The sequence below is a fragment of the Cherax quadricarinatus genome, chromosome 36 (genome assembly GCF_038502225.1).
Source record: "Cherax quadricarinatus isolate ZL_2023a chromosome 36, ASM3850222v1, whole genome shotgun sequence".
NCBI classification, from domain to species: domain Eukaryota; kingdom Metazoa; phylum Arthropoda; class Malacostraca; order Decapoda; family Parastacidae; genus Cherax; species Cherax quadricarinatus.
The window spans coordinates 32,197,549-32,341,727 of NC_091327.1; the positions used below are offsets into that span (position 1 = coordinate 32,197,549).

General features: G+C 39.4%; 1 protein-coding gene across 1 annotated transcript; it reads right to left on the reverse strand.

Annotated features, from left to right (window-relative positions):
* Positions 1-8,605: 8,605 nt before the first annotated feature.
* LOC128691420 (ras guanine nucleotide exchange factor Y) lies at positions 8,606-121,442 on the reverse strand. Its single transcript, XM_053780290.2, has 11 exons — positions 121,337-121,442; positions 111,683-112,318; positions 108,513-108,585; positions 80,949-82,120; positions 74,430-74,562; positions 59,276-59,356; positions 53,577-53,717; positions 40,650-41,276; positions 21,965-22,138; positions 21,106-21,289; positions 8,606-9,261 (listed from the first exon to the last, which is right to left on the reverse strand). The coding sequence occupies exons 2-11, from the start codon at positions 112,156-112,158 to the stop codon at positions 9,071-9,073; spliced, it is 3,252 nt and encodes a 1,083-aa protein (XP_053636265.1). The 5' UTR covers positions 112,159-112,318; positions 121,337-121,442; the 3' UTR covers positions 8,606-9,070.
* Positions 121,443-144,179: the final 22,737 nt, after the last annotated feature.

Here is a 144,179-nt window from a genome sequence, read left to right on the forward strand (position 1 = left end):
ACGCAGTATTTTATATGTCGTTATCATGTCTCCCCTGACCCTCCTGTCCTCCAGTGTCGTCAGGCCGATTTCCCTTAATCTTTCTTCATAGGACATTCCCCTTAGCTCTGGAACTAACCTTGTCGCAAACCTTTGTACTTTCTGTAGTTTCTTGACGTGCTTTATCAAGTGAGGGTTCCAAACAGGTGCTGCATACTCCAGTATGGGCCTGACATACACGGTGTACAGTGTCTTGAATGATTCCTTACTAAGGTATCGGAATGCTGTTCTCAGGTTTGCCAGGCGCCCATATGCTGCAGCAGTTATCTGATTGATGTGTGCTTCCGGAGACATGCTCGGTGTTATACTCACCCCAAGATCTTTCTCCTTGAGTGAGGTTTGCAGTCTTTGGCCACCTAGCCTATACTCTGTCTGTGGTCTTCTGTGCCCTTCCCCTATCTTCATGACTTTGCATTTGGCAGGATTAAATGTGTGTGTGTGTGTGTGTGTGTGTGTGTGTGTGTGTGTGTGTGTGTGTGTGTGTGTGTGAGAGAGAGAGAGAGAGACTCAACAATCAATATTTGCACCAATAACTCATTACAGTTGTGACCGGGTGTAGAAGTGTGAATTGCTCATTACACTATAATTTGTTCATGATTGTTGCCATGTATGAACGTAAGTAACCATTCTTACAGAATTCATTACCTTTGTAACTTGTGAGCTCATTACCTTTGTACCTAGTTCAGCTATCAAAACTTTGGAGGCCCAGTCCCTGGACCCATTACGTACCACTGTAATCTGTAAATACCTTTGTAACTTGTCATGATTGTGACCAGACCTACCTGGAGTTCATTACCTTTGTAAATTGTGAGTTCATTACCTCTGTAACTTGCTCAGCTATCAAAACTTCGGAGTCCAGTCCCTGGACCAATTATGTACCTCTGTAATCTTTTGATTACCGCCCACAGGATGGGTATGGGGTGCATAATAAACCTATTAAACTAACTTGGTTCTTGCTGGCATAGCCTACCAGCACTATAACAGAAAACTGACATTACAATACGCTCAATGCAACACGAAGTAGTAGCACATGACTTCGCAAATTTGCAAAGCAATACTGTTTGCAGAGACGAAGACTCCCAGCAGAGGCGTCGCTAGAGTTGGTGTCACCCGAGGCAGCATCTTTGGTGTCACCCCCATGAAATTCAAGGGCGGGGGGATGGGGAAGGGGGGTAAACTCCAGTTATGTCACTACTGCATGCCCAGTAACTAATGTTTAACAATGAGAACGTTTAAGGGCCATAAACTGAACAGGAGAATACTTCTCAACTTTATTAATGATAAAATAAATAATCGTAGTAATATTGAGGAAACAAATTCAAATACTACTTTGAGTATAGCCAACAGATCCTACGTTCATTTATCTTCAACAATACCAAAAAAAATTAAAAATAAAGAAAAACATTGCAATATCAGAGAAACACTAGTTCCGATTTAACGTTGAGTACAGGAAACATCTTAGCGAATCTGATCTTACATTTCCTTGCCTTCAGTTACGCAAAATCATCTGTCACATCATCAAAATCAATGATTTTCCATATATAGGCTTATCTGTACTTTGTTAATATATAACAGGTTATATAGAAACGAAGGATTCTTCTCTTATATTGGTGAAGCACTGTTTTGGGCATTAGTGTCACCTTCTTTAGAGGCTGTATGGTGTCACCCCCTAAATGGTGTCACCCGGGGCAGCCCGCCCACCCCCTTACAACGCCCCTGACTCCCAGACAGGTCCTCATTTTACGAACACAGGTGTCATTTAGTAGCCTGTACACCTGGTTGTAGCATGGTAACCAAAGAAGAAATGAGGAATGAGCAAACAGAGTAAATACTCTTATATTTAATTCACCATACAGCAAGCAATTATGTGTACAATAATTTTAGAGAATATGCACAGATTACAAGCAAGAGACACGGCGAAAACCGTCTTTGACCAGACAGAGGTAAATCTGCCAAGGTTGATTCACGAGTCTCTAATATCGCTTCACAGCTTTGACATGCTTCCTTGTCACTGGCTGGGTTGAACTAAGATACTAGCATAACAAGGGGTGGTCCCCTCTCATTATTCCATTGGCATCTGGCCCACTCGTCAGAAGGGCATGCCTATATGGGTGTGAGAGATAAGCCAAATAAAATGCAACATACTCTTAGCATACTACACAGCCTGTTGTGCATTTTTATTAAGTATTGGAAGTAGCAGTTAATTGTCATCGGCAGATTGTGAGACTGATGGTGTATCGTACTTCTTTGCAAAGAAGAATGGTAATCTTTATATATATATATATATATATATATATATATATATATATATATATATATATATATATATATATATATATATATATATATATATATATTATCACACAGTTTGAGGAATGGCAGATGATGAAGCCAGCCAGACACAAAGCCAGGGAAATAGTGCACCCAACAATGAAAGAGGTGGCACATGTCAGGTGTGTGGAGAGTTTCGAGCACTCAACAGGGATGGCCGCATTCGTGCACACAATGGGTGTGCGGGATCACATATGCCCCCAGCAGAGAGCAGTCCACAGCTTCCACAGGCAGATGACAATTCCAGTGGCAACTTCCTCACTTGCGATAACCTTCTTTTGGCATTCAAATCCACTGTTAGCAGTACCCTATCCCACATCCCTAAAGCAGCTCATCCATATGCAGCAGGGAAATTCAGACCTTCTTAAGCAGGTGAATGGAGGTTCCACCAACTTAGAAGCCCGAGGCACCATCCAAGCATGGCGCAACCTACTCCTGTTCGGAAATGTCTGTCTTGCAGTTCCTGAAGGACGAGGCAAACTGCTAACCACGTCAGTTATCAAGACAGTGCGCAACTACCCAAGAATGGATAATTGTGTCCCTCTGCCTCATCATCGCAGGAATCACAGAGGTAGACCCAAGAAACGTCCCACTGAAAACGAGAAAATTTGCGCAAAAAAATCGAAGGTAACACAGTGGGTGCAATCAGAATAATTACAAGTGACGACACTGTAGCTCCCAAAGATCAGACCACGGCCCAAGCACTAAGAGACAAGCATCCAACCAGGGACACCATAGCCATCAACAACAACCCTGAAGAAGACCCCATCACTGAACAATTAATTTTGCCAGAATCGGAAGTCTATAAGGCAATTGTGTCATTTCCAGCAGGATCTGCAGGTTACACTGGAATTCGACCTCAGCACCTCATCGAGATGGTAAATCCAGTACTTGGTGCATCTGCATCAATTCTTCTCACCGAGTTAACAACTTTCGTCAACAACTGTGTGGCTGGGCGAATCCCAGAAAAAATTAAACCTTTCTTTTTTGGAGCCTCACTATGTGCTTTGAAGAAGAAGGATGGAGGAATCAGACCCATTGCGGTTGGAAGCACTCTTCGCCGTTTCGTTGCCAAAGCAGCAGTAAGAAACATTTGCCTAGAAGCTGCCAGTTTACTCCAGCCACACCAACTGGGCTTTGGGGTCTCCCAAGGTAGTGAAGCCGCAGCTCATGCGGCAAGGGCCTACATCAGGGACCTACCAGAAGACAAGGCAGTAGTCAAACTTGATTTTAAAAATGCCTTTAATATGGTGAAGAGAGATGCTGTCTTGCCAGCTGTTCAGGATCGGTTCCTCAGTCTTTTTGCCTTCATTTCAGCCGGCTACAGCAAACCCTCAATTCTTTTGTTTGGAGAACATGAAATTCTCTCATCAGAAGGTGTTCAGCAGGGTGACCCACTCGCTCCACTTCTCTTCTGCTTGGCAGTAAGAGAACTAACTTCCAGCCTACGCAGCGAGCTCAACATCTGGTACCCGGATGACGGCACTCTGGCAGGTACTGAGGAGTCCCTGGTAGGGGACCTACAACTGGTGAAAACACAGGGAGAAGACTTGGGACTCATCCTCAATCCCTCCAAGTGTGAAATCACAGCGAACCAGGAAATAATCATTGCTGTGCGAAGAATCCTCCTGGAAGCCTCTACTATCACTCCGGCCAACAGTACCCTCTTGGGAGCACCGCTGGGTCACCAGGCCATCAACACTGTCCTCAATGACAAATTGAATGACCTGATGAGAATGGAGGAGAGAATAAGTGATCTTGATGCCCATGATGCTCTGTATCTCCTCACAAGGTGTCTTACTATGCCAAGACTCACTTCCTGAGGTGTGCACCCTCTTTTGACAACCCAACACTCGACGAATATGACGCACACCTGAGATCAACCTTTAAGAAGGCACTGAACCTGTCACTAGAGGATCAGCAATGGGATCAGGCAACCCTCCCAGTGCGACTGGGAGGTATAGGGGTGCACAAAGCAATGCATGTTGCTTTACCTGCTTTTCTGTCTTCGTGTTTGGCTTCCAGTGCATTAGTCAAGAAGATTGTTCCCGAACGCTTGAGAGACGTGGTAGGAGCTCAAGACCCCAGGTTTACTGAAGCAGAGATTCAGTGGGACACCCTTCCAGACTCCTCCAGTAGACTAGCTCCTCCCAAAGAGCACAAACAGTCCCACTGGGACAAACCGATCATGGAAAAAATCGCCAACACAATGCTCCCCAACGCTTCAGGAAAAGACAAAGCTTGTCTCCTGGCAGTGAAGGCACCACACTCAGGAGATTTCCTGTTAGCTGTTCCCAATTCCTCTCTGGGCACCTGTCTCGACCCACAGGCCATTTGGATTGGTATTGCTCTTTGCCTAGCCATCCCCATCCTCACCGAACATAGGCGTATTTGCAGTAGGGTGATAGCTGATCAATTCGGACTTCATGGTCTCGTGTGTCACACAGCAGAAGGGAAGTATGCCAGACATGAGGAGGTCAATGACATCACAAAGAGAAGCCTCGCCACAGCCTGTTGCCCAGCTCAATGGGAACCCCAAGTGCAGAGGTCTGACGGAAGTCAAAAGCATCCTGATGGAGCCACTATGCTACCCTGTGCCGCCACATTGGCAGACATGTACTTGCCATAGTCCGTAGTGGAAGAGGGTGGAGCTGCCAGCCACAGGGAGACCCAGAAGATCCGCAAATATGAAGACCTTCCCCCTTGCTATAACTTCATCCCATTAAGATCGAAGACCCTTGGAGCATGGGGCAAGTATGCTCTAAAGTTCCTCAAAGAGCTGGGTGAAAAGCTCATCATAGAAACCAAGGACCACAGGGCGACCAGCTTCCGATTCGTTCCGTTCGAGATGCATCCACGTGTGGCCTGAGCACGCCTCACTTGTCACGTGGGTGCAAGTGTTTACAAGCCAGCCACCGCGGTCGCATCCAAACATACAATTGGAACATTTCATATTATCACAGCGTTTTTAGTGATTGCACCTGCAAAATAAGTCACCATGGGCCCCAAGAAAGCTTCTAGTGCCAACCCTGTGGTAAAAAGGGTGAGAATTAGTATGGAAATTAAGGAAGATTTTGAAAGGTTTGGGGCTAACCCTGAGATGCCTATGCCAGTTGTGGAATCCTTTGTGCCTACTTCAAAGATTAAGGAAATGTGTGCAAAGTGGGTTGAACTGCAAACCTTTATGGATGAAAATCACCCTAACACAGCTATTGCAAGCCGTGCTTGTGACTATTACAATGACAATGTTATGGCCCATTTTAGACAAATCTTAAAGGAACGGGAGGTACAGAGCTCTATGGACAGATATGTTGTGCGACAGAGGTCATCCACTTTGCACACATTTCCTTAATCTTTGAAGTAGGCACAATGGATTCCACAACTGGCATAGGCTTCTCAGGGTTAGCCCCAAACCCTTCAAAAATCTTTCTTAATTTCCATACTAATTCTCACCCTTTTTACCACAGGGTTGGCAGTTAAAAGCACAAAAAACACTGGGATAAGGTGAAATGTACCGAATGTATGCGTGGATGCAACCGCACTGGCTGGCTTGTAAACACTGGCATGCACTAGGCAGCTGAGGCCACACGGGATGCGTCCCGGATGAATCACATGAGGTGAGGCAAAATTTTTGCGTTCAAATGCTTTGTATGGTGGATTTAACATAACGCGATGCGTTCGTAAGGCATGGGTCCACTGTACATTTGTTCAATGCATTGCAAGCCTATATTTACTAAGGCACATTTTGAAATACAGTGGTCCCTCAATTATCGTCCATAATCCGTTCCTGGAAGTGGGACTATTATCGAAATACACGATTTTCGAATCAATTTTCCCCATAAGAAATAATGTAAATAGTACAATTATTCCGTTCCTGACACCCAGAAGTGTTAAAACAAAAAAAAATTTTTACATGAAATATAGATGTAGTACATAAACAATACAATGGCACATGATGAATGAAACATTAACAGCATAACACTTACCTTTATTTGCGATTCTTCTTAGTGTATGGAAGACTGGAGGAGGAGAGAGATTGAATTACTGTTTGGAAGGGGAATCCCCTTCCATCAACACCTCACGTACCAAGTGCTTTTCTGGGGTTACTTCTCTTCTTTGTTTCTTAATGCCACTAGGACCAGCTTGAGAGTCACTGGGGTCCTGTCTCACAAAAAAACAGTCCAGAGAGCTGTTTCTGGCATCTCTTTAAAACTTCCCTAAAATGGGCCAAGACTCTGTCACTGTACAAGTTGCCGATATGGCTTGCAACATCCTTCTCAGGATGATGTTTCTCCGTAAATCTTTCCATCCTACCCCACATTTCAAAAATCTCCTTAATTTCTGAAGAAGGCACCTTCTTCTATCTCTCTTCCTCCTCCTCTGCAGCAAGATTCTGAGCTGCAATCTGTTACTCTTCCTGCTGAAGCTCTTGCAGCTTCTCAGTGGTTAGCTCTTCGTTGTGGTCGTCCACCAACTCTTCCACATCCTCCAAACTCACATCCAACCCCATGGACCTCGCCAATGCCACAATAGATTTCACAACTAACATAGGCTCATCAGGGTCAGCCACAAACCCTTCAAAATCCCTCTTGTGGACACAATCTGGCCACAATTTCTCCAAGCAACAACAGCTTCCTTGATTTCATTTTTCTATGCCACGATGGAAGATATGGTTGTATGGGGTTTGTTATACATCCTGGCCAGTTCGGCCACACGTATGCCACTTTCATATTGTTCAATGATGTTTTTCTTAACCCTTTGACTGTTTACGCCGTATATATACATCTTACGTGCCACTGTTTCTGACGTATTAATACGCGTAAATTCTAACGGCTTCAAATCAAGCGGGAGAAAGCTGGTAGGCCCACATGTGAGAGAATGGGTCTGTGTGGTCAGTGTGCACCACAAAAAAAAATCCTGCATCACGCAGTGCGTAATGAGAAAAAAATTGACCGTTTTTTTTGGATTAAAACGCCAACTTTGGGGTGTATTTTCATATTGTATTTATCATTGTATTCTCGTTTTCATGGTCTCAGGTGATAAAATGGAAAACATATTACAGAAATAGAGATGATTTTGATTAGTTTCACAATGAAAACGACCTTGAAATTGAGCTCAAAATAGCGGAAATGTTCAATTTTTACCAATGTTCAGGAGTAAGCAAATCACACCACATGTCCAATACACGTCAACTGGGGAGTCTAATATTCTTTCACTAGTACACTGATATTATTTATACCATTTTTACAATAATGCAGTAGTCTGCATAACAGTAAATTTTGTAGTTTTTTGAATGAATAAAAAATCAAAATAGAAAGCAATAGTAATATAAAAAGGGCCTAGAGACGTGACTAATGAACAGATATGTTATTTTAGTGCCAAGAATGTCTACATTGTTTATTCTGGACCCTATTTTGAAATTGGCACCTTTCTTAATTTACGTGAAATTGGCCAAATTGCCAATTTATGACCACTTTATTGGGTAGTTAATATCGGTAAATGGGCAGTTTCTTGTACTCAACTGATAGATAAAATGGAGTTCTAAAGAAATAGCTATGAGTTTGGTCAACTGGAACAACGGAATTGGCTAAAAACAGGGCTTAAAGTCGGCAAAATCGCCGATACATATATGTCACCGAGACCACTAACTTCGCGGGAGCATAATTCCGTGAGCTTTTGACCAAATTTCACACTTTTGGTGTCATTACCATCGGGAAAAGATTCTCTATCATTTCACGAGAAAAATAATTTTTTTTTTCCAAAAATTTATCGACATAGAATGACAGTTTCAGAAAGGGGCCTGCGACAGTCAAAGGGTTAAATTCAATTGTATTTCTCACCTTCTTTACCAAAGGCTTGGCACTAGGAGCTTTCTTTGGAGCCATGGTAGCTCGTTTAGCACTTGCAAGCACTAAAATGAATGAAATATATCATATGAACACGTGAGGGGACCGTCGCTCACTGGTAAACAATGGCAAACTGGCTGGGAAGGGAGGCCGAGGCGGCTGAGAGCCGTGAGAACACGTCCAGGACGAAAGATGATTAGCGAGTTAACGAATCATTTGCGAGCCAATGTTTAGACGAAATAACAGGACTTTCCGAAATGGACGACTTTCAAGCAGGATGATTATTGAGGGACCACTGTAAGTAGAATTTTGGTACTGTAGTACAATTCAAATTGCAGACAAGTGAGATTAGCATGTACTTGTGAGAAAGGTACAGACAAGTGAGAAACAACTGCATACTTATTTATTGATTTACTTATTACAGTACAAACAGCTTTTTCATTACTTTCCAAAAGATTTAATAATTTTTTTTCCTTAACAGCTCAGCATTATTACACTATTCTTGTGTTATTTGTACCTTCAACAGGAAAAACAAAAGGCCACAGCTGTAAGTTGGGAAAAATATGGAAATGAAGGTTTTTTTTTTTTTTTTTTTTTTTTGCAAAATGATTAAGCAAAGAAATAAATTATAGAACTGAGTAACAAGTGCTACAAACTGAAAAAATTATAAAATTATATAAGAATTATTGAGGATGATGCACAAGCTCAGGTAACTTCATAAAGGTAATTACATAAGGCACTTAAGCACTGCATAATCAGTGGATTTCTTTTGTGCCTACTATTATATAAATACATTTAACTACATTTTTTTGTATGGCTCACAGAAGTAAACATTATTATTATTGCTAATAAGATCATGATGATGATGATGATGATGAATGGAAAGACTGGAAGTTTTTGGTAAGGAAGGAAAATGAACCAAAGTTCCTTAACCGAAACAACAGCTGTGAATTTTCTTCGCGAAGTTTTGTCAAGTCATCGTTGGAGAGCGTTGTGGCATCTCCGCTCGAGTAACTCTCATTCTGGACAACCGACACTTGCAGACCTGGTACAAGAGAAGGCAATACTGTGAATGTAAAGTTTTGACATGTTATTAAATGTGTATGAGAATACATGTTAAAATAATGAAAACATTATTGTAATAACTGGTAGTAGTTTCACATAAAGGAAAGTGGCAAATTTAAATCATAGTTGATAAGCAATGTAAAACCTGCTTGTTAGTCTATGCTAATAAAAATGCTCAAGAAAAGACAATTTTATCAACCAATGAAATTGCAGTAGTAGTAGTCGTAGTGGATTTTGAAGTACAAACATATTTTAAGCACCAGCCAGCAATTATGCTATAGTTCATAATTAAATTTCTTGTCATGTGACCACCATAGTCCATTATTTAATTAACCCGTAAACGGTCCAAGCAGATCTTCGTTCACATGTGTAGTGCTACAAAAGTAGATCTACTTTCTTTTTACATATTTTCAAATATAACACATTTTCAAATGTAAAAAAACAAAAAGAAGATCTACTTTTTTTTACATGCTTTCAAATGTTGAAAAAACGTATATATACGTTTGGACCATTTACGGGTTAATGCACAAATTCAAATAACCTAGCCCAATATAATTTTGCATAACTAACCAAAATTGGGTAATGAAACTACAGTGGACCCCCGCATAACGATGGCATCACATAGCGATTTTTCCGCAGACCGCTTACTTTTATCGCAAAATTTTTGCCGCGCATACCGATTAAAAACCCGCTCACCGATTTTCGTCCGAGACGCGTCCAATGTGCCCTCAGCCAGCCTCACATGTGCCGCCCGTCCCATTGTTTACCAGCCAGCCTCCGCGGTAACATCCAAGCATACACTCGGAATATTTCGTATTATTACAGTGTTTTCGGTGCTGTTTCTGGAAAATAAGTGACCATGGGCCCCAAGAAAGCTTCTAGTGCCAACCCTGTGGTAAAAAGGGTGAGAATTAGTATGGAAATTAAGAAAGATTTTGAAGGGTTTGGGGCTAACCCTGAGAAGCCTATGCCAGTTGTGGAATCCATTGTGCCTACTTCAAAGATTAAGGAAATGTGTGCACAGTGGGTTGAACTGCAAACCTTTATGGATGAAAATCACCCTGACACAGCTGTTGCAAGCCGTGCTGGTGACTATTTCAATGACAATGTTGTGGCCCATTTTAGACAAATCGTAAAGGAACGGGAGGTACAGAGCTCTATGGACAGATTTGTTGTGCGACAGAGGTCCAGTGACTCTCAAGCTGGTCCTAGTGGCATTAAAAGAAGAAGGGAAGTAACCCCGGAAAAGGACTTGCTACCTCAAGTCCTAATGGAAGGGGATTCCCCTTCTAAACAGTAAGAAGATAATGCTCTCCCCTCCTCCCATCCCATCAATCATCACCAGATCTTCAATAAAAGTAAGTGTCATGTAAGTGTGCATGCCTTTTTCAGTTTGTGTGTATTAAAATTAATATTTCATGTGGTAAAAAAATTTTTTTTTCATACTTTTGGGTGTCTTGCACGGATTAATTTTATTTCCATTATTTCTTATGGGGAAAATTCATTCACATAACGATTATTTCGCATAACAATTACCCCTCTTGCACGGATTAAAATCGTTAACCGGGGGTCCACTGTATTTGTTGGGCTTATGTGAGCTAGGTTATTGATTGAAACTAGTGATGGGATAATACCAAAATTCCTGCCAATACAGATACTGTACCATCAAAATTTGTTGATACCTCACCAAAGCTGCTACTCAATTTTAGGTTGATACTGACATCACTGAAATTAGCCAATATCGCCTGATACTGATATTGATACTTGGCACACCCCTAATTGAGACCCTAAGAAACACGACATGTATACAATGTATGTTACAAGAAAGCACTCCTACCAGCCCTGACCTAGCTATATGAAACATGAAATACTGGATAACACAAACAAGTCTTTATACAGCCCTTTGGTAAAGAAAGTGAGAAACACGACAGAATTGAACAAAGAAATTGTTGAAAAATACCAAAGTGGTATGTGTGTGCTCCAGCTTGCCAGGATGTATGGCAAAAACAAATCGACTATCAGTTCCATCCTAGGGAAGAAAAAAGAAATCAAGGAAGCTGATGTTGCGAAAGAGGTAGATATGCCATACGCCACCAAGAGTCTTCAATAAAGGTATGTAAATGTGACTTTAAATGTTTATTTAAATGTTTATTTATCTATTTCATTAGTGAGAGACGGCAGACTTGTTAAAAAAAAAATGTATTTTTATTTGTTTTGTGTTTGTAAAACTATAGTTACTCATTAAAAAATGTATTTTTTTTTTAATATTTTTGGGTGTCTGGAACGGATTAATTGGATTTATATTATTTCTTATAGGAAATATTGCTTTGACTTTCAAACAATTTGAGTTTCGGCAGAGCTTCTGGAACAGATTACGGCCAAAACTTGAGGTTCCACTGTATACAAAGTGAATAACATAAGGAAAAGGATTGGGTTACATTTCAAAAATCTCAATTAATCAACCAGAAATATACTTTGCAAGTACAGTAAAGTGAAAGTTTCATATTTTCTGTCAGCCACACTGTTAAGTAGTGTAGCATGCCACAAGGAATGTTGCTGACACAGCAATGAGATTCTTTTTGGCTGCCTGCTCCCTCACAATAGGTATATGTTAACACCTAGTTACTAGATCAGCACACAAGATTGTATTTTTTAGAGAAAAGACAATCCCAGACCCAGTTATAGTGTGAACCTCAACTTTCAAAACATGCCAAACTCCATGTACCTAGTTAAGAGTATTTTGTGTATCACTGTCAATATTTTTTATTGTCTGATTTCGAGCCAAAAGAGGTACTGTCTTTATGAATAAAAATATGTTGAGCAGTGCATATGTAATGTTGATGAGCTCTGCTTTTCTGAAATACAGATACCAATCAGCAGTATAAGCATACTTACAGCACCCCTATGAAGAATGTTTCAGTCAACATCTCAAGCAATACAATCAGGGAATACCAAGAACACATTTTAGGAAATGTTTTCCCAAGTTATACAGAATAACTGAAGCAGTGTGATTTTGTAAATGGTCCAAGTCGGACCGAAACGTCGTCATAAGCTCCTCTCTCCTATGTGCGGGTTATCTGTGTAGTGTGCAGTCAAGAAGGTTGAAGTGAGAAAAACTTGCAAAATATCAAGAATGGAAAACATGTCAGTGGAAATATGAAGAGCAGAGCAGTACACAGTGCCCAATATAAACACTTAAACTGCCATCGTGAGCAGTTAAGAGGAAAGGAATGAAAATGGGGGTAATGACATTAGAAAATTTAGCTGATCTAAACTTAATTAAATACTTAGCTAATATCATTTGACAAAATGAAACACACATGGAGTGCAAATGAGTGACCTATGACAGGTTTAAGCAACTTTTCCTCATATACATCAATGATCTTCCAAATGCATCTCAGCAACTTAGACCTGTTCTCTTTGCTGACGACACATTTCTTATCTCCCACCCAAATCTGAATTCCCTCAACAGCACTGTTAATAGAAAAACTCTGAAAGATATCAGCCTGTATGACTACCAATAAACTCATGCTTAACACTGGCAAAACCTTCTATGTAATGTTTGGGAACAGGGCTATAAGCGTCCATCTAAATGTTACCATTAATGAAACTCCCATTGCTAATAAAAATGAAAGAAAATTCCTAGGTCTGTTCCAAACAGCAACTTGAAATTCAACACATTACAAAAAGAAATCCAAATCAGTTGGAATTCTCTCCGAGATCATCCAATCTAATGCCAGAAACACACTCCCACAATTTAAAAGCCTAAACCTACTCAATATACATGAAATTCACTCATACTACTGTGCATACTACATACACAGGACAATAAACTCTAATATCAATCCTGCCCTGAAACTCTTTCCTGATAGCTGCAACAGAACTCAAACATAATACTAGATGCAAAACTCTCTGATATCCGACTCAAAGTGCTTCAAAGGACCTAAAATCTGGAACTCTCTTACCTTAAAACTCAAGTCTCTCTATCTCCCAGCTGCTTCAAAGCTACTGTTAAAAATCACCTTTTCTTAATGTGAACCTAACAACATTGTATTATGCTCAACAATTCTTTCATCCTCTATTGTTTCTGTACTTGTCTGTCATTCCTTCCATAGTAATCAGTTTACATTAATGTTTTTCACTGATTTCATCATTGCTTAGTTAATCTTAAGTTAATTTTAAGCCAGCCCGTAATGCTATGCATAGTATAAGTGGCTTTGGCATGCTGCTCTTATCTGTATTTTTTTTTGTACCTCTGTAAGTGTGCTCAAATTATAAATAAATAAATAAATAAATAAATAAATTCTTATTCTAATATACAGTAGGGCCCCACTTATATGGCGGGTTAGGTTCCAGGCTGTCGCCGGAAAGCAGACATCGCCGGAAGGCAGAACTCCATTTTTTTCCATTTATAAATGCACATAAATGCCAGACAACAAGTTTACACTAAATTATATTAAGTTAGTAATAGAACTAGGCATTAAAAACACACAAAGTAAAATACAGTCACAGTAAATTCATTACTTATCTTAAAGTATTTGTAATCTTAATGTAGGGAGAGAGGTGAGTAGTACTTGTTTGTAGGAAGTCAGGTGCAGGTAGCCCAGGTGTAGGTAGCACTGGCTCCCCGTCTCATACTTAATATACGATATTTAAAACATCCCAGAGAGGTAAAATGCACATTCAGTACGCTCATTATTTACCTTAAAATGAGTAGTCTTAATATAGGAAGAGAGGCGAGTAGTATTTATTTGTATAAAGTCAGTGTAGGTAGCCGGTAGGTGGAGCCTGGGCTACACCTACCGGCTACCTACACTGTGGCCAAGAGCCATATTATTAACATTGACATGCCTTGTTCACTGAATTTAATCATTTCTAACAACTACCTTTAGATGCCATCATAAACGAAGGTAGAAATAATGAATAATTCATGCCGAAAATTGTAAACAAAAGCGGAGTGGGGGAGTGGCTGGGCCAAATGCAGATTCATACACGTTTTCTCTGATGGCTGAACAGAGAAAACGTAATGTTGTCCCTCCACCCGGCTCCACAAGTATTATTATCAGAGCAAATAAAATATGCAATAAATGCCAGACAACAAGTTTACACTAACTTATATTAAGTTAGCAATAGAAATAGGCATTAAAAACACAATAAAAGGTAAGATACACACAGAGTACACTTATTACTCACCTTAAAATATTAATATTAATGTGTGAGAGGTGAGTGGCAGGGTGTTTATTGAATTAAATCAAAATGGCACACCATCATCTTCTAACTTGGCACTTAAAGCAAGAGGCTTACGACTTTTCTTTTTATTACAGCTAACCTTAGACGCCATCGTCAATAAGAGCCAACTAGTTAATGAAAGAGTAAACGAGAGAGAGAACGAGATACAGAGTTGAGACAATGTAAGAACACAAACTGAACAGGTAGTGGACGATCACTTGGTCAGGCGAAATGCGTATTAATATGTGCCTACTTTTAGTTCATTCATGTCCATTTGTAAGAGTTTGTAAAACATTTACCTCAATATTTTTTTTATTTTAATAATAATTACCTCACAATACAAATACTCTTACATTGTGTACAAGTTGTACAAGTTAGTTCAGAATAAACAAACAGCAATACACCATTTTTAGAGTGAATGAAGATAATAATAATAATAATAATAATAATAATAATAATAATATTATTATTAATATTAATATTAATAATAATAATAATAATAATAATTATTATTATTATTATTTATTATAAAAAGCACTAAACCCACAAGGGTCGTGAATTGCTTTACAGAGTAAAGGCATACGAATAGAATATTTTTCTACAGTTACCCCCCAGTGTTTGACTAGAGAAAACGTAATTCTTCCGACACTACCTACACAGCTGCTTTGTAAACAAATTTCATATTTACATAAATTTTTATTCTGAGTGTATGTATCATGTTTATATGCTATGTAATGGGTTTCATATATAATTTTGAGGAAAATATCATAGATGGATTAATGAAAATGCCTATATTGATGTAAAATATGACATTTAGTGTGCCCAAGAGTGATTATTATTACGTAGTATTGGCATCATGAGTAGAGAGAGACTTAGCGATTTTAATGTGTACCTGCACACCAGCACAGTGTGTAAGTATATTTAGGTACAGGTACACATAAGTATAATTATCAGAGTACATATAAAATATGCAGTAACTTTAAAACACTTGAAAATTTGGAAAGTTTCCTGACATAATAGATGTGGTCACGGAAAATGTAAACAAACCGGGTGGGGGGCACCGTATTTAAAAGACCGCTTGCCGTATAGCAAATTTTGGTCATAATTTGACATCGCTGTATTAGCGGAATGCCGTAAGGCAAAACACCGTAAAGCGGGGCCTTACTGTACTTGTAATCATATTTTAAGTAGTTTATATAAGTCAATCAACTTAGCTGTATAATATACATATTATACTCCACTTTATAAAAATAAAGTTTGTTTAGTTCTCAGTATTAAGTGCATGAGGATTGCTTCATATAAGAGGTCTACAGGAAACATACTCAGTGGATTTTTTTTCTTTTCAACATGCTGGCCATCTCCCACAGAGGAAGGGTGACCCAAAAAAGAAACTTTCACCATCATTCACACATAATCACTCTTTCTGCAGGGGTGCCCAGATATGACACTTTAGATGTCATTCCAAAAAGCCAAGTATTAGGCTGGTAGACAGCAACCACCCAGGGAAGTACTACTGTCCTGCCAAAGGAGTGCAAGACAAAAACCTTTACCTGTTTTTACATGATTGTAGGAGTGCTCATGTCTTTTTTTCTGTCTCAAACTCAAAGGATAACAAGTATATCTTGCTACCTTTATTTACAATTAGGTCACACTACACTTTTTTTTTTTAACAAGTCGGCCGTCTCCACACCGAGGCAGGGTGACCCAAAAAAGAAAGAAAATCCACAAAAAGAAAATACTTTCATCATCATTCAACTCTTTCACCTCACTCACATATATTCACTGTTTTTGCAGAGGTGCTCAGAACACAGCAGCTTAGAAGCATATACGTACATATAAAGCATGTATGTATAGAGATACACAACATGTCCCTCCAAACTGTCAATATCCCGAAACCCTCCTTTAGAGTGCAGGCATTGTACTTCCTGTTTCCAGGGCTCAAGTCCGGCTATATAAAAATAACCGGTTTCCCTGAATGCCTTCACTAAATATTACCCTGCTCACACTCCAACAGATCGTCAGGTCCCAAATACCATTCGTCGCCATTCACTCCTATCGAATACACTCACGCACACCTGTTGGAAGTCCAAGCCCCTTGCCCACAAAACCTCCCTTACCCTTTCCTTCCAACCTTTTCGAGGACGACCCCTACCCCGTCTTCCTTCCCCTACAGATTTAAATGCTCTCCATGTCATTCTACTTTGATCCATTCTCTTTAAATGACCAAACCACCTCAACAACCCTTCTTCAGCCCTCTGACTAATACTTTTATTAACTCCACACCTTCTCCTAATTTCCACACTCCGAATTTTCTGCATAATATTTACACCACACATTGCCCTTAGACATAACATCTCCACTGCCTCCAACCGCCTCCTCGCTGCTGCATTCACAACCCAAGCTTCACACCCATATAAGAGTGTTGGTACTACTATACCTTCATACATTCCCTTCTTTGCCTCCATAGATAATGTTTTTTGTCTCCACATATACCTCAACGCAAATCTCACCTTTTTTCCCTCATCAATTCTATGATTAACCTCATCCTTCATAAATCCATCCACCGACATGTCAACTCCCAAGTACACTTACCATCCGACTTACGACCTGCTCGACTTACAACCACTCGACTTACGACCACTCGACTTACAACCGTGTTTTTTATGCAAAATTTCTGGGAAATAAACAACTACAGTGGACCCTCAGCTAACGATGGCATCACCTAACGTTAAATCCAGCTAATGATACATTTTAACGCAAACATTTTTGCCTCAGCTAACGCTAAAAAACTCACCTAACAATATTCGTTCTCAGGTACCAATTAATATTGTTAGGTGAGGGTCCACTGTATTTGTGTTGTACACAGTGTTTAACCTAAACCTTACAGTATAAAATACAGTACTAACAACATAAAAAGCAAAAACATGAAATACCAAAATAAAACAATAAAATAAAGTCATAACAAAAATGTTTTGTTGATATTCAGTAGTAAAGTTCGACTTATGACCGATTTCTCGGAACCGAACTCCGTCGTAAGTCGGATGATAGGTGTATCTGAAAACATTCACTTTTTCCATACTCCTCCTCCCCAATTTGATATCCAATTTTTCTTTATCTAAATCATTTGATACCCTCATCACCTTACTCTTTTCTATATTCACTTTCAACTTTCTACCTTTGCACACACTCCCAAACTCGTCCACTAACCTTTGCAATTTTTCTTTAGAATCTCCCATAAGCACAATATCATCAGCAAAAAGCAACCGTATCTATTCCCATTTTGTATCTGATTCCCCATAATTTAATCCCACCCCTCTACCGAACATCCTAGCATTTACTTCATTTACAACCCCATCTATAAATATATTAAACAACCATGGTGACATTACAAATCCCTGTCTAAGACCTACTTTTACCGGGAAGTAGTCTTCCTCTCTTCTACATACCATAACCTGAGACTCACTATCCTCATAAAAACTCTTTACAGCATTTAGTAATTTACCACCTATTGGATATACAGTAGGGCCCCACTTACATAGCGGATTAGGTTCCAGAACTAGGCATTAAAAACACACAAAGTAAAATACAGTCACAGTAAATTCATTACTTATCTTAAAGTATTTGTAATCTTAATGTAGGGAGAGAGGTGAGTAGTACTTATTTGAAGGAAGTCAGGTGCAGGTAGCCCAGGTGTATGTAGCACTGGCTCCCCGTCTCGTACTTAACATATGATATTTAAAACATCCCAGAGAGGTAAAATACACATACAGTGCACTCATTATTTACCTTAAAATATGTGTAGTCTTAATATAGGAAGAGAGGTGAGTAGTATTTATTTGTAGAAAGTCAGTGTAGGTAGCCGGTAGGTGTAGCCCGCCTGGGCTACACCTACCGGCTACCTACACCGTGGCCCAAAGCCATATTAACATCGACATGCCTTGTTCACTGAATTTAATCATTTCTAACAACTACCTTTAGATGCTATCATAAACAAAGGTAGAAGTAATGAATAATTCATGCCGAAAATTGTAAAAAAAAGCGGAGTGAGGGAGTGGCTGGGCCCAACGCAGATTCATACACGTTTCCTCTGATGGCTGAACAGAGAAAACGTAATGTTGTCCCTCCACCCGGCTACCACACAGCTCCACAAGTATTATCATCAGAGCACACATAAAATATGCAATAAATGCCAGACAACAAGTTTACACTAACTTATATTAAGTTAGCAATAGAAATAGGCATTAAAAACACAATAAAAGGTAAGATACACACAGAGTACACTTATTACTTACCTTAAAATATTAATATTAATGTGTGAGAGGTGAGTGGCAAGGTGTTTATTGAGTAAAATCAGAATGGCACACCATCATCCTCTAACTTGGCACTTAAAGCAAGAGGCTTACGACTTCTCTTTTCATTACAGCTAACCTTAGACGCCATCGTCAATGAGAGCGAACTAGTTAACGAGAGTAAACGAGAGAGAGAACGAGATACAGAGTTGAGACAATGTAAGAACACAAACTGAACAGGTAGTGGACGATCACTTGGTCAGGTGAAATAAATGCGTATTAATATGTTTCTACTTTTAGTTCATTCATGTCCATTTGTAAGAGTTAGTAAAACATTTACCTCAATATTTTTTTATTTTAATAATAATTACCTCACAATACAAATACTCTTACATTGTGTACAAGTTGTACAAGTTAGTTCAGAATAAACAAACAGCAATACACCATTTTTAGAGTGAATGAAGATAATAATAATAATAATAATAATAATAATAATATTATTATTATTAATATTAATATTAATAATAATAATAATAATAATTTATTATTATTATTTATTATAAAAAGCACTAAACCCACAAGGGTCGTGAATTGCTATACACAGAATAAAGGCATACGAAAAGAATATTTTTCTACAGTTATTCCCCAGTTTGACTAGAGAAAACGTAATTCTTCCGACACTACCTACACAGCTGCTTTGTAAACAAATCTCATACATCAATTTTTATTTTGAGTGTACGTATCATGCTTATATGCTATGTAATGGGTTTCATATATAATTTTGAGGAAAATATCATAGATGGATTAATAAAAATGCCTATATTGATGTAAAATAAGACATTTAGTGTGCCCAAGAGTGATTATTATTATGTAGTAATGGCATCATGAGTAGAGAGGGACTTAGCGATTTTAATGTGTACCTGCACACCAGCACAGTGTGTAAATATATTTAGGTACAGGTACACATAAGTATAATTATCAGAGTACACATAAAATATGCAGTAACTTTAAAACACTTGAAATTTTGGAAAGTTTCCTGACATAATAGATGTGGTCACAGAAAATGTAAACAAACCGGGTGGGGGGTGCCGTATTTGAAAGACCGCTTGCCGTATAGCAAATTTTAGTCATAATTTGACATCGCCATATTAGCGGAACACCGTAAGGCGAAACACCGTAAAGCAGGGCCTTACTGTATTTGCAGCATCTGCCACATTGCTCCCCTATCCACTCTATTATATGCCTTTTCTAAATCCATAAATGCAATAAAAACTTCTCTACCTTTATCTAAATACTGTTCACATATATGCTTCAATGTATACACTTGATCTACACATCCCCTACCTACTCTAAAACCTCCTTACTCATCCGCAATCCTACATTCCGTCTTACCTCTAATTCTTTCAATTATAACCCTACCGTACACATTTCCTGGTATACTCAGTAAATTTATTCCTCTATAATTTTTACAATTCTTTTGTCCCCCTTCCCTTTATATAAAGGGACTATACATGCTCTCTGAAAATCTCTAGGTACCTTCCCCTCTTTCATACATTTATTAAACAAAAATACCAACCACTCCAACACTATATCCCCCCCTGCTTTTAACATTTCTGTCATGATCCTGTCAGTTCCAGCTGCTTTACCCCCTTTCATTCTAAGTAATGCCTCATGCACCTCCCCCACACTCACATCCCATTCTTCTTCACTCCTAAAAGATGGCATACCTCCCTGTCCAGTGCATGAAATTACCGCCTCCCTTTCTTCGTCGACATTTAAAAGTTGCTCAAAATATTCTCGCCATCTACCCAAAACCTCCCTCTCCCCATCTACTAACTCCCCTACTCTGTTTTTAACTGACAAATCCATTTGTTCCCTAGGCTTTCTTAACTTGTATAACTCGCTCCAAAATTTTTTCTTATTTTCATTAAAATTTCTTGACAGTGCCTCTCCCACTATCATCTGCTCTCCTTTTGCCCTCTTTCACCACTCATTTATGTACACATTTATGTATACACACTCATCTGAATTTTCTTTGGTTTTTCTAAATAGTTCTCATTATTATTTTCCTTTCATATCCATGAGGAAATGGAATAAGAATTTTTCCTCCGTAAGCCATGCGTGTTGTAAAAGTCAACTAAAATGCTGGGAGCAATGGGCTAGTAACCCCTTTTCCAGTGCAGTTTATTAAAAATAAAAAGAAGAAAACTTTAAAGTTGGATGTTATATCAATCCTATTTTTAACTATCAAATTACAGCATATGAACACCAAAACTCCTAGGTAATTTACATTAAAAAGAACCTACTGTCTACAGGTGTGGCAATTATCTGGCTTGGCTGCAACAATTCCACTTGAGATTCCTCTGAAGTCACTTGCTGGTCTTTGCCACTTTCATGATCCTCCATACTCAACAATCCTTCACTGCTCTCATCCAGCTCTAACTCTCCCTCAGACATCACATTCTGACACTTGGAACATTGTACACATGCCTACAATATAAAATAAGTGAAGCATTGTAGTTTATCAATGTGTCATTAAACACAAGTTTAATAATTACCAATATTTGGTGAATAATTTTGCAAGATAATCAAACTCCTTTTTCAAATGCACACAAGCAAGAGACAGGCAAGAGAAAGTTCTTAATAGAAGCAACATGAAGAAAAGAATTCAAAAGAAAGAGAAAACAAATCTATAAAATTAAGACTGATGTTAATAAGTATAATTTGATCAAAGATGACAAAATCAATGGTAAATATCTATAATGCAGTAATATTTCATAAATCTTCTACTGTAAATTTAATTGTGAAAGGAATTTCTAACTAAAAGAAACACCTAAGCATTTGATTTTTTTTTCACAATTTTGCTTTGACAACAGTGAAATACACAGTAGTACAATTTCATAGTTAGACTTCATAAATGATTATATTTCTGTTTTACTCTTTCCTGCTTGAAACAACTCTTAAAAAATTTGCATTAAATTTTAACTCTTTCAATGAATAACAGATAGTTTTGACTGCAGTGACCAGATCCTAATATTAAACTAAAGAAATTAACAAGTACAGTACTTTTTTCTTTATTTTAGTAACAGCAACTTCATATACTAAAGTACATTATTTTAAAATATATTGTACACAGCTTACATATTAATGACGTTAATTACAAACCCTATTAGGTTCAGTAGTTTTGTTTATGAAAGCCGTGGTCCTGGCACTGTCACTGGTTAAGTAGTGAAGGTGTTGGGTTAAAGCCACTTCTCCTTCCTCCACTGATGTGTTCACTACTGCAGCACCACTGATGATCTCTCCGTCAGATACAGTGTAACAAGTGACATCACTTGCCTGCAAATGGATATGTGGTAAAGATAAAAATAATTAAATAATGATGCTTTACACTGCAACACACTAATAGTATATTAATATCATTATTATTATGAATCCATAATTTGGAGAGGAAACTTTAAACAATGCTTCTGTCCATGTAGGACTATTATTAAGTCACAACTAAGAGAGAATAGTGGGAAAACAAGAAGGCAGATGAAGTGAAAAGTTAAGTAGATAGAAAGCAAGTCTGAAGAGGCAAGGAGAAAATCATGACAGGTCAAGAGAACAAGTGAGGAGAAAGACAATAATGTTAAGTCACACTGTGTGCTGAGGATTAGAACTACTTAGAGAACAGTTGTAAAGTGTTCCAGCCATGGTACCTTGATTTATTTCCTTCTCCTTTATTAGTGAATATGCAGTATTCACTGTGTATTTTATATACTGAAGGTGTGACATTCTGATGAGAGGACAGAGTGTACGCAACAGGGCACTAAAGAGGAGGTCAAATTGAATTCCACACATTCTTTGATACCAGGAAAATCAACCAAAAGCTGACTATCAACCAGGCCTGACAAGTTTTGCAGAGGCAAGGAAAGCAGCTGGAATACAGAGACAAGCCACAGCAATGGTCTGAGAGACAGATAACATCATAGCTACTGAGGGAAGCAGTTATGGGCTTGACATTACACAACCCATTACCAGATGCATACAATATGGATAAATTTAACAGTGCATATAATGCTGACAAATGTAAGAATACTGTTCAGGAGCCTGAAGGAATGTTTCTGATAGCATGAACCACTTATGACATGCTGTGGCCAGTGTAGCCATACCATCATCTCAATTTTAGAAAAAAAAAGTCTTAAAACAATTGTTTTAATGTATAAAAAGAAATACATTATTTTTATACACTTTCACCATTATTCAACACTTTCACCATCATTGACACATAATCACTGCCTTTGTAGAGGAGCTTAGATACGAGAGTTTAGATGTCACTCCAAACAGCCAATATCCCAACGTGCAGGCATTGTACTTTCCACCTCCACGACTCAAGTCCAGCAAATCGGTTTTTCTGAATCCCATCACAAAATATAACTGCTCACACTCCAACAGCTCATCAGGTCCTAAAAATATTCATCTCCATTCGCTCCTATCTAACATGCTCACACATGCCTGCTGTATGTCCAAGCCCGTTGCACACAAAACCTCTTTTACCCCCTCCCTCCATCCTGTCCTAGGATGACCCCTACCCTTTATCCCCTTCACTACAGGTTAATACACCTCTCTAAATAACCAAACCACCTTAACAACCCCTTTGAATAATAATTTTACTAACTCCACACCACCTCCCAATTTCCACACTACAAATTCTCTGCATAATATTTACACCACACATTGCCCTTAGACACATCTCCATTGCCTCTAGCCTCGTTCTTGCTGTAGCAGGAGGCCTGGTCACAGACCGGGCCGCGGGGGCGTTGACCCCCGAAACTCTCTCCAGGTAAACTTCAGGTAAACCCATGCTTCACACCCATATAAAAGTTTTGGTACAACTATCATACATTACCTTCTTTGCCTTCTTGGATAACGTTTTTTGTCTCCACAGATACCTCAATGCACCACCCACATATTTTCCTTCATCAGTTCTATGGTTAACCCCGTCCTTCATATACCCATCCACTGATAAGTCTACTCCCAATTATCTAAATACATTCACTTCTTCCAATGTGACATCCAATTTTTCTTTACCTAAATCATTTGATACCCTCATCACCTTACTCTTATCTACTTTCACTTTCAACTTTCTTCCTTCCAAACTCGTACACTAACCTTTACAACTTTTCTTTATAATCTCCCAGAAGCACAGTATCATCAGCAAAAAGTAATTGTGTCAACTCCCATTTTGTATTTGATTCCACATAATTTAACCCACACCCCTCTCCCCAACACCCCAGCATTTACTTCTTTTAGTAACAACAACACCTATAAATATGTTAAACAATCATGGTGACATTACACATTCCTGTCTAAGGCATACTTTTACTGGAGAGTAATCTCTCTCTCTTACACAACCTAACATAAGCCTCACTATCCTCATAAAAGCTCTTTACAGCACTGAGTAACTTACTACTTACACCTACTCCATACACCTGCAACATATGCCACACTGCTCCCTTATCCACCCTATCATATGCCATTTCTAAATCCATAAATGCAATGAAAACTTCCCTACCTTTATCTACATATTGTTCACTTACATGCTTCAGTGTAAATGCTTGATCTATACATTCCCTACCCATTGTCAAGCCTCCTTGTTCATTTGCGATCCTGCTCTCTGTCTTATCTCTAATTCTTTCAATAATACACTTTACATGGTATACTCAGTAAACTTATTTCCCTATAAATTTTACATTCTCTTTCGTCTCCCTTCCCTTTATATAAAGAAACTATACATGCTCTCTGTCAATCCTTAGGCGCCTTCCCCTCTTTTATACATTTACTGAACAAAAAGAACTAACCACTCCAAAACTATATCCCCTCCTGCTTTTAACATTTCTGTCATCATCCCATCAGTTCCAGCTCCTTTATTCTCTCATTTTACCCAATCCCTCACATACCTCCCCCACACTCACTTCTGGCTCTTCTTCACTCCTAAAAAATGTTAAACCTCCGTGGCCAATGCATGAAGTTACTGCCTCCCTCTCTTCATCAACATTTAATAGTTCCAGAAAATATTTTTGCCATCTTCTCAATACTTCCAATTTCCCATCTACTACTCTGATATTCTGTTTTTAACTGTTAAATCCATATAGGGTGTCCAGTAGCTCGATCGCTACCACATTCAGCTCACACGCTGAGGTCCAAGGTTCAATTCCATGGTATGGCAGGAAACATCAGGATGTGTTCCTTTAAGACACCTACTGTCCGTGTTAACCCATCAGTAAAATGGGTACCTGGGTGTTAGTTGACTGGTGTGGGTTGCATCCTGGGATAAAATTTACCTAAGTTGCCCAAAATGCTTTGCATAACAAGCGGGTTTCTATACAGTAGTATGCCACTGATATCAGCTAGGTCTGTGTACTTGTATGTACATGTACTTGTAGAAATAAAGACTTTTTTTTTCATTAACATATCAGCCATTTCCCACCATTGTTGGGTGCCCTGAAAAAGAAAAACTTTCATCATTTACTCCATCAATATCTTGCCAGAGGCATGCTAACACAACAGTTATAAAACTGCAACATTAACACCCTTCCTTCAGAGTGCAGGCACTGTACTTCCCATCTCCAGGACTCAAGTCTGGCTTGCAAATTTCCTTGAATCCCTTCATAACCTTGCTCACACTCCAACAGCACGTCAAGTCCTAAAAATCATTTATCTCCATTCTCTCCTATCTAACATGCTCATGCATGCTTGCTGGAAATCCAAGCCCCTCCGTGGCCAATGCATAAAGTTACTGCCTCCCTCTCTTCATCAACATTTAATAGTTCCAGAAAATATTTTTGCCATCTTCTCAATACTTCCAATTTCCCATCTACTACTCCGATAGAGAAGTTGCAGAGATTGGTGGATGAATTTGGTAGGGTGTGCAAAAGAAGAAAATTAAAGGTGAATACAGGAAAGAGTAAGGTTATGAGGATAACAAAGAGATTAGGTGATGAAAGATTGAATATCAGATTGGAGGGAGAGAGTATGGAGGAGGTGAATGTATTCAGATATTTGGGAGTGGACGTGTCAGCGGATGGGTCTATGAAAGATGAGGTGAATCATAGAATTGATGAGGGGAAAAGAGTGAGTGGTGCACTTAGGAGTCTGTGGAGACAAAGAACTTTGTCCTTGGAGGCAAAGAGGGGAATGTATGAGAGTATAGTTTTACCAACGCTCTTATATGGGTGTGAAGCATGGGTGATGAATGTTGCAGCGAGAAGAAGGCTGGAGGCAGTGGAGATGTCATGTCTGAGGGCAATGTGTGGTGTGAATATAATGCAGAGAATTCGTAGTTTGGAAGTTAGGAGGAGGTGCGGGATTACCAAAACTGTTGTCCAGAGGGCTGAGGAAGGGTTGTTGAGGTGGTTCGGACATGTAGAGAGAATGGAGCGAAACAGAATGACTTCAAGAGTGTATCAGTCTGTAGTGGAAGGAAGGCGGGATAGGGGTCGGCCTAGGAAAGGTTGGAGGGAGGGGGTAAAGGAGGTTTTGTGTGCGAGGGGCTTGGACTTCCAGCAGGCATGCATGAGCGTGTTTGATAGGAGTGAATGGAGACAAATGGTTTTTAATACTTGACGTGCTGTTGGAGTGTGAGCAAAGTAACATTTATGAAGGGGTTCAGGGAAACCGGCAGGCCGGACTTGAGTCCTGGAGATGGGAAGTACAGTGCCTGCACTCTGAAGGAGGGGTGTTAATGTTGCAGTCTAAAAACTGTAGTGTAAAGCACCCTTCTGGCAAGAAAGTGATGGAGTGAATGATGGTGAAAGTTTTTCTTTTTCGGGCCACCCTGCCTTGGTGGGAATCGGCCAGTGTGATAAAAAAAAAAAAAAAAAAAAAAATACTCCGATATTCTGTTTTTAACTGTTAAATCCATATAGGGTCCAGTAGCTCGATTGCTACCACATTCAGCTCACATGCTGAGGTCCGAGGTTCAATTCCACGGTATGGCAGGAAACATCAGGATGGGTTCCTTTAAGACACTTCCCTCCAACCTTTCCTAGGCCAACCCCTACCCCACCTTCCCTCCACTACATATTTATACATTCTTGAAGTCACTATTTTGTTCCATCCTCTCAACATGCCCGAACCACCTGAACAACCCTTCCTCAGGCTTCTGGATAATAGTTTTGGTAATCCCACACTTCCTCCTAATTTCCAAACTACGAATTCTCTGCATTATTTGCACACCACACACTGCCCTCAGACACGACATCTCCACTGCCTCCAGCCTTCTCCTTGTTGCAACATTCATCACCCATGCTTCACACCCATATAAGAATGTTGATATAACTTCCATGGACAAAGCTCTTTATCTCCACAGACTCCTCAGTGCACCAGTCACCTTTTCCCCTCATCAATTCTATGATTAATCTCATCTTTCATAGACCCATCTGCTGACACACTCACTCCTAAATATATGACTATATTCACCTCCTCCATACTCTCTCCCTCCAATCTGATATCCAATCTTTCATTACCTAATTTTTTTATCCTCATCACCTTACTCTTTCCTGAATTCATTTTTAGTTTTCTTCTTTTACATACCCTACCAAACTATTATTTACCCTTTGACTGTTTTGGTCGTATATATATGTCTTACGCACCACTGTTTCAGAGGTATTTATACACGTAAATTCTAGCGGCTTCAAATCAAGCAGGAGAAAGCTGGTAGGCCCACATGTGAGAGAATGGGTCTGTGTGGTCAGTGTGCACAACATAAAAAAAATCCTGCAGCATGCAGTGCATAATGAGAAAAAAAAAAACTGACCGTTTTTTGGATTTAAACACCGACTTTGAGGTGTGTTTTCATATAGTTTTTATCGTTGTATTTTCATTTTCATGGTCTCACGTGATAAAATGTTAAACATATTACAGAAATAGAGATGATTTTGTTTAGTTTCACAATGAAAACGACCTTGAAATTGAGCTCAAAGGAGCGGAAATGTTCGATTTTTACCAATGTTCAGGGGTAAGCAAATCACACCACACGTCCAATACATGTCAACTGGGGAGTCTAATATTCTTTCACTAGTGCACTGATATTATTTATACCATTTTTACAATACTGCAGTAGTCTGCATAACAGTATATTTTGTATTTTTTGTATGAATAAAAAATCAAAATAGAAAGCATTAGTAATATGAGAGGGGGCCTAGAGATGTGACTAATGAACAGAGGATATGTTATTTTAGTGCCAAGAATGTCTACATTGTTTATCCTGGACTCTATTTTGAAATTGGCATCTTTTTAATTTGTGTGAAACTGGCCAAATTGCCAATTTCTGACCACTTTATTGGGTAATTCAAGTCAGTAAATGGGCGGGTTCTTGTACTCAACTGATAGAAAAAAATAGAATTCTAAAGAAACAGCTATGAGTTTGGTCAACTGGAACAACGAAATTGGCCAAAAACAGGGCTCAAAGTCGGCAAAATGGCCGATGTGTAAATGTCGCAGAGACCGCTAACTTCGCGGGAGCGTAATTCCGTGAGTTTTCGACCAAATTTCATACTTTTGGTGTCATTACCATCGGGAAAAGATTCTCTATCCTTTCATAAGAAAAAATAATTTTTTTTTTCCAAAAATTTTGTGACAATGAGTTTCAGAAAGGGGCTTGCGACAGTTAACCCTTTCAGGGTCCGTCCCGTAGATCTACGGCTTTACGTTCAGGGTCCAAACCGTAGATCTACGCCATGAGCTCAGCTCACTCTGATAAACTGTGAGTGGTACATTTGGGCCTAGATATGAGAGAATACATCTATGTGGTATGTGTGCACCACATAAAACAGATCCTGCAGCACACTGTGTATAATGAGAGAAAAAAAATGAAATCATGATTTTTTGATTAAAACAGCAACTTTGCAGTGTTTTTTCGTATGTTTTTTATAGTTGTATTTGCGATTTCTTGGTTTCACTTGATAGAATGGAAGACATATTACAGAAATAGAGATGATTTTGATTGGTTTTAGCACTGGAAATGGCTTGAAACTGAGCTCAAAGTAGCGGAAATGTTAAATTTTTGCCGATATTCAAGAGTAAACAAACGACCTCACACGTCTAATACACGTCAGCTGGTGGGTCTAATATACATTCACAAATATGGTGATGATATTTATACAATTATTACAGTATTGCATAACAGTAAATCTTCTATTTTTTGGTGTGAATAAAAATTCATTATGTGAATAAAAAATCAAAATGGAATTTATTTGTAAAGCCTCAAAACATAACTAATGAACAGAGGAAATGTTAGTTTAGTGCCAGGAATGCCTACATTGTTCATTCTGGACCCTATTTTGAAATTGGAATATTTTGAACTTTGTGTTAAATTGGCCAAATTAACAATTTCCGATCACTTTATTTTGTAGTTGAAACAGTTGACTTGGCGATTTCTTGTGCTCAATCGGTAGAATAGAAGTAATACTAGTGAAATAGCTAAGAATTTGGTTGATTGGAATAATGTAATTGGCCTAAAATGGGAGACAAAGTCGGCAAAATCGCCGATTCGTAAATATTGCTGACACATCAAAATTCGCGAGAGCATAATTTCGTCAATTTTCCACCAAATTTCGTACTTTTTGTTTTATTACCTTCACAAAAAGATTCTCTACGATTTCATAAGAAAAAATAACAAATTTTTTTTTTGAAAATTCTTGGACACTGGTGCGTGACTCCAGATTTGGGCCTTGGACCCTGAAAGGGTTAAAGGGTTAATATTATTGTTCCATAGGCTTTCTTAACCTATTTATATCACTCCAAATTTTTTTTTCTCATTCTCAGCAAAATTTGCTAACAGTGCCTCACCCTTTCTGTCATTTGCTCTCCTTATGCACTTCCTCACTACCCTCTTCACCTCTCTTTTACTCTCCATATACTCCACCCTTCTTATATCACTTCTGCTTTGTAAAATCCTCTTTTTCTCTTTTATCACACCCTTTACCTCATCATTCCACAGTCACTTCCCTTTCTTCCCACACCCACCCTCCTATAGCTACAAACTTCTGCCCCACATTCTAACACTGCATTTTTTAAAACTATCGCACCCCTCTGCAGCCCCCACACTACCTATACTCTCACTAGCCCACATTTCTCTCAATAGTTGCTTATATCTCACCCTAACTTCCTCTTCCCTTAGTTTATAAACTTTCACCTCTCTCTCACTTACTGTTGCCCCATCTACCTCTTACTCTAACTGTAGCTACAACTAATAATGATCTGATATCTGTTGCCCCCTCTATAAACATACACATGCTAAAGTCTACCCATCATCCCTTAATCTACTAACACATAATCTAACAAACTACTTTCATTACGTGCTATCATATCTTGTTTTTTCTTTTTTTAACAAGTCGGCCGTCTCCCACTTAGGCAGGGTGACCCAAAAAGAAAGAAAATCCCCAAAAAGAAAATACTTTCATCATCATTCAGCACTTTCACCTCACTCACACATAATCACTGTTTTTGCAGAGGTGCTCAGAATACAACAGTTTAGAAGCATATACATATAAAGATACACAACATATCCCACCAAACTGCTAATATCCCAAAACCCCTGCTTTAGAGTGCAGGCATTGTACTTCCCATTTCCAGGACTCAAGTCCGGCTATATAAAAATAACCGGTTTCCCTGAATCCCTTCACTAAACATCATCCTGCTCACACTCCAACAGATCGTCAGGTCCCAAATACCACTCGTCTCCATTCACTCCATTCAAGGCTCCCCCCTTTTCATTTACCCCTGGCACCCCAAAGTTACCTACTACTCCTCCACAACAGTTTTACCCGCTTTTTTTTTTTTAACACGTCAGTTGTCTCCCAATGAGGCAGGGTGAGCCAAAAAAAAAGAAACACTTTCACAATCATTCACACATAATCACTGTCTTTGCAAAGGTGCCCAGATATGACAGTTTAGATGTCACTCCAGACAGCCAATATCCCAAACTGTGCTATACTGTTATACTATTTGATATCATTTTTATGTCTATTATTTTCACTCATATTTAAATGTTGACATCACTGTGAGCTTAATATTGAAATATACAGTGCCAGTGTGAGAACCACACTTTCTCACCTACATATGAAAGCTCAAGCAAATCAAGGGCTTTACCTCCAGCCTAATCCCTGAGATTGAAGAAAAGGAAGAGAATCTCTCAACACAATGGAAAGCCACCGATATGAAATCCTATAGCTAGTCTCCAATTTACAGGTTGTGCACCAGTCCTTTCTCTAAAGGAAGGTGTCTTGAAAACAGTGAGGAGCTGTATCTATCCTTTCCCTCCTTGAAAGTGGTGAGAGGCACTTGATCAGAGAAAGTCAATATCTCCTTTAGTTCCTTGAAAATGGTAAAGGGCTCTTAATCAAAGGAAGTATATCTATCCTTGCCTGAATGCCTGCCATTCTACATGTACTGTATGACCCTTACAGGCTTAGCAGTCACCTGACCTTAATAACAATGCTTTAGTCAATCTCCTAAACAATGGGCATTATGAGAAAATCTAAGAATAATTGAACTTCTGCAGATTGCCTATCAATAAAAACATTAAATAATTGATAAGCAAAAATTAGATGGCTGACTGTTCCATATTTCATCATGACACATCTAGCATTGCATTTTAATGTAGCAATGTGTTAGCAAACAAGCAGGACTAGATATTAAGTATGTGGAGGCTATGGCATGGCAGAAAAAAAAAAATACTGTATGCCATCCCCCTACTGAGAATAAAGATACTGAGCTCCACCTCTTGGGCCCATAAATGTGGCCAATTTGGAAGCACAAAGTATAATTACAAAAGGAGAGAATGGATTTCAATAAGAAAGAGGGTATGTAATTATAGAGAGTATGTTAGTGAGATAGCTAGAACTGGATTAAGATAATGGATGGTTATTGTTGCAGTCATAGGGAAGTGGTGAGCCAGAGTCGTACAGAACTTGCAAAATGAGAAGCTATCATATATGATCCGAAAGAGGGGACAGTAGCACTAATTACTTATATCAAGAGTAGTACACCTGAATCAGAGCAGCCCTACCCTCTCAACGAAAAGTGAACGAGTTCAAACAGGGAAAGTTTGATGAGGGAACACAGGCTGTATAATAGAATAAATTAATTAATGCCAAAAGTATAAACATTTCTGGCTATCTCCTTAAGTTCCCACACCACATGGAGATGATTTACTTAAGATTACTAGCCCCAGAAATGTATTATTGTATTATTATTATAATCATGAAGCAATATTAAATTTATAAGGTTCATAGAGCTTCTGAGATTGGGAAATAATCAGATTTGCTCTGAGGAAATGGAAACTAGCTCCATTTTCTTGGATCAAGACACCATCACCAACATCATGGTACTCCTTTGAAAGGGCCCCCAAAGGGTAATAACCAAGGATAGTTACAGAAAGCCAATCAGTGTGACTTATTTGAACCTAATAGATATAAAAATGCATTGCTTCTTTTAGGAACTTCCTGTCTTTGCAGCAGGTTTGTGTAAATCCTGACCCCAAATATGTCAACTGCCTTCAAATATTTCTTACAGTTTTAGTGAAGCAGCTGAAACATTAGTGTAAAAAAGTTTTCATTCTGGTTGGGCTCTTATTACAATGATATAGGAACATTAGTGTAAAAAAGTTTTCATTCTGGTTGGGCTCTTATTACAATGATATAGGAACAGAAAGGGCGGTGGAGTATGTGCCTACATTAGAAATGACTTAGCTTACAACCCAAGACCTGATTTAAATAACAATAAACTGGAGATTCTATGGTTTGAAGTGCTGCTTCCCAAGACCAAACCCATCTTAGTAGGAACTAGTTACCGCCCTCCTACCCAGGACCAGTTCTTAGAAGACTTTTCCAGAGTCTTGTCCGGAGTTGAAAGCAATTGCGAAACAATAATACTGGACGACTTCAATATCTGTTTTCAGCAACAGAATAACGGGCTATGCAAAAGGTATAAGCAAATTCTAGGATTAAATAGCTACACCCAACTAATTAATAAACCAACCCGGATCACACAGTTCTCAGCCACCCTAATTGACCACATACTTTGCAACCGCGCTGAGAACATTAGTCAGTCAGGCGTCATTACCACAGGTCTTAGTGATCATTTCATCATTTACTGCACCAGGAAAATCACTAGGGATAGGATAGGCCTACACAGGACAATAAAAATGAGGTCAACTAGAAACTACAGTAAAGAAACACTGGTAAATAGGCTACACAATTGTGACTGGACAGAGATAACAAGTTGCACGGACGTAAACGATGCCTGGGAAAAATTCAAAACAATGTTCACTACCATTCTTAATAATATTGCACCAGTTAAAGAGGTTAGGATTAAACGAAGAACTGAACCCTGGATGACTACTGAGATATTAGATAATATGAAATTCAGAGACCAGCTGCTAAAAAGATTTAAAGCAAACAGACAGGATATTGCAGCACTAAATGAATTCCAAAGGGTGAGGAACAGAGTACAGAGGCTTATAAAAGGAGCAAAGGCAAAGCACTATTGCTCAAAAATTGAAGAATATAAGCATAACCCCAGAAAGCTCTGACAACAACTAAAACAGTTGGGATATAGCCATAAGCCAGTAGATAGGTCTAACATAGTACTCACTATCGATAATGAGGTATGCCACGAAACATCTAAGGTGGCAAATTGCTTTAATTCCTACTACACATCTGTTGCATCAACACTAGTAAGTAAACTACCAGCTGCATCAAATACCTTTAACACAGACTCTGATAAGTTTCAAACATACTATACCAATAAAGGGGTAACCCCAAACAGTTGTCAACTAGTAAGTGTATCTCATGACTTCATTCAAAAAGAACTAAGCAGGTTAAACCCAACTAAGAGCACAGGCCCTGATAACATCCCATCTAAGTTCCTAAAAGATGGTGCTTTTGAACTGTCAATCCCTATTGCTCACATAATAAATCTATCAATCACCACTAATACCGTACCGGAGGGGTTCAAGGAGGCCAGAGTTACTCCTATCTTCAAGAAAAATAATAGGTCTGATGTAAGCAACTATAGACCTGTTAGTATACTCAGTATAATATCTAAAATTCTGGAGAGGGCGGTGTATTCTCAAGTAGTTAAGTACCTTAATGACAACAGCATTCTCCATAGCTATCAATCGGGCTTTAGAAGATCCTACTCAACCGATACCTCCCTTATTAATCTGATGGATTACCTGAGAACTGAAATGTCAAAAGGGAACCTCATAGGTATGGTAACCTTAGACCTGCAAAAGGCCTTCGATACTGTCAACCACAATATATTATGTAATAAACTTCAATCTATCGGTATAGGTTCTGTAGACTGGTTTAAGTCCTACCTTAGCAACAGGAGACAAATAGTCAAAATCAACAAAATGGAATCAGAACCCCTGCCGATAACATGTGGAGTTCCCCAAGGTAGTATTCTGGGTCCCTTACTATTCTTATGTTATGTCAATGATATGCCTATCAGTGTCAAGTGCAAACTCCTACTGTATGCAGATGACAGTGCTCTGTTAGTGACAGGTAAAGACCCACAAGATATTGCTAATGTTTTAACACTGGAACTGGAGTCCTGCAGCAAATGGTTAGTAGACAACAAACTATCATTACACCTAGGGAAAACTGAAGCCATTCTCTTCGGAACGAAACATAAACTGAGAAGGGTAAATAATTTTAATGTTCAGTGTAATGGGGAGTCCATCACTTTGGTTTCATCAGTTAAATATCTGGGAATCCCCTTTGACCCATGCATGTCAGGAGAATTGATAGGGAACAGTGTAGTAAAGAAAGCGAATGCCAGGCTGAAGTTCCTGTATGCCAGGCTGAAGTTCCTGTATAGACAAGCACAGTGTCTACCTACTGAGGCTCGCAGGACCCTATGTCTAGCCCTTATACAATGCCATATGGATTACGCTTGCTCTTCTTGGTACTCTGCCTTGACAAAAAAACTGAAAGATAGACTGCAAATCACCCAGAACAAAATCGTAAGATTCATCCTGGGGCTGGGACCAAGAGAACATGTAGGCCAGGATGAATTACAGCAGTTGGATATGCTGAATGTTGAAGACAGAGTAAAACAACTGAAGCTAAATCATGTTTATAAAATTGCTCACGAACAGTGTCCAGAATATCTTGCTGTCAATTTTGTCAAGGTTGGGAACCAAAGCAATCATAGTACTAGGGGGAGAGAGCACAACTTTGTAGTACCCACAGTCAGTGGCCAGGCTTCAAACACCTTTTATTGTACAGCAATAAAGGAATGGAACAGACTACCCACAAATGTCAAGGCCAGTCATAGCTTGAACCAGTTCAAGAAGACTGCCAAAAAGTGTCTGATGAATGAAGCAACAGAAAGGGAGGGGAATGATTTTCTATTTTTTAGCTAAAATACGTGTAAATTTTACCTTATCCCTAGTAATGACCCTCGTATTGTAGATAGTCGTAATGACCCTCGGGTAGTAGATAGTCTTAATGACCCTCGTATTGTAGATAGTCTTAATGACCCTCGTGTAGTAGATAGTCTTTTTAGTATGATAATAAGATGTTATCTTCATTATAGAATAATAAGAAAATATTATAACCTTTATATTATAATAATAAGGTAAAAGGACCCCAATGGAAATAAGTCACTCTGTCTGACTTTTTTGGGTTATCCTAGGTTCTCTACACATATGCTGCTATGTATGATAATTCTATGTAACTGTATTGTGTATACCTGAATAAATTTACTTACTTACTTACTTACTTCAACAATAACATGAAAGTAACTAAGACAGAGGGAAACAAAACAAAAAGGCACAAATAAGGTGTAATAAATAAATGTGGTAGAGGCAAGAGGAGGGGATAGAAGGATGATTTATCTAAACTGGTAATGAAGAAATAGAAAAATGAACATGACACCAAGTGTTACCCAAAGGTAAATTTGCTGAATAGGATAAATTTTTCTATAAAAAACAAAAAACTCAGTCTTACTGGATATTTACAAATCAGACATGGAATAATATTTTAAAAATCTATATTGAAATAATTTAATCATATGACAATAATAAAAGTACAGTGGGCCCTCGGCTAACGATATTAATCCGTTCCTGAGAGCTCATCGCTAGACGAAATTATCGTTAGCCGAATTAATTTTCCCCATAAGAAATAATGGAAATCCAGTTAATTCGTTCTAGACAGCCAAAAGAATTAAAAAGAATTTTTTTTTTCATGAAATATACATTTCCCTACAAAGAAAACAATGAGACACGCACAATAACTATACAGTGGACCCCTGCCATTCGGTGGTCGTGACTTTTGTGAAATCCGACTTTCGGCAAGTTTTTTCAGCAAAATTTAGCTTCGTGGTTCGTGATTGGACTCGTGATTCGGCGACCTTCTGGTACGCGTCTGCCCATCAGCGCACACACAAAGCCAGTCTCCCTCACTATTCACACTCAGTGTGCCATTGTTTACCAGCATGTGACCATCACCCCACGGGTTCATACAACACATTTCATAATAATTCTTTGTTTTTTTGTGCTTGCAACTGCTAAATAAGCCACCATGGCCCCAAAGAAAGCTCCTAGTGCCAGCCCTTTGGTAAAGAAGGTGAGAAACACGATAGAATTAAAAAAAAAACTCATAGCAAATTACTAAAGTAGAGGAGAAAGAGAGAGGGGAGAATGTGCCTTCTGCAGTGATTCAGTGATTCTACAATATGTATGATACTAAAGTAGCAGGTATCGATAAAGGCTATAGCTCCAGCCAGCGATAAAGTGTAGAATTAACAGTGTAGCAAGTAAGTTAAACGAGTAAGCGATAGAAAAACAACACGAGAGTAACTCTCCAATGTTGTTGGATGTGTATAGGACCGCTGAACATACACCGCCCTGCTATCTTCCACCACCCTAAACCTCTGCCAACATCTCCTTCATCAAACTAACTAATTAAACTAACATCTCCTCCAAGGTAAGTGTAAATATAAAAGTGTAAGTATAAAAGTAAATACAGTGGACCCCCGCTTTACGATCAGCTCCCAATGCGACCAATTATGTAAGTGTATTTATGCAAGTGCGTTTGTACGTGTATGTTTGGGGGTCTGAAATGGACTAATCTAATTCACAATATTCCTTATGGGAACAAATTCATTCAGTAATGGCACCTGAACATACTTCTGGAATGAAATAATATCGTAAGCCGGGGGTCCACTGTATAAGTGTAAATATAAAAGGACACCAATGGAAATATGTCACTCTTGAATTTTTTGGGTTATCCTGGGTACTTTACACATATGCTGCTATGATAATCCATGTAACTGTACATGTATTTGTGTATACCTGAATAAGCTTATTTATTTATAAATTAAAATGTAGACATTTCTTATTTATAAATTAAAATGTAGACATTTATTTATAAATTAAAATGTAAACATTTCTTATTCATAAATTACATACATTGTTTAACCCTTTGACTGTTGCAGTCGTATATATACGTCTTACGAGGTACCGTGTTTGACGTACATATACTCAAATTCTAGCGGTTTCAAATCAAGCAGGAGAAAGCTGGTAGGCCCACATGTGAGAAAATGGGTCTGTGTGATCAGTGTGCACCATATAAAAAAAATCCTGCAGCACGCAGTGCATAATGAGAAAAAAAAACACAGACCGTTTTTTTTAATTAAAATGTTGACTTTGTGGTCTATTTTCATATAGTATTTATGGTTGTATTCTCATTTTCTTGGTCTCATTTGATAGAATGAGAAACATATTATAGAAATAGAGGTGATTTTGATTGATTTTACTAAAAAAAAAAAAACCTGGAAATGGAGCTCAAAGTAGGGGAAATGTTCGATTTTTGCAAATGTTCAAATGATGTCATTGTCCAATAAATGTCCAACTAGCCATTCTAATATGCAGTCATGAATGGGTTGATGTTATTTATACAATTATTAGTATTGCAGTAGTCTGCATAACAGTAAATCTTCTATTTTTTGTTTGAATAAAAATTCAAAATAGAAAGCAAGAGTAATATCAGAGGGGCCTGGAGACATGACTGATGAACAAATAAAATGTTATTTTAGAGCCAGGAATGTCTGCATTGTTCATTCTAGACCTTATTTTGAAATTGTCATATTTTTTTAATTTTCGTGAAATTGGCCAAATTGCAAATTTCTGACCACGTTATTGGGTAGTTGAAATTGGTAAATGGGCAGTTTCTTGTACTCAATCAATAGAAAAAATGGAGTTCTAAAGAAATAGCTATGAGTTTGGTCGACTGGAACAATGGAATTAGCCAAAAATAGGGCTCAAAGTGGGCGAAATCGCCGATTTGTAAATATCGCCGAGGTCGCTAACTTCGCAAGAGCGTAATTCTGTCAGTTTTCCATCAAATTTCGTTTTTTTTGGTGTAATTACAATCTGGAAAAGATTCTCTATCATTTCATAAGAAAAAGTAATTTTTTTTTTTAAATTTTGCGACACCAGGAGACACCTCAGGATTGGGGGTTGCAACAGTCAAAGGGTTAAGTGTGATGGTTAATAAATAATAAATGGTGGTGGTGGCCAAAGCCTCCTCCGCCACCAACACTGCTTCTCTCAGTGGCGGCCCTTAAACCCAACAACAATGCTTACACCATGTACTCCTCTCATACATTATGACATTTTATCCATTCTAGAGTATATATCATGTTTCTATGTTATTAATATTATTTATAATGTCATATTAGATGAATTGTGATAGATAAATAAGCCGTAGAGATGATATTAGCGTCATATTGAAGCATAATAAACTTGCCTTCCTCTTGCCTCCTACCTACCTCCTACACCAACAAGAATCAATAAAAGTTAAGTATGATGTTAAATGTTCATTTACCCAGTTTATTAGTGCTTTATATTTATTTTTTATTGTTTTCTGTATGTAAATCTATATTTAATCTTTAAAAAATTATTTTTTTTAATACTTTTGGCTGTCTGAAATGGATTAATTAGGTTTCCATTATTTCTTATGGGGAAAAATAGATTCACCAATCGTGAATTTCGCCAGTCAGCAGACTCTCTGGAACGGATTAATCACAAAACTCGGGGGTCCACTGTATAAATAAATGTTAAAATGACACTTACCTTTATTGAAGAGCACTGATGAGTGATGACACACTGTTTTTCTTGAACACTCTGGGATTTTCAGAGTGATACATGAATAATGGCTTCACTTTGCAATCCCCACTAGCATTACAACAAAACAAGAAAGTTAGCCTGTCTTTCATAAGCTTGTGTCCTGGGAGTGCCTTTTCCTCCTGAGTAATGTAGGTCCTGTTTGGCATTTTCTTCCAGAACAGGCCTGTTAATCACAACTGAACACTTGTTGGGGTGGGAATTTTTCACCTTCGACTTGCCTTATCACACTGTGTATGCCACTACGATTCTTAAATCTCTCAAACCAACCTTTGCTGGCCTTAAATTCACCAATATGAGCACTAGTTCCAGGCACTGTTTCCTGTTCACCTGGGTGTTAGTCAACTGGTGTGGGTCACATCCTGGAGGACAAGATTAAGGACCCCAGTGGAAATAAGTTAGACAGTCTTCGATGACTCACTGACTTTCTTGGGTTATCCTGGGTGGCTAACCCTCTGGGGTTGTTTCTCGGTAATTGTTTCTCGTTAAGCCACACCACCAACAGTCTCTCCACATCTTCGAGTAGTACAGCTGACGGTGGTGCAGCAACAGCTGACCGTGGTACAATAGTACAGTGGACCCCCGCCTTATGATATTAATCCATGCCTGAGAACTCATCGTAAGCCGAAATTATCGTAAGGCGAATTAATTTTCCCCATAAAAAATAATGGAAATCAAATTAATCCGTTCCTGACACCCTAAAGTATGAAAATTTTCTTTTTACCACAGGGCTACTGCAAGCCCTGACACGGCTTGAAGTAGCTGTGTCAGGGTGATTTTCATCCATAAAGGTTTGCAGTTCAACCCACTTTGCACACATTTCCTTAATCACTTTTTTCAATTCCATACTAATTCTCGCCCTTTTTACCACAGGGATGGTACTAGAAGCTTACTTGGAGTCCATGGTGACTTATTTTGCAGTTACAAGCACTAAAAACACTGGGATAATGTGAAATGTACCGAATGTATGCATAGATGTGACCGCACTAGCTGGCTTGTAAACACTGGCGCTGAGGCCACACGTGGGACGCGTCCCAAATGAATCACATAAGGCGAGTTTTTTATCGTGAGGCAAGGCAAAATTTTTGCATTCAAATGCTTCGTATGGCAGATTTAACGTAAGGCGATGCGTTCATAAGGCGGGGGTCCACTGTATGTATTTCAATAGTATTTCTCACTCTTTTTACCACAGGACTGGCACTAGAAGCTTTCTTTGGGCTCAAGGTGGCTTATTTAGCAGTTACAAGCACTATAAACAATGGAATAATACAAAATGTATCTAATGTATGCATGAAACCGGGCACCCTGGCTTGTAAACAATGACGGCAGGGCAGCTGAGGCGCTCAGGCTCGACGAACAGGTTCAGGACAAATCACGTTGGGCGAGTTTTTTATTGTTAGCCGGGCCAAAATTTTTACCCTCAAACACTTCATTGGGTGGTTATGCGATGCTTTCGTTAGCCGAGGGTCCACTATTTGACTTAAACAGGTGACGAATTCTCAAGAAACTTTAAAAAATACTTTAAACAATATATGAAGTTTCAAAGATATGGATTAAGCTGTTATGTAGTAAATAAAGCCTTTTATGTAAAGTTATTTGATAAAGTGACTTTATAAAACTATCACTTAGAAAAATGTTTTTTCTACATGCATGACATCCTGTACAAACCTCTGCTAATGAAGATACAGTGATATCAGTTGAAGACTGACAAATGATTGATGGAGTCTCGGGGAAAGCAAAGTTTCTGTTGTCTTCATATGACACTTGAGTTTCTACATCCTCCATGGCTGCAGGTGTTCTATCTGTCATATGTGCCTGGGTGCTCTGGTCAAGCAACCTTGGAATACTTCTCTCTGCCATAGCTTGAGATGATGATGATAATGAACCAACAGAGTCAGGTTTTGGTGGCTTGTAAGGGGTTGGTGATGATGCTGAAGATGTAGGTGTAGGAATATGATGGGCTTCCATTTCTTCATCTAATGCCTGCTGTGGTGTAGGAGACTCTGTTGGAGTGTTGGGCTGTTGTACCACATTTCCCAGATGGAAAGGAGAAACTCTGGGAGTACATTCAGGAGTGACATTTTTCCTCACTTTGCCTGGAGAAGATCCAGGAGTTACAGAGGGAGTCACTTGATATTTTATATCTAACATTGGCACTTTGAATGTAGGTGATGGAGGAGGAGTTGCAACATCTTCACTAGCCTTTTCCTCTTCATGGGAAAGCTGAGGAGTTAACAGTCTCCTTGGAGATGCCTCCTCTTTTGGTGGTGAGGGAGATGGAGAAGGTGTTCTTATCTGAGTGAAGAAAATTATGAATTTATATTAATGAGATATACATAATTTTGTTTACTTATATATGTACTGTGACTCATTGTCTTTGTATGGTGTCCCTGATTTAATTAAAGTCAAGGACAATAAACCGAAACTTTAATTAGTCTGGACTGGCATGCATAATTCCTATGTATAAAGGCAAAGGGGGACAAAAGAGAATGCAAAAATTATAGGGAAATAAGCAGTAGGTTGGCAGACAGCAACCACCCAGGGAGGTACTACCGTCCTGCCAAGTGAGTGTAAAACGAAAGCCTGTAATTGTTTTACATGATGGTAGGATTGCTGGTGTCTTCTGTCTGTCTCATAAATATGCAAGATTACAATTACGTCTTGCTACTTCTACTTACAATTAGGTCATACTATACATACATGCACACATTTATTTATACACACTCATCTGAGCTTTCTTTGATTTTATCTTGATAGAGATTTTGGGAAATGTTGAGTGAATGCATGGAGAGTTTTGAACAAAGTGTGAGGGTAAAGGTGGTTGGGGATATCAATGCTAAAGTGGGCAAAAATGTTGTGGAGGGAGAAGTAGGTAAATTTGGGGTGCCAGGGATAAATGAAAATGGGGAGCCTTTAATTGAGCTATGTGTAGAAAGAGGTTTGGTAATAAGTACTACATATTTTATGAAGAGGATAAATAAATATACAAGGTATAATATAGCACGTAATGAAAGTAGTTTGTTAGATTATGTATTGGTGGATAAAAGGTTGATGGGTAGGCTCCAGGATGTACACGTTTATAGAGGGGCAACTGATATATCGGATCATTATTTAGTTGTAGCTACAGTTAGAGTAAGAGGTAGATGGGAAAAGAGGAAAATGGCAACAACAAGCAAAAGGGAGGTGAAAGTGTATAAACTAAGGGAGGAGGAAGTTTGGGCGAGATTTAAGAAACTATTGGCAGAAAGGTGGGCTGGTGCAAGTATGAGTAGTGGGGGGTTGAAGAGGGTTGGAATAGTTTAAAAAATGCAGTATTAGAATGTGGGGAAGAAGTTTGTGGTTATAGGAGAGTGGGTGCAAGAGGAAAGAGTGATTGGTGGAATGATGAAGTAAAGGGTGTGATAAAAGAGAAAAAGTTAGCTTTTGAGAGGTCTTTACAAAGCAGAAGTGTTATAAGAAGAGTCGAGTATATGGAGAGCAAAAGAGAAAGGTGAAGAGAGTTGTGAGAGACTGCAAAAGGAGAGAAGATGATAGAGTGGGAGAGGCACTGTCAAGAAATTTTAATGAAAATAAGAAAAAATTTTGGAGTGAGTTAAACAAGTTAAAAAAGCCTAGAGAACGAATGAATTTGTCAGTTAAAAACTGAGTATGGGAGTTAGTTGATGGGAAGATGGAGGTTTTGGGAAGATGGTGAGAATGTTTTGAAGAACTTTTAAATGTTGACGAAGAAAGGGAAGTGGTAATTTCATGCACTGGCCAGGGAGGTATACCATCTTTTAGGAGTGAAGAAGAACAGGATGCGAGTGTGGGGGAGGTGCGCGAGGCATTACGTAGAATGAAAGGGGGTAAAGCAGCTGGAACTGATGGGATCATGACAGAAATGTTAAAAGCAAGGGGAGATATAGTGTTGGAGTGGTTGGTATTTTTGTTTAATAAATGTATGAAAGAGGGGAAGGTACCTAGGGATTGGCAGAGTGCATGTATAGTCCCTTTGTATAAAGGGAAGGGGGACAAAAGAGATTGTAAAAATTATAGAGGAATAAGTTTACTGAGTATACCAGGAAAAGTGTACGGTAGGGTAATAATTGATAGAATTAGAGGTAAGACAGAATGTAGGATTGCGGATGAGCAAGGAGGTTTCAGAGTGGGTAGGGGATGTGTAGATCAAGTGTTTACATTGAGGCATACATGTGAACAGTATTTAGATAAAGGTAGGGAAGTTTTTATTGCATTTATGGATTTAGAAAAAGCATATGATAGAGTGGATAGGGGAGCAATGTGGCAGATGTTGCAAGTATATGGAATAGGTGGTAAGTTACTAAAGGCTGTAAAGAGTTTTTATGAGGATAGTGAGGCTCAGGTTAGGGTGTGTAGAAGAGAAGGAGACTACTTCCCAGCAAAGGTAGGTCTTAGACAGGGATGTGTAATGTCACCAAGGTTGTTTAATATATTTATAGATGAGGTTGTAAAAGTAGTAAATGCTAGGGTGTTCGGGAGAGGGGTGGGATTAAATTATGGGGCATCAAATACAAAATGGGATTGACACAGTTGCTTTTTGCTAATGATACTGTGCTCATGGGAGATTCTAAAGAAAAATTGCAAAGGTTAGTGGATGAGTTTGGGAGTGTGTGTAAAGGTAGAAACTTGAAAGTGAACATAGAAAAGAGTAAGGTGATGAGGGTATCAAATGATTTAGATACAGAAAAATTGGATATCAAATTGGGGAGGAGGAGTATGGAAGAAGTAAATGTTTTCAGATACTTGGGAGTTGACGTGTCGGCGGATGGATTTATGAAGGATGAGGTTAATCATAGAATTAATGAAGGAAAAAAGGTGAGTGGTGTGTTGAGGTATAGGTGGAGATAAAAAACGTTATCTATGGAGGCAAAGAAGGGAATGTATGAAAGTATAGTAGTACCAACACCCTTATATGGGTGTGAAGCTTGGGTTGTGAATGCAGCAGCAAGGAGGCGGTTGGAGGCAGTGGAGATGTCCTGTCTAAGGGCAATGTGTGATGTAAATATTATGCAGAAAATTCGGAGTGTGGAAATTAAGAGAAGGTGTGGAGTTAATAAAAGTATTAGTCAGCGGGCTGAAGAGGAGTTGTTGAGGTGGTTTGGTCATTTAGAGAATGGATCAAAGAAAAAATGACATGGAGAGTGTATAAATCTGTAGGGGAAGGAGGGCGGGGTAGGGGTCGTCCTCGAAAATGTTGGAGGGAGGGGGTAAAGGAGGTTTTGTGGGCGAGGGGCTTGGACTTCCAGCAAGCATGCGTGAGCGTGTTCAATAGGAGTGAATGGAGACGAATGGTATTTGGGACCTGACGATCTGTTGAAGTGTGAGCAGGGTAATATTTAGTGAACAGATTCAGGAAAACCGGTTATTTTTATATAGCCAGACTTGAGTCCTGGAAATGGGAAGTACAATGCCCGCACTCTGACGGAGGGGTTTGGGATATTAGCAGTTTGGAGGGATATGTTGTGTATCTTTATAGGTATATGCTTCTAAGCTGTTGTGTTCTGAGCACCTCTGCAAAAACAGTGATTATGTGTGAGTGAGGTGAAAGTGTTCAATGATGATGAAAGTATTTTCTTTTTGGGGATTTTTTCTTTTTTGGGTCACCCTGCCTCAGTGGGAGACGGCCGACTTGCTAAAAAAAAAAAATCCCCGGGAAAGTGGAATAAGAATCTTTCCTCCGTAATCCATGCGTGTTATAAAAGTCAACTAAAATGTTGGGAACAATGGGCTAGTAACCCCTTTTCCTGTAATGATTACTAAAAAGAATAAGAAAATTGTCAAAGTGGGATGTCTGAATGTGCATGGATGTTGTGTAAATGGTAAGAAAGAGATGATTGTGGATGTTATGAATGAGAAGCTGGATGTCTTGGCTTTAAGTGAAACAAAGTTGAAGGGGATGGGAGAGTTTCAGTGGAGAGAAATAAATGAGATTACATCAGGGGTTTCAAATAGAGCTAAAGAAGGAGTAGCAGGAAATGAGGGAGTATAAATGTATTAATTCAAAGATTATGTGGAGTAAAATAAAGGTTGGATGTGAAAAGTGGGTTATAGTAAGCATAAATGCACCTGGAGAAGAGAGAAGTGTAGAGAAGAGAGATTTTGGGAAATGTTGAGTGAATGCGTGGGGAGTTTTGAACCAAGTGTGAGAGTAATTGCAGTTGGGGATTTCAATGCTAAAGTGGGTAAAAATGTTGTGGAGGAAGGAGTAGGTAAATTTGGGATGCCAGGGGTAAATGAAAGTGGAGAGCCTTTAATTGAGCTATGTGTAGAAAGAGGTTTGGTAATAATACATATTTTATGAAAAAGAGGATAAATAAATATACAAGGTATGATATAGCATGTAATGAGAGTAGTTTGTTAGATTAAGTATTGGTGGATAAAAGGTTGATGGGTAGGCTCCAGGATGTACATGTTTATAGAGGGGCAACTGATATATCGGATCATTATTTAGTTGTAGCTACAGTTAGAGTAAGAGGTAGATGGGACAAGAGGAAAATGGCAACAACAAATAAGAGGTGAAAGTGCATAAACTAAGGGAGGAGGAAGTTCGGGTGAGATATAAGCAACGATTGGCAGAAAGGCGGGCTAGTGCAAATATGAGCAGTGGGGGGGGGGGGGGTTGAAGAAGGTTGGAATAGTTTTAAAAATGCAGTATTAGAATGTGGGGCAGAAGCTTGTGGTTATAGGAGGGTGGGTGCAGGAGGAAAGAGGAGTGAATGGTGGAATGATGAAGTAAAGGGTGTGATAAAAGAGAAAAAGTTAGCTTTTGAGAGGTTTTTACAAAGCAGAAGTGTTATAAGAAGAGCAGAGTATATGGAGAGTAAAAGAAAGGTGAAGAGAGTGGTGAGAGTGCAATAGTAGAGCAGAGGATAGAGTGGGAGAGGCACTGTCAAGAAATTTTAATGAAAATAAGAAAAAATTTGGAGTTAAACAGGTTAAGAAAGCCTAGAGAACGAATGGATTTGTCAGTTAAAAACAGAGTAGGGGAGTTAGAAGATGGGGAGATGGAGGTATTGGATAGATGACAGGAATATTTTGAGGAACTTTTAAATGTTGACGAAGAAAGGGAGACGGTAATTTCATGCATTGGCCAGGGAGGTATACTGTCTTTTAGGAGTGAAGAAGAGCAGGATGTGAGTGTGGGGGAGGTGAGTGAGGCATTACATAGAATGAAAGGGGGTAAAGCAGTTGGAACTGATGGGATCATGACAGAAATGTTAAAAGCAGGGGGGGATATAGTGTTAGAGTGGTTGGCATTTTTGTTTAACCCTTTCAGGGTTTCCGACGTACTAGTATGGCTTACGCACCAGGGTTATTGACATACTAGAATGCCTAAATTCTAGCGCCTTCAAATGTAGTGAGAGAAAGCTGGTAGGCTTACATATGAAAGAATGGGTCTATGTGGTTAGTGTGCACAGTATAAAAAAAATCCTGCAGCACACAGTGCATACTGAGAGAAAAAAAACTCAGACTTTGCAGTGTATTTTAGTATGGTATTTAGTTATATTCTAGTTTTCCTGGTCTCATTTTATAGAATGGAAGGCATGTTACAGAAATTGAGATGATTTTGATTGGTTTCATAATGAAAAGTACCTTGAAACTGAGCTCAAAGTAGCTCAAAATGTTCGATTTTTACCAAATTTCAAAAGTAAACAAATCATGCCAAGCGTCCAATACACATAAACTGGTGAGTCTAATATTCCTCCACAAGTCCACTGATATTATTTATACCATTTCTACGCTAATGCAGTAGTTTGCATAACAGTAAATCTTCTATTTTTTGTGAGAATAAAAATTCAAAGTGGAAAGCAAAAGAGATGTAAGAGGGGCCTGGGGACGTGACTAATGAACAGACAAAATGTTATTTTAGTGCCAGGAATGTCTGTCTTGCTTATTCTAGACCCTATTTAGAAATTGGCATCTTCTGAAATGTGTGTGAAATTGGCAAAATTGCCAATTTCTGACCACTTTATTGGATACTTGAAATCGGTAAATGGGTGGTTTCTTGTACTCATTTGATAGAAAAAATGGAGTTCTATTGAAATAGATATGATTTTTGTCGACTAGTACACTGAAATTGGCCGAAAATAGGGCTCAAAGTGGGCGAAATCGCCGATATGTAAACATCAAGACCACTAACTTCATGAGAGCATAATTCTACAAGTTTTCCATCAAATTTCATACTGTTGGTGTCATTAAGATCGGGAAAAGATTCTCTATAATTTCACAAGAAAATTTTTTTTTTTTTTCCAAAAAAAATTCGACCCTGAGAATGAGTTTAGGGGGCAGCCTCTCGACCCTGGAAGGGTTAATAAATGTATGAAAGAGGGGAAGGTACCTAGGGATTGGCAGAGAGCATGTATAGTCCCTTTATATAAAGGGGGACAAAAGAGATTGTAAAAATTACAGAGGAATTAGTTTACTGAGTATACCAGGAAAAGTGTATGGTAGGGTTATTATTTAAAGAATTAGAGGTAAGACAGAATGCAGGATTACGGATGAGCAAGGAGGTTTTAGAGTAGGTAGGGGATGTGTAGATCAAGTGTTTACATTGAAGAATATTTGTGAACAGTATTTAGATAAAGGTAGGGAAGTTTTTATTGCATTTATGGATTTAGAAAAGGCATATGATAGAGTGGATAGAGGAGCAATGTGGCAGATGTTCCAAGTATATGGAATAGGTGGTAAGTTACTAAATGATGTAAAGAGTTTTTATGAGGATAGTAAGGCTCAGGTTAGGGTGTGTAGAAGAGAAGGAGACTACTTCCCAGCAAAGGTAGGTCTTAGACAGGGATGTGTAATGTCACCATGGTTGTTTAATATATTTATAGATGGGGTTGTAAAAGAAGTAAATGCTAGTGTGTTCGGGAGAGGGGTGGGATTAAATTATGGGGAATCAAATACAAAATGGGAATTGACACAATTACTTTTTGCTGATGATGCTGTGCTTATGGGAGATTCTAGAGAGAAACTGCAAAGGTTGGTGGACAAGTTTGGGATGTGTGTAAAGGTAGAAAGTTGAAAGTGAACATAGAAAAGAGTAAGGTGATGAGGGAATCAAATTATTTAGATAAAGAAAAATTGGATATCAAATTGGGGAGGAGGAGTATGGAAGAAGTGAATGTTTTCAGATACTTGGGAGTTGACGTGACAGCGGATGGATTTATGAAGGATGAGGTTAATCATAGAACTGATGAAGGAAAAAAGGTGAGTGGTGCATTGAGGTATATGTGAAGACAAAAACATTATCTATGGAGGCAAGGAAGGGAATGAATGAAAGTATAGTGGTACCAACACTCTTATATGGGTGTGAAGCTTGGGTTGTAAATGCTGCAGTGAGACGGTTGGAGGCAGTGGAGAGGTCCTGTCAAAGGGTAATGTGTGGTGTAAATATTATGCATAAAATTCAGTGTGTGGAAATTAGGAGAAGGTGTGGAGTTAATAAAAGTATTAGTCAGAAGGCTGAAGAGGTGTTGTTGAGGTGGTTTGGTCATTTAGAGAGAATGGATCAAAGTACAATGACATATAGAGCATATAAATCTGTAGGGGAAGGAAGGAGGGGTAGGGGTGATCCTCAAAAATGTTGGAGGGAGGAGGTAAAGAAGGTTTTGTGGGTGAGGGGCTTGGACTTCCAGCAAGTATGCATGAGCGTGTTAGATAGGAGTGAATGGAGACGAATGGTATTTAGGACCTGAAGAGCTGGAGTGCGAGCAGGGTCATATTTAGAGCAAATGAGAGAGTGGGTGAGATGTTATCAACAAATTTTGTTGAAAATAAGAAAAAGTTTTGGAGTGAGATTAACAAGTTAAGAAAGCCTAGAGAACAAATGGATTTGTCAGTTAAAAATAGGAGAGGAGAGTTATTAAATGGAGAGTTAGAGGTATTGGGAAGATGAAGGGAATATTTTGAGGAATTGTTAAATGTTGATGAAGATAGGGAAGCTGTGATTTCGTGTATAGGGCAAGGAGGAATAACATCTTGTAGGAGTGAGGAAGAGCCAGTTGTGAGTGTGGGGGAAGTTCGTGAGGCAGTAGGTAAAATGAAAGGGGGTAAGGCAGCGGGGATTGATGGGATAAAGATAGAAATGTTAAAAGCAGGTGGGGATATAGTTTTGGAGTGGTTGGTGCAATTATTTAATAAATGTATGGAAGAGGGTAAGGTACCTAGGGATTGGCAGAGAGCATGCATAGTTCCTTTGTAAAAAGGCAAAGGGGATAAAAGAGAGTGCAAAAATTATAGGGGGATAAGTCTGTTGAGTATACCTGGTAAAGTGTATGGTAGAGTTATAATTGAAAGAATTAAGAGTAAGACGGAAAATAGGATAGCAGATGAACAAGGAGGCTTTAGGAAAGGTAGGGGGTGTGTGGACCAGGTGTTTACAGTGAAACATATAAGTGAACAGTATTTAGATAAGGCTAAAGAGGTCTTTGTGGCATTTATGGATTTGGAAAAGGCGTATGACAGGGTGGATAGGGGGGCAATGTGGCAGATGTTGCAAGTGTATGGTGTAGGAGGTAGGTTACTGAAAGCAGTGAAGAGTTTTTACGAGGATCGTGAGGCTCAAGTTAGAGTATGTAGGAAAGAGGGAAATTTTTTCCCAGTAAAAGTAGGCCTTAGACAAGGATGTGTGATGTCACCGTGGTTGTTTAATATTTTTATAGATGGGGTTGTAAAAGAAGTAAATGTGAGGGTCTTGGCAAGAGGCGTGGAGTTAAAAGATAAAGAATCACACACAAAGTGGGAGTTGTCACAGCTGCTTTTTGCTGATGACACTGTGCTCTTGGGAGATTCTGAAGAGAAGTTGCAGAGATTGGTGGATGAATTTGGTAGGGTGTGCAAAAGAAGAAAATTAAAGGTGAATACAGGAAAGAGTAAGGTTATGAGGATAACAAAAAGATTAGGTGATGAAAGATTGAATATCAGATTGGAGGGAGAGAGTATGGAGGAGGTGAACGTATTCAGATATTTGGGAGTGGACGTGTCAACAGATGGGTCTATGAAAGATGAGGTGAATCATAGAATTGATGAGGGAAAAAGAGTGAGTGGTGCACTTAGGAGTCTGTGGAGACAAAGAACTTTGTCCTTGGAGGCAAAGAGGGGAATGTATGAGAGTATAGTTTTACCAACGCTCTTATATGGGTGTGAAGCATGGGTGATGAATGTTGCAGCGAGGAGAAGGCTGGAGGCAGTGGAGATGTCATGTCTGAGGGCAATGTGTGGTGTGAATATAATGCAGAGAATTCGTAGTTTGGAAGTTAGGAGGAGGTGCGGGATTACCAAAACTGTTGTCCACAGGGCTGAGGAAGGGTTGTTGAGGTGGTTCGGACATGTAGAGAGAATGGAGCGAAACAGAATGACTTCAAGAGTGTATCAGTCTGTAGTGGAAGGAAGGCGGGGTAGGGGTCGGCCTAGGAAAGGTTGGAGGGAGGGGGTAAAGGAGGTTTTGTGTGCGAGGGGCTTGGACTTCCAGCAGGCATGCGTGAGCGTGTTTGATAGGAGTGAATGGAGACAAATGGTTTTTAATACTTGACGTGCTGTTGGAGTGTGAGCAAAGTAACATTTATGAAGGGATTCAGGGAAACCGGCAGGCCGGACTTGAGTCCTGGAGATGGGAAGTACAGTGCCTGCACTCTGAAGGAGGGGTGTTAATGTTGCAGTTTAAAAACTGTAGTGTAAAGCACCCTTCTGGCAAGACAGTGATGGAGTGAATGATGGTGAAAGTTTTTCTTTTTCGGGCCACCCTGCCTTGGTGGGAATCGGCCAGTGTGATAATAAAAAAAAAAAATAATCAGAGAAATCGGTTATTTTTATATAGCCGGACTTGAGTCCTGGAAATGGGAAGTTGAATGCCTGCACTTTAAAGGAGGGGTTTGGAATATTGGCAGTTTGGAGGAATATGCTGTGTATCTTTGTACGTATATGCTTCTAAGCTGTTGTATTCTGAGCACCTCTGCAAAAACAGTGATTATGTGTGAGTGAGGTGAAAGTGTTGAATGATGATGAAAGTATTTTCATTTTGGGGATTTTCTTTCTTTTTGGGTCACCCTGCCTCGGTGGGAGACAGCCGACTTGTTAAAAAAAAAAAAAAAAAAAAAAAAAGCCTGTTGAGTCAACAGTAGGTTGGTAGACAGCAGCTGCCCAGGGAAGTACTACTGTCCAACCAAGTGAGCGTAAAACAAAAGCCTGTAATTGTTTTACATGATGGTAGGATTGTTGGTGTCTTCTTTATCTGTCTCATAAACATGCAAGATTTCAGGTACATCTTGCTACTTCTACTGACACTTAGGTCACACTACACATGCATGTACAAGCATATACTGTATATACAAACCTCTCTGGGTTTTTTCTATTTTCTTACTAGTTCTTGTTTATTTCCTCTTATCTTCATGGGGAAGTGGAACAGAGTTCTTCCTCATGAGCCATGTGTATCATAAGAGGCAACTAAAATGCTATGAGCAAGGGAGTAGTAATCCCTTCTTTATATAATACTAAAGTTAAAAAGAGAAACTTTTGTTTTTCTCTTTGGGCCACCCTATTTCGGTGGAATACAGCTGGTTCGTTGAAAGAAGAAAGAAGTCTGTTGGGTATACATGGTAAAGTGTATGGTAGAGTTATTATTCAAAAAGAATTAAAGGTAAGACAGAGAGTAAGATAGCAGATGAACAAGAAGGCTTTAGGAAGGGTAGGGGGTGTGTAGACCAAGTGTTTCACTGTAAACATAGGTGAACAGAATCAAAATAAGAGTAGAGAGGTTTTTGTGGCATTTGTGGATTTGGAAAAAGTATATGATGGGGTGGATAGGGCAGCAATGTGGCAGATGTTGCAAATATATGGAATAGGAGGTAGGTTACTGAAAGCAGTGAAAAGTTTTTATGAGGATAGTGAGGCTCAAGTTGAAGTATGTAGGAGAGAGGGAGATTATTTCCCAGTAAAAGTAGGCCTTAGACAAGGATGTAGTAGTAGTAGTAGTAGTAGTAGTAGTAGTAGTAGTCATAGTAGTAGTCATAGTAGTAGTCATAGTAGTAGTAGTCATAGTAGTAGTAGTCATAGTAGTAGTAGTCATAGTAGTAGTAGTAGTCATAGTAGTAGTAGTAGTCATAGTAGTAGTAGTCATAGTAGTAGTAGTAGTCATAGTAGTAGTAGTAGTAGTCGTAGTAGCAGTCATAGTAGCAGTCGTAGTAGCAGTCGTAGTAGCAGTCGTAGTAGCAGTCGTAGTAGCAGTCGTAGTAGCAGTCGTAGTAGCAGTCGTAGTAGCAGTCGTAGTAGCAGTCGTAGTAGCAGTCGTAGTAGCAGTCGTAGTAGTCGTAGTAGTAGTCGTAGTAGTAGTCGTAGTAGTAGTCGTAGTAGTAGTCGTAGTAGTAGTCGTAGTAGTAGTCGTAGTAGTAGTCGTAGTAGTCGTAGTAGTAGTCATAGTAGTCGTAGTAGTCGTAGTAGTCGTCGTCGTCGTTGTCAGTCAAAGACTAAGAAATAGGAGCACTGCAAGGGAGCTAGGGGCCCAAAAATGGTAGGAACAAGAACACAGAGGGGGGGGGGGAGGAAGAATAATTAACCAAACACCCAAGGCAAGAAAGAAAACCCAAAGGAGAAAGAAGAAAGAGGAAGATGGAGAAGGAATAAAGAATCAGGTTAAGTCACAGGTGTTCTGAAGTTTGGAGCATTTTACAATGTAATGAGAATGGAAGGCATCAAAAGAGACAAAGCCAGGACCAAGAACATCTGTGACTTAAAGTGATTCTTTCTTCCCCTTCTCCCTCTTCCCCTTTCCTCTTTCCTGTTTCTCCTTTGGGTTTTCTTCTGCCTTGGGTGTCTTGTCCATTATTATTTTTCCCCTTTTGTGGGCCCCTAGCTCCCTTGTAGTGCTCCTTTTTCTTAGTCTTTGACTGACTCCACTACTACTACTACTACTGCCTCTACCACTACTTTTTTTTTCTTTCCTACTACCTCTTGTCCTGTCCCTGTCTGCTGGCCTGTATATACTCCCTCCTTCTCTCCTTTTTGTTAGTGTGACTTTGTAAATGGTCCAAGTCGAGCCGAAATGTCGTCATAAGCTCCTCTCTCCTATGTGCGGATTATTTGTGTATTGTTCCAGTCATAGTATTGTGCCTTTTTGTTATTTAAGGACAAATGTTTCCTGATGCAGGTCTTAGTCATATGATGACTCACAGCTGGAGCTTTTGGTCATCTGACCGAGGCCTTCAGTTGGCTTACTGGTCCACCCCTTTAAAAATTATGGTCAAATTTATAACCATTTTAACTTTTTTATTTGTGTAGAAACCAATACTCTAGTACAAAGGACAGTTATGTTTCACACATCTCATACTGTAGAGCAGCACTGTATGACCCTAGTGGTTTAACACGTAGATTTGATTATAGTAATTTATAATGTAGATCTGAGGTTGTAAACTTTAATTAGTTCTTAAGTACCAAGTTGGTAAGTGTGATTGTGTATACGATAGGAATCTCTTGTACATGTATTTCTAATTAGTTATTCACAAAATCAGAAAATTTAGCAGTGCAAGAAAACCTTGACCCAGGCTAATACAGATTTGTGATGCTGTAATGTAAGTCAACACCAACCTGCTCAAGGCCATGTGACTCAGGCAGAGCTTCATGATGGGAATCTGAAGGAGCGTTTATTTGTGAGGTACTGCTTGACTTATCTTGGCTCAAGCTGTGACATGGTGAAATTGCTTCTTCCTCTGTATCATTATCTTTGACCTGTCAAATAAAAAGTTTAGGAAAATAAAATGAATATCTAAAAGCTGACCAAATTTTTTTAAATACTTCAACAATTTTCTAATTTTCAGCAAAATACTGTAATTTACTTCAGAATCTGAACTAACTAATGTTGTTCTGCTTCTTTCCAAAGAAAGCATTTACAGTACAGTACCTGCATATACATGTTGACCATCAATTTGAGTGACCTTGGGTGGGTGAGAGTCCCCAGACTTGTCTCATAATTTTTCCCAATGAATTTTGAACAATAGCAATGTTTGGAATAAGACATTCTTTGAGTTATTTAAACTGAAGGCTTAATTAAGAATAACTCAAGAAAACCAACTAGTGTGACATTTTTAATTATCCTTCAGCCCACTTCCCTAGACTTAGACAACGATCTACTATTCCTAGGTACCATGGGCAGTTAGTACAAGGAGATTTTCCCATACATCTTCCCCTGGCTGTGGACTGAACCCATAGGTTCATCATGCTGAGAGATAAAAATAACTTACTGTTGTTTGTTCTGAAATATTGTTTGGTGAACATAAGGTTTTTTCTCAATTACATGTGTTATGTTTTATTCAGCAGAATAAATGTCTATGAGAATAGCTCTATCATTTTTCATTTAAGAGCTGTATCATAGTACTTGCAAATACTACTGCAGTTGGGTCACTTGGTGATCTACTTTAGTTTCTCCACCTTCATATTTCTCTCATTTTACTTCATTATATGTTTCTTTCCCTACTTTCTCCATACATTCTTCTTCTTAGTGCATATGTCTCATGTTTTATTTATGAAACAACCAAATCAGCATATTTTAAAACTCTTTAGCACTTGCTCAAAAATTAATATACAAAAGTATTTAAAATGTCTGCAGATGGGAGTACTGTATATTAGAAACAACAATCCCTAGAGGAAATGTTATTGAAAACAAGCACTAAAACAAGTATCATCCATATTTACAAATTCCTTGCATGCCCTCATTTAGTATTCTATACCAGTAAATACAGAAATATATTAGCTCACTGGAAAAGGCTCAGTGAGGCATAATAGAGCTGATCTCTCACATATATAAGATTATGTACCAAGTTCAACATTACAAGCAAACAATAGGCCAACAACAATCCTGCCAAATTACAGCACATGATGGACTGAAAAAATTTTCTTCTCCCAGTGAGTAATAAACCCGTGAAATACTCTAATAAAATTTTTGAAGGGAAGACTGCACTACAATTCAAAATTAAGCAAGAAAATCTTAATCAGGCAAAATAAGGAAACTGCATGTGCCACAAATGAATGGCAGTCAACAGGAAAATACAGTGGACCCCCGCTTAACGATCACCTCCAAATGCGACCAATTATGTAAGTGTATTTATGTTAGTGCGTTTGTACGTGTATGTTTGGGGGTCTGAAATGGACTAATCTACTTCACAATATTCCTTATGGGAAAAAATTCGGTCAGTACTGGCACCTGAACATACTACTGGAATGAAAAAAGTTCATTAACCGGGGGTCCACTGTACATGTAGGTATAAATTCTTTGTCAATTACTAGTTCATTATATTAGGAAATATAATACAACTTCAGTACAGCATAAATTTTCAGTTTGAGATTAATGAACAGAGTATAGATTACTTTATTGGCTGGAATGCATACAGTGTTTATTTTGGATTCTGTTTTTTAAATTGGAATTTGCTGAATTTTGTGTAAAACTGGCCAAGTTACCAACTTCTTACTCACGAAATCGTAATAACACTAATGCAAACAAACCATACCACAGGTGGGGACTGAACTCGTGGCGAGTGAGTCATAAAACTCCAAGCAGTTCTGAAAGTTGACTACAGTGTATTATGTGCTCAACTGTCTACAACTGAAGGCATACTAGTGAAATTGCTAAATGCATAAATGGCGTCTGATAGCCAACTTTGTGCCTGCATAATTCCGTAAGTTTTTCATCAAATTTTGTATTTTTGGTTTTATTAGCTTCAGAAAAAGATTCTCTCCCATTTCAAAAGTAATTTTTTTTCAACCTTAACAGCATCAGCATTTTAAATTTTGGGGGTCCTGACAGTGTTTACTGATTCTTCATTTTTACAAAATCTAAAATATCTGTACAGAATGAATTTCACCAGTACACTATATTAACCCCTTGACTGTCGCAACCCCAAATCCTGAGGTGTCTCCTGGTGTCGCAAAATTTCCAAAAAAAATATTTCTTATGAAATGATAGAATCTTTTTCTGATTGTAATGACACCAAAAGAATTAAATTTGATGGGAAAACTGACAGAATTACGCTCTCGCGAAGTCAGCGACCTCGGCGATATTTACGAATCGGCGATTTCACCCACTTTGAACCCTATTTTCAGCTAACTCCATTGTTCCAGTCGACCAAACTCATAGCTATTTCTTTAGAACTCCATTTTTTCTATCGACTGAGTACAAGAAAATGACCATTTACCGATTTCAACTATGCAATAACGTGGTCAGAAATTTGCAATTTGGCCAATTTCACGAAAATTAAAAAATATGACAGTTTCAAAACAGGTCCAGAATGAACAATGCAGCCATTCCTGGATCTAAAATAACATTTTCTTTGTTCATCAGTCACGTCTCCAGGCCCCTCTGATATTGCTCCTGCTTTCTATTTTGAATTTTTATTCAAACAAAAAATAGAAGATTTACTGTTATGCAGACTACTACAATATTGTAATAATTGTATATATAACATCAACCCATTCATGACTGCATATCAGAATGGCTACTTGGACATTCATTGGAAAATGACATCATTTGTTTACTTTTGAACATCAGCAAAAATCAAACATTTCCCCTACTTTGAGCTCCATTTCAAGGTTCTTTTCATAGAAAAACCAATCAAAATCACCCCTATTTCTATGTGTTTTCCATTCTATCAAATGAGACCAAGAAAACGAGAATAGAACCATAAATACTATAGGAAAATAGACCACAAAGTCGGCATTTTAATTAAAAAAAAAAACGGTTGGAGTTTTTTTTTCTCATAATGCACTGCGTGCTGCAGGATTTTTTTTATATGGTGCACACTGACCACACAGACACGTTCTCTCACATGTGGGCCTATCAGCTTTCTCCTGCTTGATTTGAAGCCGCTAGAATTTATGACTATATACGTCAAAAAAGGTGGCTTGTAAGACATATATATACGACCAAAACAGTCAAAGGGTTAAATTCCCTGTGTGAGAAGTTATAATGTTGGCTGCGGGACAAACTTTTGATCAATAGAACATATGGCAACAGCTGGATTAAGTTTAAGCTTCCATACACCAGTTGCAAGTGGGGCCATGCAGCTACAAGAGTGAGCTCATCCACCTTTTGGTCAAACTCTGCACTATATGATTGACAATAATGTTAGATGAGAACAAAACACTATCCTCTTCAAACAATATTATCCACCCAATATACCATCATTTACACTTTATTGAACACAGTGTAGAGTTCAAACCAAAGACAGATGAGACCACTCTTGACTGGTGTCCTAGCTGAGCCTAAGATTTCTAATTATTCCAGACTTTGACCATCTACTGCCATATGTTTCAATGATCAAAAGTTTGTTTACCTGGGATGGCTTCCAGAGAACACTGTCCTCTTGGCCTGGTCCCAGACCAGGCCTCCTGCAGTCAGTGTTATAACTGTACAGTTTATTTTTTCATAAATTTTTTTTTTAAATCATATATTTTATGTTTATTACATTAGCTGACATTTACCTAAATTTTAAAACAATATATCATTTCATATTTTTTGTGCAGGTTTAATTATTCATATCTACTAAATTAACACTGTCTTGAAGCAGTACAGCCAGGATTTTAACTTTATGGCTTAAGCCACAATTTCAATCTTGAGACTTTACCCAAGATTTTAATCCAGGACTTAAGACAAGATTTCATTTTCAGGGACTTAAGCCAGAATTTCAATCTGGGAGTCTCAAGCCAGGTTTTTAATTTCAGGGTCTCCCACTGAGACAGGGTAACACTTTCAGTCATTCATTCAATCGCTATCTTCTCAGAAGGGTGCCAACATCACAGTTCAGATGACCCTCCTAAGCACAATATCCCCATCCCTACTTCAGAGTACAGGTACTGTACTTCTCATCTCCAGGACTCAAGGCTGCCTAACCAGTTTCCCTGAACATTTTCATGAATGTTACCCTGTACACACTCCAACAACACGTCAAACTGTAAAACTACTTTCCTCTACTCATTCCTAACACTCACAAACCTCTTGGATGTCCAAGCCCCTAGGACTCGAAACTTCATTTACCCCCTCCCTTCAACCTTTCCCAGGATGGCTTCTATTATTATCAGACAAGGGTGTGTGATATCACCGTGGTTGTTTAATATATTTATAGATGGGGTTGTAAGAGAAGTAAATGCGAGGGTCTTGGCAAGAGGCATGGAGTTAAAAGATAAAGAATCACACATAAAGTGGGAGTTGTCACAGTTGCTCTTTGCTGATGACACTGTGCTCTTGGGAGATCCTGAAGAGAAGTTGCAGAGGTTGGTGGATGAATTTGGTAGGGTATGTAAAAGAAAATTAAAAGTGAATACAGGAAAGAGTAAGGTTATGAGGATAACAAAAAGATTAGGTGATGAAAGATTGGATATCAGATTGGAGGGAGAGAGTATGGAGGAGGTGAATGTATTCTGATATTTGGGAGTGGACATGTCAGCGGATGGGTCTATGAAAGATGAGGTGAATCATAGAATTGATGAGGGGAAAAGGGTGAGCAGTGCACTTAGGAGACTGTGGAGACAAAGAACTTTGTCCTTGGAGGCAAAGAGGGGAATGTATGAGAGTATAGTTTTACCAACGCTCTTATATGGGTGTGAAGCATGGGTGATGAATGTTGCAGTGAGGAGAAGGCTGGAGGCAGTGGAGATGTCATGTCTGAGGGCAATGTGTGGTGTGAATATAATGCAGAAAATTCGTAGTTTGGAAGTTAGGAGGAGGTGCGGGATTGCCAAAACTGTTGTCCAGAGGGCTGAGGAAGGGTTGTTGAGGTGGTTCGGACATGTAGAGAGAATGAAGCGAAACAGAATGACTTCAAGAGTGTATCAGTCTGTAGTGGAAGGAAGGCAGGGTAGGGGTTGGCCTAGGAAAGGTTGGAGGGAGGGGGTAAAGGAGGTTTTGTGTGCGAGGGGCTTGGACTTTCAGCGAGCATGCGTGAGCGTGTTTGATAGGAGTGGAGACAAATGGTTTTTAATACTTGACGTGCTGTTGGAGTGTGACCAAAGTAGCATTTATGAAGGAATTCAGGGAAACTGGCAGGCCGGACTTGAGTCCTGGAGATGGGAAGTACAGTGCCTGCACTCTGAAGGAGGGGTGTTAATGTTACACTTTAAAAACTGTAGTGTAAAGCACCCTTCTGGCAAGACAGTGATGGAGTGAATGATGGTGAAAGTTTTTCTTTTTTGGGCCACCCTGCCTTGGTGGGAATCAGCCAGTGTGTTAATAATAATAATAAAATTATTATTAAAGATACTTTATATAGTAATAATTGTGATTTCTGTCAAGGTCATACCTGTAAAGCTGCTGCGTTCAGTCTCTCTCGCACTAAACCTTCCAGAACTGCTCTCACTGCTGTCCTGGCTTCCAGAGGAAACTGTAAGATTAAATGCAAATTGTTCAATTAGAAAACTACCTCACACAAAAATATCTTCATGTTACATCTTTATTGTGATAACTATTTCAAGCAACAAAAGGACAGCAAAGCTCTTGGTGCCCTATCTTCCATAGTCAGTGTATTGGAAAGATTTTTTTAAAGATTTCAGTGATTGTAGAACTTACTACAGCCTCTCTTCACTTAACGATGGAGTCCCATTAGTAAGACCACGTTGTTAAACGAATTTTTCACTAAGTGAGGAGCATACTATAATGGTAGTTAGTTTGTGTCAACCATCTTTGATATTGTTTTAATGTCACTTTTGCACCATATATAACATTTCTGGTATATTTTATAAACAGAATAGAGGTATATTTATAAAGAGAATAGAGGAAATCAGTTTTAATATACATTATTTAGGTATGAATACTGGTCAGAGAGCCTGCCGTAAGTCCGAGGTGTCGGTAAATGAGCGTGTCACTAAGGGAGGAGAGGTTGTACTGTGCTGCTTTTTGCAAGCTGTTTCATTGATCTTTCACTTGATTTACAGGTATCTCCACATTCGCGAGTTCCACTTTCGCGGGCTTCAAACATTCGCGAATGCCCAACAGCCCAATCATATTTAAAATATGTCATTACGTATGTTAGGGATGGTGGGGGTGGCAGAGTTTGTTCAGAGACAGGGCAAGAGAGCCCGTCAATATGACACTAATATCAACCCTACGGCTTACTTATCTATCACAATTGATCTAATATGACATAATAAACAATATTAATAACAGTAATAACCACTCGTTATTACTGTTATAAATAACGAGTGGTGTTACGTTGTTGTTGTTGGGTGTATAAGGGCCACTGAGAGCATAAGCCATACATAGAGGTGGTGAAGGCCAGCAGAGGTGGTGTTCTCAGTAGCCCTATATACCTCCAACAACATTAGAGAAGTTAGGTTTGCGCTGTCCTTTTTCTACCGATTAACCACTTAACTTACTTGCTACACTGTTAACGCTGCACTTTATTGCTGGCTGGCACTACAGCCATTATCGACTCATGCTGCTTTAGTATCATACATATTGCAGAATCATTGAAGACGGCACGTTCTCCCCTCTCTCTTCCTCCTCCATTTTGGTACTCTGCTACAAGTTCTTTCTTGAATTCTATAGTTTTTCTCACCTTTACCAAAGGGCTGGCACTAGTACAGTATTTTACAATGTTTTCATGTGTTTTATGATTGATCATGGTTCAGTAGGTTAAGGAAGCAGTATTGTTATGCTAAGTAAATGCTATTATTATATTTCCCTACAATACATTTGTGCACCAAACATTCACGATTTTTCAACATTAGCGAGGTTCTTGATCCCCTAACCCCTGCGAATGTGGAGGGAGACCTATATAAAGAAACATTTTTTAGCATCCTATTGAAGTCCTCGATGAAGCAGACATAGGCTGCTGTATAGCAGGACTACTGGATATGGAAAAATGCCAAATTGCATACTAAGAATAGGCTAATAGAGTACAGTGGTCTCCCGGCCTACGATATTAATCCGTTCCTGAGAGCCCATCATAAGATGAAATGATCGTAAGTAATAATGGAAATCAAATTAATCCGTGCAAGACACCCAAAAGTATGAAAAAAAAAAATTTACCACATGAAATATACATTTTCTACTCTACTCTACTAAATGAAGAATAAATGACACTTACCTTTATTGAAGATGCAGCAATGACTGATGAGACTGTCCTGGGAGTGCCTTTTCCTCCTCAGTAATGTAGGTCCTGTTTGGCATTTTCTTCCAGAGCAGGCCTTATCACACTGTATATGCCACTATGATTCTTAAATCTTTCAAACCAACCTTAAATTCACCAATGAGCACTAGTTCCAGGCATTTTTTCCTGTTCACCTGGGTGTTAGTCAACTGTGTGGTTCGCATCCTGGGAGATAAGATTAAGGACCCCAATGGAAATAAGTTACAGTCCTCAATGACACTGACTTTTTTGCGTTATCCTGGGTGGCTAACCCTCTGGGGTTAATTGTTTCTCGGTATTCTCGATAAGCCACACCAACAACGGTACTACAGCAGCAACAGCAGCAGCAGCAGCAGCAGCTGACAGTGCTGCAACAGCAGCTGACAATGCTGCAGCAGCAGAGTGCTACAGCAGCAGCTGACAGTGCTACAGCAGCAGCTGACAGTGCTACAGCAGCAGCAGCTGATGGTGCTACAGCAGCAGCAGCAGCTGATAGTGCTACAGCAGCAGCAGCAGCTGATGGTGCTACAACAAGCTGACGGTGCTACAGCAGCAGTAGCAGCTGACCGTGGTACGATAGTATTTCAATAATATTTCTCACCCTTTTTACCACAGGGTTGGCACTAGAAGCTTTCTTTGGGCTCATGGTGGCTTATTTAGCAGTTAGAAGCACTAAAAACACTGGAATAATACAAAGTATTCGGAATGTATACTTGGGAGTGACCACTCTGGCTTGTAAACATTGGCACAATAACTGAAAGCAGGCTAGCTGAGGCGCGCTCAGCACTTCGATAAAGGATCTAACCAGAACAAAATCCAAGCACCATGAATCAGTCAACGCAAGGGTTTACACTCTACCCTGTGGAGGCTGTGACAAGATTTATGTAGGTGAAACAGCAAGAAACCTCGACACCCGCCTCAATGAACACATTTATGCCTGTAGGAACGATAACTTGAACAACGCCTGTGTACAACACCGAAATTCCACCAATCATCTCATGAAGTTCAGGGACGCCCAACCAGTGATCAAAGAAACTAATTTCCGCAGACGCAAGTGCCTTGAATCTTCACTAATAGCCGTTTCTAATACAATTAAACAAAACAAAGGCAGCTTCACCATCTCTGAAGTCTTAGCAAGAATCCTCCTGAAAACAGTAAATCCTGCCATCACATAGTCTCTCCTGTTAATACTACACAAGCACATTACAGAGAATGAACACTGAAACAGGCCTTCTCTATCCAGCCTCCAATAGAAATATTTGTCTAACCAATTTTCATGTTTCCCAAGTAATAGCTTTTATATCTTTTACTCATGTGCAAGTTAATTGTTCTAACATATTGTACTACTACTACTACTATACTACTACACTACTACTACTACTATACTACTACACTGCTACTATACTACTACACTACTACTACTACTATTACTACTACACCTCACTCTGAGCCTATATATACCCTCTGTGTCCATGTACTGTTTGTAATGGCTTGATAAAGCTCCTGGAGAGCGAAATGTTGCCACAATAAAATGTCACATTAGTTGCACTTGTGTCCTTTTACTTTACATATTGTCGGTAATTCTACCAACATTATTACAATTCTTCCTCTGTAAGCCATGTGTATCATAAGAGGTGACTAAAAAGCTGGAAGTAAAGAGATAGTAACTCCCTTCTCTTGTATAAATCTCTAAATTTAAAAAGAAAAACTTTCATTTTTCTTTTTTTAGGTCACCCTAATTGGTGGGATACAACCATATCATTGAAAAAAAAAATTTAGGATGGACTCTTGCTTAACCATATTTTAGTTATAAAATAAACAAATTTTCATATGTTTCATGTGGTGCCTGTTCAAAAATTTTGATCAAAATGAACTGTTTAACCCTTTCAGGGTCCAGAGGCCAAATTTCAAAGTGTGCACCAGGGTCCAAGAATTTTCAAAAAAAAAATTTGTTATTTTTTCTTATGAAATGGTAGAGAATCTTTTTCTGAAGGTAATAAAGCAAAAAGTACAAAATTTGATGGAAAATTGGTGAAATTATGCTCTCGTGAATTTTGATGTGTCTGCAATATTTATGAATCAGTGATTTTGCTGACTTTGACTCCCATTTTCGGCCAATTACATTATTCCAGTCGACCAAATTCTTAGCTATTTCACTAGTATTACTTCTATTCTATTGAATGAGCGCAATAAATCGCCCAGTCAACTGTTTCAACTACAAAATAAAGTGATCGGAAATTGGTAATTTGGCCAATTTAACAAAAAGTTCAAAATATTCCAGTTTCAAAATAGAGTCCAGAATAAACAATGCAGACATTCCTGGCACTAAACTAACATTTCATCTGTTCATTAGTTATGTTTTGAGGCTTTACAAATGAATGCCATTTTGATTTTTTTTCACATAATGAATTTTTATTCAAACCAAAAAATAGAAGATTTACTGTTATGCAATATTGTAATAATTGTATAAATATCATCACCACATTTGTGAATGTATATTAGACCCACCAGCTGGCGTGTATTAGACATGTGAGGTCGTTTGTTTACTCATGAACATCGACAAAAATTTAACATTTCCACTGCTTTGAGCTCAGTTTCAAGCCATTTCCAGTGCTAAAACCAATCAAAATCAAGTCTATTTCTGTAATATATCTTCCATTCTATCAAATGAGACCAAAAAATCACAAACACAACTATAAAAAACATACAAAAAAACACTGCAAAGTCACTGTTTTAATAAAAAATCACGGTCTCAGTTTTTTTCTCTCATTATACACAGTGTGCTGCAGGATTTGTTTTATGTGGTGCACACATACCACATAGATGTATTCTCTCATATCTAGGCCCAAATTTACCACTCACAGCTTATCAGAGTGAGCTGAACTCATGGCGTAGATCTATGGTTTGGACCCTGAACGTAAAACCATAGATCTACGGCATGGACCCTGAAAGGGTTAATGTATAATGCCTGTTAGGTACAGTCAAAGACAACTAATTTAAAACCACCTCTATTACAGATGGCTTATCCAGATTTTTGTAAATCAAAATCCCATGTGTGTTTATTCATTTGATGCTGCTTGCCATCATAGCAATGGACGCCACAGACTAAAGTACAGTGTTGGTGAGTTTGCTGAATTTTAGTCCTATTTTAGGCCAATTTAATTGCTCCATCTGACCAAATTGTTAGCTATTTTCCTAGTATGCCTATTGTTCTGGTGGAAAAAAGGTTGACAGGCAGACTTCAGGATGTGCACGTTTACAGAGGGGCAACATACATATCAGATCATTTTTTTAGTCGTAGCTACAGTGAGTAAAAGGTAAATTCTATCGACTAAGAAAACTACGCCACAACCAAAAAATCCATCAGTGCTTTGTTAGGGATGGTAATCCCCTTATTACAGATATCATTACTGGAACTCAACACACTATAAATAACAAAAATAATCACAAATTAACCTAAATGCCGAATGATCATGTTGACCCAGATCTAAATCTATATAATCTAACTCCCAATCATAATTTATTGGAAAGTAACTATCTCTATTATTACATAGCATCACAAGCCAGCACTGTCCTAAGCAATGCCATAAATATTACAGTCCTCAATTAAAATATTAGGTCCCTAGGAAAACACTATGATGACCTCCTGGCACTCTGATTCCCTAAAGACAACCTTCTCCTGTATTATTCTTACTGAAACCTGGCATAAGCAGGACAACAGATATCTACTCACTACCAGGATACACAACACTCCACAACTGCAGACCATACCAAGTTGGGGGGTGGTATTGTCATCTATTACTCTAATGAACTATCATGTTGTAATACCACTTGCTATAGTGATGAATATGGAGAATATTTTTGCAAATTTTACAGTAAAAAACCTTAAGACTCCTATAACAATTGGTGCCATATACTGGATGCCTCATACAAACCCTAAATTTTAACAATAAATTGAAGACACTAATAACAAACAACCAAATGAACAAGCACCACCATCTCCTAGCAGAAGACTTCAACAATAACCATGGACTAACAGATGACCAACCAGTAACTGATTTCATCAACATGAACAACACACTACTTATACCAGTTATAACAAAACCAACCAGGCTGCCAGAGACAAGTGCTACTATAATTGACCATATATGGACTAATATACTAGCTTCCCTTAACCCTTTCGGGGTCCGTGCCGTAGATCTATGGCTTTATGTTGAAGATCCAAACCGTAGATCATTGCCATGAGCTCAGCTCACTCTGATAAGCTGTGAGTGGTAAATTTGGGCCTAGACATGAAAGATACAACTATGTGGTATGTGTGCACCGCATAAAACAAATCCTGATTAAGACAGCGACTTTGCAGTGTTTTTATAGTTGTATTTGTGATTTTTTTGGTCTCATTTGATAGAATGGAAGATACATTACAGAAATAGAGATGATTTTGATTGATTTTAGTACTGAAAATGGCTTGAAACTGAGCTCAAAGTAGCGGAAATGTTAAATTTTTGCCGATGCACAAGAGTAAACAAATGACCTCACACGTCTAATACACGCCAGCTGGTAGGTCTAATATATGTTCATAAATGTGGTGATATTATTTATATAATTATCACAATATTGCATAACAGTAAATCTTCTATTTTTTGGTTTGAATAAAAATTCATTATGTGAATAAAAAATCAAAATGGAATTCATTTGTAATGCCTGAAAACGTAACTAATAAACAGAGGAAATGTTAGTTTAGTGCCAGGAATGCCTCCATTGTTTATTCTGGACCCTATTTTGAAATTGAAATATTTTGAACTTTCCATTAAATTTTCCAAATTACCAATTTCCGATCACTATTTTGTAGTTGAAACAGTTGACTTGGCAATTTCTTATGCTCAATTGATAGAATAGAAATAATACTAGTGAAATAGCTAAGAATTTGGTAGATTGGAATAATGTAATTGGCCTAAAATGGAAGTCAAAGTCGGCAAAATCGCCGATGCGTAAATATCACTGACACATCAAAATTCACGAGAGCATAATTTCATCTATTTTCCATCAAATTTCGTACTTTTTTGTTTTATTACCTTCAGGAAAAGGTTCTCTACCATTTCATAAGAAAAAATAAAATTATTTTTTGAAAATTCTTGGACACCAGTGCACACTTTGAAATTTGGCCTCTGAACCCTGAAAGGGTTAAATCAGGGATAATCGTAGATAGCACTACTGACCACTACCCCACCTTCCTCTTAGCAAACATTTGTAAACAATCAATGGAATACAACAAGTTCTCTTTTAAGATTCCATGATGAGGTATCAATAAGTAGCTTCACAACAGAGCTAAATACAGCTGACTGGCCTACAGAATTTTCCAATGCCAATAGTATTGATGACTGGATAGACAATTCTTAACAAATTACTTAGACTATATTACAAATATTGTCCCATACAAACGAAACAGATTACAAATAAATGGCTAGGTTGCCCATGGCTTACTAACAGCATACTAAGATCCACTGATAAGAAACATCAATATGAAAAGCAATAAAGACAGGGCTTAATAAAGAAAGATATTTTCTTTCTCTTTGGGTCACCCTGCCTCGGTGAGAGACGGCCAACTTGTTGGAAAAAAAAAATTAAACATTACACATCAGTCCTCACCAAACTACTAAGAGAAGATATAAAAAAGGCCTGAAAGACACTCTCCCAGATTCTGGGTACACACAAACTGAAAAAAGAAACTAGGGATATTGTCCTAACTAAACTGAATGAACACAACTACAACCTATTGATACAGTTAACAAGATAAATGACTTTCTCAACAACAAGATCAAATCTCACCAGTAAAATCCTAGGTGCCAATGCCCGAATGAGTGATTACTTAGATGGGAATTTCTCAACTTCCTTCTATCTTGAACCAACCGAGCCCACAGAAGTCACCACGATTATTAAGTTGCTTAAATATAAATCAGGAAATCTGGCTCAAGTCCCGCCATTATTGTACAAATGAGCGGCTCATGTTCTTTCGCCCACTATTTCATTACTCTTTAACATATCACTAGAATCCAGCACTTTCCCAACACTACTCAAGATAGAAAGGGTTACACCAATACACAAAGGTGGTGACCCAGCAGATGTAAACAACTACAGGCCAATATCAAACTTACTGTTTCTATCCAAAATCTTTGAGAAACTCGTGCACAAGAGATTACACTCCTTTATAACAGTGTAAAGCATCCTCAACCTCTGCCAATTTGGGTTCAAGAAAAGGAAAAGCACAAACAACGCAGTTGTAAAAATGCTAGACCTGCTTTACACAGCACTTGAAAATAATTAACATCCACTAGGACTCTTTATTGACCTAAGGAAAGCTTTTGATACAGTAGATCACAGCATCCTACTTCACAAATTTGATCATTATGGTATCAGATACAATGCACTTACATATTTCAAATCCTACTTTACTAACAGACATCAATACATCTTTATTAAGGATGCAACATCATCAACAAGACCACTGGATACGAGTACCACAGGGAAGTGTCCTTGGCCCCCTGCTCTTCCTTTTTTACTTCAATGATTTTCCTAACGTATCACAACAACTTAAACCTATTCTCTTTGCTGACGACATGACATATCATTTCCCACCCTAATCATGCCTCACTCAACACTACTGTTAACCCATAAATGGTCCAAGCAGATCTACGTTCATATGTACAGTGCTCCAAAAGTAGATCTACGTTTTTTTTACAAACGTATTTTCAAATATAAAAAAAAAAAGTAGATCAAAGTTTTTTTTACACGTTTTCAAATGTAAAAAAAAAAAGATCTACTTTTTTTTACATACTTTCAATTGTTGAAAAAACGTATACATGTATATACGTTTGGACCGTTTACGGGTTAATGAAGAGCTATAGCTGCCAATAAACTTACACTTAATATTGACAAAACCTTCTACATTATGTTTGAGAGCAGAACAGGTGATGTCCTACTGAACATTATGATTGACAACACTCTTTGATAAACATAATGAGGACAAATTTCTGGGTCTGCACCTTGACAACACCCTGAAATTCAATACCCACATCCAACACATAAAAAAAGTATCCAAAACAGTTGGGATCCTTTTACACCTACTACTGTGCAACCTACATTTACAGAACCATAAATTCTAATATTAACCCTGAACTGAAACACTTTCTTGATAGTTGCAACAGGACCCACAGACAAAATACTAGACACAAACATCTCTATGATATTCCTTGTGTCCAGCTAAATTGCTTCAAACACTCAATGTACATAGAAGGGCCTAAAATCTGGAACTCCCTGCCTGAAAACTCTAGAACTGCAGACTCAACCACCATTTTCAAAACTATCGTTAAAAACACCTTATCTCACCAACACACCCCACCATCAGCTAACTATGTGAAAACCACCTATTCTCTTTTTTGTATCATAAACACATCCAAAACAAAATAGACATATACTCAATATCTGTAATTCTCCCTATTTTACACTTAGACCCACCCAAATGACTAAACATAAAATTCCTAATATAGTTATTGTCTAATTAATCCTAAGTTAGCCCTAATATTCCCTGACATACTCTCCCAATATAGGAGCTTTTATAGAAACAGTGTAGCATGCTGAGGTAAAACCATTCCCATTACTAAATTTACTAACTGTTGGAGTGGTTGGTACTTTTGTTTAATAAATGTATGAAAGAGGGGAAGGTACCTAGGGAGTGGCAGAGAGCATGTATAGTCCCTTTATATAAAGGGAAAGGGGACAAGAGAGACTGTAAAAATTATAGAGGAATAAGTTTACTGAGAATACCAGGAAAAGTGCATGGTAGGGTTATAATTGAAAGAATTAGAGGTAAGACAGAATGTAGAATTGTGGATGAGCAAGGAGGCTTCAGAGTGGGTAGGGGATGTGTAGATCAAGTGTTTACATTGAAGCATATATGTGAACAGTATTTAGATAAAGGTAGGGAAGTTTTTATTGCATTTATGGATTTAGAAAAGGCATATGATAGAGTGGATAGAGGAGCAATGTGGCAGATGTTGCAAGTATATGGAATAGGTGGTAAGTTATTAAATGCTGTAAAGAGTTTTTATGAGGATAGTGAGGCTCAGGTTAGGGTGTGTAGAAGAAAGGGAGACTACTTCCCAGCAAAGGTAGGTCTTAAACAGGGATGTGTAATGTCACCACGGTTGTTTAATATATTTATAGATGGGGTTGTAAAGGAAGTAAATGCTAGGGTGTTCAGGAGAGGGGTGGGATTAAATTTTGGGGAATCAAATTCAAAATGGGAATTGACACAGTTACTTTTTGCTGATGATACTGTGCTTATGGGAGATTCTAAAGAAAAATTGCAAAGGTTAGTGGATGAGTTTGGGAATGTGTGTAAAGGTAGAAAGTTGAAAGTGAACATAGAAAAGAGTAAGGTGATGAGGGTATCAAATGATTTAGATAAAGAAAAATTGGATATCAAATTGGGGAGGAGGAGTATGGAAGAAGTGAATGTTTTCAGATACTTGGGAGTTGACGTGTCGGCGGATGGATTTATGAAGGATGAGGTTAATCACAGAACTGATGAGGGAAAAAAGGTGAGTGGAGCGTTGAGGTATATGTGGAGTCCAAAAACGTTATCTATGGAGGCAAAGAAGGGAATGTATGAAAGTATAGTAGTACCAACACTCTTATATGGGTGTGAAGCTTGGGTGGTAAATGCAGCAGCGAGGAGACGGTTGGAGGCAGTGGAGATGTCCTGTTTAAGAGCAATGTGTGGTGTAAATATTATGCAGAAAATTCGGAGTGTGGAAATTAGGAAAAGGTGTGGAGTTAATAAAAGTATTAGTCAGAGGGCAGAAGAGGGGTTGTTGAGGTGGTTTGGTCATTTAGAGAGAATGGATCAAAGTAGAATGACATGGAAAGCATATAAATCTATAGGGGAAGGAAGGCGGGGTAGGGGTCGTCCTCGAAAGGGTTGGAGAGAGGGGGTAAAGGAGGTTTTGTGGGCAAGGGGCTTGGATTTCCAGCAAGCGTGCATGAGCGTGTTAGATAGGAGTGAATGGAGACGAATGGTACTTGGGACCTGACGATCTGTTGGAGTGTGAGCAGGGTAATATTTAGTGAAGGGATTCAGGGAAACCAGTTATTTTCATATAGTCGGACTTGAGTCCTGGAAATGGGAAGTACAATGCCTGCACTTTAAAGGAGGGGTTTGGGATATTGGCAGTTTGGAGGGATATGTTGTGTATCTTTATGTGTGTATGCTTCTAAACTGTTGTATTCTGAGCACCTCTGCAAAAACAGTGATAATGTGCGAGTGTGGTGAAAGTGTTGAATGATGATGAAAGTATTTTCTTTTTGGGGATTTTCTTTCTTTTTTGGGTCACCCTGCCTCGGTGGGAGACGGCCGACTTGTTGAAAAAAAAAAAAAAAAAGTTTTGTACTACCCCACTATTATCAACCTAATTAATGATAATCACTTCAATTACTTAACTTTTACATCAATATGCAATAATTATATTAAAATGTACTGCTCCATAACCTGTGCCAATATAGAGTAAGAATTATAATTAGCCTGCCTGAAATACCTTGGCATGCTAGTGGCCTTCTTTGTAATTAATATTTTATAATATGTAAGCCATACATTGTAAGCTTTGCAAGGAAATAAGCATCTTCATTTTCATGGGGTACAATGAGAATAGTATCAAAAAGTAAGGTGGCGCATTTGGCTCACCATAGGAAAGACCCACGATTAATCCAAGAACATGGTAAATGCCTTCATAGCACTGTTAGGAAGAATGTCACAAGGAGATGCTGTGAAATAGTACAAGACAACTAAGACAAGTTTGCAGCAACATTTCAATGGAAGGTTCAAATCACAAGAAAAAAAATTGGAAGAAAAACAGCTCTCCTTTGAAATGAAGAAATGGCAAGAGCTGTAAATGTAACTTTTATAGATGATTTGGGAATGACTTTCAATGCCAACAAGTTAAAAAGCTTTAAGATTACATGGACAGCAATCAGCGAGTTATATTAGAGTCTATCAATAATCTTCCAGGCATATCAATATTAATTTCTTTATAGCAAATGTTAATATGTAGAACCAGTACTTAATGTGTCCAAGTTTTTGATAATGTTTCATATGAGGTATGGCCACAATTGTCTCATCTGAAAGAGTAAGGTTTCAAATGCCCCACCCCAGGAGCAACTGAGAACATTTTTTTAGTGGAGGGGAGGATTATTCTAGGAAAATAACCGTGTAGCCTAAGAAAGTAAAATTTGGTCAGTTTGCACATTCATGATCCCTTTATATTATTCTCTAAATTAACCCTTTCAGTGTCCAAGGCCCAAATCTGAAGTGGTGCCCCAGTGTCCAAGAATTTTCAAAAAAAAAATTTGTTATTTTTTCTTATGAAATGGTAGAGAATCTTTTTGTGAAGGTAATAAAACAAAAAGTACGAAATTTGGTGGAAATTTGACGAAATTATGCTCTTGCGAATTTTGACGTGTCAGCGATATTTACGAATCGGCGATTTTGCCAACTTTGACTCCCATTTTAGGCCAATTACATTATTCCAATCAACCAAATTCTTAGCTATTTCACTAGTATTACTTCTATTCTATCGATTGAGCACAAGAAATCACCAAGTCAACTGTTTCAACTACAAAATAAAGTGATCGGAAATTGTTAATTTGGCCAATTTAACACAAAGTTCAAAATATTCTAATTTCAAAATAGGGTCCAGAATAAACAATGTAGGTATTCCTGGAACTAAACTAACATTTCCTCTGTTCATTAGTTACGTTTTGAGGCTTTACAAATAAATTCCATTTTGATTTTTTATTCACATAATGAATTTTTATTCACACCAAAAAATAGAAGATTTACTGTTATGCAATACTGTAATAATTGTATAAATATCATCAACATATTTGTGAATGTATATTAGACCCACCAGCTGGTGTGTATTAGATGTGTGAGGTCATTTGTTTACTCTTGAATATCGGCAAAAATTTAACATTTCCGCTACTTTGAGCTCAGTTTCAAGCTCATTTCCAGTGCTAAAACCAATCAAAATCATCTCTATTTCTTTAATATGTCTTCCATTCTATCAAATGAGACCAAGAAATCGCAAATACAACTATAAAAAACATACGAAAAAACACTGCAAAGTTGCTGTTTTAATCGAAAAATCATGATTTCAGTTTTTTTTCTCTCATTATACACAGTGTGCTGCAGGATCTGTTTTATGTGGTGCACACATACCACATAGATGTATTCTCTCATATCTAGGCCCAAATGTACCACTCACAGTTTATCAGAGTGAGCTGAGCTCATGACGTAGAACTACGGTTTGGACCCTGAACGTAAAGCCGTAGATCTACGGGACGGACCATGAAAGGGTTAAATATCTGAACAGAATAAACTAAACTTTTATTTATGTCACCTCCCCTTTCCTTGATGATACCAGTAAAGAGGTGTCTGGGTGTTAGTCAACTGTTGTGGGTTGCATCCTAGGAAAGAGAATCAAAGAATTACACTGAAAATAAGCCCCACTTATTGCCTTATTTGGATTACATTGGGAGTGTGAGCAAAGCAACATTTATGAAGAGACTGTGGGAAACCGGCTAGCTGGACTCGAGTCCTGGAGGTGGGAGGTACACTGTCTGCACTCCGAAGAAGGGGTGTTGATATGCTGCAGTTTTTTAAATGTAGCATAGGTGCACCTCTGGCAGGACAGTGATGGAGTGAATGATGATGAAAGTGTTTTCTTTTTTTGGGCTGCCCACGGTCAGTGGGAAATGGCCGACGTGTTAATAAAAAAAATATAAAAGTGAATACAGGAAAGAGTAAGGTTATGAGGATAACAAAAAGATTAGGTGATGAAAGATTGGACATCAGATTGGAGGGAGAGAGTATGGAGGAGGTGAATGTACAGTATTCAGATATTTGGGAGTGGACGTGTCAGCAGATGGGTTTATGAAAGATGAGGTGAATCATAGAATTGATGAGGGGAAAAGGGTGAGTGGTGCACTTAGGAGTCTCTGGAGACAAAGAACTTTGTCCTTGGAGGCAAAGAGGGGAATGTATGAGAGTATAGTTTTACCAACACTCTTATATGGGTGTGAAGCATGGGTGATGAATGTTGCAGCGAGGAGAAGGCTGGAGGCAGTGGAGATGTCATGTCTGAGGGCAATGTGTGGTGTGAATATAATGCAGAGAATTCATAATTTGGAAGTTAGGAGGAGGTGCGGGATTACCAAAACTGTTGTCCAGAGGGCTGAGGAAGGGTTGTTGAGGTGGTTCAGACATGTAGAGAGAATGGAGCGAAACAGAATGACTTCAAGAGTGTATCAGTCTGTAGTGGAAGGAAGGCAGGGTAGGGGTTGGCCTAGGAAAGGTTGGAGGGAGGGGGTAAAGGAGGTTTTGTGTGCGAGGGGCTTGGACTTCCAGCAGGCATGCGTGAGCGTGTTTGATAGGAGTGAATGGAGACAAATGGTTTTTAATACTTGACGTGCTGTTGGAGTGTGGGCAAAGTAACATTTATGAAGGGGGTTCAGGGAAACTGGCAGGCCGGACTTGAGTCCTGGAGATGGGAAGTACAGTGCCTGCACTCTGAAGGAGGGGTGTTAATGTTGCAGTTTAAAAACTGTAGTGTAAAGCACCCTTCTGGCAAGACAGTGATGGAGTGAATGATGGTGAAAGTTTTTCTTTTTCGGGCCACCCTGCCCTGGTGAGAATTGGCCAGTGTGATAATAATAATAAAATAATAAAAAATATATTCCGAGGTAGTAGGTTGGTAGACAGCAACTACCCAGGGTGGTACTACCGTCCTGCCAAATGAGTAAAACAAAAGCCTGTAATTGTTTTACATGATGGTAGGATTGCTGGTGTCTTTTCTGTCTCATAAACATGCAAGATTTCAGGTACGTCTTGCTACTTCTACTTACACTTAAGTCACACTACACATGCATGTACAAGCATATATATACACACCCCTCTGGGTTTTCTTCTATTTTCTTGCTAGTTCTTGTCCCTATTTATTTCCATTTATCTCCATGGGGAAGTGGAACAGAATTCTTCCTCCGTAAGCCATGCGCGTCATAGGAGGTGACTAGAATGCCAGAAGCAAGGGGCTAGTAACCCCTTCTCCTGTATATTTTACTAAATTTCAAAGAAGAAACTTTCATTTTTCCTTTTGGGCCACACCACCTCGGTGGGATGCAGCCAGTGCATTGAAAGAAAGAAAAAATATTTGGATAAAACCCATCTGGGATTATAGTCCAAAGAAAATAATCTTCATATTATAAATAAACCCACCTGAGTTTGGTCATCACACTGTTTATCCTGGTGGTTGTCCTGGGAAAGAACTGGTACAAACTCAATTTGGGCATCTGGCACAGCAGCTGGGGTTGGTTCTATTTGCACCAGGTCTCTCAGTCGCTTTTCAAGTCTGTAAATGACATTGTGTACACATACCAAATGGTATGAGTTGAGAATTAATTTATTATTATTATTATTCTTTCAATAAACTGGCCGTTTACCATCAAGGCAGGGTGGCCCCCAAAAAATAACGAAAGTTTCTTTTTAAATTTGGTAATGTATACAGGAGAAAGGGTTATTAGCCCTTTGCTCCTGGCAGTTTAGCCGCCTCTTACTGCAAGCATGGCCTACAATAATTCAGTCTTATAAAGCAGGTCCCGATTTATGATCATTCAACTTATGATCATCTGACTTATGATCATCCAACTGCGCTTACGATCTGGGCACTTTAGAACCAATTAATTATTCAGGAAAGCAGACTCGCCTATCTGAGCAGTGTGATTACTTACAACCATGGAAACATCACTTCCAGTAATCTTCACAGCATTAACATTTAATGTAAATATTGTGAAGTACTGTAAACTGTATTATAAATTATTAAATTTAATTCACATGTACTAATTAATTAGACATTACTATTACAGTTGATCCCCATTTAACTTACACAGGCACCAAACAAAAAACTCATTCAGTAAAAAATATTGTAAGCAAATAACATTTTTCCACAGGCATCCACATAATAACCCAAGATGCAGACGGACTATAATATTCTCTAGCTACATCCCTTTGTCTTTTTTAAGGGAAATCCATAACTATGCACTGCATTCACGAGGCTGACTTCTCTCTTTACCATTCCCTTCCTCAGTTTTTCTTATACCCATTTTTTCTTCTCCCATATCCTCCATCTCTCCCATTCTCTTCATCTCTCCCATTACCTCATTTCTCTCAGCCAAATGTGGATTCTAGCTAAGAGGCAAGTCACAGAAGGCAATTTCCTCTAGTAATGTCTTTTCCTTGCAATTAATTATCAAAGACAATTGTAGATACAATTCACAACGTAGTAACAACTTCTAATGATGGCATGAAACAGCGAAAAATAAAGGCAATAAGAAAAATATTCCCTATTGTGAAAGTCATCCGCAGCCTCAAGTAAAATGTTCAAACACTTCATACTGTAGATGATCTCAGCAGCAGCATAACTATGGCATCAAACAATTTCACTCACTAACACTACAGATGACTTCAACATATCCATAAAAAGTGTATTTATTATGAAGGCCATGGAGAGGGTGGCTTACCACCCACCTATCTGCCAGAACTTTCCTGTGGTAAGTTCTTTCTCTCTCACAGACAGTATGTAAGTATATAAAGATAGTTTTAGGCATTACAATTAATGTGGTATTAGCTGCTAAAGAAGACATCAGGCAACAAAAATTAGAGCTATTATATTCTGGATGCGACACTCGTTCAAACACTGCTTCGAGACTCTGGCTTCCTCCTAGCAAAACTATAAGATTGAGCAGTTTTATTCTGACAGTACTAGTAGTTTAAGTGTTTCTAGTGAATATAATAATATTCAAACACTGAAACATTTTAATTGTCTGCCCAACATGCACTTGTTCTGGCCAAGGCTGACCAAGTGGTTTAGTGACGGCGAGTGATAGAGTGAACAAATCGCACACCATCACTGCTGCTGTTGTTGCACCCACACCAACTACTTCCCACTACATCCACATTTATTATTATTTTTCTGTTTTCAGTACAATGAATGTATTTATTTGTAGTATATCCTTGCCTGGTGCAGGGGTAGTAGGGTCCAACTTAATTAGTATAATGTGATCAAGAAATGTGAATTTCTATATTATGATTGATCAGAAAAAATGTTCACAATAATTTTTTATTTATTTGTCTAATTGCTTTAGGATAAGTTATAGCAATGTATGGTACAAAAATATTCACTCTGATATGTCTATCTGAGGGCAATATGTGGTGTGAACATAATGCAAAGAATTTGTAGTTTGGAAATTAGGAGGTGCAGGATTACCATAACTATTATCCAGAGGGCTGAGGAGGGGTTGTTGAAGTGGTTCAGACATGTAGAGAGGGTGGAACAAAACAGAATGACTTCGAGAGAGTATAAATCTATAGTGGAGGGAAGGCGGGTAGGGGTCAGCCTAGGAAAGGTTGGACGGAGGGGGTAAAGGTTTTTTGTGCGAAGGGCTTGGACTTCCAGCAAACATGCAAACATGCGTGAGTGTGTTAGATAGGAGCAAATGGAGACAAATGGTTTTTAGGATTTGATGTGCTGTTGGAGTGTGAGCAAGGTAATATTTATGTAGGGATTGAGGGAAACCAGCAGGCCAGATTTGAGTCCTGGAGATGGGAAGTACAGTGCCTGGAATCTGAAGGAAGGGTGTTAATGTTGCAGTTTTATAACTGTAGTGTAAGTGCACCTCTGACAAGACAGTGATGGAGTGGATGATGGTGAAAGTTTTTCTTTTTCGGGCTGCCCTACCCTGGTGGGAAATGGCCAATGTGTTAATAAAAATAAATAAAATAATGACTAACTGAATTAACAGCAGGTATAATAACATGCCATTACTTGTTAATGGTTGCCCCCGGAAATGATTTTATGTGAACACAAAACTGGTCATTATGTGGGGAGAATTCAGGTTTTGGTTAGTTATTTTAAAGAAACTGCATTAAGTGGGGGCTGACTGTACTGAATTTAAAACACTGGATAAAAACTCTTAGTTGAAAAATAAATGAAATAAGATATGCAACATCGTTATTCAGAAACACATTTCATATTATAACATGAGTGTATATGGGAAAATAGGTTTTGAGTTCCAGACTCAAGATGTAAACAATTTTCAGGGATGCATTAGGGTTTTAACCCTTTCAGGGTCCAGACCAGAGGCCAAATTTCGAAGTGTGCACCAGTGTCCAAGAATTTTCAAAAAATAATTTTATTTTTTCTTATGAAATGGTAGAGAATCTACCATTTCATAAGAGTACGAAATTTGATGGAAAATCGACGAAATTATGCTCTTGCAAATTTTGATGTGTCAGCGATATTTACGCATCGGCGATTTTGCCAACTTTGACTCTTTTAGGCCAATTACATTATACCAGTCGACCAAATTCTTAGCTATTTCACTAGTATTACTTCTATCCTATCGAGTGAGCACAAGAAATCGCAATGTCAACTGTTTCAACTACAAAATAAAGTGATTGGAAATTGGTAATTTGGCCAATTTAATGCAAAGTTCAAAATATTTCAATTTCAAAAGGGTCCAGAATAAACAATGCAGGCATTCCAAGCACTAAACTAACATTTCCTCTGTTCATTAGTTACGTTTTCAGGCTTTACAAATGAATTCCATTTTTATTTTTTACTCACATAATGAATTTTCATTCAAACCAAAAAATAGAAGATTTACTGTTATGCAATATTGTAATAATTGTATAAAAAATATCACCACATTTGTGAACATATTTTAGACCCAGCAGCAGGTGTGTATTAGACGTGTGAGGTCATTTGCTTACTCTTGAACATTGGCAAAAATTTAACATTTCCGCTACTTTGAGCTCAGTTTCAAGCCATTTCCAGTACTAAAACCAATCAAAATCATCTCTATTTCTGTGATATATCTTGCATTCTATCAAATGAGACCAAAAAATTGCAAATACAACTATAAAAAACATACAAAAAAACACTGCAAAATCACTGTTTCAATCGAAAATTATGTTCATTTTTTTTCTCATTGTGCACTGTGTACTGCAGAATTTGTTTTATGTGGTGCACACATACCACATAGATGTATTCTCTCATATCTAGGCCAAAATTTACCGCTCACAGCTTATCAGAGTGAGCTGAGCTCATGGCGTAGATCTACGGTTTGGACCCTCAACGTAAAGTCGTAGATCTACAGCACGGACCCTGAAAGGGTTAAGATTGGGATGAATTGCATTAGGAATTAAAAATTTCCTTGATGTTAGTATCCAGGTGAACTGTAAATTTTGCACATTCAATTCACACAGTCAATAGGATTTAAACCTGCCACTTTAGCTTGCTAACTAGGGAAGTGGAACAGAATTTTTCCTCTGAGCCATGCGTGTCATAAGAAGTGACTAAAATGTGGGGAGAAAGGGTCTAGTAACCCCTTCTGTATATACAGTGGACCCCCGCATAACGATTACCTCCGAATGCGACCAATTATGTAAGTGTATTTATGTAAGTGCGTTTGCACGTGTATGTTTGGGGGTCTGAAATGGACTAATCTACTTCACAATATTTCTTATGGGAAAAAATTCGGTCAGTACTGGCACCTGAACATACTTCTGGAGTGAAAAAATATCATTAACCGGGGGTCCACTGTATTACTAAATTTAACCCTTTGAGGGTTTTCGTCGTACTAGTACGTCTTACGCGTAGGGGTTTTTGACGTACTAGTACTCATAAATTCTAGCGGCCTCAAATCTAGTGGGAGAAAGCTGGTAGGCCTTCATATGAAAGAATGGGTCTATGTGGTCAGTGTGCACAGTCTAAAAAAAATCCTGCAGCACACAGTGCATAATGAGAAAAAAAAAACTTTTACCATTTTTTTTTAATAAATCAGCGACTTTGCAGTGTATTTTCGTATGGTATTTATTGTTGTATTCTAGTTTTCTTGGTCTCATTTTATAGAATGGAAGACATATTACTGAAATTGAGATGATTTTGACTGGTTTTACAACGAAAGGTGCCTTGAAATTGAGCTCAAAGTAGCAGAAATGTTCGATTTTTACCAAACTTCAAAAGTAAACAAATCGTGCCAAGCGTGCAATACACGTCAACTGGTGAGTCTAATATTCTTTCACAAGTGCACCAATAATATTTATACCATTTTTTACACTAATGCAGTAGTCTGCATAACAGTAAATCTTATATTTTTTGTGAGAATAAAAATTCAAAGTGGAAAGCAAAAGAATATAAGAGGGGCCTTGAGACGTGACTAATGACTAGAGGAAATGTCGTTTTAGTGCCAGGAATGTCTTTCTTGTTTATTCTGGACCCTATTTGGAAATTGGCATCTTTTGAAATTTGTGTGAAATTGGCAAAATTGCTAAATTCTGACCACTGTACTGGATAGTTGAATTTATAAATGGGTGGTTTCTTGCACCCATTCGATAGAAAAAATGGAGTTCTAGCGAAATATTCATGTTTTTTGTCGACTAGTACAGTGAAATTGGCCGAAAATGGGGCTCAAAGTGGGCAAAATCGCCGATGCGTAAACATCGCCGAGACCGATAACTTTGCGAGAGCATAATTTCGTAAGTTTTCTATCAAATTTCAAACTTTTGGTGTCGTTATGATCGGGAAAAGATTCTCTATCTTTTCATAAGAGAAAATAATTTTTTTTTTTTTTTTAAATTTGGCCGACCCTGAGAACGAGTTTCGGAGAGGGCCTGTCGACCCTCAAAGGGTTAAAAAGGGAAACTTTCGTTTTTTCTTTTGAGCCACCCTGCCTTGGTGGGATACGGCCAGTTTATTGAAAAGAACTAGGAAAAGCATAATTTCTGTCATAGAATAACTCACACTTTGAGACAAAATTTCACATGAAAATTCAGTCCATCCTTTAAGTTTATAACAGTCCAGGACAGACCAAAACACCATATAAAGTTTTCTATTAAAAGTGTGTGTATATGAATTATTCCAGCTACATCATTGTTACATATTCTTCAACATTTTTAAAAATACGTACATCTTATGTAAAGATACATTTTATAAATGGTACCACGGGTGGGGATAGAACCAGCGGTCAGAGAATCATAAAACTCCACTGACGTGTTAGTTGGCTAACGCATCGGTCTGGAGTTTTATGACTCTCTGATCGTGGGTTGTATCCCCACCCGTGGTATGGTTTGTTTGCAATCATGTGATTACAATTTCGTGAGTCATACATATTATAAAATGATTTTATAAACATTATAATTCAGTCTCTGCAAAAGTCTTCTATACAAACCATTCACCTATCAAGGCAAATTTTCATACAGATCAGAACACTTAATTGTCATCAAGAAATAATATTTAGAGTTTCTTTTCATAATCAATGAATATATGGCATCTTAAGTAAAAGTAGAATGGTAATTCACAATTTGTAAGTACAGCCTCTCCTCACTTAGTGACATACTCATTTACCGATGCCTCGGATTTACGACGGGCTCTCTGACCAGTATACATGCCTAAATAATGTATATTAGAGCTGATTTCTTCTATTCTGTTTATTATAATATACAGTACACTACTGTATAAACATTTAAAAATATACCAGATGTGTTATAAATGGTGCAAAGGTGACATTAAAACAATATCAAAGATAGGTGACACAAACCCACTACCATTATAGCATGCTCCTCACTTAGCGACAAATTCATTTACTGACATGGTCTTAGGAACGGAACTCCATCGTTAAGTGGGGAAAGGCTGTATAATATTTAAATATCAAAGACTATAAAAGGCTTTACTCTTACCTCTGTAAAATTCTTAACTTGAGATCATACTGACACAATCTATCTTCCGCTTCATATAACACTTTTTGTATATTTTCATCATTTTCATCCCTGCATTCTTCTACAACCACCTCTTTCCACTTCACTTTTGGCAAACTTTCTATTTCATTGTCACTGCTTCTGTTGTCATCATCAACACCAAAGTTGTTACTTAGCCCTTGCTGTCTGTTATGCTTGTCTTTCTCATTATAATCTATAACATATACAATATCTGGTTTATTGTTGTTTGTTTCTTCTACCAGTGGTGTTTGATCATTGTGTAACTGATGGTCCTCTTCCCCATTGGTTTTCACTTGAAGTACATATGCAACATTAGATAATGATCTTTCAACATCTGCATTGCTGTTACTAAATATCATTTGAGATGCTTCATCATTTAACTCTTTATTGTACTTGTCACTGTTGTCAGGTTGATTATCTTCAGTTTGACTACTAATTCTTAATGATAAGGGATCCTCTTTCATGCTTTCATGAATCACCTCAATAATCATATTTTTGTCCTGTGACTGCCTAACAGGAAGGTCACGTGGAGTTATTGATATACCTGGAAGCAATAATGTTGTATTCTCTCTTGGAATGTTCACACTTGCTTGAGAAGATATTTTAAGTTTAAGTTTTAAGTCTTGCATCCTCCTGTTTGTTTTTGATACATCAGAAACTCCTTTTAATTCTTCAGCTCCATCATTTCTTGGTGTATCGGGATGAGGATGTGTTGAAATATCTTTCATTTTTTCTTCAGTATTATTAGATGTCTGTTCTTTTATTAGATTGGTAGTTTGAACTCCTATATTTTTATTGTGTCTTCTTTTATTCTTATGTATTTTTTTACCTTTAAATACATAGCCTTGAAGAGGCTCTAATGGATCACTTGGTCTTTGTGTATTAAGTGATGGCATGAAAAGTGGTGGTGGACGAGTTACAGGGTGGGGTAGAGGCTGCTTTGAAAAGTAAGACACAGGCTGTGCTTGGGGAGGGATCTGTGGTTTATCAGGTTTTGGGTCTTGGTCACACTGAGAGGGAGCAGCAGACATGTAAGGCTTAGCTTCATGGTCACATGGCCCAATGGAACACCGGCTGACTGGTGGCACATTGCATGATGTTGATGGTACACGTTTTCCTTCCTTATCGTTTATCTGCAAGTATATGCAATTATTTGGTGAACATACCAAATCTCTTCCAATACATATTATTTAGAGGGCAAACTTTCACACTGCTTCAGCCAAGAAATCAATGGATAGAATGACAATACTGTTATATTACAATTATAAGTTTCAAGTTAAGTTACACAGTTAAGTGCATAAAATGATGCCCATAAGTCTTGATGTAGAAGATCAAACCAGAATATAAAAGTACTGTAGAAAAAATTAAATTTAAAAAAAAAATATATGACAATGAATACTGTCATGCATTTTTTGTATGACAATGAATATTGACATACATTCTGAAGATTAAAAAAATTAATCTTCAAAATGTATAACAATATTTATTGAAGTACAAAATTATCAAATATTTATTGAAGTACAAAATTATCAAAGAAAAGTGTACATGGGGAATTTACTAAAAGAGAGTTGAAATTAATACAAGTTATTAACCCTTAAACTGTCCAAGCAGATCTACGTTCACATGCGTAGTGCTCCAAAAGTAGATCTACGTTTTTTTTAACATATTTTCAAATGTAAAAAAAAAAGATACTTTTTTTACATACTTTCAAATGTTGAAAAACGTATATATACGTTTGGACCGTTTATGGATTAATTGGAGGGAGAAAGTATGGAGGAGGTGAATATATTCAGATATTTAGGAGTGGACGAGTCAGCAGATGGGTCTCATGAAAGAGGAGGTGAATCATAGAACTGATGAAGGAAAAAAGGTGGGTGGTGCACTTAGGAGTTTGTGGAGACAAAGAACTTTGTCCATGAAAGCAAAGAGGGGAATGTATGACAGTATAGTTATACCAATGCTCTAATATGGGTGTGAAACATGGGTGGTGAATGTTGCAACAAGGAGAAGGCTGGAGGCAGTGGATATGTCATGTCTGAGGGCAATGTGTGATGTGAATACAATGCAGAGAATTGGAAATTAGGAGGTGGTGTGGGATTACCAAAACTATTATCCAGAGGGCTGAGGAGGGATTGTTGAGGTGGTTCGGACATGTAGAGAGATTGGAAGGAAATAGAATGACTTCGAGAGTGTATAAAATCTGTAGTGGAGGGAAGGCAGGGTAGAGGTCAGCCTAGGAAAAGTTGGAAGGAAGGGGTATAGGAGGCTGTGTGTACAAGGGGCTTGAACTTTCAGCAAGCATGCATGAGCGTGTTAGATAGGAGCGAATGGAGACAAATGGTTTTTAGGACTTGAAGTGCTGTTGGAGTGTGAACAAAGTAACATTTATGAAGGGATTCAGGGAAACTAACAGGCCAGACTTTAGTGCTGGAGATGGGAAGTACTGTGGAGAAAATTTCTCCAGAAAGGGGGGGGGTATCAGCCCCTTCAGCCTCTTACAGCCCCCGAGGGACCCAGCCCTCTCAGAGGGAGCAAATGGTGTTGCTTCCGCATGAACAGTAAATGGAAGCAGATGAAGTAATAGCCTTTACCAAAGTTGGGTCATGTAGCCTACTTTTGCACTACTGTGTTCATTGCAACTGAGTGATAAGGAAGTGCAGAAAGTGACTTACCATAGCAAGAACATTTATAAGAAAACCCTGCATCACTTTATTTCCAAGCTGAGGCTATCGTAAAACACTGGACAAGTCTAGAGATCAAGAAATCTGCTATTTTGTATTGCATACTGCTGCAGTGTTCAGCAAGGAAGAGTAATAATGCTGAATTCAGCAAATTCTTTGTAAGGAGGGGCGCCCAGGGCAAAGCCACTGCAGGGCGGTCCCATTTCTTTAAAACCTGCCAGGAGAAACATGCTTAATGCCGGAATAACAAAGAGCACTAGTGATCCGCGCGTTTCTGTTCCTCAGTGACAATCTTAACAATTCGTAGAAGAATTATTATACAGTGAACTATCTTTCTGTTGTGAAATTACCGCAAAGTAAAAAACAAATCTTGAAGAACAGTAGTGTAACAGTACGAGTGTTGCGAATTTTCCGACTGAGTGGAGGACGTGCGACATTTATGACTCACGAAATCTTAATGACACTATTGCAAACAAACCATACCACAGGTTGGGTTAGAACCCACAATCAGAGAGCCATAAAATACAGCAAGCTGGCCCAGTGGCTAACACGTCGGTCTGGAGTTTTATGACTTTCTAATTGCGGGTTCTAACCCCACCCGTGGTATGGTTTCTTTGCAATCATGTCATTATGATGTGTTAAAAATATTGTTGCTGAAGTATAATACTACAGTGGAACTTCGGTTTACGAATGCCCCACCATGCTAATTTTTCAGGATACAAACAGTTGCTCGGTTGATTTTTTGCTTCTGGATGTCTGGTGTGCCTTGCGGCACTGTTACATTGGTACTGATTTCTCAGTTTACTTCACTGGTTCTCACTCACTGAGTGAGAGCAATTAGGTCAGTTGAGGGAGTTCGGGTCTCTCAGGTATCGTAGCATTGACCATCCCCCCAGGATGCGACCCACAACAGTTGACTAACACCCAGGTACCTATTTACTGCTAGGTGAACAGAGGCAACGGGTGTAAGGAGACTTGCCCATATGTCTCGCCCTGCCCGGGATTTGCTTCTGGATACGAACGAAATTTCAGGATGCAAACTTCCCCCTCAAGGGAGGTTTCTTGGTGAGGGGTTCTTGATCTAGGGAATTGGATCTGTGCTCCAGTTACCTAAATTAATAATAATAATAATAATTATATTATGTACGTACTACTAATAATAATAATCATAATAATACGTATAATAAAACAATGCTCACCAGTGCACGTGTAACGGAGCTTACCTCACAGTGGAAGGAATTCTCATGTTTTCCTTATGTTTCGTGTAAAGTGTAGCATTAAGAGTAGCAATTTAGTGTAGCATTAAGAGTAGCAATTTAGTGTAGCATTAAATGTGTAGCAATTAAGTTCAGCGATTAAGCGATAGAAAAAGGATGAAACGAAATGAACTCCTGACAGCATATGCCGCTCGGCCTATCTTTTCCACCATCAACCTTTGCCAGTATTTCTTCTCCAAGATAAATGGTGTATGTACACCAGTTTATTTCTACATTATGTTTTCCTTATGAAAGTAGTGATCTAATGCAGTCTCAAAAACTCCATTTTCTCTTATAATAACACCTCTGAAGGGGAAGCATGGCAAGACATATTTATAGCAGGAGCGAGAATGCCTGCGACCACTCCTCCACTGCCATCTCCACTGCCATCACCACTAGCCACATATGTAATGACATATTTTATTCATTCTAGTGTGTTTCTATATTTATTGTTTATTAGGTCATATCAGATGAATTGTGATAGATAAATAAGATGTAGAGTTGATATTAGCATCATATTAAAGTATTTTTGTCGTGCCTCCTGAAAGCAGGAATTCTGCCGGAATGGATTAATGGCATTTCAATTAATTTAAAAGAGGAAAATTGACTCAGCATCCGAACAAATCAGAATACAAACATGGTCATGGAACAGATTAAATTCCTAAGCCGAGGTTCCACTGTAATTTTTATTTTTTTGTTTTATTAACACATCGGCAGTTTCCCACCAAGGCAGAGCGGCCAAAAAAAGAAAAACTTTCACCATCATTCACTCCATCACTGTCTTACCATAGGTGTGCTTACACTACAGTTATAAAACTGCAACATTAGCATACCTCCTTCAGAGTGCAGGCACTGTACTTCCCATCTCCAAGACTCAAGTCCTGCCTGCCAGTTTCCCTGAATCCCTTCATAAATATTACCCTGCTCACACTCCAACACTATGTCAAGTCCTAAAAACTATTTGTCTCCATTCGCTCCTATCTAACATGCTCATGCATGCATGCTGGAAGTTCAAGCCCCTCGCACATAAAACCTCCTTTACCCCCTCCCTCCAACATTTCCTAGGCTGACCCCTACCCCGCCTTCCCTCCACTACAGATTTATACTATCAAAGTCATTCCAACCTCTCTGCATGTCCGAAATACAGCAACAACCCCTCCTCAGCCCTCTGGATAATAGTTTGGTAATCCCGTACCTCCTCCTAATTTACAAACTACGAATTCTCTGCATTATATTCACACCACACATTGCCCTCAGACATTTCCACTGCCTCCAGCTTTCTCCTTGCTGCAACACTCACCACCCATCCTTCACACTCACATAAGAGCGTTGGTATAACTATACAGTGTACTTTCATGCATTCCCCTCTTTGCTTCCATGGACAAAGTTCTTTCTTGAAATGGCCAAGAAAACACTTCTGTGGTTTGATTGTAAGGCCATGAGCTCTTAGTCCTTTTAAAACAAGCGACATTGTAGTAAGATGATCTTCCTAGATATGAGTCATGATGTAAATATTATCGAAATACATTGAAACATTCTTGAGGTCAGAAAGAACTGTCTCCACAGACTCTTCAGTGCACCAATCACCTTTCTCCCCTTGTCAATTATGATTCACCTTATCTTTCACAGACCCATCTGCTGACATGTCCACTCCTAAATATCTGAACGCATTCATCTCCACTATACTCTCCCCCACCAATCCGATATCGAAACTTTCTTTACCTAATTTTTTTTTTTTTATTATCCTCATCACCTTACTCTTCCCTATATTCAATTTTCTTCTTTTACATACTCTACCAAACTCATCCACCAACCTCTGCAACATCTATTCAGAATCTCCCAAAAGCAGTGTCATCAGCAAAGAGCAACTGTGACAACTCCCACTTTGTGTTAGATAATCTTTTAACCCAACACCTCTTGCAAACACCCAAGCATTCACTTCTCTTACAACCCCATCTATAAATATATTGAACAACTATGGTGACATCACATAGCCTTGTCTAAGGCCTACATTTTATTATTATTTTTTTTATTAACACATCGGCTGATTCCCATAAAGGCAGGGTGGCCCAAAAACGAAAAAATTTCATCATTCACTCCATCACTGTCTTGCCAGAGGGGTGCTTTACACTACAGTTATAAAACTGCAACATTAACACCTCTCCTTCAGAGTGTAGACAATGTACTTCCTGTCTCCAAGACTCAAGTCCATCCTGCCGGTTTCCCTGAATCCCTTCATAAATGATACTTTGCTCACACTTCAACAGCACATCAAGTATTAAAAACCATTTGTTTCCATTCACTCCTATCAAATACACTCATGCACGCTTGTTGGAAGTCCAAGCCCCTCGCACACAAAACGTTCTTTACCCCCTCCCTCCAACCCTTTCTAGGCCGACCCTTACCCAGCCTTCCCTCCACTACAGGTTTATACACTCTCAAAGTCATTCTGTTTTGTTCCTTTCTCTCTACATATCCGAACCACCTCAACAACCCCTCCTTTGGTAATCCCACACCTTCTAATTTCCAAACTACAAATTCTCTGCATTATATTCACACCACACATTGCCCTCAGACATGACATCTCCATTGCCTCCAGCCTTCTCTTCATTGCAACATTCATCACCCATGCTTCACACCCATACAAGAGTGTTGGTACAACTATACTCTCATATATTCCCCTCTTTGCTTCCACAGAAAAAGTTCTTTGTCTCCACAGACTCTTAAGTGCACCACTCACCCTTTTCCCTTCATCAATTCTATGATTCACCTCATCCTTCACAGACTCATCTGCTGACATGTTCACTCCTAAATATCTGAATACATTCACCTCCTCCATAGTCTCTCCCTCCAATTTGATATCCAATCCTCTGCCACCTAATCGTTTTATCCTCAACCTTACGTTTTCCTATATTTACTTTTAATTTTCTTCTCTTACATATCCTACCAAATTCATCCACCAACCTCTGCAATTTCTCTTCAGAATCTCCCAAAAAGCACAGTGTCATCAGCAAAGAGCAACTGTGACAACTCCCACTTTGTGTTTGATTCTTTATCTTTTAACTCTACACCTCTTGCCAAGACCCTCGCATTCACATATCTTACAACCCCCATCTATAAATATACTGAACAACCACGGTGACATCACACATCCTTGTCCATGGCCTACTTTTACTGGGAAATAATCTCCCTCTCTCCTACATACTCTAACCTGAGCCTCACTATCCTCGTAAAAATTCTTCACTGCTTTTAGTAACCTACCTCCTATACCATACACCTGCAACATCTGCCACATTGCCCCCCTATCCACCCTGTCATATGACTTTTCCAAATCCATAAATGCCACAAAAACCTCTTTACCCTTATCTAAATACTGTTCACCTATACAGTGGACCCCCGCATAACGATCACCTCCGAATGCGACCAATTATGTACGTGTATTTATGTAAGTGCATTTGTACGTGTATGTTTGGGGGTCTGAAATGGACTAATCTACTTCACAATATTCCTTATGGGAACAAATTCGGTCAGTACTGGCACCTGAACATACTTCTGGAGTGAAAAAATATCGTTAACCGGGGGTCCACTGTATGTTTCACTACCAACACTTGGTCTACACACCCCCTACCTTTCCTAAACCCTCCTTGTTCATCTGCTATCCTACTCTCCATCTTACTCTTAATTCTTTCGATAATAACTACCATACACTTTACCAGGTATACTCAACAGATTTATTTCCCTATAATTTTTGCACTCTTATCCCCTTTGCCTTTATACAAAAAACTATGCATGCTCTCTGTCAATCCCTAGGTACCTTACCCTCTTCCATACATTTATTAAATGATAGCACCAACCACTCCAAAACTATATCCCCACCTGCTTTTAACATTTCTATCTTTATCCCATCAATCCCAGCTGCCTTACCCCCCTTTCATTCTACCCAATGCCTCACAAACTTCCCCCACACTCACAACTGACTCTTCCTCACTCGTACAAGATGTTATTCCTCCTTGCCCTATACACGAAATCACAGCTTCCCTATCTTCATCAACATTTAACAATTCCTCAAAATATTCCCTCCATCTTCCCGATACCTCTAACTCTCCATTTAATAACTCTACTCTCCTATTTTTAACTGTCAAATCCATTTGTTCCCTAGGTTTCCTCAACTTATTAATCTCACTCCAAAACTTTTTCTTATTTTCAACAAAATTTGCTGATAACATCTCACCCACTCTCTCATTTGCTCTCTTTTTACATTGTTTCACCACTCTTAACCTCTCTTTTTCTCCATATACTCTTCCCTCCTTGCATCACTTCTACTTTGTAAAATCTCTCATATGCTAACTTTTTCTCCTTTACCACTCTTTACATCATCATACCACCAATCGCTCTTCTTCCCTCCCGCACCTACTTTCCTGTAACCACAAACTTTTGCTGAACACTAACACTGCATTCTTAAACCTACCCCATACATCTTCGACCCCATTGCCTATACTCTCACTAGCCCATCTATCCTCCAATAGTTATTTATATCTTACCCTAACTGCCTCCTCTTTCAGTTTATACACCTTCACCTCTTTCTTTCTTGCTGCTTCTACTTTTCTTGTATCCCATCTACCTTTTACCCTCACTGTAGCAAGAACTAGAAAGTGATCTGATATATCTGTGGCCCATCTATAAACATGTACATCCTGAAGTCTACTCAACAGTCCTTTATCTACCAATACACAGTCCAACAAACTACTGTCATTATGCCCTACATCATATCTTGTATACTTATTTATCCTCTTTTTTTATAAAATACATATTACCCATACTAAACCCCTTTCTATACACAGTTCAATCAAAGGGCTCCCATTATTATTTATACCTGGCACCCTAAACTTGCCTACCACACCTATCTAAATGTTTCTCCTACTTTAGCATTTAGGTCCCCTACCACAATCACTCTCACTTGATTCAAAGGTTCCTATACATTTGCTTAACATCTCCCAAAATCTCTCTCTATCCTCTACACTCCTCTCTTCTCCAAGTGCATACATGCTTATTATGACCCACTTTTCACATCCGACCCTTATTTTAATCCACATAATGCTTGAATTTACACATTTACATTCCTTCTCCTTCCATAACTGGTCCTTCAACATTATTGCTACCCCTTCCTTAGCTCTAACTCTCTCAGATACTCCTGACTTAATCGCATTTATTTCCCCCCACTGAAACTCGCCTACTCCCTTCAGCTTTGTTTTGCTTAGGGCCAAGACATCCAACTTCTTTTCATTCATAACAACAGCAATCATCTCTTTCTTATCTCACTACATCCATGCACATTCAAGCACCCCAGTTTTATAAAGTTTTTCTTCTCATTTTTTAGTAAATGTGTACAGGAGAAGAGGTTACTAGCTCATTGCTCCCGGCATTCCAGTCGCCTCATACGACACGCATGGCTTACGGGGGAAAGATTCTTTTCCACTTCCCCATGGACAACAGAGAGAAAAGAAAACAAGAACAAGAGTTATTAAGAAAAAGAAGAAAAACCCTAAATATATATTTATGCATGTGCATGCCTGTGTAGTGTGACCTAAGTGTAAGTAGAAGTAGCAAGATATACCTGTTATCCAGCGTGTTTATAAGACAAAAAAAAAAAGACACCAGCAATCCTACCATCATGCAAAACAGTTACAGGTTTCTGTTTCACAGTCACTTGGCTGGACGGTAGTACCTCCCTGGGTGGTTGCTGTCTACCAGCCTACATTTATTTATTTATTTAATGTCTTTGCAAACAGTATATTGAGATTGTGTATATACAATAGTGGGTTACAATACAAAGATAGCCTCTATTATGCCTTGGCATTATGCCAACTTAACATTATTGGCTTACATTCTACTTAATACTAAAGAGTAGTATATCATAGTTGTACAGTAGGGAAGTAATTACTTCATAGCTGTACAGTAGAATATTAATTATAAATGAATCCAAATTTGTATAATACAAAGATATAGGTATTTATATTCTAAATTGCTTTTGTGAAAAACAATGATTCGATTATATTCATGTCAACAATGGATAAAAGGTTCAATGTGATTGTTTCAGTTATGATGTGGGAGTACATAGGTGAGTAAATGTATACCGAGTATTTAGCATTTAGTCTAGGGTGATTAAGTGGCTTTTGAGAAGAGTCTTAAATTGATTTTCAAACTGGGATACTTTAATATCTTCTGTTAATGAATTCCATATTTTTGGGCCCTTTATGTGCATAGAGTTTTTACATAGTGTGATATGGACACGAGGTATATCAAAAAGAGATCTGTGTCTTGTGTTGTGGTCATGTGTCCTGTTTAGGTTGGTGAGGAAAAGTTTGAGTGGAGGGTTTATATTTGCATGTAAGTTTCTGTGTATGTAGTAGGCACATGAATAAGTATGGATGTTCTTAATGGTAAGCAGATTCAGACTTTTGAAAATTGGTGGAGTATGCCGGCAGGAGTGGGAATTTGTTATCATTATTATTGCTGCCTTTTGCTGGGTTATTAGGTGTTTTAGGTGATTGGATGTTGTTGATCACCATGCACAAATTCCATACGTAAGATAGGGGTATATGAGTGAATGGTACAGTGCCAGGAGAGCTGATTGTGGAACGTAGTACAGTGGATCCCCGGTTCCCGATGTTACCGGTATCCGATAAATTCGGTTGCCGATGCATTTGATCGAAAAAATTTTGCCTTGCTTCCTGATACAAAACCCGGTATGCGATACGATTCGTACGAGATGTGTCCAATTGTGGCCTGAACTCCCCCGTGTGTACCAGTGTTTACAAGCCAGCCAGTGTGCGCGCATCAAAGGATACATTTGGTACATTCCATATTATCCCTATTATCACTGTTTTTCATGCTTGTTTCTGCAAAATAAGTCACCATGGACCCCAAGAAAGCTTCTAGTGCCAACCCTTCCAGACCAAGGGTGCTACTGACTATTGAAATGAAGAAAGAGGTAATTGCAAAGTACGAAAGCAGCATTGGGGAAGTCCTTGGGGTTGGAGGTTAGTGGGGAGGATGTAGAAGAGTTGGTGGAGGAGGACAATGACGAACTAACCACTGATGAACTGCTAGATCATCTTCAACAGCAAGAGGCCAGACCTGAGGAAACTGCTTCGGAGGAGGGGATAGAGAAAGTGAAGCAGTTGCCTACTTCAAAGATTAGGGAAATGTGTGCAAAGTGGCTTGAAGTGAAAAGCTTTTTTGATGAAAATCACCCTCAGACAGCTACTACAAGCCGTGTTGGCAACCTATACAATGACACTGTTGTGAACCACTTTAGGAAAGTCAAAGGAACGGGAGGTACAGGTCTCTATGGACAGATATGTTGTGCGACAGAAGTCCAGTGACTCAAGCTGGTCCTAGTGGCATTAAAAGAAGAAGGGAAGTAACCCCAGAAAAAGACTTGATACCTCCAGTGCTACTGGAGGAGGATTCCCCTTCTATGCAATAGGTTCAACACACTCCTCCTCCCATCCCATCAATCATCACCAGATTTTCATTAAAGGTAAGTGTCAATTATATTCTATTGTTATTAATCCATTGTTATTGTTGTTATTGTAATTATTCTATTGCATTAAACTTAATATTTCATGTGGTAAAAGTTTTTTTTTCATACTTTTGGGTGTCTTGCACGGATTAATTTGATTTCCATTATTTCTTATGGGGAAAATTTATTCGCTTTCCGATATTTTTGGTTTACGATGAGCTCTCAGGAACGGATTAATATCGGGAACCGGGGCTCCACTGTACCTTATCTTTGATAGTATGCCTACAGTCTTGGAGATTTTCTTGGTGATTTGCTGTATGTGTGTCCGGAACTTAAGGCTACTGTCAAGGTGGATACCTAGGAATTTTCCCTCTGTGAGTCTTGTGACTGAAATAATCTCCATCTCTCCTACATACTCTAACCTAAGCCTCACTATCCTCATAAAAACTCTTCACTACTTTCAATAACCTACCTCCTATTCCATACATCTGCAACATCTGCCACATTGTTGCCCTATCCACCCTGTCATACACCTTTTCCAAATCCATAAATGCCACAAAAACCTCTTTACCCTTCTCTAAATACTTTTGCCTATATGTTTCACTGTAAACACTTGGTCTATACACCCCATACCCTTCCTAAAGCCTCCTTTTCCATCTGCTAACCTACTCTCCGTCTTACTCTTAATTCTTTCAATAATAACCCTACCATACACTTCACCCAGTATACTCAACAGACTTATTCCCCTATAATTTCTACACTATTTTATCCCTTTTGCCTTTATACAAAGGAACTATGCATGCTCTCTGCCAATCCTTAGGTATCTTACCCTCTTCCATACATTCATTACAAAAAAGCACCAACCACTCCAAAACTATATCCCCACCTGCTTTCAACATTTCTGTCTTTATCCCATTAATCCCAGCTGCCATACCCCCTTTCATTTCACCCACAGCCTCATGAACTTCCCACACTCACAACTGGCTCTTCCTCACTCCTACAAGATGTTATTCCTCCTTGCCCTATACACAAAATCACAGCTTCCCTATCTTCAACATTTAACAGTTCCTCAAAATATTCCCTCCATCTTCCAAATACCTCTAACTCTCCATTTAACAACTCTCCTCTCCTAATTTTAACTATCAATTCCATTTGTTCCCTAGGCTTCCTCAACTTATTAATCTCACTCCAAAATTTTTTCTTATTTCAAAAAAAATTGTTGATAACATCTCACCCACTCTCTCATTTGCTCACTTTTTACATTGCTTCACCACTCTTAACCTCTCTTTCTCTCCATATACTCCCCCCTCCTTGCATCATTTCTACTTTGTAAAAACCTCTCATATGCTAACTTTCTCTCTCTTACTTCACTCTTTACATCATTCCACTAATTGCTCTACTTCCCTCCCGCACCCATTTTCCTGTAACCACAAACTTCTGCTGAACATTAACACTACATTCTTAAACCTACCCCATACATCTTCAACCTCACTGTCTATACTCTCACTAGCCCATCTAGCCTCCAATAGTTGTTTATATCTTACCCTAACTGCCTCCTCCTTTAGTTTATAAACCTTCAGCTCTCTCTTACTTGCTGCTTCCATTTTCCTTGTATCCCATCTACCTTTTACTCTCACTGTAGCTACAACTAAAAAGTGATCTGATATATCTGTGGCCCCTCTATAAACATGTACATCTTGAAGTCTATATAATATACTATATAATTAAAAAATAGACGTTTCATGACTGATGCAGTTAAAGATATTAAAACAAATTTAGTGATAGCAAATGGTGACTTCTGATGGTAATTTGAAACCATAAAAAACACTGATTAAACCATCCTAAACTGTTCCTAGTAATTTATGAAATATGCAGACACTACCTCTATACGATACAGGTTTTCTATATCACATGGAGGTCAGTTATCACCAGAGCTGTTTTCCATGGTGCATAATATGCAAGATGCACTAAGTGTCTAGGTTCTATGCAATTATTAACCCTTTGAGGGTTTTCGTCGTACTAGTACGTCTTACGCGTAGGGGTTTTTGACGTACTAGTACTCATAAATTCTAGCGGCCTCAAATCTAGTGGGAGAAAGCTGGTAGGCCTTTATATGAAAGAATGGGTCTATGTGGTCAGTGTGCACAGTCTAAAAAAAATCCTGCAGCAAACAGTGCATAATGAGAAAAAAAAAACTTTGACCATTTTTTTTAATAAATCAGCGACTTTGCAGTGTATTTTCGTATGGTATTTATTGTTGTATTCTAGTTTTCTTGGTCTCATTTTATAGAATGGAAGACATATTACTGAAATTGACATGATTTTGACTGGTTTTACAATGAAAGGTGCCTTGAAATTGAGCTCAAAGTAGCAGAAATGTTCGATCTTTACCAAACTTCAAAAGTAAACAAATCGTGCCAAGCGTGCAATACACGTCAACTGGTGAGTCTAATATTCTTTCACAAGTGCACCAATAATATTTATACCATTTTTTACACTAATGCAGTAGTCTGCATAACAGTAAATCTTATATTTTTTGTGAGAATAAAAATTCAAAGTGGAAAGCAAACGAATATAAGAGGGGCCTTGAGACGTGACTAATGACTAGAGGAAATGTCATTTTAGTGCCAGGAATGTCTTTCTTGTTTATTCTGGACCCTATTCCGAAATTGGCATCTTTTGAAATTTGTGTGAAATTGGCAAAATTGCTAAATTCTGACCACTGTACTGGATAGTTGAATTTATAAATGGGTGGTTTCTTGCACCCATTCGATAGAAAAAATGGAGTTCTAGCGAAATATTCATGTTTTTTGTCGACTAGTACAGTGAAATTGGCCGAAAATGGGGCTCAAAGTGGGCAAAATCGCCGATCCGTAAACATCGCCGAGACCGCTAACTTTGCGAGAGCATAATTCCGTAAGTTTTCAATCAAATTTCAAACTTTTGGTGTCGTTATGATCGGGAAAAGATTCTCTATCTTTTCATAAGAGAAAATAATTTTTTTTTTTTTTTAAATTTGGCCGACCCTGAGAACGAGTTTCGGAGAGGGCCTGTCGACCCTCAAAGGGTTAATACAAGCCTTATGTAATGTAAACAAATTTAAAATTCATGATGTTGAAGTAAACTATGACATGAACTTAACCCTTTGACTGTCGCAAGCCCCTTTCTGAAACTGTCATTCTATGTCGAAAAATTTTCTGAAAAAAAAAAAAAAAATTTTCTTATGAAATGATAGAATCTTTTCCCGATGGTAGTGATACCAAAAGTACGAAATTTGGTCGAAAGCTCATGGAATTACGCTCCCGCGAAGTTAGCGGTCTCGGCGACATATACCCATCGGTGATTTTACTGACTGAGCCCTATTTTTGGCCAATTCTGTTGTTCTACTTGACCAAACTCACAGCTATTTCTTAAGAACTCCATTTTTTTCTATCAAGTGAGTACAAGAAACCGCCCATTTACCGATTTGAACTACCCAATAAAGTTGTCAGAATTTGGCGATTTGGCCAATTTCACGCAAATTAAAAAAGATTCCAACTTCAAAATAGAGTTCAGAATAAACAACGTAGACATTCTTGGCACTAAAATAACATATCCTCTGTTCATTAGTCACGTCTCTAGACCCCTCTTATATTACTATTGCTTTCTATTTTTATTTTTTATTCATAAAAAAAATAGAAGATTTACTGTTATGCAGACTACTGCATTATCGTAAAAATGATATAAATAATATCAGTGCACTAGTGAAAGAATATTAGACTCCCCAGCCGACGTGTATTGGACGTGCTGTGTGATTTGCTTACTCTTGAACATTGGTAAAAATCGAACATTTCCGCTACTTGGAGCTCAATTTCAAGGTAGTTTTCATTGTGAAACTAATCAAAATCATCTCTATTTCTGTAACACGAGTTCCATTTTATCATGCGAGACCATGAAAACGAGAATACAGCTATAAATACTATACGAAAATACACCTCAAAGTCAGCGTCTTAATCCAAAAAAATAGTCGGAGTTTTTTTTTCTCATTATGCACTGCGTGCTGCAGGATTTTTTTATATGGTGCACACTGACCACACAGACCCATTCTCTCACATGTGGGCCTACCAGCTTTCTCCTGCTTGATTTGAAGCCGCTAGAATTATTGAGTATGTATATGTCCGAAACACAGCCAAAGGGTTAAAGAAATGGGGGAAGGGGAGGGGGTTAAAGGTGAGACGTACAGAAGCAGTGAAATGGGAGAGGAAGCCTGAGATTATATATACAGTATGCAATTAATGCCATAGAGCGAGTTAAGAGAAACATCAGTAATCCTCTGCAAAGGATGAATGATGGTAAGATCAAAGACTAAATTCCATGCAAACAGGACTGTTAGCAGACTAGCCATAATGACCTTTCAGGAGGAGAGTACCAAAGAAAATGAAGCAATGGAAAATTCACCTATATGGTATTCACTCGATATAATGTTATCTCATTTAGTTCCTTAACCCTTAAACTGCTGAAGGGTCTAAAATAAATGTGCCCTCAGTACCAACAATTTTGAAAAAATTACAAATATATTTTACCTTACCAAAAATTTCTCATTGATTTCCTGACTAATAAAACAAGAACAAGTCAACTCTGGTTATTAAGTATTGAGATAAGAAAGTTTGAAAATGACAGTGGTAAGTGATTTATGGCAACATGAATATTGCCACATGATGAAAGTTATGTTTTAACACTTTCTGCATTTATTTTTTCTATTTTTTTCCTAATTACTTTTTATGGCTCATGTTTTATTCCTATAACTTTTTTTTTTTTAACAAGTGGGCTGTCTCCCACCGAGGCAGGGTGACCCAAAAAGAAAATACTTTCATCATTCAACACTTTAACCTCACTCACACATAATCACTGCTTTTGCAGAGGTGCTTAGAACAACAGTTTAGAAGCATATACGTATAAAGATACACAACATATCCCTCCAAACTGCTAATATCCCAAACCCCTCCTTTAGAGTGCAGGCATTGTACTTCCCATTTCCAGGATTCAAGTCCGGCTATACAAAAATAACCGGTTTCCCTGAATCTCTTCACTAAATATTGCCCTGCTCACACTCCAACAGATCGTCAGGTCCCAAATACCATTTGTCTCCATTCACTCCTATCGAACACGCTCATGAATGCCTGCTGGAAGTCCAAGCCCCCCCCCCACAAAACCTCCCTTACCCCTTCCTTCCAACCTTTTCGAGGACGACCCCTACCCCACCTTCCTTCCCCTACAGATTTATACACTCTCCATGTCATTCTACTTTGATCCATTCTCTCTAAATGACCAAACCACCTCAACAACCCCTCTTCAGCCCTCTGACTAATACTTTTCTTAACTCCACACCTCCTAATTTCCACTCCAAATTTTCTGCATAATATTTACACCACACACTGCCCTTAGACAGGACATCTCCATTGCTTCCAACTGCCTCCTCGCTGCTGCATTCACAACCCAAGCTTCACACCCATATAAGAGTGTTGGTACTACTATACTTTCATACATTCCCTTCTTTGCCTCCATAGATAACGTTTTTTGTCTATACATATACCTCAATGCACCACTCACCTTTTTTCCCCTCATCAATTCTATGATTAACCTCATCCTTCGTAAATCCATCCGCCGACACGTCAACTCCCAAGTACAGGTGTCCCTCAACATTCGCGAGGGTTAGGGGATCAAGAGCCTCGCGAATGTTGAAAAACCGTGAATGTTTGGTGCCCCAATATATTGTAGGGAAATATAATACAATACTGCTTAACTTGTTGAGCCATGAACAATCATAAAATACATGAAAACGTCGTAAGTTGTACTAAATATATACATGTTATGCTTTAATAACATGTATGTTATTAAATACCACAGACTCCACCACTGCCTCCACCACTTCCTCAACCAATGCGAGTCCCTACTACCCTCCCTCCGACCCCCGCAACTGGCAGCCAACCCTCCCACCACTCAGTGTGGTGAGTGTTTTGTTTGTTCATTATTTGCTATTAAACTACAGTATAAATAATGTAAACACATTCATGACTGCATATTGGAATGGCTATTTGAACAGGTATTGGACAGTGACATCATGTGTTTACTCTTGAACACAGCAAAGAATCAAACATTTCTGCTACTGCTAATAATAACAATAATAATAATAATAATAATAATAATAATAATAATAATAATAATAATAATACGATATAATTGAAGAAGGAAATTGTACAAAAATACGAGGGAGTGGTTGACACATCGTCAGTGTGGCTTTGTTTATGCTGGAGTGGACATTAGTCTCCGTGCTCTTCCAAACATTTCACAATAATTCAGCGGTTGAGGCAGTGGTAGAGGCAGTGATAGAGGCAGTGATAGAGGCAGTGGGTGAGGCAGTGGTATTTACTAACATATACATATGTTATAAATAATAATAGTACATGTTAATATTAATAACATTTATAATAATAATAATAAATGTTATTCATAATGTACTATTATTATTTATAACATATATGTTAGTGAATATCACTGCCTCTATCGCTGCCTCTACCACTGCCTCTATCACTGCCTCTACCACTGCCTCTACCACTGCCTCTACCACTGCCTCTACCACTGCCTCTTCCACTGCCTCTACCACTGCCTCTACCACTGCCTCTATCATTGCCTCTACCACTGCCTCTATCACTGCCTCTACCACTGCCTCTACCACTGCCTCTATCACTGCCTCTATCGCTGCCTCTACCACTGCCTCTATCACTGCCTCTACCACTGCCTCTATCACCTCTACCACTCCAGTCACACTCAATCTACAAGCACCAAACAATGAATTATTGTGAAATGTTTGGAAGAGCACGGAGACTAATGTTCACTCCAGCATAAACAAAGCCACACTGACGATGTGTCAACCACTCCCTCGTATTTTTGTACAATTTCTTTCTTCAATTATATCGTATTATTATTATTATTATTATTATTATTATTATTATTATTATTATTACTATTGTTATTATTAGCAGTAGCAGAAATGTTTGATTCTTTGCTGTGTTCAAGAGTAAACACATGATGTCACCATCCAATACCTGTCCAAATAGCCATTCCAATATGCAGTCATGAATGTGTTTACATTATTTATACTGTAGTTTAATAGCAAATAATGAACAAACAAAACACTCACCGCACTGAGTGGTGGGAGGGCTGGCTGCCAGTTGTGGGGGTCGGAGGGAGGGCAGTAGGGACTTGCAGGTGGCGGGAAACTTGAATATGATTTGGCGGCTGGGAATTTGGTGGCTGGGAATTTGGCGGTTGGGAATTCGCGAATGTGTGAAGCCCGCGAAAGCTGAAAACGTGAATGTTAAGGGAGACCTGTATCTGAAAACATTCACTTCTTCCACACTCCTCCCCAATTTGATATCCAATTTTTCTTTATCTAAATCATTTGATACCCTCATCATCTTACACTTTTCTATGTTCACTTTCAACTTTCTACCTTTACACACATTCCCAAACTCATCCACTAACCTTTGCAATTTTTCTTTAGAATCTCCCATAAGCACAGTATCATCAGTAAAAAGCAACTGTGTCAATTTCCATTTTGTATTTGATTCCCCATAATTTAATCCCACACCTCTGCCGAACACCCTAGCATTTACTTCTTTTACAACTCCATCTATGAATATATTAAACAACCATGGTGACATTACACATCCCTGTCTAAGACCTACTTTTACTGGAAAGTAGTCTCCCTCTCTTCTACACACCCTAACCTGAGCCTCACTATCCTCATAAAAACTCTTTACCGCCTTTAGTAACTTACCACCTATTCCATATGCTTGCAACATCTGCCACATTGCTCCCCTATCCACTGTCATATGCCTTTTCTAAATCCACAAATGCAATGAAAACTTCCCTACCTTTATCTAAATACTGTTCACATATATACTTCAATGTAAACACTTGATCTACACATCCCCTACTTTCTAAAACCTCCTTGCTCATCCGCAATCCTACATTCTGTCTTACCTCTAATTCTTTCAATTATAACCCTACTGTACACTTTTCCTGGTATACTAAGTAAACTTATTCCTATATAATTTTTACAATCTCTTTTGTCCCCCTTCCCTTTATAATAAAGGTACTATACATGCTCTCTGCCAATCACTAGGTATCTTCCCCTCTTTCATACATTTATTAAACAAAAATACCAACCACTCCAACACTATCCCCCCCCCCTCCGCTTTTAACATTTCTGTCATGATCCCGTCAATTCCTGCTGCTTTACCCCTTTTCATTCTACATAATGCCTCGTGCACCTCCCCCACACTCACATCCTGCTCCTCTTCACTCCTAAAAGATGGTATACCTCCCTGGCCAGTGCATGAAATTACCGCTTCCCTTTCTTCGTTGACATTTAACCCTTTCAGGGTCCGTCCCGTAGATCTACGGCTTTACGTTCAGGGTCCAAACCGTAGATCTACGTCATGAGCTCAGCTCACTCTGATAAACTGAGTGGTACATCTGGGCCTAGATATGAGAGAATACATCTATGTGGTATGTGTGCACCATATAAAACAGATCCTGCAACACACTGTGTATAATGAGAGAAAAAAAAATTAAATCATGATTTTTCGATTAAAACAGCGACTTTGCAGTGTTTTTTCGTATGTTTTTTTATAGTTGTATTTGCGATTTCTTGGTCTCATTTGATAGAATGGAAGACATATTACAGAAATAGAGATAATATTGATTGGTTTTAGCACTGGAAATGGCTTGAAACTGAGCTCAAAGTAGCAGAAATGTTAAATTTTTGTCGATATTCAAGAGTAAACAAACGACCTCACACGTCTAATACACGCCAGCTGGTGGGTCTAATATGCATTCACAAATATGGTGATATTTATACAATTATTACAGTATTGCATAACAGTAAATCTTCTATTTTTTGGTGTGAATATTATTATTATAATCAAAAAGAAGCGCTAAGCCACAGGGCTATACAGCTTGGTGTGAATAAAAATTCATTATGTGAATAAAAAAACAAAATGAAATTTATTTGTAAAGCCTCAAAACGTAACTAATGAACAGAGGAAATGTTAGTTTAGTTCCAGGAATACCTACATTGTTTATTCTGGACCCTATTTTGAAATTGGAATATTTTGAACTTTGTGTTAAATTGGCCAAATTAACAATTTCCGATCACTTTAATTTGTAGTTGAAACAGTTGACTTGGCGATTTCTTGTGCTCAATCGATAGAATAGAAGTAATACTAGTGAAATAGCTAAGAATTTGGTTGACTGGAATAATGTAATTGGCCTAAAATGGGAGTCAAAGTCGGCAAAATCGCCGATTCGTAAATATCGCTGACACATCAAAATTCGCGAGAGCATAATTTCGTCAATTTTCCATCAAATTTCGTACTTTTTGTTTTATTAAATTCACAAAAAGATTCTCTGCCATTTCATAAGAAAAAATAACAAATTTTTTTTTTTTAAATTCTTGGACACTGGGGCACCACTTCAGATTTGGGCCTTGGACCCTGAAGGGGTTAAAAGTTCCTCAAAATATTCTCGCCATCTACCCAAAACCTTCTCCCCATCTACTAACTCCTATACTCTGTTTTAAACTGACAAATCCATTCGTTCTCTAGGCTCTAAACTTGTTTAACTCGCTCCAAATTTTTTTCTTATTTTCATTAAAATTTCTTGACAGTGCCTCTCCCACTATCATCTGCTCTCCTTTTGCACTCTCTCACCACTCTCTTCACCTTTCTCTTACTCTCCATATACTCTACTCTTCTTGTAACACTTCTGCTTTATAAAAACCTCTCATAAGCTAACTTTCTTTTTTATCACACCCTTTACTTCATCATTCCACCAATCACTCCTCTTTCCTCCAGCACCCACCCTCCTATAACCACAAACTTCTGCCCCATGTTCTAATACTGCATTTTTAAAACTATTCCAACCCTCTTCATGCCCCCACTACTCATACTTACACCAGCCCACCTTTCTGCCAATAGTTGCTTATATCTCACCCGAACTTCCTCCTCCCTTAGTTTATACACTTTCACCTCCCTCTTGCTTGTTGCCATATTCCTCTTTTCCCATCTACCTCTTACTCTAACTGTAGCTACAACTAAATAATGATCCGATATATCAGTTGCCCCTCTATAAACGTGTACATTCTGGAGCCTACCCATCAACCTTTTATCCACCAATACATAATCTAACAAACTACTTTCATTACGTGCTATATCATACCTTGTACAGTGGACCCCCGCATACCGATTTTAATCCGTGCAAGAGGGGTCATTGTTATGCGAAATAATCGGTATGTGAATGAATTTTCCCCATAAGAAATAATGGAAATCAAATTAATCCGTGCAAGAGACCCAAAAGTATGAAAAAAAAAAATTTTTTTACCACATGAAATGTTAATCTTAATACACACAAACTGAAAAAGGCATGCACACTTACATGACACTTACTTTTATTGAAGATCTGGTGATGATTGATGGGATGGGAGGAGGGGAGAGAGAGTGTAAGTGTTTAGAAGGAGAATCCCCTTCCATTAAGACTTGAGGTGTCGAGTCCTTTTCTGGGGTTACTTCCCTTCTTCTTTTAATGCCACTAGGACCAGCTTCAGAGTCACTGGACTTCTTTCGCACAACATATCTGTCCATAGTGGCCTGTACCTCTCGTTCCTTTATGACTTCCCTAAAGTGTTTCACAACATTGTCAGTGTAATAATCACCAGCACGGCTTGCAATAGCTGTGTGAGGGTGATACTCATCCATAAAGGTTTGCACTTTCAGCCACATTGCACAGATTTCCTTAATCTTTGTAGTAGGCAACTTCTTCAATTTCTCTCTCCCCTCCTCTGAACCAGTTTTCTCAGGTCTGGCCTCTTGCTCTTGAAGTTGATCTATCAGCTCATCAGTGGTTAGTTCTTCATTGTCCTCCTCCACCAACTCTTCCACATCCTCCCCACTAACCTCCAACCCCAAGGACTTTCCCAATGCCACAATGGATTCCTCAACTGGCATAATCCTCTCAGGGTTAGCCTCAAACCCTTCAAAATCCCTTTTGTCTACACATTCTGGCCACAGTTTCTTCCAAGCAGAGTTCAAGGTCTTCTTAGTCACTCCCTCCCAAGCCTTACCTATAAGGTTTACACAATTGAGGATATTAAAGTGCTCTCTCCAAAACTCTCTTAGAGTCAATTAAGTTTCTGAGGTCACTACAAAGCACCTTTCAAACAGAGCTTTTGTGTACAGTTTCTTGAAGTTTGCAATAACCTGCTGGTCCATGGGCTGCAGGAGAGGAGTGGTATTAGGAGGCAAAAACTTCACCTTAATGAATTTCATGTCCCCATAAAGTCGCTCTGCCACGTCTGTAGGATGACCAGGGGCATTGTCTAACATCAGGAGGCACTTAAGTTCTAATTTCTTTTCAGTTAGGTAATCTTTCACATTGGGGGCAAATGCATGGTGTAACAAGTCATAGAAAAAGTCCCTAGTGACCCATGCCTTACTGTTTGCCCTCCACAGCACACACAAATTCTCCTTGAGGACATTCTTTTGCCTGAACGGTCTGGGAGTTTCAGAGTGATACACTAATAAAGGCTTAACTTTGCAATCACCAGTAGCATTGGAACACATCAACAAAGTAAGCCTGTCTTTCATAGGCTTATGTCCTGGGAGTGCCTTTTCCTCCTGAGTAATGTAGGTCCTGCTTGGCATTTTCTTCCAAAACAGGCCTGTTTCATCACAATTAAACACTTGTTCAGGTTTCAGTCCTTCAGTCTCTATGTACTTCTTGAATTCCTGCACATATTTTTCAGCCGCTTTGTGGTCCGAACTGGCAGCCTCACCATGCCTTATCACACTATGTATGCCACTACGCTTCTTAAATCTCTCAAACCAACCTTTGCTGGCCTTAAATTCACTCACATCAGCACTAGTTGCAGGCATTTTTTTAATTAAATCCTCATGCAACTTCCTAGCCTTTTTGCTTATGATCGCTTGAGAGACGCTATCTCCTGCTAGCTGTTTTTCATTTATCCACACCAATAAGAGTCTCTCAACATCTTCCATCACTTGCGATCTTTGTTTCGAAAACACAGTTAAACCTTTGGCAAGAACAGCTTCCTTGATTGCCTTTCTGGTGCCCACAATAGTAGCGATGGTTGATTGGGGTTTCTTGTACAACCTGACCAGGTTGGCAATACGCACTCCACTTTCATACTTATCAATGATCTCTTTCTTCATTTCTATTGGAATTCTCACCCTTATTGGTGTAGGGTTGGCACTAGAAGCTTTCTTGGGGCCCATGGTCACTTATTTTCCAGAAACAGCACCGAAAACACTGTAATAATACGAAATATTCCGATTGTATGCTTGGATGTTACCGCGGAGGCTGGCTGGTAAACAATGGCACGGGCGGCACATGTGAGGCTGGCTGAGGGCGCACATTGGACGCGTCTCGGACGAAAATCGGTGAGCGGGTTTTTAAGCGGTATGCGAGGCAAAATTTTTGCGATTAAAGCAAGCGGTATGCGGATTAATCGTTATGTGGTGCCATCGGTATGCGGGGGTCCACTGTATATTTATTTATCCTCTTCTTCATAAAATATGTATTACTTATTACCAAACCTCTTTCTACACATAGCTCAATTAAAGGCTCCATTTTTATTTACCCCTGGCACCCCAAATTTACCTACTACTCCCTCCACAACATTTTTACGCACTTTAGTATTGAAATCCGCAACCACCATTACTCTCACACTTGGTTCAAAACTCCCCACGCATTCACTCAACATTTCCCAAAATCTCTCTCTCTCCTCTACACTTCTCTCTTCTCCAGGTGCATATACACTTACTATAACCCACTTTTCATATCCAACCTTTATTTTACTCCACATAATCCTTGAATAAATACATTTATAGTCCCTCTTTTCCTACCATAACTTATCCTTCAACATTATTGCTACTCCTTTAGCTCTATTTGAAACCCCTGACCTAATGCCGTTTATTCCTCTCCACTGAAACTCTCCCACCCCCTTCAGCTTTGTTTCACTTAAAACCAGGACATCCAGCTTCCTCTCATTCATAACATCCACAATCATCTCTTTCTTATCATTTGCACAACATCCATGCACATTCAGGCTTCCCACTTTGACAATTTTCTTATTCTTTTTAGTAATTATTACAGGAAAAGGGTTTACTAGCCCATTATTCCCGGCATTTTAGTTGACTTTTACAACACGCATGGCTTACGGAGGAAAGATTCTTATTCCACTTCCCCATGGATATAAAAGGAAAAGTAATAAGACCAAGAACTATTAAGATAAAATTAAAGAAAACTCAGATGAGTGTGTATAAATAAACGTGTACATGTAAGTGTAGTGTGACCTAAGTGTAAGTAGAAGTAGCAAGATGTACCTGTAATCTTGCATATTTATGAGACAAACGACACCAGCAATCCTACCATCATGTAAAACAATTACAGGCTTTCGTTTCACACTCGCCTGGCAGGACAGTAGTACCCCCCTGGGTGGTTGCTGTCTACCAAATTACTACCTACGAACATATGCACATATCATATTTCACTTATATGTATTGTTCAATAACACTAAATGAATGTTAATGGCTGTACAGTTGAACCTCAGTACTCAAACAGCTCCGTACTCGAACAATTCAGTATTCGAATGCTTTGTTCGGTTTGTTTGCTCGGCACTACCAAACAAACACGACCTGCCAGAACTTTGCTGTAAAGTATTTTGTGTTTCTACACATTATGGTGATGTTTTTTATATTATTTGTATAAATAAGTTACCATGGGGCCTAAGAGGGTTAGTGATAACAGCCAACCAAAAAGAAAATTGGTTGGGAAAAATTCATTCTGTACTTGAACAGATCATCACTCGAACAGCCTTCTGGAACCAATTAAAGGTCAAGTGCCAAGGTTCCACTGTACTGGCCAATACAATGCCTTGCATGCAACAAATTTTTTTTATACTGTGCACACTTATGGTGCGGACCTGCTTTTGTTATGGTCCAGTCCTAAACAGGCCAACTGGGACCATTTTGTAGGCTCTAGAATTTTTATATAAATTTACGTCAACAGCATTTTCCCAATTGGCATAAAGTTACGTAACTGGAAGTTTCAGAGTTAATGAGAAATACTAAACACCATCTTTTAATTGTAATGAAGAGTATATAGCTACAAGTATGTGAATGTTACTGCATATGGAAAAATGTCAGTAACAATGAAATGTACATAAAATTTTGCCTACAGCTTGTCCATAATATTAAGATGGTAATTAAAATGGCCATGAGAGATGGGTGCTCCAGTGCAGGAATATACACCACAGTGTTAAGGACCATGATGCTGTCAAAACATTCTACATAATCTGCACTACAGAAAGGCAGGAAACAAATTATGGTATTGCTGGTAAGCAATAATTTATAAGACTTCAAAATTTTTAAGTTACCAACACGTATATGGACTTCAGTAAGGCTTTTGACAGGGTCCCACATCAGAGACTATTGAGGAAAATTAAAGCACAAGGAATAGGAGGAGAAATTTTTTCCTGGATAGAGGCATGGTTGACAAATAGGCAGCAGAGAGTTTGCATAAATGGGGAGAAATCAGAGTGGGGAAGCGTCACGAGAGGTGTTCCACAGGGGTCAGTGTTGGGCCCCCTGCTGTTCACAATCTACATAAACGACATAGATGAGGGCATAAAGAGCGACATCGGCAAGTTTGCCGATGACACCAAAATAGGCCGTCGAATTCATTCTGACGAGGACATTCGAGCACTCCAGGAAGATTTGAATAGACTGATGCAGTGGTCGGAGAAGTGGCAGATGCAGTTTAATATAGACAAATGCAAAGTTCTAAATGTTGGACAGGACAATAACTATGCCACATATAAACTAAATAATGTAGATCTTAATATTACGGATTGCGAAAAAGATTTAGGAGTTCTGGTTAGCAGTAATCTGAAACCAAGACAACAGTGCATAAGTGTTCGCAATAAAGCTAATAGAATCCTTGGCTTCATATCAAGAAGCATAAATAATAGGAGTCCTCAGGTTGAACATCAAAATGGTATACAATACCGACAGGTTGTTAGGTAAGACACATATGCAACAGTTAGACAACTTTATTCCGAAACGTTTCGCCTACACAGTAGGCTTCTTCAGTCGAATACAGAAAGTAGGCAGGAACAGTAGAGATGTGAAGACGATGTAATCAGTCCATCACCCTTAAAGTCGTAGAATTTGAGGTTGTCAGTCCCTCGGCCTGGAGAAGTTCAGTTCCATAGTCAGGTTGTTCTTCAACTCTATACATCCTTGGTTAGGCCTCATTTAGATTATGCTGCACAGTTTTGGTCACCGTATTACAGAATGGATATAAATTCTCTGGAAAACATACAGAGGAGGATGACAAAGTTGATCCCATGTATCAGAAACCTTCCCTATGAGGATAGACTAAGGGCCCTGAATCTACACTCTCTGGTAAGACGTAGAATTAGGGGGGATATGATTGAGGTGTATAAATGGAAGATACGAATAAATAAAGGGGATGTAAATAGTGTGCTGAAAATATCTAGCCTAGACAGGACTCGCAGCAATGGTTTTAAGTTGGAAAAATTCAGATTCAGGAAGGATATAGGAAAGTACTGGTTTGGTAATAGAGTTGTGGATGAGTGGAACAAACTCCCGAGTACAGTTATAGAGGCCAGAATGTTGTGTAGCTTTAAAAATAGGTTGGATAAATACATGAGTGGATGTGGGTGGGTGTGAGTTGGACCTGATAGCTTGTGCTACCAGGTCGGTTGCCGTGTTCCTCCCTTAAGTCAATGTGACCTGACCTGACTAGGTTGGGTGCATTGGCTTAAGCCGGTAGGAGACTTGGACCTGCCTCGCATGGGCCAGTAGGCCTGCTGCAGTGTTCCTTCGTTCTTATGTTCTTATGTTCTTATGTACAGTACATAACAATACACTAAATAGACAAAGGACAAAAATAAGGCCAAGCAGCAGATTATACTAACCACAGCATTTCTAAATACTCTGTCGATGTGTTGGTCTACTCTCCGAGAAATTATGTATTTATCTTCATCAAATCTGGAGAGAGAAGTGAAGCGAGTGAATATTACAGGGCGTTCCTACTTACATAAAAAAAACCTGTATGTTATATTAATGCTTATGCATACTGTATTTGAAGATAATTTGAATCATGTACATTTATAATGCATATAATTAATGAATACAGTGGACCCCCACCTTACGATATTAATCCAATCCTGAGAGCTCATCATAAGCCGAAATTATCGTAAGCCAAATTAATTTTCCCCATAAGAAATAATGGAAATCAAATTAATCCGTTCCTGACACCCCAAAGTATGAAAAAAAAAAAAAATTTACCACATGAAATATTAATTTTAATATACACAAACTGAAGAAGACATGCACAATTACTACTCTACTAAGAATAGAATACATGAAACTTATCTTTATTGAAAATCTGGTGATGATTGATGGGATGGGAGGAGGGGAGTGTGTGGAAGTTATTGTCTAGAAGGGGGAAGCCCCTTGACTTGAGGTAGCAAGTCCTTTTCTGGGGTTACTTCCCTTCTTTTAATGCCACTAGGACCAGCTTGAGAGTCACTGGACCTCTGTCGCACAACAAATCTGTCCAAAGAGCTCTGTACCTCCCGTTCCTTTAAGACTTTCCTAAAATGGGCCATAACATTGTCACTGTACAGGTTGCCAACACAGCTTGCAGTAGCTGTGTCCGGGCGATTTTCATCCGTAAAGGTTTGCAGTTCAACCCACTTTGCACACACTTCCTTAATCTTTGAAGTAGGCAACTTCCTCAATTTCTCTCTCCCCTCCTCTGAAGCAGTTTCCTCAGGTCTGGCCTCTTGCTGTTGAAGATGATCTTGCAGCTCATCAGTGGTTAGTTCTTCATTGTCCTCTTCCACCAACTCTTCCACAGCCTCCCCACTAACCTCCAACCCCAAGGAATTCCCCAATGCCACAATGGATTCCACAACTGGCACACACTTCTCAGGGTTAGCCCCAAACCCTTAAAAATCCCTTTCTTCTACACATTGTGGTCAGAGTTTCTTCCAAGCAGAGTTAAAGGCCCTCTTAGTCACTCCCTCCCAAGCCTTACCTATAAGGTTTACACAACTGAGGATACTAAAGTGATCTTTCCAAAACTCTCTTAGAGTCAATCGAGTGTCTGAGGTCACTTCAAAACACTTTTGAAACAGCTTTTGTGTAGAGTTTTTTGAAGTTTGAAATGACCTGCTGGTCCATGGGCTGCAGGAGAGGAGTGGTATTAGGAGGCAAAAACTTGACCTTAATGAAGCTCATGTCCCCAGAAAGTCGCTCTGCCAAGTTTGAAGGATGACCAGGAGCACTGTCTAATACCAGGAGGCACTGAAGGTCTAATTTCTTTTCCATTAGGTAATTTTTCACAGTGGGGGCAAATGCATGGTGTAACCAGTCATAGAAAAAGTCACTAGTGACCCATGCTTTACTGTTTGCCCTCCACAGCACACACAAATTAGCCTTGAGGACATTGTTTTGCCTGAATGCTCTGGGAGTTTCAGAGTGATACACCAATAAAGGCTTCACTTTGCAATCACCACTAGCACACATCAAAAGAGTAAGCCTGTCTTTCATAGGCTTATGTCCTGGGAGTGCCTTTTCCTCCTGAGTACTGTAGGTCCTGCTTGGCATTTTCTTCCAAAACAGGACTGTTTTGTCGCAATTAAACACCTGTTCAGGTTTCAATTCTCCACTGTCTATGTACTCCTTGAATTCCTTCACATATTTTTCAGCCGCTTTTTGGTCCGAACTGGCAGCCTCACCATGCCTTATCACACTATGTATGCCACTATGATTCTTAAATCTCTCAAACCAACGTTGCTGGCCTTAAATTCACTCGTCACCACTAGTTGCAGGCATTTTTCTAATTAAATCATCTTGCAACTTCCTAGCCTTTTCACATATGATCGCTTGAGAGATGCTATCTCCTGCTATCTGTTTTTCATTTATCCATGCCAATAACAGTCTCTCAACATCTTCTATCACTTGCAATCTCTGTTTCGAAAACAAACTTGCACCTTTTGCAAGAGCAGCTTCCTTGATTGCCGTTTTGTTGGCCAAGATAGTAGCGATGGTTGACTGGGGTTTGGTATACAACCTGGCCAGCTACGAGACACGCACTCCACTTTCGTACTTGGCAATTATCTCTTTCGTCATTTCCATAGTAATTTTCACCCATTTTGCCACAGGATTGGCACTAGAAGCTTTCTTGGGGCCCACAGTGACTTATTTTGCAGCTCTTCTTTCTTTCAACACACCGGCCGTATCCCACCGAGGCGGGGCGGCCCAAAAGGAAAAATGAAAGTTTCTCCTTTTACATTTAGTAATATATACAGAAGAGGTTACTAGCCCCTTGCTCCCGGCATTTTAGTTGCCTCTTACAATGCGCATGGCTTACGAAGGAAGAATTCTGTTCCACTTCCCCATGGAGATAAGAGGAAATAAACAAGAATAAGAACTAGAAAGAAAATAGAAGAAAATCCAGAGGGGTGTGTATATATGTGCTTGTACATGTATGTGTAGTGTGACCTAAGTGTAAGTAGAAGTAGCAAGACATACCTGAAATCTTGCATGTTCATGAGACAGAAAAAAGGACACCAGCAATCCTACCATCATGTAAAACAATTACAGGCTTTCGTTTTACACTCACTTGGCAGGACGGTAGTACCTCCCTGGGCAGTTGCTGTCTACCAACCTACTACCTATGTTATTTTGCAGTTACAAGCACTAAATACACTGTAATATGAAATGTACCGAATGTATGCTTAGATGCGACCGCACTGGCTGGCTTGTAAACACTGGCACCCACGGGGCAGCTGAGGCCACCCGTGCGACACGTCCCAGACGAATCACGTAAGGCGAGTTTTTTATCGCGAGGCGAGGCAAAATTTTTGCGTTCAAATGCTTCATAAGGCGGATTTAACGTAACGCGATCCGTTCGTAAGGCGGGGGTCCACTGTACTTTTTTATTACTAGACTATTCTAACAAGCATTAAATATCAGGAAAAAACTGAGCTGCATTATTCAAACAGTGATGTAGTGTTAAATATCTTATGAGCTATATTTCAACAATCTATAAAACACATATCATGAATAAACTCACGTGCCAGTAGAAAGCCCCTGAATAATTGCAGACAAACGTGAAGGCGGAGGACCCAGCAGGTTGCCCACACCCCTGGTTTTCTTCAGCTCTTCTTGTGTGTCTGCTATCCACTTCCCAACAGTAGCTAATTCTTCCATGCTCATACCTGTGCTTTCATATTTATGCTGAGGTGTAGATGCTGTTGACTTCTGTGATACATCTGTATCCCTGCATCTCATTGTAACCTTGGATGCATCACCTTGTGTATTTCCAATAGGTAAATCAAACAGTGGGTAATGGTGATCCACAGGAGACAAGGAGGAAGGTGGGGAAATAGATATTGGTCTATGAAGATCTGAAGTAGCTGCACAGAGAGGAGCTCTGGGAGAAGAAGGCACAGAATGGTGTTGAGATGAATCACTTGAAGATGAAGACCATGGTGTTGGACTTGCTAGAGCTACCTTTTCAAGAGGGGTATGCCAAGAATGATCCATCATGAGCTTTAGCCAGGAGACACTCCAGTACTAATAATTCTGGCAACTGGAGCAACATTGGTAGAAAAGAGAAGTGCTTAACAGGCACCTCCTGTCCTCTAGCCACACTATGATCGGGATGCCAAGGGCGTCTGAAACTTGGGTACCAGAGCACTGACTGTTGCTACAGGAAAACAAATAATTGAAAACATTATGAAAAAATAAAACAAAATTGTTAAAGAAAAAATATTTGCAGTTACAAACTAAATAACACTTAATTAAAATACACTAAATTCTGTACTTTTAGATAATATGTAATGATAACAGAAAACTAGTACAGGTCTCCAACATTCTCGAGGGTTAGGGCATCAAGAGCCTCGCGAATGTTGAAAAATCGTGAATGTTTGGTGCCCCAAAATATTGTAGGGAAATATAATACAATACTGCTTCCTTAACTTGTTGAACCATGAACAATCATAAAATACATGAAAACATTGTAAATTGTACTAAATACATACATGTTATGGTTTAATAATATGTATGTTATTAACCTTTTGACTGTCGCGGCCGTATATATACGTCTTACGAGGTACAGTGTTCGACGTATATATACTCATAAATTCTAGAGGCTTCAAATCAAGCAGGAGAAAGCTGGTAGGCCCACATGTGAGAGAATGGGTCTGTGTGGTCAGTGTGCACCATATAAAAAAAATCCTGGAGCACGCAGTGCATAATGAGAAAAAAAAAACTCCGACCGTTTTTATTAATTAAAATGCCGACTTTGTGGTCTATTTTCGTATAGAATTTATGGTTGTATTCTCGTTTTCTTGGTCTCATGTGATAGAATGGAAAACATATTATAGAAATTGAGGTGATTTTGATTTTACTATAAAAAGAACCTGGAAATGGAGCTCAAAGTAGGGGAAATGTTTGATTTTTGCCAATGTTCAAAAGTAAACAAATGATGTCATTGTCTAATAAATGTCCAACTAGCCATTCTAATATGCAGTCATGAATGGGTTGATATTATTTATACAAATATTACAGTATTGCAGTAGTCTGCATAATAGTAAGTCTTCTATTTTTTGTTTTAATAAAAATTCAAAATAGAAAGCAAGAGTAATATCAGAGGGGCCTGGAGACATGACTGATGAACAAAGAAAATGTTATTTTAGAGCCAGGAATGTCTGCATTGCTCATTCTAGACCTTATTTTGAAATTGTCATATTTTTTAATTTTCGTGAAATTGGCCAAATTGCAAATTTCTGACCACATTATTGGGTAGTTGAAATCAGTAAATGGGGAGTTTCTTGTACTTAATCGATAGAAAAAATGGAGTTCTAAAGAAATAGCTATGAGTTTGGGCGACTGGAACAATGGAATTAGCCGAAAATAGGGCTCAAAGTGGGCGAAATCGCCGATTTGTAAACAGCGCCGAGGTCGCTAACTTCACGAGAGCATAATTCCGTCAGTTTTCCATCAAATTTCGTTTTTTTTTTATGTCATTACAATCGGGAAAAGATTCTCTATCATTTCATAAGAAAAATTTTTTTTTTTTTTTTAAATTTTGCGACAACAGGAGACACCTCAGGATTGGGGGCTGCGACAGTCAAAGGGTTAATATCGAAGGTCGGGGGACCACTGTACTCTATTAGCCTATTCTTAGTATGCAATTTGGCATTTTTCCATATCCAGCAGTCCTGCTATACAGCAGCCTATGTCTGCTTCATTGGGGACTTCAATAGGATGCTAAAAAATGTTTCTTTATACAGGTCTCCCTCCACATTCGCGAGTCCCTTCTACCCTCCCTCCGACCCCGCAACTGGCAGCCAGCCCTCCCACCACTCAGTGTGGCGAGTGTTTTGTTTGTTCATTATTTGCTATTAAACTACAGAATAAATAATGTAAACACATTCATGACTGCATATTGGAATGGCTATTTGGACAGGTATTGGACGGTGACATCATGCGTTTACTCTTGAACACAGCAAAGAATCAAACATTTCTGCTACTGCTAATAATAATAATAATAATAATAATAATAATAATAATAATAATAATAAATGCGATAGAATTAAAGAAGGAAATTGTACAAAAGTACGAGGGAGTGGTTGACACATCGTCAGTGTGGCTTTGTTTATGCTGGAGTGAGCATTAGTCTCCGTGCTCTTCCAAACATTTCACAATAATTCACTGTTTGGTGCTTGTAGATTGAGTGTGACTGGAGTGGTAAAGGCAGTGGTTGAGGCAGTGGGTGAGGCAGCGGTCGAGGCGCTGGAAGAGGCAGCGGTCGAGGCGCTGGTAGAGGCAGCGGTCGAGGCGCTGGTAGAGGCAGCGGTCGAGGCGCTGGTAGAGGCAGCGGTCGAGGCGCTGGTAGAGGCAGCGGTTGAGGCAATGGTATTTAATAACATGTTATAAATAATAATACATATTAACATTTATTATTATTATAATTATTATTAACATGTATGTTATTAAATACTACTGCCTCAACCACTGCCTCATCCGCTGTCTCACCTGCTGCCTCACCCACTGCCTCAACCGCTGTCTCACCCACTGCCTCAACTGCTGCCTCGCTCACTGCCTCACCCACTGCCTCGCCTGCTTCCTCAACCACTCCAGTCACACTCAATCTACAAGCACCAAACATAATGAATTATTGTGAAATGTTTGGAAGAGCACGGAGACTAATGCTCACTCCAGCATAAACAAAGCCACACTGACGATGTGTCAACCACTCCCTCGCATTTTTGTACAATTTCCTTCTTCAATTCTATCGCATTTATTATTATTATTATTATTACTATTGTTATTATTAGCAGTAGCAGAAATGTTTGATTCTTTGCTGTGTTCAAGAGTAAACACAATGTCACCATCCAATACCTGTCCAAATAGCCATTCCAATATGCAGTCATGAATGGGTTTACATTATTTATACTGGAGTTTAATAGCAAATAATGAACAAACAAAACACTCGCCACACTGGTGGGAGGGCTGGCTGCCAGTTGCAGGGGTCGGAGGGAGGGTAGTAGGGACTCGCAGGTGGCGGGAAACTTATATATGATTTGGCGGCTGGGAATTTGGCAGTTGGGAATTCGCGAATGTGTGAAGCCCGCGAAAGTTGAAAACGCGAATGTTGAGGGGGACCTGTAATCATTGCAAATTTAAGTAACAAAACATATTGTACTAAAGTACAGTCATCCGTACAAATTTTGACTTGTACATAATTAAACATTATTGACCAATTTTATTTACTTGTAAACTATGATCAGAATTTATTTGCAATCTAAATATTTTTTCCACCTTATCTGTCAATACTTTATAGTAAACTCATGAGCTAAGCAGCTGCACACCAATGTATTTTTAGTACAGATACCATCCGACTTACGACCGGGTTCGGTTCCGAGAAACCAGTCATAAGTTGAAATGGACGTAAGTCGAACTTTACTACTGAATATCAACATCACATTTTTGTAATGACTATTTTATTGTTTTATTTTGGTATTTCATGTTTTACTTTACTTTTTATGCTGTTAGTACTGTATTTTATACTGTAAGGTTTAGGATAAACACTGTACAACATAAACAGTTGTTTATTTCCCAGAAATTTGGCATAGAAAACAAGGTCATACGTCGAATGGTCATATGTCGAGCAGGTCGAAAGTCGGATGGTAGGTGTATTCAGTAATTTAGTTTTAGTTTAAATCTGCCAAAAATTCTATGCACACTATGGGCTCCTCAAATTATTATAATAAAAAAAGCGCTAAGCCACAAGCGCTATACAGCGGCTCCTCACAAAACTGTATCACTTGTACTGGTATCTTTTTTTTTTTTAATTAAAGTACTGTGTTATTACTGGTTATTATTACAGTGGTCCCTCAATCGTCCAGCCTGAAAGTCGTCCATTTCGGAAATAGTCCCATTATTTCGTCTAAACATTGGCTCGCAAATGGTCCATTAACTCGCTAATTATCCTTCGTCCGAGACGCATACTCATGCTCTGAGCCACCTGGGCCTGCCTTCCCAGCAAGTGTGCCATTGTTTACCAGTGAGCGACGGTCCCCTCACTTGCTCCTACGAAATATTTCATAATATTCCATTGATTTTAGTGCTTGCAGGTGCTAAATAAGCTACCATGGCTCCAAAGAAAGCTTCTAGTGCCAGCCCTTTGGTAAAGAATGTGAGAAACACATAATTTATGAAAAAGTTTGTAGAAAAATACAAAGGTGGTGGTGGTAGAGTGGAAGCAGTTGTGATAGTGGTTGATGGTGGTAGAGGGTGGTAGTGATGGTGGTAACAGTTGTAATAGTGGTAGAAGGTGGTAGTGATGGTGGTAGAGGGTGCCTTCTTTAGTGATTCAGCGATTCTACCAACTCCTCCAATGTTGCTGGAGTTATATAGGGCTACAGAAAACACCACCGCCTCAGCTGCTGCTCCACCATTATGGACGGCTTACTCTCAGTGGCCCTTATATACCTAACAACAACACAACACCTCTCGTGACATATGTAATGACTTATTTTATTCATTCAAGAGTATATTCCATGTTTCTATTTTATTAATATTGTTTATGTCATTAGTTGAATTGTGATAGATAAATAAGCCGTAGAGTTGATATTAGTGTCATATTCTCCACCAATAAACTTGCCATCCCTCCCTCACACAAACAAGTCTTCAATAAGAACATAAGAAAGGAGGAACACTGCAGTAGGCCTGCTGGCCCATACTAGGCTGGTCCTTCACAAATCCAACCCACTAACAGAACAAATGCTACCCAAGCAATAAACTCAGGTGCAAGTCCGACTCAAATCCAACCCCTCTCACTCGTGTATTTATCCAACCTAAATTTGAAACTACCTAAGCCATAGCTTTTAGAACATAAGAAAGGAGGAACACTGCAGTAGGCCTGTTGGCCCATACTAGGCCAGTCCTTCACAAATCCAACCCGCTAACAGAACAAATGCTACCCAAGCAATAAGCTCAGGTGCAAGTTTGACTCAAATCCAACCCCTCTCACTCATGTATTTATCCAACGTAAATTTGAAACTACCCAATGTTTTAGCTTTGATCACCCTACTAGGCAGACCGTTCCACTCATCAACTACCCCTATTACCAATGTTCATTTATACATTTTATTAGTGCTTTACATTTGGCATTTTCTGCATGTAAATCTATATTTATGCTAGGGAAGTGACCCCTGAAGTGACCTAGAGTCCTTATGGAGGGGGATTCCCCTTCCAAACAATAACCTCTCTTCCCTCTCTCCTCCTCCCTGTCTTCCATTCATCAACAACAGCCTTCAATAAAGGTAACTCATGTTGAATGTTCATTCTTTTGTGCATGTAAATCTATCTTTTAGGTAAAAAAAAAAAAAAAAAAAAAAAATTGTTGTTGATACTTCTGGGTGTCTGGAACGAACTAATTGGATTTACATTATTTCTTATGGGAAAAATTGATTCAAAAATTGTCTATTTCGATAATAGTCCCACTTCCAGGAATGGATTAAGGATGATAATTGAGGGACCACTGTATTATTATTATTATTATTATTATTATTATTATTATTATTATTATTATTATTATAAATACTTAAAGGAAAATTAAGCCCCAAGGATTAGGTAAAGTTCTGTCAACAATGACAAATAATTTTCTAAAAGTTCAAACTTTGGATACTGAACTAACTTACAGCGGCAGCAGTGACAACATCAATGGCTGCTCCCATATCTTTGCTGTCCCTTGGCCCAACCTAAGCTCCAATTATGGCTTAAATGCTTGTACTGCTGCACTAACCCATATGGAACCAATAATGACCCCAAAAAACTGTTAGTGATGTAGACAAGCTGACCATTTACGACTAAAAGAGGACTGTCCAGCATACCAAACACCAGCATGCTACCAAACGTAACACCAGCCAAGCAACGGTTACAACTACAGTAGCTCTATATCAACTGCGCTAGCATTCTCATGGGAAGGAAAAATAGAAGAAACACAAAGATGTACGTCAAAACTCCTAGAAAACTGTTACCCATAATGTCTATCCTGAAGGACGCCAGCGCATCATCCACCCCCCCTCACCCCCACCCGGACCAACAACAACAACAACAACAACAATGGTGGATGACTCCAAGCTTTCTCTGTATTCAGTCAACATTCATCCTCACCCACATCTCACACCCAAGCTGACTTCTCTTTCACAACTATGGTAAACACTCGACACCTCTTCACCCCAAATGACATCGACTACAACTCAACACCCAAAGGTATAGCCCAGGTATGCAGTCTTCAACAACGACTACACCACTGATCAAATTCTACAGGAAAATACAGTGGTACCCCGAATTTCGGTAGTAATTCATTCCAGAAAGATATTCTAGTGCTGTTACCGAAAGAATTTGTTCCCATAAGGAATAATGTAAATTAGATTAGTCTGTTTCAGACCCCCAAAATACACTTACAAAAATACACTTACATAATTGTTCGAGTTGGGAGCTGTTTGAAATTCGAGGTACCGCTGTGTAGTATGCTGATGCGGCAAAATGAAACCTACGAAAAACTGACTGCGGATCTAAAGTACTCGCTATTCACCCAAAACATGAGGATTAGCATCCCAGAGTGCCATCTAATGACAAAACTCAAGGATTAGTGAACTAGAAGACAAACTGACAATCTTAACAAATACCACTAAGCTACACACAAACCTGCAAACAACTGCAGCCACAGATCCCTTCAACATCAAGGAACCTTCCTTGAGGGGTGTGATTAACAGTAATTGATTCTCATTTACTTAGCCACATAAGGTGCTAAATCAGGTGTGAAAGTGTTATATTCTCTTTGTTTTATTTTTAATATTCAGTAGCTCCTTTATTTTCAGCTTTACAATAATTATCTTAGTCCATATATTCATATTTGTCAGTGGTTAACAGTAAATGTTTTTTATTTTTTTTGATAACTGCAAAGGTTTATTTCACTATGTGCCTCTTATGAATGCAAATATCGATCCTGATACCAGCCTCTTATTGAACTGCACAAGTAATCTTAACAGTAATTGCCATTACTACACTGCTAGTCAGGCTAAAAGTCTACTCAGTGCCAGCAAGGACATTACAGTTTTCAACTATCATGTTAGATCATTGAGTAAACACTATGATGACCTCCTTGCATTACTGAAGTCTCTAAATGCTACTATAACTCATTATTCTTACTGAAACCTGACTCAAACAAGATTTGACAGACATATTTATCATACCTGATTACACAGTCATACAAATCTGCAGGCCAGGAAAGATTGGTCGTGGTTTACAGCGTCCTAATAATGTAACGAGACATTAAAAACCCATAAAACACACTCCCACCTAGTTTCTCATCCTCATATCTGACAGACAAGGATGTCAGCCACAGCACCGTGTCTTCCTTTGCAGATGACACCTGAATCTGCATGACAGTGTCTTCCATTGCAGACACAAGGCTCCAGGCGGACATCAACCAAATCTTTCAATGGGCTGCAGAAAACAATATGAAGTTCAACGATGAGAAATTTCAATTACTCCGATATGGTAAACACGAGGAAATTAAATCTTCATCAGAGTACAAAACAAATTCTGGCCACAAAATAGAGCGAAAAACTGTCAAAGACCTGGGAGTGATCATGTCAGAGGATCTCACCTTCAAGGACCATAACATTGTATCAATCGCAGCTGCTAGAAAAATGACAGGATGGATAATGAGAACCTTCAAAACTAGTGATGCCAAGCTCATGATGACACTCTTCAGGTCGCTTGTTCTATCTAGGCTGGAATATTGCTTCACACTAACAGCACCTTTCAAGGCAGGTGAAATTGCTGACCTAGAAAATGTACAGAGAACCTTCATGGCGCGCATAACGGAGATAAAATACCTCAATTACTGGGAGCGCTTGAAGTTCCTGAACCTGTACTCCCTGGAACACAGGCGGGAGAGATACATGATTATATACACTTGGAAAATCCTAGAGGGACTAGTACTGAACTTGCACACAAAAATCACTCACAACGAAAGCAAAAGACTCAGAAGAGGAAGCAACATTCCCCCCAATGAAAAGCTGAGGTGTCACTAGCACGTTAAGAGATAACACAATAAGTGTCAGGGGCCCAAGACTGTTCAACTGCCTCCCAGCATACATAAAGAGGATTACCAATAGACCCCTGGCTGTCTTCAAGCAGGCACTGGACAAGCACCTAAAGTCGGTACCTGACCAGCCGGGCTGTGGCTTGTACATTGGATTGCATGCAGTCAGCAGTAACAGCCTAGTCGATCAGGCTCTTATCCACCATGAGGCCTGGTCACAGACTGGGCAGCGGGGGCATTGACCCCCAGAGCTCTCTCCAGGTAAACTGGGGACTGTAATAAGCCCTTACCTGTCCTCTGGAATATTGGCAAAAATCAAATATATTCGCTAATTTGAGCACAATTTCAACCTACTTCCAGTCTGGAAACTAACCAGAATCATCTCTATTTCAGTAGTATGTCTTCCATTCTATCAAATGATACCAAGTAACAACCAATAAAACCATAAAAACATTCGAGAAAAGCTGCAATTTTAAACCAAACACGGTCACAGTTTTGTTTATCCCTCCATGCACTATGTCAGCAGGATTTTTTTATACTGTGCACACTCACTGCACAGACCCAGTCTCTTATATCAAAGTCAAAATTTACCGTTCACATCTTATCTGAGTGAGCCGAGCTCTTGACGTAGAACTATGCCAGGGAAACACTGGGCATGTTTCCTTATACCTGCTGTCCCTGTTCACCTAGCAATAAGTAGGTACCTGGGTGTTAGTTGACTAGTGTGGGTGGCATCCTGGAGGGCAAAACTGAAGGACCACAATGGAAATAAGACAGACAGTCCTCGATGACGCACTGACTTTCTTGGGTTATCCTGGGTAACTAACTCTCCCCCAGGTTGAAAATCCAAACAAATCTTCTCGCGGAAAAGTGCCCTGCTGAATGGCACTCCATTAATGTGCTCGTTGAGCAAAACAAGATGATAATCATCTTGTTTTTGATATTCAAGCAAACATACCACCAAGATAAAGGTACAAGGACCCCATTGGAAATAAGTCACTTCGTCTGACTTTCTTTTGGGTTATCCTAGGTAATTTACAAACATGTTAATAGGTATGATAATTGTACTTAAGTGTACCTGTATGTAATTAAACTTACAGTTGTTGTGGACCTCTCTCTAGGGCCACAGAGTTGATGTCGTATTGTTGTTATTATTATTGGGGTTCGAGTTGTAGAAGGCCACCAAAGGTAAAGCCATATTGAGCCCTGCCTCCCAGGAGTCCCATGAAAAAAAAAATATTGCCCAATTTTCGATGGGAACTAAAAAGTAAACAAAGTTTCTCCGGAAGGACAAAAGAAAACCAAAATTTTCCAAGTTAGATCAGGCAGACCTTAGGTCTGAACACCGGAAGAGCCAGGCGTCTCACTCCCTGAGTAAGAATAAAAAGGCACGATACCATGACTGTAACAATACACAAATAATTCGCACATAAGAGAATTAAACTAATAACGATGTTTCGATCGAACTTGGACCATCAACTAGTGTGATTTGTTAATAGTCTAAGTCGGAACGAAACGTCATCGTAAGTTTCAGGCTCCCATAGTAAACACGTCTATCTCAGCCAAGCCGAAGAAGAGGTCCTCGACCTCAGGCCTTAATACCGTATACTACTACTACTACTACTACTACTACTACTACTACTAATAATAATAATAATAATAATAATAATAATAATAATAATAATAATAATAATAATAATAATAATATCTTTATTTCTACAAGTACATGTACAAGGTATACTGGACTAGCTGACATCAATGACTATATAGAAAGCCACTTGTTATGCAGAGCATTTCGAGCAAATTAGCAGGGGCGTGGTAAGGGGAAGAAGCCGCCCCGGGTGACACCATAGAGCCTCTAAAGAAGGTGACACTAATGACCAAAACCATGCTGCAGCAACCAAAGAGAAAAATCCTTCGTTTTTAAATAGCCTATTATAGGATTACAGAGTACAAATAGGCCTATATAGGGAAAATCATTGATTTTAATGATGTGATAGATGATTTTGCAGGACTGAAGGCAAGGAAATGTAAGATCAGATTCATTGAGATGTTACCTGTACTCAAGGTTAAATCGGAACTAGTGTTTTTCTTTGTTTTTCAATTTTTTTTTTTCATTGTTGAAGATGAATAAATGTAGGATCTGTTGCCTGTACTCAAAGTGGTATTTGAGTTTGTTTCCTCAATATTATTACGATTATTTATTTTATCATTAATAAAGTTCGGTTTATGGCCTTTAAACGTTCTCACTGCTAAAGATTAGCCACTGGTCATGCAGCAGTGATGTAACTGGAGTTTACTACCCCTATCCCCCCGCCCTTGGATTTCATGGGGGTGGCACCAAAGATGCCACCCTGGGTGACACCAAAGATTCCGCCCCTGGTGACACCAACCCTAGCGACGCCTCTGCAAATTAGGTCAGTTTTGTCCCTGGATGCGACCCACATCAGTCAACCAACACCCAGGTGCATATTTCATTGATGGGTGAACAGGGACAGCAGGTGTTTTGGGGAATCGCATCCTAATGTTTTCCAGCCATACCGGGGAATTGATCCCCGTACCATAGTGTACAAGCTGAGTTCGCTAGCGATCGAGCTAGTGAACTGATCGGGAAGAGTCGGTACACTGATTCTTCCTGAAGAACTGCAACAGAACATCTAGACACAATACGGCAATTAAGTATCTCTGATATACGTGTTCGACTCAACCTATCTAGAAATTCCATGCAAATTAAGGGCCCTAAAGTTTAGTGTGTTCTAGAATATGATCAAAATTCCCTTTCTGCTGTTTGCATAACAAATACACAATAATTAAAATACACTTCCTAAATCTGACATAAACAATGCTTAGATTGTGTTAAAACTCATTTTATCCAAAGCAACCCTGTTGATCCAAATTGTGGAAATTATTTAATTTCCGAAGCTATAATGTCTAATAAGTGTTTAATGTGCTGATTTGGGTCAAAATGTATTTGAAAATGGAATAGAACCAACAGGGTTCCTCAGCGCCTACGCGGATGCGCACGGGGGGAGGTCGACACAGGGCATGGAGAGGCGGCAGTGTTTTGAATGGGTTTAAGAGGCTGTGAAAACATGGGACCAGGAAACTGGCGTTCACGGCGGCCTAAGGATTAATTTAGGCCTCACTTCAAGTGTCGTGACTGTCCCTGGTGAAGAGTGAGGGAACGTGATTGACGGCACCACTGTAATAAGTGGTAAAATTAGTGAATAATGGTAGGACCGGGGGTGACGGGTGCGCTGCCATGGAATGTGTCCAGGGAAAATTACCTGTGAGTTAATCCTCACTCATCGGTCTCAGATCTTAATGGAGTGACCTCTAATGTGTATAATAATTATGAGACATTAAATCGTCTTGTGAATGGTAATGTAATCAATGATAATAACATTAGAGAATGCGGGAAGTGAAATAAGTCGCCTTGCTCCGTGTGAACACGTTAGACCACGTTGTTCCCGTCCCGAGGATAGTGAAGTTTTATGGAGTCACGACTTCTAAACCGGGACAAACCAATGGATACCTCGTTTTGCTGGAATAAGGACCGTGTCGGTGTAGCAGGACTTCGAAATGAGATGGTGAATGGAGGAAATATGGAGCATCAATCACCCACAGTTAAGTAACCCTTCTAGTTATAGCTGACTGATACTGGCCAGTTAGGTATGTTGTAATTGGATAGGTTATGGGTGATCCAGCTACATCGAGTGACCACCAGAGGATATCTGATAAGTGGTGGGATTATGTAAAAGTGTTTTACCTTGATGGATATATCCATGTGTAATCTACCCCCCCCCCTTTCATTCAATTAAACTAATATAATCTATACAGTCCACAATTAATTAGTAGCACCGTACTTGGGGGTGCTATCCAATTTGTACTGGTCTCGGATAGATATGGATAAGATTGTGAGGGTCGAGGGGGCCACCTGCAGTGACCAGAGGTGGCTAAGTTTTCTCACATGTCTACATGGGGTGACTACCTGGAGTTTACCTGGAGAGAGTTCCGAGGGTCAACGCCCCCGCGGCCCGGTCTGTGACCAGGCCTCCTGGTGGATCAGAGCCTGATCAACCAGGCTGTTGCTGCTGGCTGCACGCAAACCAACGTACGAGCCACAGCCCGGCTGGTCAGGAACCAACTTTAGGTGCTTGTCCAGTGCCAGCTTGAAGACTGCCAGGGGTCTGTTGGTAATCCCCCTTATGTATGCTGGGAGGCAGTTGAACAGTCTCAGGCCCCTGACACTTATTGTATGGTCTCTTAACGTGCTAGTGACACCCCTGCTTTTCATTGGGGGGATGTTGCATCGTCTGCCAAGTCTTTTGCTTTCGTAGTGAGTGATTTTCGTGTGCAAGTTCGATACTACTCCCTCTAGGATTTTCCAGGTGTATATAATCATGTATCTCTCCCGCCTGCATTCCAGGGAATACAGTTTTAGGAACCTCAAGCGCTCCCAGTAATTGAGGTGTTTTATCTCCGTTATGCGCGCCGTGAAGGTTCTCTGTACAATTTCTAGGTCAGCAATTTCACCTGCCTTGAAAGGTGCTGTTAGTGTGCAGCAATATTCCAGCCTAGATAGAAAAAGTGACCTGAAGAGTGTCATTATGGGCTTGGCCTCCCTAGTTTTGAAGGTTCTCATTATCCATCCTGTCATTTTTCTAGCAGATGCGATTGATACAATGTTATGGTCCTTGAAGGTGAGATCCTCCGACATGATCACTCCCAGGTCTTTGACGTTGGTGTTTCGCTCTATTTTGTGGCCAGAATGTGTTTCGTACTCTGATGAAGATTTAATTTTCTCGTGTTTACCATATCTGAGTAATTGAAATTTCTCATCGTTGAACTTCATATTGTTTTCTGCAGCCCACTGAAAGATTCGGTTGATGTCCGCCTGGAGCCTTGCAGTGTTTGCAATGGAAGACACTGTCATGCAGATTCGGGTGTCATCTGCAAAGGAAGACACGGTGCTGTGGCTGACATCCTTGTCTATGTCGGATATGAGGATGAGGAACACGATGGGAGCGAGTACTGTGCCTTGTGGAACAGAGCTTTTCACCGTAGCTGCCTCGGACTTTACTCTGTTGACGACTACTCTCTGTGTTCTGTTAGTGAGGAAATTATAGATCCATCGACCGACTTTTCCTGTTATTCCTTTAACACGTATTTTGTGCGCTATTACGCCATGGTCACACTTGTCGAAGGCTTTTGCTAAGTCTGTATATATTACATCTGCATTCTTTTTATCTTCTAGTGCATTTAGGACCTTGTCGTAGTGATCCAATAGTTGAGACAGACAGGAGCGACCTGTTCTAAACCCATGTTGCCCTGGGTTGTGTAACTGATGGGTTTCTAGATGGGTGGTGATCTTGCTTCTTAGGACCCTTTCAATGATTTTTATGAGTTGTTTAGTTTAATATGTTTATTATGCACCCCATACCCATCCTGTGGGCGGTAGTCAAAAGATTACAGAGGTACATAATTGGTCCAGGGACTGGACTCCAAAGTTTTCATAGCTGAGCAAGTTACAGACGTAATGAATTCACAATTTACAAAGGTAATGAACTCACAAATTACAAAGGTAATGAACTCCGGGTAGGTCTAGTCACAATCATGACAAGTTACAAAGGTATTTACAGATTACAGAGGTACGTAATGGATCCAGGGACTGGGCCCCAAAGTTTGGATGGCTGAACTAGGTACAAGGTAATGAACTCACAAGTTACAAAGGTAATGAATACTGTAAGAATGGTTACTTACGTTTATACATGGCTACAATCATGAACAAATTATAGTGTAATGAGCAATTCACACTTCCACACCCGGTCACAACTGTAGTGAGTTATTGGTGCAAATATTGATTGTTGAGTCACACACACACACACACACACACACACACACACACATATACAAATTCACACACACACACACACACACAAACACACACACACACACACACACACACACACACACACACACACATAAACACACACACACACACACACACACACACACACACACACACACACACTCACACACACACACACACAAACTCAAACACACACACGCACACACACTCATACCGGTGAAGAGCAACCGGTGAAGAGGCGGGGCCAGGAGCTAAGACTCGACCCCTGCAACCACAAATAGGTGAGTACAAATAGGTGAGTACACACACACACACCCACTCATACACACACACACACTCATACACATACACACGCACACACAAACACACACACACACACACACACACACACACACACACACACACACACACACACACACACACACACACACACACACACACACAAGCACTGGACAAGCACCTAAAGTCAGTTCCTGATCAGCCGGGCTGTGGCTCGTACGTTGGTTTGCGTGCAGCCAGCAGCCACAGCCTGGTTGATCAGGCTCTGATCCACCAGGAGGCCTGGTCACAGACCGGGCCGCGGGGGCGTTGACCCCCGGAACTCTCTCCAGGTAAACACACAGGAGCTTGGACTCGACCCCTGCAATCTCAACTAGGTGAATGCACACACACACACACACACACATGTGGCTTCTCAATTTCAACCCTGCTAAATGCAAAGTCATGAAGATTGGGGAAGGGCAAAGAAGACCGCAGACAAAGTATAGGCTAGGTGGACAAGGGCTGCAAACCTCACTCAAGGAGAAAGATCTTGGGGTGACCATAACACCTAGCACGTCTCCGGAGACACACACCAACCAGAAAACTGCTGCAGCATATGGGCGCCTGGCAAACCTGAGAATAGCATTCCGATACCTCAGTAAGGAATCATTCAAGACACTGTACACTGTGTCCCTCAGGCCCATACTGGAGTATGCAGCACCTGTTTGGAACCCACACCTGGTCAAGCACGTCAAGAAATTAGAGGAAGTGCAAAGGTTTGCAACAAGGCTAGTTCAGGAGCTCAGGGAAATGTCCTATAAAGAAAGGTTGAGGGAAATCGGACTGACGACACTGGAGGACAGGAGGGTCAGGGGAGACATGATAACAGCATACAAAATAATGCGTGGAATAGACAAGGTGGACAGAGACAGGATGTTCCAGAGAGGGGACACAGAAACAAGGGGTCACAATTGGATGCTGAAGACTCAGACGAGTCAGAGGGATGTTAGGAATATTTCTTCAGTCATAGAGTCGTCAAGAAGTGGAATAGCCTAGCAAGTGATGTAGCGGAGGCAGGAACCATACATAGCTTTAAGACGAGGTATGACAAGCTCAGGAAGCAGAGAGAGAGAGAGATCTAGTAGCAGTCAGTGAAGAGGTGGGGCCAGGAGCTGAGTCTCGACCCCGACAACCACAATTAGGTGAGTACGTACGTACACACACACACACACACACACACACACACACACACACACACACACACACACACACACACACACACACACACACACACACACACACACACACCTACGCAAACCTACGGATAGCGTTCCGATACCTAAGTAAGGATTCGTTTAAGACTCTGTATATCATCTACGTCAGGCCCATACTGGAGTATGCAGCACCAGTTTGGAATCCACACCTAGTCAAGCACGTCAAGAAGTTAGAGAAAGTGCAAAGGCTTGCAACAAGACTAGTCCCAGAGCTACGGGGATTGTCCTACGAAGAAAGGTTGAGGGAAATCGGCCTGACGACACTGGAGGCCAGGAGGGTCAGGGGAGACATGATAACGACATATAAAATACTGCGCGGAATAGACGAGGTGGACAAAGGCGGGATGTTCCAGAGATGGGACACAGACACAAGAGGTCACAATTGGAAGTTGAAGACTCAGATGAATCAAAGGGATGTTAGGAAGTATTTCTTCAGTCATAGAGTAGTCAGGCCATGGAATAGCCTAGAAGGTGATGTGGTAGAGGCAGGAACCATACATAGTTTTAAGGCGAGGTATGATAGAGCTCATGGGGCAGGGAGAGAGAGGACCTAGTAGCAGTCAGCGAAGAGGCGGGGCCAGGAGCTGTGAATCGACCCCTGCAACCACAAATAGGTGAGTACAAATAGGTGAGTACACACACACACACACACACACACACACACAAACAAACACAAACACACACACACACACACACATGCACACATGCACACATGCACACATGTGGTAATGCTTTATTTACAGCTAGCAAAGTCAGGGTATTTCTCCAGAATGGTCTGCAATATACCACTGTGGATAAAATACTTTGCCATTTCTTGAACATTTCTGAGTGAGTTGTTTCTAAATTCATTAATTTTATCACACTCCAGTACATAATGACGCAGGGTGTGACAATAGTCCATCTGGCAAAGTTTACATTTCGTTTGGTCTACATCTGGTGGTGGTGATTTAACCTGCCAAAGATACTTGTAACCCAGCCGGAGCCGGGCAGTAGTGACATCCAAGAGTCTGCTTATTTTGTTTGATGCACCATAGACATGTGGCTCCTCCTGCATGATAGAGTGATGATAGATGGACTCACTGGTGTCAATCTCCCTGAGCCTTAAGTCCATAAAATTCAGTTGAAGTTCTTTTCGTATTATTGTTCTCAAACTACTACCTGACAAGCCAAGATTCTAATCTACTCCCTCTTTGAAAGCATACAGCTTAGCCAATTTATCAGTTCTATCATGCATCTGAAGACCAATGTGAGATGGAATCCACAGCATGTGCACTCTGACTCCACTGTCCACAATCCTACCATACCTGTGTCTGGCTTCTGACACAAGCATGCCACAATTTATGCTTAATGAGTTGAGAGCATTTATGGATGACAGAGAATCAGTTACAATTAAACTGTCAATCTTTGATACATAGATGCATTTCAGTGCAAGGAGTATGGCAAACAGTTCTGTCTGAAGGGTAGAGGCCCAATTATTGATGCGTGCTCCAATTTCTTTAAGAGAGCCATCACTCTGTACGACAACAGCAGCATATGGGATGTTAGTGCTATCGGTCTGTAGTTCTTTGCTGTTGCTTTACTGCTCCCTTTGTGGAGTGGGGCTATGTCTGTTGTTTTTAGTAACTGTGGGACGACCCCCGTGTCCATGCTCCCTCTCCATAGGATGGAAAAGGCTCGTGATAGGGGCTTCTTGCAGTTCTTGATGAACACGGAGTTCCATGAGTCTGGCCCTGGGGCAGAGTGCATGGGCATATCATTTATCGCCTGTTCGAAGTCATTTGGCGTCAGGATAACATCGAATAGGCTTGTGTTAACCAAATTTTGTGGCTGTCTCATAAAAAATTCATTTTGATCTTCGACTCTCAGTCTGGTTAGCGGCTTGCTAAAAACTGAGTCATATTGGGACTTGAGTAGCTCACTCATTTCCTTGCTGTCATCTGTGTAGGACCCATCTTGTTTAAGTAGGGGCCCAATACTGGACGTTGTTCTCGACTTTGATTTGGCAAAGGAGAAGAAATACTTTGGGTTTCTTTCGATTTCATTTATGGCTTTTAGTTCTTCCCGCGATTCCTGACTCCTATAAGATTCCTTTAGCTTGAGTTTGATGCTTGCTATTTCTCTGACCAGTGTCTCCCTACGCATTTCAGATATATTGACCTCTTTTAGCCGCTCTGTTATTTTTTTCCGTCGCCTGTAAAGGGAGCGCCTGTAAACAATATAGTTGTTGTCTCCCAATGAGATTACTCGTATGCATGTAATGTTGAAATACGTACAGGTAATCACCCTATAAAATTTTCCATATCTGCCCTCTGGTCCTTCCGGATGCAATCAGTGAAAAAATTAATTGAATTAATTACTTAATAATTAAGTGACTGATTGAAGGAAGTGGGTACAGAGTACACAAATTTAATCGGTCGTGTGGTGGATGATAATTAGCCTAATTAATTACTAGCACATGGGTGGCTAGGATTTATACAAGAGTAAAGTGCAAGAACTACTCTCACAAGGTGTCTACTTAAGTTGTATAATTGGTGATTATTAATTCCCTAACCATGGCTAGGTCTAAGGAAGTTAGTGCGGCTGGCAAGTCCATGGATGCCAAAGCAAAGAAAGCGTCACTACAAGCTCGGAAGGGTCATGTTACTAAATCATACAACAAGTGTATGGAGTTAATGCTACAAGAAACGGTAAACCCTGATGAATTAAAGTTACACCTAGATGCCTTAGAAAATAGATATGAGTCATATAAATTGTGGTATAAGGACTGTGAGAGAGATCTACTGGTGAATTGTGCAGATGATGCTAAAAGGGAGCGGCTGCTGGATCAATATTATGAAGTGGAGGACAACATTGTGTCCTGCAAAACTAAGGCTTTGAAGAAGGTAAAGGGTGTAAACAATGTTGCTGGTCAACCTAGTAAGGAAAATCAGAGGTGTCTACCAAAACTCCCAGAATTATGCATGCCTGTGTTTAATCCGGGAGAAAACTGGGAGGAGTTTTGGTCTATCTTTAAAGCAGTCGTACATGATAGGAGTGATCTTGCAAGTGTTACCAAATTATGTTATTTAAAGGGACAAGTAAGGGGAGATGCGCATGTTCTCATACAAGCATTCCCAAATGTAGATGACTCCTATAGTGAGGCAGTTGACTTGTTGGAGGTCACTTATGGTAACTTGGAGCAAAGTAGGCTGGATCTAGTAGCTATTTTGGCTAGTTTGAAGACTCCAGATCACAACCGCAACGGCTTACAGCAATTTAGGATCAAACTAGAAAGCACTCTTAAGACCTTGAGTAATAAATATGATCTGGAGGGAGCAGAGTGGTTGTTGAGTGCCTTGATTCAGAATAAATTGAACCACAAGACAGTAGAGTGGCTATCTAACAGATATCACAAGGGTTACTTCGGGTTGGAAGAAATAAGAGTGGGCCTGCAGGAGCTAATTGTCCAACTGCAGACCAGCCAACCCATTACCTCTAGGAATACCACGTCTACAGACCCCAGTGCACCTGTCAAGTTCCACAAAAGGAAAAATTATCCCAATATCAATAATCATAAGTCACCTACTAAACGGGGTTGCGTAGGCACATATCAAGTGACAGGGGCCAGTAATAGTGGTTCTCTACATCAAAGCAAGAGGAGTAAGTACCACAATAAGGGTAGCCCAGTTGATAAGAGATCAGGCAAAGAAAGGAGAGATTGTATCTTCTGCAACGGTACTCATTTCTCTAAGAACTGTAATGCCTATAATTCATGGGATGTTAAAGTGGAAAGATTGGAAGAGCTTGCTAGATGTATCAGGTGTCTAGGAAATCATAATGTAAGGGATTGCCGTGCTAACTTGAACCATTGTTATCAGTGTAATGGCGGATCTAATCGTAATGATGGTAAGAATAGTACTGACAGTGATAATAACCCGGACACAACAGTAGCCAACGTAGAGATTGCAGCTAATGTCGGTAATGATGGCCTAGCTGAGGTAGCTTTACCTGTGTTGGATGTGGTGATTAACGATAAAAGGCGTAGATCCAAAACTGTAACAGCATTACTGGATCACAACGTACCTTCATAAAATGTAATTGCCTTAATGGGATGAAGGTACAAATGGGAGATCCTGCTATACTCAAGTTATCTGGCTTTCTCTCGAATAAGAAGGCCCAGTCATACGACACTGTTTATGTAACTGTCAGGCTGGGCAATGAGAGAAAACGTATTAATGCCGTAATTGTGGATAGGCTCCCAGAGAAAATATCTACAATAGGGCTTGGTAACGCTACTGAAAGGCTTTCAAGTAAGGTAAATTTGGCACCTTCTGGTGTAAATAATGATTCTGTGGGGCCAATAGATATTTTGATAGGTAGTGACTATTATGCCACCTTTGTAAAGGGTATGGCAAAGAAATGCGGAGTCACCCTTCTAAGGACCGCAGGAGGTCACGTGATGTATGGCAGGCTTCCTCGTACTGACAATGAATGACTGGAGGAAGCCATAAATACAGTTACGGTGTGTCTTACTCATGAAATATCACCCCAGTATAAATATTCTTCAATAGAGGATGAAGTTGAACCTGTGTATAAATTATGGGAATTGGACAGCATAATTCAAATTCAAATTCAAAGTTTATTCTCTATAAGGATTACAATGCTGAGTTTACAGAAATTTGGTTATTGTTTGGTTTACATGTAGTAAAATTGTGATTACAGAGTGTACCACTAGAACGCTTAGCATGGCTAGGCATTTCGGGCATACTTAGTTTTATTCTTAATTGTAAAATATTACAAATTATGAGGTAAGTTGGTCTTATGGCTAAGTGACTAAATACTAGTTTATGAGTTTAGCAATGTGAATGCTTTTGTTTTGGCACAGTATATAGTTTCAGTATTGGAGTATCACAGGATTCATTATTTTAAGACTGAGATTAATATTTCTGTTTATGGTCAAATGAGTGAGCGAGTGTAAGTGTGAACCACCAGGTGGTATTCGTGTAGTTAGTTGACGGGGTGTATCAGGGAGATAAGATGTTTTCTAATGGTAGTTTTGAAGGTGATGAATGTGTCTGCAGTTCTAGAGTTCTCAGGTAGGGTATTCCAGATTTTAGGGCCTTTGACATACATTGAATTTTTGTAAAGGTTTAGTCGGACACGGGGAATGTCGTAGAGATGTTTGTGTCTGGTGTTATGCCTGTGGGTTCTGTCACAACTATCAAGAAAGCGTTTTAGGTCAAGGTTGATATTAGAGTTTAAGGCCCTGTAGATATAGATTGCACAGTAGTAAGTGTGGATGTACTGAACTGGGAGTAAGTTTAGATCTTTGAAGAGTGGGGGGGTGTGCTGCCAGGGATGGGATTTAGTGATTATTCTTACTGCAGCTTTTTGTTGGGTTATTATTGGCTTTAGGTGTGTTGCTGCAGTTGATCCCCAAGCACAAATAGCATAGGTGAGGTATGGATAAATAAGTGAGTGGTATAGTGTGAGAAGGGCATTTTGCGGCACGTAGTATCGTATCTTGGAGAGGATCCCAACCGTTTTGGATACTTTTTTGGCTATATGCTGGATATGGGTCCTGAAATTCAGGTTGTTGTCAAGGTATAAGCCTAGGAATTTTCCCCCATTATTTCTGGTAATTAGAGTGTTGTCAATCTTAATGTTAAATTGTGCATCTCCTGCTCTGCTATCAAACATAATATAGTAAGTTTTGTCAGTGTTAAGCGTAAGTTTATTGGCTGTCATCCAAGTCGATATTTTAATCAGCTCCTCATTCACAATGGTGTTGAGGGTGGCAAGATTAGGGTGAGAGATGACATAAGTCGTGTCATCAGCAAAGAGAATGGGTTTCAGGTGTTGGGATACGTTTGGAAGGTCATTGATGTATATGAGGAAGAGCAGGGGACCAAGGACACTTCCCTGCGGAACTCCAGTATCAAGTGGCCGTGTTGCTGATGCTGTGTCTTTAATGGTGACGTACTGATACCTATTAGTAATGTAAGATTTGAAATAAGCAAGCGCATGGCCTCTTATACCGTAGTGGTCAAGTTTGTGGAGTAGGATTTGGTGGTTTACTGTGTCAAAAGCTTTTCTTAGGTCAATAAAAATTCCTAGTGGATATTCCTTATTTTCCAATGCTGTGTAAAGCAGATCTAGCATTTTTATGATTGCATCATTAGTGCTTTTATTTTTCCTGAATCCAATAGGGATCAATGTAAATGAAGAAAGTCCAGATGATTCCTTTACTCAAGAACAGTATCAGAAGGATGTTAAATTTGAATCTGGACAATACTGGGTGAGACTTCCGTGGAAGCTGAACCATCCAGACCTACCAACTAATTACCGGATGGCGTATGGACAATTAAAGGCTCAGCTCCACGAACTGAGCAAGACACCAGAACTGTTGACTGCTTACAATGATATAATTAATGAACAGTTAAATAATAAATTCATAGAGGAGGTACCTCCCGAGCAAGCCCATTTGCCACATCACGGAGTGAAGAAGGATTCTAAGACCACTCCTCTGAGGATTGTGTTTAATTGTAGTGCCAGGAGTAACAAAAATGTACCTAGTTTGAATGACTGATGGTATGTCCGTCGTTGACGGAAAAACTGGGAGACATTATTAAACTTCAGGGTTAAGAATTATGCCTTTACGGCGGACATAAGTAAAGCTTTCCTGAGGGTGGGTCTGCAAGAGGCTGACCGGGATTGCAGAAGGTTCTTATGGCCCGAGAATCCTAGTGACCCACTTAGTCCCCTGAAGACTTATCGCTTCAGGAGTGTATTGTTTGGTGCTACCTCCAGTCCGTTCCTACTCCAGGCAACGATAAATGCACACCTTAAGCGTACGGGTGGTCCACTGAGTGGAGTAATGGGTAAACAATTTTACGTGGACAATTTCCTGGGGGTGACGTCTACTGAAGAGGAACTAATGAGCATATATGAAGGGGCTAATGGAATAATGCAAGGTGCAAATATGCTCCTGAGGGAATGGAACAGTAATTCGTCCAGTTTAAGGGCTCAAATAAATAAAGACAACCCTGGAGTTGAAGTGTCTAAATATAGTAATGTGCTGGGACTGACTTGGGACACAGAGAGAGACTTGTTATCGTTAAAGTCTAATAACTACAGCATGCCCAATAAATTAACCAAGAGAGTCTTACCTGCGGAAGTTTCAAAATGCTTCGATCCACTAGGCTTAGTGTCACCACTTACAATAAGAGGAAAATTGTTGATACAAGAAGCATGGAAGTTTAGTGTGCTTGGGATGAAACCATACCTGAGGAATTTGTTGAAAGGTGGGAAGAACTAATAGGTGAATATGTAAAATTACCAATGTTGGAGTTCCCGCATAAGGTGGCCAGGCAAGATGGAGAAAATGTACTCCACATTTTTTGCGATGCTTCGAAATTAGCATATGGAGCAGTCGCTTACCTTCAATGTAATAGTGCTATTTCTCTTGTTATGTCTAAGGCTAAGGTGGCTCCAATCAAATCATGTACCTTACCCCAGTTGGAATTAACGGCCATTTATGTAGGTGTCAAATTAGCCAATTATATAAGAAATAAATTGCGAGAGATAAATATCAGCGACACCGTAATTTGGTCTGATAATGAGGTATCCTTACAATGGATTCGTAATGGTAACAGTAAGATTGTGTACGTACAAAACAGAGTTGCTGAAATCAATCAAATACAGGAGAAATATAACAGTTTGGGTCAGCATATGTTAACCTTTAATCACATCCCTGGTGACGAGAATCCGGCTGACTTCTTGTCTCGAGGCTTGACTTATGAAAAATTTGTGAGTGCTTTATCGTGGTTTAAAGGGCCAAGTTGGCTGGTGGACAAAATTAACTGGCCGGTGCAAAAGGCACATGTTGCTCCTGTCGAAATTACAGTGAGCACCGCTCCAGTCCGTAGTCCCTCCTTAGCCATTGATATAAATAGGTATTCTTCCTTACCCAAGCTGATTAACGTGACAAGGTTAGTGTTTAAATTTATAAGTAAGATGAATATCTCATATAATTTTCCCTATCCTCTGAAATACTGGCTACAGAGGGTACAAGAAGAAACCTACAGGGATGAGATTAAATTAATGATGAAAAGAAAAATTGTGAAAGGCTCAATAACAGAAAAGCTGGGGCTGTATTTAGAGGATGATGTAATTAGGTGCAGAGGCAGGTTACAAAATGCTGAGTTGTGGGAATATGCTAAACACCCTATCTTGCTGCCCAAAGCTCATCACCTGACAACCTTGATTGTCTTCAATGCCCATGATAACGTGATGCATGGTGGGGTACAGGATACCTTAAACTGTATTCGGGAAACCTTCTGGATTCCACAAGGACGGCAAAGTGTAAAAAGGGTTATCAAGTCGTGTGTAATATGTCGCCGGGTGGATGCCAGAACCTACATGTACCCAGGTCCTCCACCATTGCCCAAGGAACGTGTGCAGTTGGTAAAACCATTTGATGTGACCGGAGTGGACTATAGTGGGCCGATCATTTTAACAGGTACTTCAGATGGTGTTCCTTTGAAGGTGTATGTATGTCTATTTACTTGTACAGCTACTAGGGCTGTTCATCTAGAAGTGGCTCAGGACTTGTCTGCAGAACAGTTCATACAGCTGTTCCGGAAATTGGCAGCTAGGAGATCTTGTCCAAGATTGATGATCTCAGATAATGCCACCAATTTTGTAGCGGGTGCTCAACACTTGATGGAATTAAATAAGAGTAATGATGTACAATCTTTGTTGACCCAGCGAGGGTGTGTTTGGAAATTTATTACTCCCAGAGCCCCTTGGCAGGGAGGATTGTACAAAAAAATGATAGGTACAGTGAAAAGATGCCTTCGTAAGGTGCTACACAGGAAGAAAATTAATTTGGAGGAATTCCGTGCAGTGTTGGTGGAGGCAGAGAATCGGGTAAACAATCGCCCTCTGTCATACATGAGCAACACTCCTGACAAGGAGATCCTGACTCGCTCTCACCTAATATGTGGACGAAGGTTAGAAACTGCACCTATCTATAGAGATAATCCCGAGGGAAGTGATGAGGATTACAATAACGTGACCATGTTGAGTGATAAGTTCAATATGTTAAATAGGGTAATGGTGAAGCTGGAGGTGCTGTCCTGGGAGACAGTAATGGTGAAGCTGGAGATGCTGTCCTGGGAGACAGTAATGGTGAAGCTGGAGATTTTGTCCAGGTAGTCGGGAATTATACGCAGGAAGGAATACTTATAAATGACCTCATAGGGGACAGGAGCCATAGTAGGGAAACAAATGTAGTCAAAGATAAGATAAAACCAATATTGCAAACTAGAAATACCGCAGGAAATAGCAAACAAGAGGACTCCACTAGCAATAGTGAGGATATATTACAAAAAACAACTGGTGGGAGCTCCAGTGTTGGTGCTAGGGAGGATAGAAGTAAGACAGGGAAACATGCACCAACAGGGAATACAGTCACAGAAACCCAAGGCAAACGGAAACCAAGCCTGTGCACATACTATGCACTTGGTATCTGCTGGCATGGGAAATCTGGAAAAACAGATGGGACGTGCAACTATGACCACCCTAGAAAATGCCATGCCCATATGACAACAGGAAAATGCAAACTCCCTTCCTGTAAGCTTTTTCACCCTGAACTGTGTACCTCTTCAGTACAGGAAAGACTGCGCTATAACTTAAATTGCCAGGCATACCATCTAAAGGGGACAAAAAGATACAAAACATCCAGGCCATGGGAAAACCTGGGTAGCCACAGCCACTCAAGAGGGAGAGGTTTTTTAGTGCCAGGAAGGAAAAAAAAAACTGGCAGGAAATGGCAGAAATTGTACACCGAATCCAGTCATTCCTGGAGTGGAACCACAGTCGATGGCCTCCACTCCAAACCAACAGATACAGATACTAATGCCGGAAAAAAAATCCCCCCCAGTACCAACAATACCACCAGTCCGATAACATTCTTCTTTGCAAATATACAGGGTCTAAAGCCAGCAACAAACAACAAAATACCTTTCATCCGTGGACTGCTTGCAGAGGCAAAGGCAATGTTCGCGGCTTTCACTGAGACCCACATAAAGGATCACTTGGACAACGAAATATGGATCCCAGGTTACAACCTATACAGATGTGACAGAGTGAACAGGCAAAAGGGGGGGGGGGGTTGGCCTGTACATTGCAGAGTCACTTGTTTGCACAGAACTGCTTAATGCCTCAAATGATGTAGTGGAAGTTTTAGCAGTAAAGGTCGAGAACCAAAACCTAGTCATTGTGGTAGTCTACAAGCCTCCGGATGCAACATCCCAGCAATTCCAGGAACAGCTGTTAAAAATTGACCACTGTCTGGAAAATCTTCCAGCTCCTGCACCCAACATCTTGCTCCTGGGGGATTTCAACTTAAGGCACCTAAAATGGAGGAATATAGCAAATAATATTGTTGCAGTAATAACACCAGGAGGCAGCTCTGATGAAAACTCACACTCACACGAGCTTTTAAATCTCTGCACAAAATTCAATTTAAACCAGCAAATAATAGAGCCTACTAGACTGGAGAATACACTAGACCTCATCTTCACTAACAATGATGATCTGATAAGAAATGTCACCATATCAAAAACAATATACTCAGATCACAACATAATTGAGGTTCAGACATGTATGCGTGGAGCCCCAGACCGACATAATGAGACTAGTCACGAGGGAGCATTCACCAAATTCAACTTCAATAACAAAAACATAAAGTGGGACCAAGTAAACCAAGTCCTAACCGATATAAGCTGGGAAGATATACTAAGCAACACAGACCCCAACTTATACCTAGAACAGATTAACTCGGTGGCACTCGATGTATGCACAAGGCTTATTCCTCTAAGAAAAAGGAGGAGTAGATGTAAAATAGAAAGAGACAGGCGCTCCCTTTACAGGCGACGGAAAAGAATAACAGAGCGGCTAAAAGAGGTCAATATATCTGAAATGCGTAGGGAGACACTGGTCAGAGAAATAGCAAGCATCGAACTTAAGCTAAAAGAATCCTTTAGGAGTCAGGAATCGCGGGAAGAACTAAAAGCCATAAATGAAATCGAAAGAAACCCAAAGTATTTCTTCTCCTATGCCAAATCAAAATCGAGAACAACGTCCAGTATTGGGCCCCTACTTAAACAAGATGGGTCCTACACAGATGACAGCAAGGAAATGAGTGAGCTACTCAAGTCCCAATATGACTCAGTTTTTAGCAAGCCGCTAACCAGACTGAGAGTCGAAGATCAAAATGAATTTTTTATGAGAGAGCCACGAAATTTGATTAACACAAGCCTATCCGATGTTATCCTGACGCCAAATGACTTCGAACAGGCGGTAAATGACATGCCCATGCACTCTGCCCCAGGGCCAGACTCATGGAACTCCGTGTTCATCAAGAACTGCAAGAAGCCCCTATCACGAGCCTTTTCCATCCTATGGAGAGGGAGCATGGACACGGGGGTCGTCCCACAGTTACTAAAAACAACAGACATAGCCCCACTCCACAAAGGGGGCAGTAAAGCAACAGCAAAGAACTACAGACCGATAGCACTAACATCCCATATCATAAAAATCTTTGAAAGGGTCCTAAGAAGCAAGTTCACCACCCATCTAGAAACCCATCAGTTACACAACCCAGGGCAACATGGGTTTAGAACAGGTCGCTCCTGTCTGTCTCAACTATTGGATCACTACGACAAGGTCCTAAATGCACTAGAAGATAAAAGGAATGCAGATTTAATATATACAGACTTTGCAAAAGCCTTCGACAAGTGTGGCCATGGCGTAATAGCGCACAAAATGCGTGCTAAAGGAATAACAGGAAAAGTCGGTCGATGGATCTATAATTTCCTCACTAACAGAACACAGAGAGTAGTCGTCAACAGAGTAACGTCCGAGGCAGCTACGGTGAAAAGCTCTGTTCCACAATGCACAGTACTCGCTCCCATCTTGTTCCTCATCCTCATATCCGACATAGACAAGGATGTCAGCCAAAGCACCGTGTCTTCCTTTGCAGATGACACCCGAATCTGCATGACAGTGTCTTCCATTGCAGACACTGCAAGGCTCCAGGCGGACATCAACCAAATCTTTCAGTGGGCTGCAGAAAACAATATGAAGTTCAACGATGAGAAATTTCAATTACTCAGATATGGTAAACATGAGGAAATTAAATCTTCATCAGAGTACAAAACAAATTCTGGCCACAAAATAGAGCGAAACACCAACGTCAAAGACCTGGGAGTGATTATGTCGGAGGATCTCATCTTCAAGGACCATAACATTGTATCAATCGCATCTACTAGAAAAATGACAGGATGGATAATGAGAACCTTCAAAACTAGGGAGGCCAAGCCCATGATGACACTCTTCAGGTCACTTGTTCTATCTAGGCTGGAATATTGCTGCACACTAACAGCACCTTTCAAGGCAGGTGAAATTGCCGACCTAGAAAATGTACAGATAACTTTCACGGCGCGCATAACGGAGATAAAACACCTCAGTTACTGGGAGCGCTTGAGGTTCCTAAACCTGTATTCCCTGGAACGCAGGAGGGAGAGATACATGATTATATACACCTGGAAAATCCTAGAGGGAGTAGTACCGAACTTGCTCACGAAAATCACTCACTACGAAAGCAAAAGACTTGGCAGACGATGCAACATCCCCCCATTGAAAAGCAGGGGTGTCACTAGCACGTTAAGAGACCATACAATAAGTGTCAGGGGCCCGAGACTGTTCAACTGCCTCCCAGCACACATAAGGGGGATTACCAACAGACCCTTGGCAGTCTTCAAGCTGGCACTGGACAAGCACCTAAAGTCAGTTCCTGATCAGCCGGGCTGTGGCTCGTACGTTGGTTTGCGTGCAGCCAGCAGCAACAGCCTGGTTGATCAGGCTCTGATCCACCAGGAGGCCTGGTCACAGACCGGACCGCGGGGGCGTTGACCCCCGGAACTCTCTCCAGGTAAACTCCAGGTATTGGTCCGATGTGTGGCGTAAAGAATATCTTCTTACACTACGTGAACACTTTTATGGTGCGCCAGAGGCAGTAAACCGACAGAACATTCAACCAGGTGACATTGTGTTAATTGATACTGAACAACATCGAACATTGTGGCCTCTGGGCAAGGTAGTTACATTATACCCAGATGCACAAGGTGTTGTCAGAAACGTCAAAGTGTTGTGTCGTGGTCAGGAAAGTTTGCGTACCATTAATAAATTAATTCCCTTAGAATTAAATGGTGTTCAATCCAGTGCAGATGAAAATTTAAGGGAAAGTGACACGAGTGATATTGAAGACACTGACCGAGTGATGCAAGAAGAAATTGTAGTAAGACCCACTAGGAAAACAGCAGGGCAATCTAGAGCGGGCTGGAATCGTCTCCTAGAGGAAGACGCAATATAAGTCGTCTAACAACGACTTCCGCCCGGCTGCAGTGTGGAAATTATTTAATTTCCGAAGCTATAATGTCTAATAAGTGTTTAATGTGCTGATTTGGGTCAAAATGTATTTGAAAATGGAATAGAACCAACAGGGTTCCTCAGCGCCTACGCGGATGCGCACGGGGGGAGGTCGACACAGGGCATGGAAAGGCGGCAGTGTTTTGAATGGGTTTAAGAGGCTGTGAAAACATGGGACCAGGAAACTGGCGTTCACGGCGGCCTAAGGATTAATTTAGGCCTCACTTCATAACAGGAAGTGTCGTGACTGTCCCTGGTGAATAGTGAGGGAACGTGATTGACGGCACCACTGTAATAAGTGGTAAAATTAGTGAATAATGGTAGGACCGGGGGTGACGGGTGCGCTGCCATGGAATGTTTCCAGGGAAAATTACCCGTGAGTTAATCCTCACTCATCGGTCTCAGATCTTAATGGAGTGACCTCTAATATGTATAATAATTATGAGACATTAAATCGTCTTGTGAATGGTAATGTAATCTCCCTGATACACCCCGTCAACTAACTACACGAATACCACCTGATGGTTCACACTTACACTCACTCACCCATTTGACCATAAACAGAAATATTAATCTCAATTTTAAAATAATGAATCCTGTGATACTCCAATACTGAAACTATGTACTGTGCCAAAACAAAAGCATTCACATTGCTAAACTCACAAACTAGTATTCAGTAACTTAGCCATAATACCAACTTACCTCATAATTTGTAATATTTTAAAATTAAGAATTAAACTAAGTCTGCCCGAAATGCCTAGCCATGCTAGGTGTTCTAGTGGTACACTCTGCAATCATTTTTTTACTACATGTAACCCACACAATAACCAAATTCTGTAAACTCAGCATTGTAATCCTTATAGAGAATAAACTTTGATTGAATAATAACATTAAGTTAAGAGAATGCGGGAAGTGAAATAAGTCTCCTTGCTCCGAGTGAACACGTTAGACCACGTTGTTCCCGTCCCGAGGATAGTGAAGTTTTATGGAGTCACGGCTTCTAAACCGGGACAAACCAACGGATATCTTATCATGCTGGAATAAGGACCGTGTCGGTGTAGCAGGACTTCGAAATGAGATGGTGAATGGAGGAAATAATGAGCATCAATCACCCACAGTTAAGTAACCATTCTAGTTATAGCAGACTGATACTGGCCAGTTAGGTATGTTGTAATTGGATAGGTTATGGGTGATCCAGCTACATCAAGTGACCACCAGAGGATATCTGGTAAGTGGTGGGATTATGTACAAGTGTTTTTCCTTGATGGATATATCCATGTGTAACCTACCCCCCCCCCCTCCTTCATTCAGTTAAACTAATATAATCTATACAGTCTGTGGAAAATTGCATTTACTTGGATGAATTATTATATAAGCAACAGTAAATGAACATTGATAATTATTATTTATCAGTTAGACAAGTAGGAATTTGGGACACCTAGGTCGCAAAAAATGTCCCCCTTCGATACCTACCACTGTCATATCCACAAGTTGCTCTGGATCTATTAATTAAATGAAATATACATCACCAGGAATGCTGGTAAATATATAAATTTGTGGACTGTATATTAAAATTAAAAAATGATTATATATAAACACATATACATAACAGAAGGAAAATATATCTTAAAATCACTCACCAATTTGACTGGATATTAAGTTGTATCATACTCAGAAAAACCTAACTAAATTTATGAAAACACTGGCCAGAATTATACACAAATCTAGAGAGCTTATCTGAGGTTCCTGGAGCTGTCTTGTCCAGTCGTCTGATATCTCAAGTTATGCAGGAATGCACATCCAACAATTTCGCCTCCTATTTGAGAGGTGTCAATCCAATTTTAACCTCTAGAGCACGAAAAATTCTTCCCATTATATTAACGTTGTATCCAATTCAAAACCAAGATGGCGAGTCCCCTTCTGCACAGGCGCAGCTTCCCGTTTTCGATTACATAAATTTTAAATACAGTATGGCCATCTATTTACATTTAATAACTACTGTATTTCTGGAAAATATATACAGTATTTTCCACACTGCTGCTGGGCGGAGTTTGTTGCTAAATGACTCAAATTGCTCATTTGACAATGGTGGAGGACCTGGGTACATATAAGATCTGGCATCCACATGGCGACATATTACAAAAGATTTAATCACCCTTTTTACACTTTGCCGTCCTTGTGGAATCCAGAAAGTTTCCCTAATACAATTTAAGGTATCTTGTACCCCACCATGCATTACATTTTTATGGGCATTTAGCACAATTAAATTTGTTAGATGATGAGTTTTGGGCAGCAAGATAGGGTGTTTAGCATAATCACCCAATTCAGCATTTTGTAACCTATCTCTGCACCTAATTACATTGCTTTCTAAATACAGCCCCAATTTCTCTATTATGGAACCTTTCACAATTTTACTTTTCATCATCATTTTAATCTCATTTCCATAGATTTCCTCCTGTACCCTCTTTATCCAATATTCAAGAGGATGTGAAAACTTAAATGAAATATTCATCTTGTTTAGAAATTTAAACACCAACTTAATTACATTGATTAGTTTGGGTAAAGAACAATACCTATTTATATCAATGGCTAAGGGAGGACAAACTATTGGAGCGGTGGTCACAGTAATTTCAACAGGAGCAATATACGCCTTTTGTACAGGCCAATTAGCTTTATTTACCAACCAACTCGGTCCTTTAAACCATGATACAGCATTTACAAATTTAGCATAAGGTAAACCTCGAGACAAGAAATCAGCTGGATTCTCCTCACCAGGTATATGATTAAATGTTAACATATGCTGACCCAAACTATTATACTTCTCTTGCATCTGATTAATTTCAGCGACTCTGTTTTGTACGTACACAATTTTACTGTTTCCATTGTGAATCCATTGTAAGGATACCTCATTATCAGACCAAATTACAGTGTCGCTAATATTTACTTCCTGCAACTTATTTCTTATATAATTAGCTAATTTGACACATAAATGGCTCTTAATTCCAACTGAGGTAAAGTACGTAATTTAATTGGAGACACTTTAGCCTTAGACATAACA

What these genes read in the sequence shown, in the direction of transcription:
- LOC128691420 (XM_053780290.2), bottom strand. Translation starts at nt 112,158, where the DNA reads ATGATGGATCATTCTTGGCATACCCCTCTTGAAAAGGTAGCTCTAGCA. An exon ending in AGTGTGATGACCAAACTCAG is followed by an intron (nt 59,357 to 74,429) that starts GTGGGTTTATTT and finishes TTAATCTTACAG; the next exon opens with TTTCCTCTGGAAGCCAGGAC. An exon ending in AAACTACTGAACCTAATAGG is followed by an intron (nt 21,290 to 21,964) that starts GTTTGTAATTAA and finishes TTTATATTGTAG; the next exon opens with GCATGTGTACAATGTTCCAA.